The sequence below is a fragment of the Cygnus atratus genome, chromosome 16, assembly GCF_013377495.2.
Source record: "Cygnus atratus isolate AKBS03 ecotype Queensland, Australia chromosome 16, CAtr_DNAZoo_HiC_assembly, whole genome shotgun sequence".
In the NCBI taxonomy this organism is placed as follows: Eukaryota; Metazoa; Chordata; class Aves; order Anseriformes; family Anatidae; genus Cygnus; species Cygnus atratus.
Window position 1 is genome coordinate 15,917,259 of NC_066377.1, and position 141,555 is coordinate 16,058,813.

Here is a 141,555-nt window from a genome sequence, read left to right on the forward strand (position 1 = left end):
TGGGTACCACCAGTTTGAGATCTGATAGATATCAGACAGAGATCTGTGCCAAATGGGATCTCAGAACTTGCATGCTCAGGAGCTTGAAAGCACTTTGTCATTGACTTTGAAGATGTAAACACCCCAGTCTGGCATTACATGAATTGGCTGGCAACCAGTCCAGTGAGCACAGTGTGGATGAGAGACGTTTTTGTATAGCTCTACCCCACGCAAAAGATCAGCATGTTCACTTTGAAAGCACTAGGGTTTCAAAGAGGCATCTTCCAAGCCTCTTCTGTTCTTTGCAATTGCCAAGACTAAGAGGTGTCAAAGACACACCTAGCACAAGCAGGCAAAAGAAGATGTGTCCTTCCCTCTCCACTGCGACAACAAATACCATTCAAGGCTCTGGTATGACACCAAACTTGTTATCTTAGAATCATAGAATATCCCAAGTTGGAACGGACACAAAAGGGTCATCAAGTCCAACCCCGTTATTTTCAAAGTCAGATACCACTGGCTCAGGTGGTCAATACCCATCATGGTGCACACTAACAGAAGACAGCTTTATGCACTGTCAAGGGAGCTAATAAACTAGCAGTTTATTAGCACACTTTCAAGTAGGCTTATGTCCTTAGTGAAAAGGTAGAGGGACACTTATAACACCTCAGTATAATTCAGTAAGTGAATAAACAAAATACACTAATGGAGTTATAAATCTTGAATCCAGAATTCTCCTCTTTAAAAGATATAAATAGTGAGTGCCTTTGGGCCATAGGACCAAGAGGCATTGTTGAGAAATGCACAAAGCAAAGAACCTGTTAGACAGCTCTTTGTCAAGGGCAGTTATCCCTAGGACTTTTCCATGAGCTCCCAGACAGGCCAGAGACAGGCACAGGAGGTTCCTGCTGAAGAAAGACCAACCCTTTGGATGCTTCACCTGGTACCACTCAGAGGGCTAGGTCCATGAATGGGACGGTCACACTGGATGTGCAGAGCCAGTATTTTTGTTACAGCAAATCTGATTTGCATGTGCAGGAAGGAACCTGACTGCACAAGAGATGGGTGCTGTCATCAGCATGCACAACCTCCAGCACCAGTAGAGCTAGACCCCCACCTCCCCCTTTGCCCTGAGCTCTGGGATGTGCAGACATGGCACCAGGGTCTGCTGCACTAGCAACTCCATCCCTCAGGAATCAGGCTGGGAACAATATTAGCCCCTGACAACAAAACCATAGTCTGTCATGCTACTGTGACAAGAAGAGCTTTTTGAGCTTGGCCAGAAGGCCAAGTACACCCCTGTAGCAGCTCTATCCTGCCTCCAGCACTGCACCCATGAGGTGACTGTGGATCTGCTCGGCTCTTGTGGTGCTTTGGATCCACCGAGCCAGTCCTGCCCTGGGTGAGGAGCTGGCATAAAATGTCTGAGCCTTGCAGTAACAGTCAGAGAGTCGAAAGGAGGCCTTTAGACACAACTCAATTCAAGAACACTGGGAGATACAGGTCCACCTTGTCCTCCATTCAGAGGCACAACACCATCTGGTTATTTTGGGTTGACAACCTGCCACCTCTCTCCAGCAATAGCATCTCTTTGCCAAGAGATTGCTATGGAAGGTCTGCAGGTAGAAGGCACCCAGCCAACAGCTCAGTGTAAAAGTGTGCACACAGCACCCAGGGCAGTGCTGCCCTTGGCCTCCCGTTCCTCCACCTCTGGATCACTCCCCCCTGGGCCCTGCAGCACCCTGGGGAACAGGAGGGTCCCAGGCCCAGGGTAGCAGCTTGCCTTCTTCTGAGGGCCTCAGGCACTCCAGTCAGTGAGCTAGATCCTGGCAGAATGCAGCAGCACAAGGAAACAGAACAGCTGTCAGTAGCTTGCACAGCCCTGGGCACTGCACAGACACAGTGCTGGCCAGGACATTGGGTTTATCATTCTCCATTAATTAAAAGCACTATGGGAGTACTGGCATCCACCTGGAAAGTCATCAAGGACAGACATGAGGAAACTTCACATCAAGAAAGGCTGCTACTGCTCGGCATTTGCTTCTGGGAGTCCTTGACTTAGAGTCCTGTTTCCCCTTGAGATAACAAGCCTCTTTATATTCAACCTCTTTATGCTTGGAGGGAGGGCAAATGACTTCCAGGCTTGGACTGCTCCCAAGGAAGTTCATTTGCACACTTCAGCTTGGGTCAAGCAGGCTGGAGTACTGACTGTCCAGACCACAGAGGGCTTAGGGACTCAGAGGACAACGTCTAGTAGCAATGAGCAGAAAGGTGCAATAAAGTGGGCTCAGGACAGCCGGACGCTGATGAGCCCTCCCAGACAGCACCTGTGGGTCCCATTCTGACACTGTTCACGGATGTTCACAACATGCCCACCTGACTCTGGTAACATCTCTGTGTCTGCAAGGCATCAGCTCTGCAAACACCTGTTGGACTGCTGGCATGCTGTTTCCTCCACCAAGATGCACCATGAACAAATAGAGCTGTCAGTAGCACTGGCAGTGCCAGGAGGAGCAAGCAAGCAACATTTCCTGCTCATAAGGCAACAAACTTCCACCTGCAGTAGCTCACACCAGCACAGGAGCAACCACGAACCCATCCCACAATCCCATTGCTGTGCAGACACCCAGGCAGGACTGGGCATCTTCACTGCAGGGTGGGCAGCAGGGCTTTAGCATGGCATGAAGCTGATGGCACGTGCTGAAGCACGGCTGGTGGGGGGGGTGTAGGGGACGTGCAATGCAAAGAAGCCTGCTCTGAAACAGCGGTGGCATGGCTGGATGCCAGCCCCAGCCCTCTGGCCAGCAGCACAATGCTGCCCTGGATGTGCACAGTGGTGGGACGGGAGCAGGGCACCCCAGCAGCACTGGCTCTTGCCCTTGCTGATGGCTGCGTGTCACCGCTGGCTCTGCGTCCCCACAGGCACTTGGCACCTGCAGGCAGTGCCTCTGCAAAGCTGCTGTTACTGAGCACCACAGCACAGCTGCACAGAACTGCTATTGCTGTGTGAGAAGGGAAGGGTGACCTTGTCCTATATTTTAAAGGCCGCTTTTCATCTACAAAAAGCAGCCAAATGATGGCAGCAGCAGGGAGGAGAAGAGATGAGCAAAGCAATGTGGCCACTGGGCAGAGAGGCAATGCCTTCCAGCTCAGCAGTGCTCCTCCCTCATCGGCACAGGGGTGGTGAGAAAGGGGGTGCCCTGCTGGTCCCATCTCTGCTCCCCTCCTCTCCTGCCCTGCTCCATGGCAGTGAGGGCATTTGTGGGGGGCTGGAGCTGTGGGTTAGGGAGCAGGGCAGCAGGGCTGTGCCCAAAGGGGCAGAAGAGGGCAGGGAGGAGCAGGAGTACTTGAGCGCAGCCATACAGCTCTGAGTCAGGACCCCCAAGGAGCCTTGGCCTGGGCTCGCTGCAGCCCCCAGCACCCCAGAAGACCTCCCACTCGGGTCCAGTGCTGGCCTGCCAGCCTTGTGCAGTGTCTCCAGCACCTAGTGAATTTAATCACCACCAGACACCAGGTGTGGGAACTGGGACCCCAACACATCCCAGTGATGTCCTGTTGTGGGAGGCATATGGTAGTCCTCATTTTTTCAATGAAAGGTAAAACATCTCTGCAAGATCACCAGGTTGGACCATCCCAGTCCAAATGTGCCCTCTACCATGTCTCAGAACTTCAGGAGGCAAATGGAGAAACCCAATTGCACGGTCAGTTTTGCCAGGGAAACACAGGCCAGACTGAACCATGCAGCCACCTGCCCACAGCTCCAGGGCCACCACCTGCCCCTGTGAGCAGAGCAGGCCCCCAGCCTGATCTCCAGGCTGGCCAGGCCTGGAGAGGAGGCACACAGGCTCTCGACCCACAGGCGCAGAACAGGGCTAGAAGAGCTCCTCCAAGCACCTGGTGGGATTCAGCCTTGTGCTGCAGCTGTGAGATTTCACTCCAGGCTCTGGAAGGCACTTCAAAAATATGCTTAAGCATTTTTCTGCTTCAGAGCTTTAATGACAGTGCATCACTTAGTTGGCAGGAGCTGAGAGCCTGTGCTTCCCCCTGCACTAGCGACCGAGCATTAGCAGGAGAAGGAAAGCTGCATTATGGGTTGATGCTCTCCATTCAGTCTCCCATTTTCTAGACTGAAAGATTGCTTAAGTGCAGCTATTAAAGAAGAAGGCATTTCCTGCACCCCAACCCCTCAAACTGGGAGGCTTGCTCGGTGTTGTACAATTCAAGAATTTAAAAAAAAAAAAAAAAAAAAGGCCATGCTGTCTGCAGAGAGGAAATGACAGGGAAGGTCAGAGCAGGAGTGCTGAGAGGCCGTGGGTTCTTCACCTTTAGTCCTTCTGACAGAGGCAAAATGTTGTCATGAGCACAGGGAGACACCAACACCCTGCTTTTGTACAGCAGAGCTCTCTGCAGGCCCTTCTAGCAGTTTGTGTACAGACACATAAATATGCTGCAAGGGGCGTGTGAGCCACAGCCTGGGCTGGCTGCCTGCCTCCTTTGGGGTATGAAGGCAGGCTGAAAAGCAGATGGTGTGTTATCCTTTCCTCAGTCTCCTCCCTTCCAACCATTTCCTTCCACACTGCCAACCTCTCCTAAACTTTGATAGTGCCACAACTTGAGAAATCTTCTCCATGTCTGGAAGGAAAGGTTGGGCAAGGAATCCTTGGGGCTGTGCTGATCTTCAGAGATAGAGGACAAGCTCCTTGATGGCCCTGGAGAGCAGTGCGGAGCTTTTAAAAGCTGTCTTTCTTTCCTGTTCCTGCTCCAAGGGAAGGACCTGGGAAGAAATACAAGTGGCAAAACGGAGCAGAGGAGGAAAAGCCCCACTGCTGCCTTTGGAAGAACAAGACATCCACACAGCTGCAGAGGCAGTTTTGTTGCTAATTGTTTTTACAAGGGGTTAGGCAGGTTGATCATTAATATTAAAGGCCCAGTAAATTATGCATATTATGCATTTGCATGAGGCATCCCCCAGTGAAGCTTCATGCAGTTCCCTGCATTGTTAGCCAGCTTCCCCTGAGCATGCCAGTCTCCTCAGCAGCCTGCTGACAGAACTGGTGGCTGCATGTCAAAATGCTTCATCCAATTAAGAAAACAAAACCCGAAGCAAAAATGAAAACATGCTCCCAGACATGGGGAGCTGATCCCTTCCTGCCAACGGAGCACAGACTCCAGACAAGAGGGGCAAACAAACACCATCACTGCCACCTGCCAGCAAAGGTGACAGAGTAGCCAAAGTCAGGCTCTCTCTACCAGGTGGAGGGGAAAGGAAAAGGCCGTTTTTCTGCATACCCATCCTTCCCCAGGGATGGACAGATCCGTAGTCCTAAGCTAGACACAACTATCCTGTCGCAGGCTGGATCTACTCTTCCCTAGCTCCTTCCCACAGCTCTCTCCCAGTTGTGGTGCTTGGCTCCTTGAATTCTGCTCCTGTCTCTTGTTGCTGCTCATATGAACCAAAATTGTATCATATCATATCATTATCAGGCCACGCACACGATTTTCTGGTACAGTGTGTCCTCCCCAGGAGGAAGCTCCTTGCAGCTTTGTGCTTCATTCAGTACAAGACAGTTCAGTACAATCGTGTTGCAATGAGTTGAGCAACACCACCTCATACCTGTCAGCTACCACGTGCTTCCAAATGCCCTGCACAGCACGAGCTCCCCAGGCCTGTGTGCCCGGGGTAAGACACCACCATGGACACTCAGTCCAGGTTACTGGGGCTGTGCTGCAAGGCTTCCAACTGCTCTTTCCCCTTCCACTCATGGCTGTGATAGCCCCACGGCCTGTGGCAGCAGCTTGGCTTGACATGCCTTCACCAGGACAGGGAGACCATTGGCTGCTTTCTGGAGCTCCCCCCGAAAGCTGCACTTTTCCAGATGAGCAGAGGAAATGGCAGATGCTCGTGTTGCATACTGCCATTTCACAGCTGCCTGCCCAGCTTGCTGCAAGGAGCATGAGTTCACGGCCAGGTAGCCCCTGCTCACCCACCACCCTGAGCTCCCAGTACTTCCTCTGCTCATTTTCTTCCAGTTCCCAAACTCCACAGCCTCATTTATTCCACTAGTACACATCTTTTCTCTTAGCCTGACAATGTGGCAATAACTGGGAGAAGCCTTAGCTGTGTTTCCCAGACCTTCTACCCTTACCCCTGGCCCCTGGGGTCTTTGTCACCTTACCACAATATCCCCAATGAGCAGCTGCAAGGGACCAGAACCAGGACACTCCATATGGAGAGCAAACCACTGCAGGAGCACCTCATTGCTTTGCTGGAGTCAGGAGGCCACGTCAGGGCCCTGGAGTTCCCTCCTTGCTTGACCCACAATAAGGATGGGCAGACACATAAGGTCTTCAAAGCTTAGGAGGAGCAGCCCCCCTAAACATGCCTGGCAACATGTGGGCAGGGAGCACTCTGAGAGCCACAGCCTGTCCTCCACTGCTCACCTTCATCCCCACCAGTGCATCAGCGTCAAGTGCCACATTTTGAGCACAACCCCTTTGGCCAGGCAGTCCCTGACCTCAGCGACAAGGTTTCCAGATCCATTTTTTTTTTTCTTTCTTCCCAGGTGCTCCTCCAGATAAGAGAAGGCTGTGATGAAGGACATCAAGAGATGATTAAGCAGCAGAAAATGAAGAGAGGACAGACAGGCACATGTGGGACTGACACATCTAGAAGAATCTGTTTAGTCCAAAGTGGACAAGCCAGCTCAAGAAGCAGCCCTCCTTTTCAACTAGTTCCCATGGGCACAGCCAGTAGTTTAAGACAAGGGCTTATCACTGTCAGCTGCAGACCCCACAGACTCCTCTCTGCAAGGACCCAGAGCATGGGTACCACCTAGATTCCCCCGGTCAGACAGATTCGGGTCATTTCCTGAGCCAGAGGTTGCAGATATATTACTGTATTTGCCCAGTTGTTTCAAATCTCTTTTCATAGTTCTGATCTTTACAACGTGAGTAAATCAGATGCCGAGTGGAAGAATGCTTTCAAGGTGATGGAGCACTTGCAGCAGTTCTGTCTACCCCAGCTCCCACCCCTTCCCCACGCCTTTCTGGTTTCTCAGACATGGTGCTACCGAGACACAGGCACACACCACCATCCCCACACTTCTCCCCGTCACAGTCTTGTCACTGCAGAGCAAGGGCACAGCCAGTAACACCCACTGAAGGCCCTGGGATCACACGGAGGTTCTGGCTGAGTGGGAGACAGACAGACAGAGCAGAGGGATGGGGAGGCACTGGCAGGCCCATGTGAGCTGCACCGGGCTGATGCATGGCCAGCAGAGGGCATGGGAGCTGCTGGAGGCAGTTGAGGACCAGAGTCACCCAGAGCTGAAATCCTCCAAATGCTGGGGTCCCTCGGAGACCTCCTGAGAACAGCTCTCCATCCCAGGCAGCCTGGCACAGGGGTAAGAGGGGCAGGAGATCCCCATTCTGTCCTCATGGTGGAAAGGGATGTGTGTACCCCCAGCAGCAGCCCTGGGCTGCCCTGCCCTTGGTCACTGGGAAGGAAGGGATCAGTTGGTGCACGACAGCCACCCATGGTGTGGTTAGAGCAGTGCAACTATTTCTTCCCCAGGAGCTTATATTCTCTGCAGAAGTTCTTTCCATTTGCTTCTTTTTACAGAGCACAGTGATTAGCCACTCCTCAATGCCTCTGCACCCGGGGCTGCTACATGTGGGACGGGGACACCCACTGTTCTCCCGCTGCACAAGGCAGGTGAGCATGGATGCTGAACCAGCACGCAGCCACCCAGGACCAGGCGGCAGGGGATGGAGCCCCAGCAGAAGTGCCTCGGGCTACGAGCATGCCTGTGCTGAGGGGCGAGGCAGACGTCAGGGCTTGACCACCAGCCTCAGCCCTCAGCTACCAGCTGCTCCCTCCTGCACCCCAGTGCCACAATGGTGCTGAGTGTGCCTGGGGGCCCTTGTCATGTCATGCTGTGTACCTCGGCACTATCAACTGCCCCGTGGACAGACAGCTGGGTACCAGCTTTGCCCTGTAGCCAGATGCAACTTTGGCTGAGGCTTGCAGCTGCAAAGAAGCAGGAGGAGCTGAGCATGGAGCTGGGACAGAAAGGTAGCTGCCATCTCAGCTGGATACTTCCTACTAAAGGCTAGCTCCCTGCCCAGCCCCTGCCCCACGCCAGGGCACTGACGGCAGGAGAGGGCTTGCTCTGCAAGGGGCTGCACACACACACTGCTCTGCAGAGCTGCTGTCTTCAGTGCAACAGGAAGCTCTGAAGCCTTTGGCATTCAGTATCCCCATATGCTGTGTACACAACCACCCTGCACCAGTGAGCTCTTCTGCTAAAGTGCAGCTACATCCTGCTTGTCGAGTGTGGGAGGCAACTGCCCAGTGTTAACATGATGCTTTCGCTTGGAGCAGTCCACAGCAGCCTGGGAAGAGCAGATGGGTGCTCCATGGTCTCACACATGAGGCATGGGGTTGTAACACAGCAGCAAACTGGATGTGGCCTGATGTGGTCAACAGCACAAGGCTCATAGGACCCTCCATTGGGTCCTCCTTCGTCAACAAGCTCATAAGGTGCTGTAATGGCAGTACTTGGGTGCATAGGCATCTGCTGGGGAAGTGCAGGAGGTGCCAGGCAAAGGCAGAAATTCCCCAGGGAAACAATGCCAAACACCCTGGCAGGGACTGCCAGTAGGTGGTTTGCTGGAAACCTTACTCGGGGTAAGAGCATTCCTTGCCCTTCTCTGCAAGCCACAGCTCTGGAGAAAGCATTAAGCCCATCTCTGCACCTTGAACCTCTGCTCCCATCCAGGCTCAGGCTAGAGGAGTGCCTTTGGCTGCCTGAGAACCGGATGTACAAAGCCAGGATGTACTCTCTTTCATGGCCAGGGATGTCACAGGTTCTGCCTGTGGGCTGTACAAAGCCATGCACAAACCCGTCCTCCTCAGCAGCCTGTGCCAATCAGAGGAACACAGAGAACCTTGGGTTTTACCAAAGGGAGCTGCTGTACCAGCCACCAGCAGATGTGCCAGCACAAGGATGCTCAATAGCATCTTCATCTCTGCCTTCCTACATCAATTTAGGCCTGTTCACTTGGTGCTGAGGTATAAAGATTCAGCAAGACTGTTACTACAGCCTGCACAGCCATGCATATGGTGCCAGAGCCCTCTCCTCAGCTGCAGCCTGCCAGCCCCAGACGGGTGGATAACATCTGCGGGTGTACAGCACTTAGCCCAGCACAGGTCTGCAGGAGACAGTCCAGAGACATCTATAACCGGAGGGAAAACACACTGGTCAGAAAGAAAGGCTGTAAAACACAGCCAGCTTTCGTCTTCTCAGAGCGAGATTCCAGGTCCAGGTCAAGTGAAAGGAACTGACACAGAAATGGCCATCTCCTGCAGCTAGGGTGTGAGCCTTCTGGAAGGTCCCCAAAGAGACAGAGACATCTGGTGACAGCCGTCCACACTGCCCCTTCCCACCCACATCACCCCAAACACCAGCCCTGTAGCTGCAGCACCTGGCGGTCGCTGAACACATGGCACAGGCTTCATTTCAGGGAAAGACCGAAGTCCCACATTGGCCACGTGAAGCTCTGAGTCTGGCAATGTGGGACCCCTGCACCCTCCTGCACAGGGAGGGTCGGGGGAGCAGTGCTCCAGTGGCAATGCTGGGCCAGCATTCAGGTGACACGGGGTGCCTGTGCACAGAGCAGCTGGGCTCTGCCGTCAGTGCTAATGAGATGTGTGGCTTCCTGCATCTGACCTTCTTGTGAGCAGCTTGTCACTTGCCTGGGAGAAAATATCTGCCCAAAGAGAAAAATCTGTGAGAGAGGGAATGCGCAGAAAGAAGAAACAAAGCTGGGGGTCACTGGCTCTCATCCATGGATGGAACAGACCCAAAATCCAAGGTCAGAGCAATTTGGAGAAAGGCAGGACCAGCCCTCTTGCCTCTAGCTACAGTGAGTTATTCCGATCCCGGTTACTTCCCTTCAGGCCAGGCACTGCAACTGCTGCAAAGCCTCAGTAACCTCAGCAGCAAGCTCCTGTTGTCCTCCACACTAGCTCCTCTTGCTCATAAGAATACAGAGAGAATATTTCTTGAAGCTTTCATTACCAATACACTAGCACATGCCAGCTGCATGGAGAATCACCATGGGGGGAACAAGCCCACGGCTGGAAGCACTGCTGGCCCTGGGGAGATTGCTACCCAGCAAAAGGGTGATTCAACCACCAGAAGGACACAGGGAAGGATTGCTGCACCTGTGGTGGTTTAACACTGAGGGATAGCTAAGCACCACCAGGCTACTCTCTCACTTCTCCTCAAAAGGACAGGGGGAGGAAATAAGATGAAAAAGCTCATGGGTTAAGATAAGGATGGGGAGATCACTCACCAATTACAGGCAAAACAGACTCAGCAATAGATGAGATTAATATAATTTATTGCCTACTGATAACAGACTAGAGCAGCAAGAACTCAATGCAAACTATAAACACCTTCCCACCACCCACCCTCTTTCACCTCCTCCCCCCTGAGTGTTGCAGGGGAACGGGGAATGGGGGCTGTGGTCAGTCATCAGCACTTCTTCATTTGCTGCTCCTTCTTGGTCAGTCACTGCCCCTGCTCCCCGTGGGGTCCCTCCCACGGGATGCCGTCCTTCCCGAACTGAGCCTGCGGGGGCTGACCACAGGCAGCAGCTCTTCAAGAACTGCTCCCACACGGCTCCGTATCACAGGGTCCATCCCCCAGGAGCAAACTGCTCCAGCACGGGTCCCCCACGGGTGGCAGCTCCCCTCAGACCCCCTTGCACAGGTGCTCACCAGTGTGTTCAGTGTGTGTTCAGAGAACAGAGGGCTGGCTGCAGATGCTGAGCTCTTGGAGACCCACAGGTCTCATCCCAGGCATGCCTCTCTATAGCACCTCCATCCTTCACTGCAAGAGCCGACACAACGCAGGTTTGAGCCCACCCACCACGCAACAAGAGGGAGAGAGAAGGTTTTGAGAGGCATCTGCAGTAACCAGGGCAAGGTCCAGAGGTAACTTGGGCTGGCAGCTGTGCTCTGCAAGCATCTGCACCTCCATAACTGTGTGCTGCACAGGCTGCTCAGTCAGCTCCTGGGGAACCTGCACAGTGGCACAGGCAGAGCCAGCCAAAAGATGGTTTTACTGAGTAGTGACCTGAGATGAACATGGAAAAAAAAAGGTTTATAGCTGGTTGAAGACAAAAACTGCAGTTTCCTTTCAGTATTGCAGCACAGGGGAGGCAGAAGGAGTCAGTCGCGTTAGAATTGGACTGGGACCCCTGACATGGGGAGAGAAGTTGGCCAGCCTTTTGAAGCACAGATGAGTGCTTTGTCACTGAAGAAGCAAAGGAAGAGGTGAAAAAAATGTAAATCAAAGATAACATTTTCTTTGTGAGTGTAAAAGAATCTTTGCAGGGAATGGTGGATAAAAAGGAAGGTGGAACATCTTGCTAATGTGGAGGACTCTTGACCTGTCTGCTTCTGCTGAGGAATAAAGGGCACAAGAGCCCCCAAACAAACATTAGATCACACTGGTTATTGGTCTCGTTAAGAAAGTAAGCCCGTTAAATGAACACACTTAGGCAGTGTGAACTTGTGGCAACGCTACACATGCACAGCCCTCCCTGGTGATCCCCTGCTAATGAAATGAAGCCACAAGAGGCCCCAAGGGGTCACACACCACCGCTGGATGATGTGCTTAACGGGTCCAGCTTAAGCTGGATTGCACACAGAAGGTCTCTCACCAGTTTGTAAGGCTCACAGTAATGATCAGCAGAATCTCAAGTGATGTTTTTTAAATTCTAAAGTGGCTGTTTTGTTGTGTTTTTTTTTTTTTTTTTAAACAACAACAAAAAACAACAAACAAGAATAACATCAGACAAGAGACCGCACTTAGTGAAAACAGGACGTGTTCCGCAGGGCACCCAGCCCTGCATCATCTCCCCTCCCCAGCGATGCAATGGCCACCAGTCCGTCCCTGCTGCTCGCAGGCCCGTGGGCATCAAAGGACAGTGGGACCAGAGCCCTCCTTGCCCCCTTTGGTGTGCCCCTGGGCTCAGGTCCCTTGCCAGCTGAGCCCCCCCAATGTCAGCGAGGCCTCGGGACTCCCCTCCGATCGGCTGAACTGCTGAGCTCACCAGAGACCAGAGCTGGGACTGTCCTCCCCACCTCTCCCCGCTGCCCTGCCCCTCGGTGCTGCAGCAGAGGTGCCCTGCCAGCGGCCCTGCCCCACAGCGGGACCCCCTCAGGGGGAGCCAGCTCCCAGCCCCTGTGGGACCAGCAGCGCGCTGTAGCCTCCAGGGCACAAGGACTCCCACAGAGAAGGAACAACAAGCAGCATTGGGTGTAATCATTAACGTAAATACATCATTGTAAATGCTTAAAGCCCTTGAGAAAACCCTATTCAATGAATAATTCACCTTCCTGTGCCTGGGAACAGTCAGCCTCTGCTTTGAAGGAACAACTGTCCCCAAAGCGTGGGGTGTCCCAGAACAGCCTGGTGCAAAGTCTGGTTTGTTGCTCCTGCGAGCAGGCTCCATGAGCAGGCAGCCCCTTCCCAGATGAGCATGTGAATGCAAGGCCTCAGCACCAGCACGAGCGTCGCCTTTGTGGCAGGAAGCACAAACACAGAATATGTCACCAGCACCCAGTGATGGGGAGCACTCCGTGGAAGAACTGCCAGTACAACCAATTCCTTGGACTGGCCAGAGCAGGATGGTCTCTAGCTAGCTATGTGAGCACCCAGAGCTGCCAAGTGCCTAAACCACAAGGATGGACTGGCCAAATAAAATTGTTCATATAGCATGCGTGCAGGAATTGCAATATCCAGTGCCAAACCTGTGAAGATGGAGACATTCAGAGGTCCTTCACCTTCACTGAAAACTGTTGTTCTGTAAGCTTGGGATGCCCAACACAGACTCCCAAAAACAATTAACAGAACTCCATCTAAACAAAGATAGCGTCTTTAAAAACAACCACCACCACCAACAACCAACCAACGAAAAGCCCCCCGCCCCCCGAAAAAAGCAAAATCAAAAAAAGGATTAAACTGGTCGGATTCTCAAAGAAATCCATTTTCCTTGGAGATCCTTTCTGAACAAACACCATCATCTCTCTGCTTGCTCAAGTGCACTTGTTCCGTGATTCCTGAAGAATACTAAATTCTGCGTTCAGTCAGAAGCAGCATCTCTTTTATCACAGGATTTCATACAACATTCAATACCTCCAAAGCAAGGACAAAACAGTGCCTACACTTCAATGCTGAGAGGGAATGTCTTCTCCGAACTTAGTTTTTTGATAGCAACATCCTCCATGTCCTTCATTTCCAGACCTCAGCAGCCTCCTGTGAGACTGCAGCTCCTCCCGGATGAAGCCTTTCTGGATTCCACCTGCTCTTTCTCACCCGTAAAGCTGCTCCTCAAGTAGACGGAAATCAGGGAGTCTTGAATCTAAAAACAAATGTCCATTTCCTTTTTTTTTTTTTTTTTATGAATACCTTTAAATCTGAAGTTTGTCATCTGTATTAGGGTTTAAACTTGCTTTATAAAAATCATGGTAATTACTTTTTTGCTGTCTTCTCATCCTAATGAATTCAGCCATAGTGACAAGGGCTGGGAAGGAATAGCAACTTTTGCATTTAAAATAAACCTCAGCTTCTTAAATAAATTGAATGTTGCTAGATCCAGCTGAAAGGAAGTGATGAAAACTACAGCCCAGGATAACACCACCTGTTCAACATTCTGGCAAGTCCTGCACATGTCCCAGGCAAAGGCTGTCCCTCGCCTCCAGCCCAGCACAGAGGCTTTCAGCATCTCCAGCTGCAGCCAAGAGCTCCTCTTCCTCCGCTCCCAAGGAGGCCTGGGGCACCCCCCCTCACACCCACCCACTCACTGCCGACTGCCCCCATTTTTCACCACCCATCCTTCGCAAGTCCCATTAGATTTACTGAATTATTTTTAATGGCTATGGTGGGAAGAGATGTGAGTTTTACAAGATGAGGAACCCTGGCAAGAAGTGAATGAACACAGGGACGCTGCCGGTGTAGGGCAGAGTGCTCCTGCTAACTAGCACCTCTCTCTAGGCAGGGTAGTGTTGCAGGGCACCCGTACCATTGTGACTGAGCTGCAGGCTCACAAGCAGATGGGGAATAAATTCAAGTGTTAAGGCTCTGGAGATGTGAAATTTGGGAAGTTTCTCTGCACTTCAGATCCACATCCCGTTTGCTGGAGGAGGTGCAGGACATGGGAATGGCCAGCCAGGCCACCAGCACAGCTGTGACATCCCTACAAATGGGCCTGAGACGAACAATTAACCCTTGTGTGATTCCTTCTTCACCTCACTTCTTCCCTGCCCAAAGTTGAGGCATGGCAGGGGTTTACCAACATGCCACGAGTCTAGCACAGCCTTCTCGCTTAAACCCTTGGGGCCCTCCAAACTGCAGCTGACCAGCGCTGCTGGGAGCGTAAGCCAAGCTCTGCTGGAGGCCTGCAAGGTCTGGACCTTGCCCCACTGCTACAGCTGCACGACCCATTTCTGCACCAACTGCTGCGCCCTGACAGCAGCATGCTCCTCCTGAAATTGCAAAGCCCTCGGAGCCAGCTGAAGCACACCCAATGAATCCAAAACAGTGGCTCTGAAAGTCTGTGTATATGGATTTTTCCTCCTATTGATTAACCCATTTAGACTTAGTTTATTTATTTGTAGGAAGGCTGCCTGGCAGCTCATTTATGATCTCTTAAAGTGGGCCCCGCAGAGTCAATGACTCCTCTGCATTAATTACAGGCTCCAGCTCGGCCACGCTGGTTGGAGCATCCTCCCAGCTGTACTTCAGCTCCACTCTGTGGCCTGTACAACACTTACCTCAGTGGGACAGGCTCCCAGTCTGCTCAGCAGCCTGCACGCAGCGAAGACGGGAGGTGTACATTCTCTGAGGGGGAGCAGAAATAGCTACGAAGTAGCTGACCACATGGTGAAGGAATGGCCATTCACAGCACATCCCTTTTATAGTAACAGGGCTGCAGAATAAACCACTGCCATAGCTTTGCTGGACAAAGCACAGCAGTATCAGGGGAAGGTTATTTCCTTTTTCAGAGGAAGGGATCAAGACATTCTGTTTCATCTCTTTCCATATTCCAGAAGCTCGGTGCCAAAAGCTCCATCAACAGCAGCTGACATTTTCTTTGTCCAGCTGTCAAAGGTGCACCTGAGCAGTAGCAGAAATAAACGTTGCTCCAAACAAAGGTGATGAATGTCAAGATACTTAAAAATCTCTCTCCTGCTAATTGCTAGAGGCACAAATGACAAATGGGTATCTATTGTTTGTTATTTTTGGATTAGAAAAATAAGGGTAGAACACTTACAAACAATAGAATAGCCTAATAAAAACAGAAAAGATTTTAACCAAAATAAGACATACACAGAAAAGCTTGAGTTAGCATAAGAGACCATTCAGCAAATAACTAAAAATTCAACTCACCATTAAGCAGTATAAAAAGGACTGAGGAAGAGTTGCTGTTTCAAATAATAAACAACCCTAAGCTCACTTAAGATTGTTAAAAACACAGTACTAACAAGCTATGCAGTGTCAGTGATCGCTTTCTACAGCTTCTGCATCTGCTCAGTTTCATCTTCAGTTTGCACCGAGAAGACAAAAACACCTCTACCTGTCTGCACAGCGTTAACACTGGATGGCCTTGGTGCTGTTCGAGGTCTGCAAGCATTGCTGTCACAGGAGCTAAAACACTGGTGAGATAGTTCCCATGTGAAAACAACTTAAACTGCAAAACTACACTATGGATGCTCACTGGTGACACAATGAAGCCATCAGCAGCAGTCCACCTGAAAACAGATGGAAATGGTCCATCTGCCTTTTTGACAGCGGGAAAGATGGAGGTCAAATGGCAAAGGAAGCAGCATTAGCTGCTGGAGGCAGCTTCCTCCAGCCCCAGCTAGATCATTTCACATCTTTGAATTTGCAGGGTCGATGAAACAGGAGCAACTCTCTTCAGTGTGGTGCAGGAGAACAGAGGCCATCACAAACAGAACAAATATCACTGAGTCTCAAAACTCTGGTTTGGCTAACGTTACTGAGCCTATGAGTAAAGTGACAAAAAATGGAATGGTGGCTGTCAGGGTTGAATGTAATCACAGTGAGCTTTGCATTGTAGACGTGGTCTGCAGTGCATCTTCAGGGTATCCAGTGGTCAGCTCATGCCATTGTAGATCCTTAAGTGACTAGCCTCACCCAGTACTGAGCAGAGTCCAAGCTTCAAGACAATTTGCAGTGCAAGCACAAGTCACAGGACTGAAACAATACCAGTTTGCCTCATTTGCACAACTCGGGCAGCTGGACAACTCTCCGCATAAACAGAAAGCCAACATACCTCACACATCAGTGCTATTTCACAATGCACCAGAAGCTGCTCAGCCTGACCCTAATTCATTGCTGACTCAGTGTTGCAGACATCACCTCTTACACTTCATTAGCTTGCAGTAATGTATATTTACACACACACACACACACACACACAAATCTCTCTTTTGCTTCCAGATTATTATATCTGTCTTAGCTGGAAAGAAGGGGTAGCGTTATCATAGCAACAGATCACCTCAGGCTATATAAAGGCAAGAAAATATTTCTTCCATTACACGTTACAACTTTCCTTTTATATCCTCCTTCCTGCTGACTTCGACAAGAATAACAGCCTTCCTCTTTCCCCTCCCAGATTTACGACCCCCCTCCCCTTGCCAACAACCAACATATGTTGCTTTGTATGTGCCAGCTTCCCTCTTCCCCCCAAGTACGCAACTGATTCACATAACAGAGGTGAATTCTGAGCACCTGACCTCAACCTGTATTTAGCTGAACGTTCACTGCTTCTGTTCCACATCTAACAACAGTGTCCCCAAAGGCCTATTTCTTCCCCACCTGTTTAGTGGGTCTAATTAAAGATATTACCTCTCCCTAATACAACCTTGCAAAAAGGAAAAAAAAAAAAGCACAATGGAAGGACAATCACATTTTCTGTTCTTGGTTGCTAACAGTGTAGTTCATTATAGGAATCTGGCTCTTACACATTTTGTTAAGTCTCAAAAACAAAAACTGATAATTAATTGCCTAAGACACACTCAGAGTAACCTATCCATCAAACAAGTGGGAGCACTGCCAGGACAGTCTGCTGAGAGTCACTGAGACTGCTGGGACAGGCTGGTTTTGAGCCAGGAAAAGCAGAGCACTAATCCTCCTGGTTCCCTTCCCCACAGGAAGGCCCCCGGGCTCCATGCTACCTTTGCTGCTTCCTTACATCAGTAACCGCTGTTCTGCTCCAAAGCAACAGAACCAGTCACCAGGTTGGTGCAAAGAGCCAACAAACTGAAAGGCATCTTTCATCAAATCTGGGAACACTCCTTGCAAATTATTTGTCCAAATGGCAACTGCGAAGACAGTACTCCCTGTGGATATAAGCAAACAAAGAGCAAGGCAGGAGAAGAGCACAGTCATACAATATACAAGATCTCAAGGACAAAAAAGCATATAAAGAAAGATTTAAGAACAAAACACTCACCAAATCGGAGTAACCTCCCCTAAGAGCCTTCGGTCAATACTGAGTCTATTTAAAATGGATAAATAAAGACAACAGAGTAATGGAGTTTGAAGCCCATGAGGAAAGTGAGGAAATGGTAATGAAGCAGCACACGAGGGCTTCTGACAGCTGATTCCTGTGGTAAGTTCCTGATTATAACACCACATACCCCCTTCCCAGAACATCTCTGCATCATGCCATGTACCATTACACTATGAGTTGTCCTTTGATGCCACGGATACCATTGTGATGCTACTTCTGGGGACACTGGACATCCCAATGTGAGGGACAGGCCAGTGTCATAATACTAAAAGCTTGGGCTAAATAACTCATAAAAAATTTGTACGGATGTTTTCTGTAGGCAAGGCCAAGAGAGTAAGATTTATTTTAAACGTTACAGACTAACAAGCATGTTATCTTGTTAGACATGCATACAAATACCTGAAGGAGTCTAACAGCTAAGAAAGTAACAAGCAAGTTACAGGACTAAATCCTTGTGCAGCTCTGAATGAGCCCCACAGAATTTTCTTACAGCCTACCTTAGGGGGGATAGGGAGAAAGAAAAGACCATCACCTGTGAAAGCACTTGAGATTTCTGTTCACAACAAAGCAGAAGTGTCCAGTTCACGTGAAAGTCTGACCTTTTATCTCAAACTGGCTCCTCTGTTCCAACCTGTGTGACTATTGTCCAGTCATTATATTTCTCATTATCAAACTTTCAACATTCTTTTACACCATGCTAAACAAAGCATCTGCAGTAAATACAAAAGCTTCAACAGAATTAGAAGAAAATCTATCTCAGTATTAGCGGTATAAAAGTGGTATAAAATGGGCCTGAATTCTGCTGTGGCTTTGAGTCCTCCACCACAACATGGGAACAAATCACAGTAAGCAGCATAAGTCTCCAACAGTTTTGAAACAGTTCTGGTTATATTCCTGTAATTCAAGCCTAGAAAAGCAGAAGTTCTCCATTCACAGTTTGAGCTCAGGCTGCAAAAAGCTGTGGTGACCTACTGTGGGCTTCCACTCCTCACTCCTGAGACATCAAACAGGATCGGTAAAGGCTCCAAGCGTTAAATGCAGTTTCTGTCTGAATTGGGTGTGACCTCCAGTCCAGGAGGACAGAGGAGACGAAGGATCTAGAAGCTGGTTCAGTACAGAATGAGAAGTTGCTGCAGAAGAGCTAGAAAACAGAAACAAAGTGTCCAAAGCATCCATACGACTATATTCAAACAGCTCCAGTAACTCTGATCTTCTCATGAGGTGACGAATCCTTCCTCCTTCCATGTTTTCTACATCTGTTTCTACAGCATAAAGAAGAATTAGCTGCAGAAACAGACTTTAGGAAGCTGGAAAAGTTAAAGAGGGTGTAGAGAAAAAGTTCTTTAAAAAAGCTGTTTTTAAGTGGGTGATTTGCTTAGTCCACCTGCACACCCTCAGGAAATTCTACCACTACAGGAGCACAGTCATCAGGCTCTGCCTCAAAGTCCCACTTAAATTTCTTCGTTAGGTGAGCCTTGAATTTTTCAGCCTTTTTCCTTAGGGTCCTTTCAACGGCAGCATTGCATGTGTAGGAAAAAAACACCTGAAAGAACAGAGTAAATGTCAGTAAGAACTCAGCCGTGGCACAAACTGAGCATCATCAACAGTGTGTACCAGGTAAAGTTTAAAGTTAGGTCCACTGGGAAAGGATCAGACATCCTGGAAACCAGCTTTGGGGCAACCTAAGTGCAAAGCCTGCACTTTGTCTCTCATCCCACAGCCAAGACAGACGGACATTCTGCTTGTATTCCACTGAGTTAGCCTTAGAAATATTTGCACTGAGGTAATAACTTTGTTTCAAGCAAACGCATATATGTGTTATTAAATATGTATTGCAGAATTCTGAAATATGCTTAACTGTGAGCAAAAAAAACCCTCTGGCAGAGCAGGAGGGTAAAAAAAAAAGAGACTGAATTTTTATCTGCCACATATGCAATTTTACAGCATGAATCGACAAGGCCAACAGGTAATTATACCCATTTTTTTCACGGTTGGATGGACCATGAGATCTCCCCGCATATTTTTGCAATATTGTATAATCAACACCTTAGGAAACATAGAGGAAATGCAATAAAATGCCTTGAAGGTAAGAAAGGAATGGGAGCTCTCTTGAAAAAGTCCAGTTATTCCGAGCACAGCTATTCTTTTCAGCACAGGGCACTGAAATCTGGAATAACCTTTGAGGGTGGCTCCTCTCCGCCATTCAAACATGCACAAATCTATAAACTTTTCATAAATTCACAGCCTTCTGTTGGCATTTTAAGAGTTAAAGTACCTGTGTATGATTAAACAGGGCATTTAGCCCGAAATCCCATCTCTCATCAGCCCACTTCTGATCCTACACCGAACGTGTGGTCCAGAGTTCATTTCCATAGGAAGAAATTTATATTTCGAAGTCAAAGAAAAATTTCATTGCACAATGGAACTGAAGGAAAAACTGCTTGGGGAAAAAAACAAATTCTTACTTGGAAGAGACCCACTGACAGCTGCATAAAGCACTGACAATGAACAGCAATGTTTATTGCTTTGCTGATGATCATTTGCCCATTCCCTGATTGTTGTAGTGTAAAACTAACTCTTGGTAACACAGCTCCCTTACACAGAAACACCGCTATGACAAAAAAGATTAAAAGATTATACCTCCCACTTCTCCTCAACGAATTGCACATTAAACTACTTATTTCATCAATCTTTCTTTCTTCAAACGTTGTCAGGGTTGCAGTACTCAATGGAGGTTATTCTGCACTCTTCCTGCTTTAGATCAAACTCCAAAGATAAAATCACTGCACTCAGAGCTGAACACACAGATAACACCCCCCAGCCTCTCCCATTTGGCACTTCCATCCACCTGCCCACATCCAGGTAAGGCTGCTAACTCTGATGACTGTGCACACGAAGAGCCTGGGTAACACAAGTCCCTGGCACTGTTTCAGCACATCCATGAAATCCCACAGGAGCAGGGACGCAGAGGACTCTTAGCAAGGAGAGGCTCAGTTCAACCATAAGGCAAATTTCTTTTTCATTACTAGGAGCGTGGTGACTCCTGCTAGGGATTAACGGTGATCACTGAAGCCAACACAGCCACACTAAGGGCATCAGCTTACATAAAAAGCAAAGACGGATGAAATCGCAGGGCATGCAATACTCAGGCGCCCAAAAAGGAAAGATAACCAGCAAGACAGAATGTTTCCAAAATTTCCATCAGATGGAAAGCATGGCCGGTTGACACATTCTTTCTACTGCTGTAACTTCACAGGGCTAAGCGTTGCTCGGTGAGCATGCTGCAAATAGAGGCAGATTTTCCATTGCTGTAACGGGATGGAAAAAAAACACCAACAAAAATAAAATAAAATATGGAAAAAAAAACACACAAGAATTTTGTAAATCTGAATTCTTAAAAATTCTAGTGGGGTCAAGTGAAGTCAGTCACTTGATTAAAGCGATGCTTCCATATCACTTTACCCAGCAAGTTAAAAACTAACACCTATTCCTCCCCCCCCATCCCCCAAAATGTACAGCAGGATCTTGGAGTTACAACTAGAGAAAAGAAGCCATTCCCTGAGAAAGGAGAATGCAATACCAATTTGCCACAAGCATCTCTAACATAACTTACTACTGGTTCCTGCTGGGATTAAGTTTCTATTGCTGAGTTTTACCAGTGTGTTTGGTTATGGCTTTTTTTTTTTTAATCTAAGTTTTCCTTAGATATAAAATTTCTGTCTATTTGCTGATCTGTTCGCATGGTTAAAGTGAGTGGAAGTAAGTGGCTTTACTGCTGCTGGTTTATAGGTTTGCTCAGGCCCACATCAGTATAAGCAGAGTATTCCTACATTTTGGACTAACCATAGATTTCCTATGAATAAGAATTTGATTCTAGGAAACCTTCACCTTTGTATAAAGCTAGCAGGAATGGCAAGGCCTCTTAAATACTATCAATGCCCTAAGCTCAATAAGTTTTAACTTCAACTTGTCTGCATGCTAAGCATACCATTCAAGCTGACCAAAAATTACCATCATCAGTCTTTTATGCTACACTTTTTTTTCTTTCCTTTTTTTTTTTTTAAATGAATGGTATTTGGGGGAAGAAAATCTAAAAAATAAATACATTAAAAAATATCAACGGACATCACCTTGCACTTGCTCAGCCTCTCTCACAGTCGTTCAGCTTAATGCAGCTAAAAGCTCAAATCATTTTTAGAAAAAGTATGCTGGTACAATCCAGTCGCATTAGATGAGCTGCTCCAGAACTCTAAAACTGTGCTAATGGACCAGACGACTTCCAGCATTATTTGCAAGGAAAACAACAAAACAGACACAGTCCCCATTCTGTGTTGTAGCTATCTTCATTTGCCTTTCACCTCATTGCCTCACTTTGCTGGCCTCTGTGCATGTGGACTAACTCAAATTGATAATACATTAAACTCTTCTAGGCAAAAGATCAATACTTAAAACTCATCATCAGATCAAGCTCGGGGATGACAAGCAAGTGGCATTTCTGTGTAAATAAAACAGGGAAAAAGTAAAAGAAAACGTAAGCGTCCTTAGAGAACACAGGTTCCCTATCTTTGACAGGGCTCACCAACAGCTTACTTCCTTTGGAAGCTTCTCCCTGAATTTGCTCTGATGTCCTCTCAGCCCTCTCCTCCCACTCCCATTTTTCAAGGGATAGTCACAGACGTACCTGTAAGGTGCTGGTTAAAAAGTTGTCCTGGGAGACGATGTCCACAAAAAAATCAGATGGGATTTCATTGAGCTGGTGATACAGCACAAAGATGAGATTGGTGTAAAGGTCTTGATACTTTCCAACGGCGACTTCAGAACGGCACAGAATATTTAAGAGTCTTTTCCAGTGTTCAAATGCATCATATACATTCCCAATCAGGAAGCAGATAAAAGCAAACTGCAACTCAGCTGCACATATTGAGCAAAACAAAATAAAACCTACGTAAGTTAAAGCATATCCAAAGTACATGTCCCCTTAAAAGCTTTGTAAATGACTGCATAGATGCTGGGTTTAACTTTTGCATATAAACAACATTCTGCCCTCCAAGCGATTCTGCTAACAGCAATTGATACTCCAAATGCTATTTCCTAATGCTCTGCTCTTCAGCTTTAGCATAACTGTGCAGAGCTCGTTGTAACTCAAATGATCGTCTTTGGAGAGTGACTTTGCTGGGAATCAGAGTACAGAGCTACCTTAGGACTTCCAGTGTCATCCATGTTCTTAAGACCACTCAGGATACACGATTATAAAAACAGACACGGCTGGTACTCTGCAAGCATTTGTTCCTCCTGCGCCTGGGTTTCTAAAGCCATACAGGAGTGCAAATGCCTCTGAGCAGAAGGGTGCTGGAACACTGGAAGAGGTGAGCAGTGCATTAATGGATATTTTTCCATCATTGAATAAAGAGCCAGGACATGGTCTCACTGGATGCCTAGCATCAGCCAGAGAAATGGTGTCACCATTTCCCAGGGCTCTGGGAAACTTCGCATATGATGACGTAATCAGCTCTGATGTAATCTGTCTACAACAATTTTGATAAAGAATGAACTATATAACACTAATATAGAAAAGATGGATGAAGGGAAAAACAAAGGCTTACTCCAAAGCTCAGCAATCCTGACGCTCTGTCTCATGTCCTTTGTCCATGCTGCCACTGAACACACCCCCGGGACTGTCACAGACTTGACATTTATTTGTATCACAAGCTGCCAGAGAAGGCTAGCCAGCAATTACAGCGCTGTGACTAGGAGGCGCAGCTCCAGTACAGGTGCACCATGTGCCTCCCTGCTGGTGCCTGTTGGTGAATCGATACCAGCGCACCACCAGGAAGGGGACAAGAATCTGAGAACTGCAATGTTCAGCCCTGTTCAATGCTCCCAGGACCCTGCTGGCTCTGTCCTCAAATCATTTCATACCAAATTGCCAGGCTGGTACCTGCGCACCAGCAGCAGCATGCTGTGCCTGCTTGCCAGGGGGGGATCTGCAGTGCCCCCCAACCACAGCCAGCTGCGGAGGATGCTTTTGACTTAATGGGAGGCAATCCAGGCTCTAAATGCATTAGTGCAGCACCCAGGAGCAAGAGAAGCAAACGTGGCAGTCAGCAGCTACAGACACTATGAATGCGAGCACTCACACCCCGGTACCATTGCTAATAGTACAGGCCCTGCAGAGACTGCAGCCCCCCCAAACTTCCTCCATCCCGCGCAGTCACACAGTTAAAAGGGCACACGTGAACAAGGTCCACACAACAACTTAAGGCTTCGTGCTGGGGCTCTCATTTTTACATTGAGACGACTTCATTTTTTCTAGGTGCCTAAGTGGGATACTCTGTACTCACCGAGCAAATCCTGAGGCTGGCTGGCATATCGCTGGTCGATCACTTTTTCTAGAGCATAGCTAAGGTCCATGCTGTGCCTGGTTATCTCCTCTGGAGTAGCTCCGTCAGGGTACATCTGCTTCGGCAGCTCCGTGAATCTGATCTCAGTGCCAGCCCTCGGCTTCATCTCGGGAAGCCGTGCCATGCCCTCAGCGTAACTCTTGCACCCCGTGTCATACGGGGGCCGGTTCTGCCCCGCGCGGTCCTCGGGGTGCTTCCCTGCCGCAACCGGGAGCACTTCGGAGAAGGCGGTGATCTGCCCGCTCTCCGGCTGCAGCTTCCTCATCACCGGCTCGCTGATGAAGCTGCTGAGGGAAATCCATTTCTTCAGGGTCTCGTAAGGGTAGGGCCCAAGGAACTTGTCCATCTCCTGCAGGTTCTCCCTGAGGGCCTCGGCCTCCCCTGGGGCCGGGGGCGCCAGGTCCACCGCCTCGCTGCCGGCGTCCCAGCGCAGCACCCGCACCTCCCGGCGCTGCAGGCTCAGGAAGAAGCCCGCCCGCGGCCCCGTCTCCCGGCTGCCGGCGCCCCTGGCCGCGCTGTAGTGAAGGAAATGGACGCCCGGGGGGATCATCTTGACGCCGCGGAACCGGGGGCCCACGGCCCAGCTGTTGTAGTCGATGCCGAACTCGGTGCCCTCGGGCACGCCCAGCACGACGACGGTGGCGCCCTCGAAGAAGAGCTGCTTGGCCAGCTCGGCGTCCAGCTGCGGCCCCGCCATGGCCCGGCCGCGGGCGGAGCGGGGCACGGCGGGGCACGGCTCGGCTTCGCTCGGCAGGCCGCGACCGCCACGGCCGGACGGCGCCGCAGAGAAAGGCGGCCCTGCCCCGCTCCTCCCCGCCCGGTCCTTCCCCGACAGCGCCCGGGCAGCCCCACGCCGCGGCACGGCCGTTCCGGGCGCGGCCGCCTTCCCCGCTGCTCCTGCCCCCTCCCCGCTCGGGCCCCAAAGGCTCTTTGGGGCTCCCCGCACCTCGTAGGGGTGCCTTAAGGGTTCCCAAGGCCCCGACGCCCCGGGCGGGGATCCTCCTCCTGCCCACGGTCCCACGCTGCTGCAGGCCTCCCCGCGGGCGCGACGCCTGCCGGCCAGCGGCCTTCTCCTGTGGCCCCCCGCACCCCTGCTCCTCCCCACGGCTCCTAGAGACGCCCCGGACCTGCCGCCCGGTCCGAGGCCAGCGGTTGCCTCGTTTCGACCCAAAGTCGCGTCCCTCCCCCCCCCCCCCAGGAGGGCCTGTCGCTTATCCAGCCCCCGAAGCTGGCAGTCACCCCCCAGCTGCACACCCAGAGCCCCGTGGTGGGACAGACAGACCGAGAGCCCGGGACAGACACCCAGACGGCATCATCACCTCCCGGGACAGAGGAAGCTCCTCAAAGACAAGCGCAGCCCCCTCCTCCCTGTGTTTTGAACATCTTCACAACCACTAGCCTTCTTCACTGCATCACACAAACACACCACACGCCAGAGCTGAGGGATAAGCTATAAAGAACACCTGACTTTCTTTCACCTCCCCATTAGACAGCAATACCCAAACTGGCGTCTTCGCTATATACAGGAGAGAGTCCAGTGTTTTAATGTGCAGAAAACCTGGTTGGACATGGCCACGTCCCCCAGTTTGTCCATCCTCTTGGTGGGAAAGAGTCCAATGAGGCCACAAGCTGGTTTAGCATCAAACACATTTATTTCACTTTTATTGAATACAAGAACAGTGAGCACACACGCATACACCACCGAGCACTGAAAAGGAGTATGACTGAAGGGGGGAGAAGAAGAACAAGGGAAGAGAAAAGGGGAGTTAGTGAAGGAACAACAGAGCACTGCAGTTGGTTGGTAAGGTGCTTTTCAAATAAAAATAAATATTTATTGTTATTGTTACTGTTAATATTACTCATGCAATTGCAGGCCAGGTTTGGAATGGATTTATGGGATCAGGTAAAAACAGGCACTCATGTCTCTCATCCCTTTCAACAGAAAGGCCCCTGGAAGAAAACAAATGGTAATCAGCTATCCAAAACGGCAGCAACACGAGGGGCAGGCTGCAAGAGCCAAGCCCGCAGGGGCATCAATTGTTGCTGAGCAGCAGAAACCCGCACCTCACCAGGTGAACAAGCAGTGAGCTTTTTTCCTTTTTTTTTTTTTTCTTCCTTTTTTTTTTTTTTTTTTGGAACATTGTCACCCCCATTAAACAAGCTGCGGAAGCCAGGGAACTGGATCCACTCACTCCACACATAACTAGTCTGAGTCCAAACTCACATCAATTCTAACTGTGTAAGGCCACTAATTTTAACAGTAACCTTCATTTTTATAATGGTACACATGATGAAAAAAGCAGGTATCTATCTTCAGAGTAGCCTGTGGTTGGTTGTAAGGGTAGCAAAGCCACATGGGCTCCTCTGAGTATGAACTAAAGCGTGCTGAAGAACAACCAGCACGGTGTGCAGATCATTGCTAATAGGCGAGAAGGGCTGGATGCCCTGTGCAGGCACTGAGAACTGGTCCTCTGTCACCCGGTGCGTGTCTCTGAAAGTGTGACTGCTATTGACAGCTGGCTTGGGTGTATATAAAAAGGAAAGAGAGAAAATTAGCCTCTTTGCAACTGCCTTAATTCTTTCTGTTTTGGGGTCTGGTCTCTAAAAGCAGCAGGTCACAAGCAGATGAACGCACTCAGACAGAAGCTGAGGGAGACCCCACAACCAACTTCTCCAGGAACATGACTGCACTGGCATCAGCCATCAACTCTGTCCACTGTCCAAGTAGCCTGTGCTCAAGTCTTCAATGCTTGCAGGGGAAACCTATACACCGGAAGGAGAACAGACTTCATGAGGACATAATAGCAAGCAGCTGGTGATCCAAGGCTGCCAGAGACCAGGACAGAAGATTTGGTAAGGGAGGTCTGCCCACAACATCCTAATGGCTCAGGCTCTCCCTGCTCACTGTCATCCTCAGATCCATTGCAGAAACCAGTTAAATGCACCTATTTCTGGGCAGTCTGTGTGAAGGATGGGAGACTAAAGGCAAAATGGTGCAGAATTGTGGGCCCTTCTGTTTACACAGGAGATAGAGATAATCCCAAAACGGAAATGTGTTAATTTCCTTTCCTTTCTGATTTTTGTTCCAAGTCTACTCTAACTGCCTGGTTCACAGTGTACAAGACCCTGGGCTTGGCCCATAATCCCCTTCCAAAGGCAGCCATAGAGAAGGCCCGTCTCTAAAGGCAGAGTCATCGTGAGTTGTGGGGCAGGCAGCTTCACTGGTATCTCCTTGACACATGCCTCCTTACATAGAAGGACCAGGCTCTGTCATCCAGCCTTGTACACTTGGGACACTGCAGTGATGGAGACGACGTGGTCTCTCTACTGCCTGCCCTTGGGCAGCACCTGGAGGCAAGGACAGGAAAGGACTGCCATTGCTCTGCCATCACCATCACTAACCGTCGCACCCTGGGCAGCAGGAAAGCAGGGCAGAAACAACTACTCTGCCTCCAACCCTTCCTACTACAAATCTTGAGTAACTGCATTACTGGGATCCAGAAACAATCCAAATCAATCCAAAACAACCCAAAAGTCTTCACAGCTCAATGAGCTGAAGAGAAGCGATGAACACAGTCCTGCAGCTGCAACCTTGATCCCAGCTGATGCTGATGCCTTTGGGTGGGAGCCAGGGAGAGGATCTCAGGCTGCAGGAGCAGCCTGAACCTCCTTCCTTGCCCTTCCAACTCACCACTGAGCAACCTTTTCCAAACACCACATACTGCAACAGGAAACCCAGCTCTCCTCTGTCATGTGGATCAGTCAGCAGGACTTCTCCCACCTCTCTCTCTCCCCTTCCTCCCTCCAAACAGCAGTGGCTGACACCTTCCCTGTTCTCTTCTTGCAGGACTAAGAGTCCCAATGTGATCTAAGAGTCTCAAAATACACCAACCACAGTCAACCAAATAGGTAATAATTTAAAAATGTCATCATATTTACCAGTGCTGTTGAATTATTTCAGTATTGTTCCCCCCCTCCCCCCTTGTTATATATAATAATATACATAACTTAAATGCACATCCATATGAAACCCCTACAGGCTGCATTTTTATAAATGAGAAACCATATACATATCATTTGTTTTGTTTGAAATGAAATCAATTCTTAAATACCTTCAGAGAACAAGAGGTTGGACAAGTGCACAGAGAAGGGGAAGAGTTAACAGAACCCCAAAAGATGCAAAAGAACCAGCATGGAATGAGGAGAAGGGTGAAATCAAACTTCCAAATCGGAAAATAACTCTAAAGTAATAAACTCAATGTTTTTCTCTCTTCTTTCCAGAGGTGGGGAATGGTTTTGCTTCTGCTTGTGTTTGTTTTATTTCAGTTTGCTTATTTCTTGCTTTGTTGCAAAGCAGTTTTCCTTTCCATTTAATGTGCAACAAATGAACTCATGATTGTGTATCCTTTAATGTAACATGCAAGATGGTGGCTTATTGTATTATTGTTATTATGTTTTTATGATCTTATTTTATCACCAATCCAGTAAATTCTTCAATTTATCTGCAAAGAGGGTGGTTTTGTTTGTTGTTGTTGTTTGCTATTCATTTCCAGCATATAGCAGCAGTGCAAGGATGCATTTTGTTTCCTGTTTTTATATATATATATATATATATGTGTGTGTGTGTGTGTGTATGTATGTATATATATATATAATATATTTGCTATTCCTTTTTTAAAAATTTTGTCTCTCGCCATAAACATTGCAGCCAGGATGTCTATGTCTTGCTGACAAATCCAGCATGAAGGCTCCTTCTTCACTGTTCTCCAGGTTTGAATACAGATGTTGACTTCCAAGAACATGTTGGTCAAGATTCCTGTACAAGGCAGATGAAAATGACTGGTCATGGGGTGTTCCCTTTCTGACTCATTCAACTATAACAGGCTTCCTGTTTGTATGAGGGCAATGGACAGTAAATTTGTGAACATTTAGGGACACTGTTTGCACTTCTTTACCAGGACGTCTGGTCATTAGAAGGACCTCTTAGTTCACTGAGCTGGTGTTGCTGTATGGGGGAGATATCAGTGGATCGCTGATTACTTTAGGCCATTAAATTATAATTGAGTGGCTCCCTAAGAGATGCAGAAATGTCTAGGCTTATTTGTGCTGTGTTAAAGGAAGTAAGAGTAGACAGATACAACAGCCTTTTCTGACCTTCCAAACTGAAAATCTTCATATAATAAAGAAACATGAAATCCCATTTCCAAGAGGCCTCTTGAAGTGCACTGTCTAGCTCGCAACTGAGCTCCTCAAACATTTTTCAGTAGTGAAGCTACCTTCAAAAGTTCCCCTTCCCTTCTTCAGCACGCTCCTCTGCCCCTTAGCTGCTCTGTTACAGAAGTTTGTTGAAAGGTGCCACGGCCTTGCTGTACAGCTTGCTACAAAACAGCTGTAGCAATCTGATGCGGGAGCAAAGGGGTCAGAGTAAGGGGGTAAGAGTGGAGCAGGACTCCTCAGGCCAGTTTTGCCCTGGAGAAAAATGTGTGTGGAGCTGTATCTGCTTTGAGGTATCTGTGGGGAGATGCAAACCTTGTGTGCTGCTGCCTGCACCTGCATGGTTCTAAAAGGACAACCTGGAGAACAGGGATGGGATTAAAAAAAGACTCTTCTTTTGCAAATACCGGTCTGATACTTGGGAGTGGCTTTACAAAACCTGTTGCCAAGTTTCTCAGCCTATACATATTGGTATCACCTCTCTCACTCCCTGCCCCAGGGAGACGAGCAGGTCCTTCCTCTTTACATGCAAATGATTCTGACCCCTCTGCTGAGCAGGAGAGCAAGGTGACATATACAACATGGCTTCTGGTGATGTGGCACTGGCTTTATAACCACAGCCATGTGGCCATGCCTGCAATCACCATCATACTGGAACTGCTGGCCAAGAGCTGCCACTCCTGTGTCACAAAGCTACCTCCTGTGTCACTCCTGTGTCACAATTGCTACCAGCACCTGCAGCTGGTGGGGTCAGTCCCAAACAGCGACCATGACTAGCTGTGGAAATGTGCCCAGGCTGTTTGAGCAGGAAGGTGAGCAAAGCCCATGCACTGTGGAAATGCATGCTCTGCCTATGCAATCGTCTGGAGACCTAGGCAAGCATCAGTGAAGAACCTCTGCAAAGGACTCCACTGCGTTACTCCACACAATACGGTGTAAGGGACATGCTGACACACTTTATTACATACATCTCTTACACAGCAGGTGTAAGCTGTACCTGATAACTTCTCCACCTACCTGAGGTTTCTTGTCTCTTTCCTCTGGAGAAGGTTCTGTTTCTCTGTATACCACAGCTTTGGTTACCAGCATGTCAGGATGCTGTAGTTTTGCCTCCTTGATTGCTAAAGCCAGTGCCTAAAATCAGAATGATGAAAGTATTCATTGACATTTCCATGAAGTCTGGTACTAGCATTGCTCTCAACCAGCAGACAGAAAGCAGCTGGAGCTGAATGGGATTCCAAGCAGGCACAGATGCAGAGATTCAAAGCTGAACCTACACATAATGGCCTGGCAGAAAGGGCTGGAACCTATCACCGACCAGGTGTTTGTACAGCACTGGGAGGCCTTGTGCACTGCCCTTCATTTGCTGTCATTTCTGTAGAGATGCACAATGTCCCAGGCTCCCTTCAGAAACCCAAGCGAAGGAAGAGCAGCAATTCTCTGCAGAAATACCCTAGAAAAAGAACTAAAATAGTATTTTTACTAAATTTATTATTATAATTCTAAAAAATCTAAAATTAATTTTAGAGCCTGCTGAAGATCCCTTTAAAGTACTTTAGAACTTCAATTTCATTTTTTAAGCAACAAATCCCAAAGGATTAGGTCAGAGGGAAATGACCCTGCAGCCTGAAGGATTTATGTTAATAAGTTTTTCACTTTTCGTTCCTATGTCAAGGAGGCAGATGCAAAACAAAGTCAGCTGGAGGGAGTCAACCCATAGCGAGACTGCAAGAAAGAAAGGGAGAACCTGTCTCACTGCAGGGTATTGCAACAGAGAAAAGGCAACTGGAAATGTAATCTGTACTGCTGCTTCACTTCTGCAACAGGTGCTGATGGGAGCTGGGCTGGGAACTCTTGCTCAGTATAAACCAAACGATCCCGTCCTTTTGCAGGCCAAGTGGGTGATGACTGATGTCACTCCTTCTGAGATGGAGCTAGGGTTTCCCGTGAGTACCACTGTACCTCCTGGAGGTACACAACTGCCCTCTTCTATGGCCTGTGCAGAGCTGGTAGGTTTGGGGCCTCAGGGCTCTGTTTTCAGAGTGAAGGACCAAACATGTACAAGCCAGAACCAGAAGCATTGAGTAACACTGCCAGGGGCAGCCACAGCTGGGGAAAGCCAGGGTATTCTGCTCCTACCTGGTCCTGGTCCACATCTTCATCTCCTGTGATAATGATGCGCTTCTCTATCCTGGTCTCTGAAAATCCTCCTTTCACAGTCTGCACAAGAAGAAGACAGCACTCACTTGCAGCCCCCCGGGACCTGTGCCCTGCCTCGGCCCCATGCCTTGCAGCCTACAGGCTTCTGGGGCAAAAAGACTAACACAAGGCCTTGCCTGCAGCCGCTTGGTCACAGGACAGATAGTAAGATTCAGAAGCCAAGAGTCATCATGCTGCCTCTGTCTGCGTGTGAAGGAGAGGAGTCGGAGAGCACCCAACAAACCAGTTCCTGGTAGGTGTAACTGCCCACCAGAGGAGGGACAAAGCCAGCATCATCTTAGAAACTCCCCGGCTATTTCATGTATCTCCCCCTAAGCTTGACTCAGTGCATGGTTGGAGCTAGCACGACACAGCTAATCACAGGGGGGTAGGAATAACAGTGCATGAGACAGCAAAGGAAAAGGGCCAGCGGCAGGCAGGTGGTGGAGCACCACTCTTGCCTTCTCAGGTCCCTTGCTGGGTTTCTACTTTCATTTATGTGTACTTACTTTGGGAATGAAGCGGCCATGGGTGAGGTCCTCTGATGCAGCTATACCTCCTTAATTTTCTAACATCTCTCCCCCTTGCCTGAGCCACTCCATCTCTAATAAATCCAATATACCAACAAGAACACGGCTTCCATAGCTGAGCTGAGGTGAGGTGCTCTGGCACTGGTGTGAGGTACCTGGCAGCTGTGCTGTGGATTTTCTGGACAAGGGATCTGACTCAAGGTATGCCTGGATTAACACACACCAGTTAAAAGGACAGGGAGTTGCACACACACTGGCGGCAGCCTAATGCAGTCTCTCCATCCCCACTGCTGCCTTCAGGACAAAGAATTCAGCAATGCCAAGCTCTGCTTTTCCTTCTTGACCCAGTGACTCCCTTCCTTCCCAATATACCAAGGCATAGAGGTGGGCATGGCACTTGGGCACAGGCCATGGGGGTGATGAACACCCAAAGTCGGTCTAACACAGGTTATCCTTGTCTGAAATCCCCTGCAGTCATGCCTGGCTGCACTGGATGGGTAGCACAGCAGGGCTGAACTGGGCCAGGGGCTCTTGGAGTGTGGCAAAGGGCCAGATGATGATCTCCCACAGGCCAGCAGACACTTTTTCAGATTGTAAGGAGGGGAAGGGCATCTTCTTAGAGACAGGTCACTGTCATGGGAGACTCCCTTCTGAAGGGAACAGAAGGCCCAATATGCGGACCAGACCCACTTCACATGGAGGTCTGCTGCCTCCCTGGGGCCTGGATTAGGGATGTGAAGAGAAAACTTCCTGCCCTGTTTCAGCCTTCAGACTATTACCTGTTACTGTTTTTTCACATAGGCAGTGATGAAGTTTCAAGACAAAGTCCGAGACTTTATGGCCTTGGGGAAACTAGTTAAGGGGTCAGGAGCACAGGTGTGTTCTCTGTCCCTCCAGTTGCAGGGACTAATGAGGTGAGGAGCAGGAAGAGCCACCAAATGGCTCTGAGCCTGGTGTCACCAGCAGGACTTTGGGTTCTTTGATCACAAGTCTTTTTACAAGACACCAGCAATGGATGGGATTCACCTGTCTCTAAGGGGAAAAAGGATCTTTGCTCAGGAGTTAGCAGTGCTCATTGGCAGGACTTTAAATTAGATTTGAAGGGAGAAAGGGATAAAACCAGGTTTGACAGAGACAAGCCTGGGGGTGGTATGACAATGGTTAAAGGACAGTGTGCTAGCAAGGTTCATCAGTCTGCCGCCCCTGTTGAGGTATGGGATGGAGAGCCACGTGGTACCAAAGGCACAAGGGACATTGACAGGTTAGAAATCACCAGTGCCCAGAAATGGTCATGCAGGAATTAGGGATTCTCTGCCCCCCAAAACGTGGCAGGATCGCTAACCCAACTGAAGTGCATCTATACCAATGCACACAGTACGTGCAACAACCAGGAGGAGCTGGAAGCCATTGTGCAGCAGACATACTAGGCTATGACATAGTTGCTATCACCAAAACGTGGTGGGACAGCTCGCATGAGTAGAGTGCTGCAACAGATGGCTACAAACTCTTCAGAAGGAATATGCTAGGAAGGAGAGGCGGTGGGGTAGCCCTGTGCGTTAGGGAGTCTTTGGATTGTCTTGAGATTAATAACGGCAATAACAGGGTTGAATGTTTATGGGTAAGAATTAGGGGGAAGGCCAATGAGGCACATGTCCTAGCTGGTGTCTGTTACAGATCACCTAACCAGGCCGAAGAGACAGATGAAATATTCTACAAACAGCTGGGAGAAGTCTTGCAATCGCTAGCCCTTGTTCTTGTGGGGGAATTCAACTTACCAGATGTCTGCTGGAAATACAACGCAGCAGAGAGGAAACAGTCTAGGAGGTTTCTGGAGTGTGTGGAAGATAACTTCCAGACACAGCTGGTGAGTGTGCCAGACTAGAGACAGAGCTGGACCTTTTGCTTGTAAATAGGAAAGGACTTGTAGGTGATACGAAGGTTGGAGGCCACCTCGGGCACAGTGATCATGAATTAATAGTTTTTGATTCTTGGAAAAGTAAGGAGAGGGATTACCAGAACCACCACCCTGGACTTCTGGAGGGCAGACTTCGGTCCTGTTAAGGAGACTGGTTGGCAGAGTCCCTTGGGAGGCAGTCCTGAAGGGCAAAGGAGTCCAGGAAGGCTGGACAATCTTCCAGAAGGAAATCCTAAAGGTACAGGAGCAGGGTGTCCCCATGTGCCAAAAGATGAGCTGGCGAGGAAGAAGACTGGCCTGGCTGAACAGAGAGTTGTGGCTAGAGTTCAGGAAGAAAAAGAGGGTTTATGACTTTTGGAAGAAGGCGCAGGTCCCTCAGGAGGACTATAAGGATGTTGCGAGGCTGTGCAGGGACAAAATTAGAAGGGCCAAGGCCCAATTTTGAGCTCAATCTGGCTACTTCCGTTAAAGACAATAAAAAAATGTTTTTATAAATACAAGAAAAGGAGGACTAAGGAGAATCTCCATCCTTTATTAGATGTGGAGGGAAGTAGCGACAAGAAATGAGGAGAAGGCTGAGATATTTAATGCCTTCTTTGCCTCAGCCTTTAGAAGTAAGGCCAGTTATTCTTTGGGTACTCAGTTGCCTGAGCTGGTAGGTAGGGATGGGGAACAGAACGAAGACCAGAAGGAAATGGTTAGTGACCACTTAGATGTACGCAAGTCTATGGGGCCGGATGGGATCCATGCGAAGGTACTGAGGGAGCTGGCGGAAGTGCTCACCAAGCCACTTTCCATCATTTATCAGCAGTCCTGGCTATCAGTTCCAGTCGACTGGCGTCTAGCAAACATGATGCCCACCTACAAAAAGGGCTGGAACGAGGATCAGGGAAACTATAGGCCTGTCAGTCTGAGCTCAGTGCCAGGGAAGCTCATGGAGCAGATTACCTTGACTGCCATCACACGGCACTTCCAGGACAACCAGGTGATCAGGCCCAGTCTGAACGGGTTTATTAAAGGCAGGCCCTGCTTGACGAACCTGATCTCCTTCTACTACAAGGTGACACCCTCAGTGGATGAGGGAAAGGCTGTGGATGTGGTCTAACCTAGACTACAGTAAGGTTTTTGACACTGTTTCCCACAGCATTCTCCCAAAGGAGCTGGCTGCTCAAGGCCTGGATGGCTGTACACTTCATTGGGTTAAAAACTGGCTGTGTGGCCAGGCCCAAAGAGTCATGGTGAATGCAGTTAAATCCAGTTGGAGGCTGGTCACAAGCGATGTCCCCTAGGGCTCAGTACTGGGGATGCTTCTCTTCAACATCTTTATCAATGATCTGGATGAAGGGATCGAGTGCACCCTCAGTAAGTTTGCAGACGACACCAAGTTGGGTGCACGTGTTGATCTGCTTGAGGGTAGGGAGGGTTTGCAAAGGGATCTGGATAGGCTGGACTGATGGGCTGAGGCCAACTGTATGAGGTTCAACAAGGCCAAGTGCCGGGTCCTGCACTTGGGGCAAAACAACCCCAAGTGCCGGGTCCTGCACTTGGGGCACAACAACCCCAAGCAGCTCTACAGGCTGGGGGAAGAGTGGCTGGAAAGGTGCCTGGCGGAAAGGGACCTGGAGATATTGGTTAATAGCCAGATGAATTGATGATACTGGTCGATAGCTGGCTGAACAGGAGCCAGCATTGTGCTCAGATGGCCAAGGCGGCCAACAGAATCCTGGCTTTTATCAGAAACAGTGTGGCCAGCAGGACTAGGGAAGTAATTGTCCCTCTGTACTTGGCTATGGTGAGGCCGCACCTTGACTACTGTGTTCAGTTTTGGGCCCCTCACTACAAGAAGGACATTGCGGCCCTGGAACGTGTCCAGAGACGGGCAATGAAGCTGGTGAGGGGTCTAGAAAACAAGTCTTACAAGGAGCAGCTGACAGAACTGGGGTTGTTTAGCCTAGAGAAAAGGAAGCTCAGGGGAGATCTTATCGTGCTGTACAATTACCTTAAAGGAAGCTATAGTGAGGTGGGGATTGGGTTCTTCTCCCAAGCACCAAGCGATACAATGAGGGAAAATGGCCTCAAGTTGCACCAGGGGAAGCTTAGGTTGGATATTAGGAGAAATTTCTTTACTGAAAGAGTTGTGCAGCATTGGAACAGGTTGCCCAGGAAAGTGGTTGAGTCACCAACCCTGCAGGTCTTCAAGAAACATGTAGATGTAGCACTTAGTAGCATGGTAAGCGTTGGACTCTAGTACTAGGTTAAAGGTTGGACTAGATGATTTTAGGTATTTTACAACCTGAATGATTCTGTGATTCTTCTGTACCAACAACAGCATAACTCCACCTTCCTCAAACTCCATTGGCTTTCATCAGCCCCCTCTTGGCTGCCCCGTTTGGAGATGCTCTTACCTTGGTAACATGGGTAGTGGTGGAAGTAGAGAGGGTTTCTGCAGTGGCACTGAATATGCTGGTGAGCACTTCCTTCCCAGTGGAGCTGCCGGTGATCTGCAGGAATGAGCAGCAGTGTCAGCAGGGGCTGCCACAGGGGAGCCTTTAGGGCTGGCTCCCTTGGTGCTTCCAAAGGTCTGGGACCTTCCCACTGGGACAATGTTGCTGAGGTGAGCGTGTCTGCCTTGCTGAGGGGAGAGCACGGCAAGGGAAAAGATGACATGCTGTGCTTCTGACTGGATGTGTGTTTTCATGTGGCGCAGAACAGCTACCCCAAGCCTAGACCAACAAAAAAGTCTCTCTGCAGCAAGATGATGATTAGATGACAGCATCTCACTCTTGCCCATCAGTGCCTTAGGGCCAATGTAAAGGCAGGGCTCTCAGGCTTCCTCTGTCCCTAAATGCAGCACTTTGTTCTGCTTTTCATGGAAGCATCTGGGAAGCCTGAGCCAAGCACTGCCTCCCTGGGCTCCAGGCTCACCAGGTGACCAGCATGGGGTGGCACACGGCATTTGGCCAAGCTTGATTCCATTTCAAAGGAATAATCAAGTAGGAAGACACTTCATACAGGAAGGGCTGCTCCTGGGCAGGGTTGTTGATGGCTGTCACCTCCAGGGAGTTAGGAGACGTTAAGCATGGCCCTGGGTAGTCTGGCAGCACCCTCAGTGCTAAAGATATCTCAGCCCGCTTGAGACTTCACCAGAAACTGGGCTATTTTTTATTTTATTCTGGGGAATTATCCTCCTCCAGCTGATGCTCAGGGTGTACATCCACCACAGGAGAAACACCACAGGCATGGTTCCCCAGCCTTCTTGCCCCTCAGTACCCACGCACCCTTCTGCTCTAGCCCAGTACCATGGGATCAGCCACGGTCACTGCGCTGCAACACTGCACAGCGGGACGGCCAGCACAGCCCTGAGGGACTGCCTACCTCTCTCCTTCCCTCCCTCCCTCCTGTGCCCCACTCACCGGTGACACAGAGCGAAGTTCTGTCACGGGGCCAGCCCCTTTCCCAGGCTTGGTGGTGTTATCCTGAAAGAAGAGCACACGGGCAGGTGAGCTTGGGCACAACGCACAGGCCAGTGCAGCGAGCTCCAGAGGGCAGCTTTGGAGCAGGGCAGCTCGCCCCAGAGCCTTCGCTGGCAAGGCGAGGTCTTCCTCTCCCCACCCCAGCAGCACGGCCTGTTCCAGCCTCCCTCCCCAAAACAGGGGGATGGCACGGGACATCCGCAGCCCCAGCACTGTGAGGGCCAGCACCGCTTACTGAGGTTGTTGGCACAGTCTCTGCGGTGACTGCCTGAGCAGCAGTTGTCGCGTCTTTGTGGCCAAGGGCGCTTCCTTCCACCTGCCAAAGACAAAGGCAGCCTAGTGAGTCTGGAGGTGCCTGTGAAGGGGCTACATCTGCAGAGATGGAGCTTTACTTCCCTGCTGCCAGGGAAGCAATGCCTGTGGGCCCAGCAGCACAGTGCGGAGCACATGGTGCCTGTCCCTCTCTGCAGACATCGCCACATCCAGCACTGCAGCAGCATGGCAAGCTGGGCAAGGGAAGCACGTGTAGGGGAGGGGTTCAAGGGTGCCTGCATGGAAAAGTAAATGCAGAGTAACTTTGGACAGGCTTTGAATTGATGTTCTGGGGAGTACAGCAAGACAAGAGAAAGCAGAGAACCCCAATAGTCTTGGCTCTGGTGTCTGGGGCCAGTTTTTCCTGGACTGAGGCTCTGCAGAGCCATCAGGGAGCAGGTCCATGAAATGACAGACCCAGCCATGTCACCTGGGCTGCTTCTGGGGTGCTGATCTGGTGAGGAGCAGAGGCGTCTTCAGGATTCTTTGTGCCCAACCCCAGACAAACAGTCACAGCATCCGTTTTCAGGGCTCGTGACTGCAGAAGAAACATGGGAAATCAGCCACTGCTCCAACGAAACCTGCTTCCCTGGATGCACCAAGGCAGCCCTGCCTGGAGGACACTTCAGTGCTCCTCCTGCACCAGTGTGCCTGACCAGAGCCCCACTGTAATCTTCTGCAAGTGCGACTGTGTGCGACAACCTGCAAGTGTCACGCTGGCCCTCACCAGACCAAGAGCAGAGGCCAAGCTGCTACACTGGGCTAATAGCTACCATACAAAGAGCCCTACAGGATTGACATACCTCAAATCAGACCCGATGCTCCATTCCAAGGCTGCCAGGGATTTTTTGGACCGATTTATAGACACCACAGGTCAGGGCAAATTGGTCTTCACCCACCAATTCTATTTGTCTCATGACCTTTGGCATTTCTATCATCTGCTTCAGTTCCTGACAGCTGCGGTGACACTTGGCTGCCAGACAGAGGCTAACGTGGGGAAACTTGGGTTTCCAGCACATGCCCAGCATTTCTGAGACAACTGCCCCTGCTGAGCGCTGGAGTTGATAATCCAAGCCCACAGCCCAGCAGCACACAGCATGTGATGCTACAAACAAGGGCTGTCTCAGAGGCAACTTGCTTTCTTCTGTAGCTTCCTCCTGGCTCCAGGTCTGGACTCATGCTGTGAGCAGCTCCAGAGAGCAGTTGGGGAACTCACCTGGCCGGGGCTGGGGAGCTGTGGCCAGCGCTGACTGGCCCAGGCAGAAGATGCTCTGGCCCCGCGCAGAGGTCATGCTATATTTCATCCAAGATGGGGCTGGCTCTACTGTCCTCTCACAGCAGCATACGCTCAGCTTCCCCTCGGACACACATGTGCCACATGCAGCTTTCTTAGCCCTGCTATAAGCACTCCCAGCGTATGGCTGGCCCTCCACGACCTTCAGAGCTGCTCTCACAGGCTACTCTGCAAACCTCTCCTGCCCAGGCACGAGCAGACAGGATAGTTGGCAGCACATTTCTCTTCGCTGTATAAACTGGGCACTGACTTCATGCAAAACACAGAGACAGAGTCATCAGTTACCAAAACATGCCCTTCTAGCTGCTGACATGCTGTAGTGGTGTGAGGGACAGGGTAGGCAGCCAGACACAGTGTATTAAGAGACAGTGATGACTTCTGGCTAGCAGATGCACAAAACACGCGACAGAGCCATGCCCCTGCCCAAACAGAAAGAACCATGCAAGACAGACAAGAGCATGCATCAGGGTAAAATAGTTACACCAGACAGGAACCCAGGCAGTCTGAAAGCTAGCATGCTCTTCCAAATTGATGTGGGACTGCACATCAGGAAGGCAATACCAAGCACCAGGACAGAGAACATGGAGAGATGACAGCACCGAAGCAATCTTGGTTGAACGGCTTCCCTGTGTACCTCTAGCTGGGAGACATCTGTGCTGGGCTGGGAGACTTTCTCCCTGACTTTGACATCTTCTTCCAGTCCAGGAACTACTTTGTCAGTATGCTGGAAGGAAACCAGACCTTCATCTTCCATCTCACTCTTGTCCTTGTCCAGCTCGGGCAGGCTTCGGGAGATATCCTCAAAGGCTGTTCCATGGAAGTCACCAATCACTGTGAAGTCCACCTCTGCCTCCAGGCTGGAGGTTGAACTGACCGTGATGCTGGAGCACTTGCGCTCGATGGCCAGGTGGTTGTCCTTCAGAAACACTGCGTCCTTCTCCTGGTCCTGCTCCTCATCACCAGTGTCACTCTCAGGAGCCTTGTGCCGAGGTGGCTTAGCTTTCTCTTCGGTGCCCTCCCTCAAGCCTGCTCTCTGAATGAGACACAATGATGGAGAGAGATGCAGACAGTGAGCATGGCATGGCACAGCAACGCGGGCTGCGCTGACAGAGGAGAGGGGGGAGGAGGAGGAGAAAAGGCTGCAGCGAACATCACAGAGTAGAGTTAAACACAACTCAAGCATGGAAACTGAAACCTTTCTGACAGCAGCGACTTTGCAGGGGTGGGGGGAAAAGGGTTATTTAATCTGATTTTGCCAAAAGCCTACTGGTAATTAATCACTGGAAAAAAGGGTCAGTCACACAGAAAAGCTTGGCCAGCTTAGAGGCACATCAGTGCACCTGGTGAAAGCAGATGTATGCAAAACAACAGCTCTGTTAAGAGACATTCAGAAACAGCTCAAACGCCAATGCTATCATACACCAGTAAAACTGGGAACGAAAAAAAAAAGACAAAGGGAAAAAAGAAGAGTTTTAAAGAAAAGGGCCCCATCAGCAAGGTACAGTGAAGGAGAAGCGAAGGAGCGTGCCAACTGCACTGAGCTCAGCCCAAGTGGAGCATCCATGTGGGGCTGGGGGACATCGCCCTAGAGGGAGGAGGGCTAGACACACCACAGCTGCCCACCAGCCCCCCTCCAAAGGCCTCGCGCAACCAGGGGTGACTCTTAAGGCATCGGATCGTGTGTTCGGTCAGTGTAATTGACAGCACGATCAGAGCCCAGGGACTACCTCCGTCCACCAGCTGCTCCCCAAACACAGACATACCTCTCAACTCTGCCATCAGAGGGTACATCTCTTCTTGCCATATTTTGTCATGAAGCAATGGGAAATCTAGACCCATGCGTTTGCTTTATTTTGCATCTTGCTCTAGGCATTTCCCCCTTAGAAATCATCCCACTAATGCCACAGGAAGCCCACCTCCTGGACTCTGGTCCGAGCATTTGCTGCCAGAGCCATCCCCTGCAACGTGCCAGGCTCTGCTGGCAAAGGCACTTTTTGTTTGCACTGCTGGGAGGTTGAGAGGTATGAGAAACAGGGTGTCAAACAAACGCAAGAGGAACACAGCCGCATATGTGTGTGTGTGTGTGTGTGTGTGTGTGTATAAATACATTCATAACAGCTCTACCAGGGGGAGAGGAGCTGGAAGCATACAGTCCTCAGCTGCTTAAGGTGAGCTATCATACTATGGCAAAAAGCAGTTAGTAAAACAGCAGTGAGACCTGTAAGACCACTGGAACAGCAGTCTTTAAATTCTCTTCTTTCATGCTGGATTTTACAGACGGGTCAGATAAATCCTTTTCTTCCCCACTTGGTTCCTGAGATTTGCTCTGGATTAGAGAAAATGGTTAGTTTTAAGGAAATTAACTCTATAGGAGCTGATCTAATGCTTACAAGAGTGAAGAAAGCTATTTCATCATCCAGCCACCAGCTTGCCGAAGACAGGGGAGGATGGGTGAGGCTGGTGAGCTAAGCAAGAAGGGTTATCAACGTAAGAAATGCAGGTGTGAAGCTGGAAGCGTGGGCATGTTGCTGACTGGTGTATGTACATCTGTGGCAGAGCCACACCTCCTTAATCCAACCCCCCATCTCCCTTTCTTGCTCCTGGACATGAGGCTTGGGTGCCCATTTTCAGGATTAGCGAGTGGCATTCTCCAGGTTGCCAAAATGTCGGGCGGGGGGGAGGTATCACAAAACAAAAAGCTGATGAACCAACTAGCCAGCAGGTCTGCATTCAGCAAATAAGCCTGACCGCACACACATACATAAAAGGACAGGGGATGCAAAGCGACTGTTCTCAGTCAATGGATGTGTGAGGTGCCACTGAACATGGTAAATAAAGAGCCACACAACATGCGCATGAACTTTCCATCCGGACAGTTCATTGGAAGAGTTACCACGGCTTCTGCCAGTGTGAGTTCACAGCCGGAGTCAGGGGAAGCCAGGTCAGCACTGTCTTCTCCATGCTCCAGATCAACAGAAACATCTTCCTTCAGAGACAGGGGCTGAGAGGAGTTTCCTGAACCAGCCCCTTGCCCCTTGAGGGCAAATGAGCCCACACTGGATGCCAGTTCCACCAGAGTACCTGTCAGCGATGGAGGTGAGATGGGGCCTGTGTTCAAAAGCACGTCCTGTGTCAGATTCATCTTCCCCTTTGCTTTTGCTGGTGTCTCAGTTTCAGGCAAATGCTCTTCTTCCTCCTGGGCTGCCCTTCGCTCAGCTTCACTTTGCTCAAACATCTTAATCTTAGAGGCCACTGAGGTCTTCTTGTAGCTCTCACTGTCCTGCCAGCTACCCAGGAGCGGGGCCTCAGTGACACCTCTGTGCTCCTGGGACACAGTTTCTGTCCTACCATCAGTACACACCAATGGCCCAGACTCTCTTTTCTGTATCCCACTGCTCACTTGCAGCTCTTCACTGCCTTCATACATAGAGGTTGAAAGCTGGAACATTGTGTTTTCTTGACGTATTCCCGTAACTATGGAGTGGGAGTGCAGGACATCAGCATCTTCTTCGGGAGGCTGCACTGGCTGCCCCAGAGCAAGGTCACTGTCCCTAGCAGGTTCTCCTACCACAGAGCTCCTGCCTTGCAGAGCTTGTCCCACATTAAACTCCAAGTCCCAGGGCGGCTCTTGTGCTTTGGTATGTGCAGTGTGGAGCGGCCCTCCAGACTCAGGACCCTTTGGAGGCAGGTGTCCTATAATGGTCTCAGTCTTTTGTTCTGCTTCTTCTGCCTTGGAAGGCAGCTGTTTGATGCAAGGGCTTTTGTCATGGGATAATTCTTGCATTCCACAGCCTTCATCTCCCATCAGCTTTCCTGATCTGCGCCCTATGTTCTGGGAGAGCTCTTTTATCACAGGCTTTTCTTTCTGGAGTGGCTTTTCTGTGGTTCTCTGGACTCCCTTTGTAGTGACAGGGTTTGAGTCCCAGACATCCTCCCCTGTGGCCGGATCTCTGACTGGCTCTGCTGCACTGTCTATGTTTTGGTGTAGTCCTCTTGCAACAGGACTTGCATCTTGGTGTATTTTCCTTGTAGCAAAGCCCACATCTTGTGGTCTTTCTTCAGGTTCAGAACTCACGTCCCCGGGTGTTTCATACTCTGTCACAGGGCTCATGTCCTTGAGCGCCCCTGCAGAACCTGCCTCCCTGCATGTCACCTCTTTTGAGGGGTTCACATACTCCAGTGTGCCCACACCTCTCACAAGGCTGGTGCCCCAGGACAGGTCTTGGCCTTCGGATTCTGCGTCCTGGGCTGGCTCTCCAGGGACAGGGCCCGGTTGCTGGGGAAAGGGCCCATGGGTGGGAGTGCTGGGTTCATCCTCCTCCAGCCCTGCAGTGGCATGAGGGCAGCCCTGCTGAGACACAGCTGAAGAGGATGATTTAGTCTCTATCTCTTCCATCTGCAGAACCACTCTGGAGCTTTCCTCCTCATTCCCATCAGGTATGGTTCTTTCTGAGAGCCTCCACTCTGTCACAGAGACGTCCGTGCCCCACTGCTCTCCTGCAGCTGGGCTCTGTTTCGGGTCCTCAGCCCTACTGCCTTCCCCTTCCAGGGCACCCAGCTTCAATCCTCCTACTGGGCTTTGCAGATCTTTTTCATCTGAGCCCACCTCCTGGGAACACAACATGGTTTCATCTTTCTCCTGTGTTTCACAGCCCCTAAGACTCGCTGTTGCTTCCTCTTGCTGCACTGACAAACGGTGCTCCTGCTCCAAGGGAGGATGTCCTGCAGGGCTTGTCTCATCATAGCCTGTCTCAGGCTGCTCTGGCACTACGGCAGGTTTTTCTGATACTGCTCTCTGTTGCTCATACACTGAGGAAGTGGACTGGAACCTTTCTTCCATGGGCGCTGTGGGCTCTGATTCCTCTCCTGGCCTGTTCACTGTGGTTTCTGGCATCTCCACCAAGTCAAGCTGTCCTCCTGCCTCTGAAAGCAGATGTGTTTTATTGTCCTTCTCATCTCCCTCTAGGTCTCCTAAGTAGATGATCCTCTGTGTAGCAGAAGTCTCTGTGTTGTCATCACTTGACTTCACTTTAATTTTAATGAACTCTGTGGTTGCAGTTAGCACTCTGGCATCCTGCTTCCTGGAGGCTGCAGAAACATGCTCCTCAGAGATCATCTTGCTTTCTCCCTGGGGCAGATCTGGTCCCAAAGTCTTTGTCCTTTGCTTCTCTTCAGGCTGCTGGCTTGGCCTGGACAGACCTGGTTCACTTGCAGTTACTTCCTCGCCTCTCTCTTTGGGCTCCTCCTCTGCTCCCTCAGGTGGCAAGCACTTTGCCTCCATGCTGGGCTCCTCCCTGGTTTCCTTCTCATAGATCTCATCCTCCCAGACAGACTCAAAATCTTCGGGACTAGCAATCATTTTTGCTCTCTTCCAGGTCTCCAGATCTGCATCTGTTGTCTCTTCCTGGCCTGCCACTTCCTTGGCTTTCCCTACTGCCATCTCCACTTTCGACATGCTCACACTCATTTTCACCTCTGAAGTACCTGCACGTGCTTCTTCTTTCTTGACTCCCAGAGCTTTCTTTAGAGCTACCTCTTCCAGCCTAGAAGTTTCTCTCTCTATAAATACCCAATGCTCCGAGCCCTGCATTGCAATTGGAGCAAGAAGAGTTAGCATCAAACATACTTTACCTAACAGCTGATGATTGCTTTCATGAGTAACAGAAAGCTGATGTGCCTTAGATGGGGTTGACTAAATTAATAATTATTGTTCATGCAAGAGTTGAGGCAGGGTATATACAAAGAGCCTGACAACTGATGGCATTGATGGAGAGAAGGTACTTAAAATAAGGGGGCTGATGCTGTGAAAGTGGCTGAGCCCCTCTATCCTCTCCAGGGCCTTGGACCACCTTCTGTTATGGGCAATGGCCTACCAACATACCTGCAAAATCTGTCACTTTTTTGGAAATAAAGAAGTGGGAGCAATGCTCTCAGCAGGCACATTAACAGAGCTCCCCATGAGGCAGGGGAGTACAGCAGACTAAACCAAACTGGGACTCCCCATTTCACTCCTGTTTTTAGCTGGCCCTAACAGTTTCTATGAGAGCTAAGGGTGAGATTTTGTTGTAAGCAGTGGTTGTTTTGTCTAGCTTTACTCTCAGTTTCATCCACATGCTCTAACACCAAGTTGGACTGAGCAAGAAGTAGCATGAGCAAGAAGAGAAGCCACCTTAGGCATCAGCAAGGCCCTTTCCCCTTCCTACCAGATGCTGCCACTTGGATTCACTCCAAGGTCCATCCTTCCTTTCCAGATCTCCTGGGAAATATCATCAAAACCAATTATTTAGCAGAGGTTTCTAGCGATGCTGAAACCATGCAGTTCAGAAAAGTAACCTTTAAAAAGTTAACTGTAAAATGAAAAAACATAGGCTCGGCGGCTGAGATAGCTGCAGGGACTGCAGCAAGGACCAAGTGAAGGCTGCAGCATCCTGCTGCAAAGACACAGTGAGTATTTGATATAGCACACAGTGAAGCTATGCTGCTGTGCAGGGGTGGATGCTTGGATGCTAGATTACTATTACTACATACACTTGGTACATTCATGTGTTTGTCCTGCAAGACCCCTGAAGACCTCACAAGCTGCAAGGACAAAGCAAGGATAAAATTTTTCCAATTCTGGAACAGAAGGCTGAAAATAACCCACGAGAACACAGCAGCAGGAAAACAGCAATGGGCATTTGTACTGATGAGGAAGCCCAGCAGCCTCCTCAGCCATCCTAGGGTACACACTGCACACACATGAAGGGCAGGGCTGCAGGTCCTGCAGAGCTCACCACAGGGCTCCCATGGCCACTCTGGGCTGGCTCTGCCCACACCATGGGATGCCCAGGACACTGGCCAGTAGGACAGAGCCAGTGTTGCTTTTGCAGGGTGAGAGAAACTGACCTTCTGCAGCACCTTCCTGCACGTCAGCCGCAGGGAGCTGGGGCTGGCTGCACTCTCCCTGCTCAAACGAGGAAAACAAAGTAATGCAAAGGAGAGCTGGACCGGCAGTACCGTACACAGAGGGGCCAGGGTGAATGTTGGGAGTGGTTACACCCAGAATGGAAACCTAATTGATACTGAATAAAGAGAAACAGAGGACAGAAGGAAGCACAGAGAGAGAGAGAGAAGGGAAAACGAGATTAGAGGAGAGAGAGAAAGGAGGAAAAACAACTGATAATGGAAAGGCCTCCACGAGGAGGGGAATCAGAAATCACAGAATTACAGAATGGTTTGGGTTGGAAGGGACCTTAAAGAACGCCCAATTCCAAACCCCTGCCATGGGCAGGGACACCTCCCACCAGCCCAGGCTGCCCCCAGTCCCATCCAGCTTGGCCTTGAACACCTCCAGGGATGGGGCATCCACAGCTCCTCTGGGCAACCTGTTCCAGTGCCTCACCACCCTCAGAGTAAAAAAAGTCTTCCTTTTATCTAATCTAAATCTACCCTCTTTCAGTTCAAAACTTCAGTTTAAAAAGTGGTGAGAGACCCCAACAAAAAAGATACCACGCCCTAGTTCCTGCCTTCTTTACCAGGTGCCAAAGAAAGGTCTATGGCTGCTGGAACTCAGCATCCCAGGCTGTGGTGCTAGCACCACCTGGGCAGTCAGCATACCTAGTGCTGGCTCCTTTCCCTGCCACGCTCTGGTGAGAGCAAGTGGCTGTTGCACTGCAGCAGGAGGCTATGGAGCAGGCCTGCACCATGAAAACTGGCTGTGAGCACCGAGGAGCCTAGACCTTCAGTAGAGCCATCCTCCGCCAGCTTCCCACAGCACCCCTTGCACAAGCCTCTCTGGTATCAATTCTCAGTGTACCCGTGTTCCCAAAAACTGCTCTGCAGGCCACTTTCTCCACATCTGCCTCCCCCAGTGGTCTCCTCACATGGTTTTGTTTCTTGTTTGTCCACAAAAGCCACAGCAGAGGTACTCAGTGACTCCCAGGCACATCTGTGTCTTTCATGGGTAAGTTTGACCCAGGAAGCACCACTACCACGAGCTAAATGGGTACCTTGGGCCTACCAGGATGCCCAGATCAGTTTCCAGCCTTTTCTGAACACTAGGAATGCTCATGGCTGATTCAGCCAGAGGACGGCTTACTTCCCTGAGGGTACAGCTCTTCTGGTCCTGCAACGCAGCCTCACCGATCGACCCTTTCTGCAGCCAATGCACTGATAGACAGGGCTTGAGCACAGGTACAGATCTCTTCAGCTTTTTCTTCCCTTTTCTCTGGCTGTAAGACAGAGTCCTTTTGGAGGAGACCTTCCCCAGACAAAGATGATGAGCCTGGTCAGGATCCTGCTCTGAGGTAAGGCTCTAGACAAATGTTGTTGTACATTAAAGAGCGTTAGGTTGTCTTCTGAAGCCTGGAACAGTATGTTGATCCACAGCAGTACCTCATAACCAGTAAGGAAAAAACGAAATCTCCAGATTTATCTCTAAACCAGCTTCTCCTCAAACTTTCATGGGATGAGCATAGCCCATGCCAGGGAAACAGCCAACTACCCTGTGGTATGTTTTGAACTCTCTGCTGCAGGTGGCTCAAGGCCAGCCCTGGCCACAGCTCTGGTTCCACAGCTCTTGGCAGCCCCCCAGAGCCTGAGGACTCCTGGGTACGTTCAGTGCAAACAGCTGGATACCTCCAGGAAAGCAGAGAACTTCTGGAGCTTTGGAGTTTTTTTTTTTCCCCTAACACACCTTCTCCAGAGAACAGGAGCAGCTGGGAAGGACATTCTCACCACGGCCTTCATGTCACAAGAAAGGACAAACACGGAGATGGGAAAGAAATGCAACGACAATGTGGAACAGAGACAGCCTTCTGCACCTGGTGGCTGCAGGCAAAGCTCACAACCTCAGAGGAGCCCAGAGCAGTCAGGAGGTTTTCCCTCTGGCACTGTTCCTGTTGTACCTGCCATTTTTCTTTGCTCCTCTGCAAAGAAAAGACCCAGCTCACCTGAAAGGAATGCACAAGCCTCACAATAAGGATGGAAGAATTAATGAATCCAAGATCAAGATGACACTGTTGTCACCTGAAGCTGAGGAGACTCCATCCAACTCCCAGTCCGGCTCTCTTCCCCCAGCAAGAGTGAGAACCAAGGAGGGGAAGGTGGAGAAGTGACCTCACGTAGGCAGGGGTGGCAGATAACCCAACCTCAGCAACCCCATGGGCACCAAGGGACTTTCCACTTGAGCACAATGCAAGCTCTGCAGACGTGCCGGTCTTCGTGCAATCGTCGTCATGGGATCCTGACTTCCTCATGGAGAGCGCCAGCCACATGTGGGCAAGGCTACATGCATCAGATGCTGAATCTCAGCTGCCAATGTGTGGAGAGAAACCTCAGGTGAGACCAGCTGGCTGTCAGCACCTCAGCACAGCCCTGGCACCCCGAGGGCCTCTGGAGGGCAGAAGAGAGGAACGCGTGCATTTAGTGCAGCGTGCACACCTCGTTGCTGCTGTTTCTGTGCAAAGGCTGCAGCATTCTGCTCTGGCAGAGATTGCATCTCACTTCTGTAGACAAGTGCAGTACTGGCACCTGGAAGTTCACAGCAACCCCCAAGTACTGGCACATAGAGGGCCCCAGAACAAAACAGGAGATGCTGCCACAGAGCCCAAGCCTCACCGAAGGTGCATTTATCCTTGCTGAAGCCCGAGGCTGTGCTCAAACCCTCACTCATATCCATCCCACCTCTCGGGGACACGTGCTTCAGCCCAGGTTCACACTCCAGCTGTCCTGGTGGAGCAGAGCCTGCCCCTGCCAGCGCTGGGATCTCTAGCACTGAGCCAAGGGCTGCTCTGAGCTGCAGATGGGGCAGATGCTGCCTGTGTGGGCCGGCCAGCACAGGCAGTGGCCTGGGCCTAAGTTCAGTTTCCCCAAGCACAGTGGGACTGGACCCCAGTGGGGTCAACAAGCCAGGCCTGCCCATCCTGCCTTGGCTCATCTCCACAGCACAGTCCCCGTGCACAGGGAGGACTCCCGGTCACGCCACTCGCAGCAGCATCACACCCGGGGACCTCAGGGAGCATCAGGGTGCAACCAGCCTCGCCCTTGCCCCCTCCACCCCTACCCTGTCCACCTGCCCCAGGCTGCTGCTGCTCCTCTGCTGCCTTTTCTGGGGGCACTCAGGGAGGACACGCACCCCAGCACTGCTGTGCGCTACATTTCAGCGTGGTTGGATCCAACCACATCAGAACCAAGTCTCGAAGACCACTTTTCTTCTTCTCAGTGCTATCTTTTTTCAGCTGTCCCAGGAAACAATCGCTATCACATGACAACGAACCCTGAACGCAAGGAGTGCTGTGCCCACATCCCTCACAGGCAGGAAGCACACAAGGACTTGGAAGGCAGGGTGATCCTGCTGTGTACAGGTGCCAATCCAACATTTTTGGTGCATCCAGAGGTGCCCTACTTCCGGGTGCCGGGGCCTCAGCAACTGTAACTGCAGCTGAAGGGAGGGGAAAGCACAAGGGATTGCTGAAGACAGCCTGTAGCTGGGTGCCTGTCTGCACCTGGAGGAGACACCTGCAGAGAACCTGTGCCGTGGGGCTCAGCACTTGCCTCCTGGGACCCCTGGCACCAGCTCCAGCATGGACCCTCACCCAGAGCACAGCCAACCCTGGGGGATGCCCTGCCACCACTCAAGGCCAGTGGGGCTTCACTGGAAGGTCTCCCAGGACTCTGTCTCACAGATTCAAAGCAATAAGAACAGGAGCAGATTCCACCAACAGCCCTGCCCCAGAGACCCATCCAGGGGTGCTAGCAAACAGCTTGAGCTCTGCTTAGAGGGCAGGAACGCCTCACACTGCCTGAGGGGGGCACCATGAGAGGGCAAACTGTGAAGCCAAGGGTGGAAAGAGAAAGGGGATGATGATAACCTCAGGAGAGGAGACAAGGCTTTTCTGCGTGAAAGACTCCATGCATAGGGAAGCTCCGTGCTCAGATGCAAAATCGTCTAAGGTGTCCTCTTCCATCCTCTGTGTCAGCACGGAAACCCCAGCACCCATGGGGAAAGAGAGAGAGAGAAAGAGAGAGGGAGGGAGGGAGAGAGACAGACAGACAGACACAGAAAGAGAGAGAGCACATGAGAAGGAATGAAGGAACAAATGGGTGGATGATGGATGGATGGATGAACAGAGATCACCAGCTATGCCAGGTCTAGATGTTACATTTAGGTCTTTCTTTGCACACTATACATACGCTTCTAAAACAGATGTGAGGTTAAAAACCTTCCTCCTCTTTCCGGCTTAGCGCTTTGTTGAGGGGTTGTTACCTCCTGCAACTCACCTCTGCCTGGGTTGCTCTGCAGCCCCAGCTGAGCCAGCCCCGTATCTCCAGGGGACCAGCAGGCACATGTGCACGCCACAAATTCCCCATGGAGAGGCCCCAGACGAGCCTCCCCCAGAGTCCCTCCTCATATCACAGTGCCATGACCTCACTTGCTCAGTGAAACAGTTCCAGGACAGAGCTGGGGCAGGGAGTGCCCCACATGCAGAGTGTACAAGGCCTGAAGCTCACGGCTGCTGGCTCCACAGCTCTTGCAGGGGAGAGGACGCTGAGGTGGGGAGAGCAAGCATGGAGGGTCCAGTGCTCTCAGCCCACATGGGAGGGAGGGAGAGGGTGTCCGAGCTGCGGAATACCCTCACCATTGAGGCCTGGGCCACTGCCTGGGCTGAGCCAAGCATGAGCCCAACCCCGTGCAGCACCCAGCTGCACTGAGGGTGGGGGTGGGGGGGGGACTCTGCACAGCCCAGATGTCCTGCTCCAGCACCCCAGGCATCTTCCTTTCTCTCCTAGGGCAGATGTCCCACTGCAAAGCCAGCAGATAAAATGCCAGGAGGAGAGGACACGAATGCAGAATCCCAGCACAGCACCACTCAACCCAGCACCCCTCCTCTGGCTTCCACCAACCAGGTCGTGGCAGGTCAGTGTGCCACGGAGCACCTCTGTGCAGGAGCCCAGCCCCGCACTCCTGGGGACACCCATCGGACAAGACTTGCACAGGGTGCTGACAAGCAGGAGCCCTGATAGGATAAAGGGTGAAGAAGGCCCCATCTCACAGCCCAACTCACAGGTAACAAACACATCCCCCTGAAAAGGACCAGTTTGACCCCATGCAGTGCCTGGGCATAAAGGGAGATCACTACCAGCAGAGAGGAAACAGCTCATTACAAAACAGAGACAACAGCCTGGCCAGAGGCTCCCTTGCTTTACCCGCTGTGCCCAACACACAGCTCCCACCGTGCTCTCCCCAGGGCTGTGCTAGAGGCAGAGACCAGGAGCCCAGCAACTGATGAAGACCTCCCCATGAACAGCTTGATCCCATCCATAAGACAAGCAGCAGAACAAACCTCGCTGGCCTTTTCTGGGGTTCCCTTCGGTGTTTCATCCTCATGCTTGGGCGAGGAAGAGGCTGGTGAGGAAGGCAGCCTCCTGTCCCGGTCCCTGTGAACCAGCTTGCTGTTGGGCTCCTTCAGGGTCCGTTTCAGCTCATTGATGCTGGCCTGATGCTTTAGCAAAACATCTTCTGGCTTGTCTAAAAACTTGGGGAAGGAGAGAGGAAGGTAACCATGGTTAAAGCACTAGCCAAGGCAAAAGAGACAATCAGGGATGCTGGGGAGAGGTTGCTTTACACTGGGCTTGAATTTAGGGTCTCAAGAGCCAAATGTAGAGCGTATAAGAGCACCCTGGGCTGCAGTTCTCACTAAGACCATTGCAGGGAACTGCAAGTGGTGGAACACCCACAGTGGTCTTCCTTCTGTGCAGGGCACAATATGCCCCTTTGGCATCTCCAGCATGGCCTTCTGAGGATGAGCTGAACCATCTACAGAAGAGAGAGGGCTCTCCTTAGGGATCAGGCAAGGGATAGGGGCCCACTGGAAATATCAGCAGCCTCATCTCTGCTGCTCTCACATGCGAGGCACAAAAGGACCAAGAGCCTCTGTCCCAGCAGGGCAGGAAACTGGCCAGTCCTCTGAGCAAAAGCTTCAGGGAGTCGCCCATCGGCATTTCTGAAGGAGTGCCTTCAAAGGGGGGTTTCTGCTGAAGGGCAAGAGGTCAAGGGCTGGTCAAAGATGACCAACACGGATCCAAACCTGCATCAACATGGACCAGCTTGGGCCCAACAGCAGTCTGGGGTGGGGTTGAGTCTTGCCTGCTGTAGAAAGAGGACAGCTCAGAGAGCTCAAGCGCAAGGTTACATTTAGGTGTTAAAGAATCCTTTGGTGATGTTACAGGCACCAGGGTGGCTCCCCTTGTTCTGCCGCAGAGGTGGGCAAACTAGCTCCGAAAAAGAACCCGGCTTCTGCTTCAAACTCAAACCTGGTTTGAGGTTCGAAAGGAGTCAGCTGAAGCATCTCCCCTCCCCCATATCTCTGCTCAGTGAAATCCCAGAGATCCAAAGGAGTCCCATGAAAAGCTCAGACACATTATACAGATCGTGAAGGCTCAGCAGAATTCATGGACAAACTCCCCTGTCCACTTGCATGTGCTTCACGGTTTGCCCACCTCTAGGCTCAGGGTAGTGCCAGGGGGCACAGGGCTGCGGGAGCAGCACATGCACATGCAGCAGGGGTAAGCAATGAAGCAGACAGTGGAGGGACCGTGACCAGTGTTGGGCTGGGGGGCGAGACGCCAGCCTGCAGGAGCCGTGGTGCCCACTGCACCAGCAGGGTTTGCCCTGCTGTGCTGAGCAGGATGCCAAGGGCTGCATAGTGGAAGTGCAGCAAGCACCATCTCATGGCCACTTGGCTAGCACTGCTAGGGCTGCACTGGCCTCTGTTGACTGGTCCAGCGATGATCCAAACCCCGCTCTGAGTAGAAGACAAACCTGGAGAGCAACTGTGAATTTTAGGCTGGGATGAATCGGCAGACCCAGGCCGGGGATATCTCTGCTGCCCATTTCTGTTGGAGGTAGCACCGCAGGCACAGGTAATTTGTGTAACGGGAGAACACAGCCTCCCTCCTGCCTGCGATAGCTCACCCTGGCCAGGCCAGCCACAGTTGGTCGGGAAGCCCCTCCGCTGCATGGGGGTGGCTGCCAGTGTCTGCCTCTGACGGGTCAGCACCAAAGGATGCTCAGGGACTCGTTTGCTCCCGGCAGGGCAGAAAGGCAGCAAGGGGCTTTGTGAAAAGCGAGCCTCTGTGCAGGGCACGTGATGCACAGCCCAAGTCAGGAAAGCCAAAAGCAAAGCATAGGCCGGGAGGTGGGAACGATGGGGCCAGCCTGTGCCGGGGCTGTCTCTTCAGTGGGAGAGATAGGGCCACAGGGCTGGACAGAGAGGAGACATGAGGAGAGGACATGGAGGAGTCAGTAACATGAGCAGAAGCCAAGTCTTCCCAATGGGCCAAGGACTCGGCATGGTGGCCTGGCCGTTGTGCCTTGGGAGGGCTCTTGCTCACACATACAGTTAGGACTACCTTACTTAGTGGGATAGAAGATGCTGTGTGTGCTCTGGGGCAGATCCCCAGCTGTCTGCTCATCGGGTGTCTCTAGCAGGCCAACCCCCCGCCTCGGTGCATCTTGTATTCCAGTAAATAGGGTAACACACAGTGGTGCTTTGAAAAGGATGGACAATATGATGCACCGATGAGAACTAAGATACTCCAGAGAGAGAATACCTCCTGCTTGTGCCTGGGGGTTGTTTCGTGCTCCGGCTGGCAGCAAAGAGAGGGTTAAAAGTAACCAGCAGGGTCAGTTGAGGAAACTTCTCAAGAGCATCACAGTTAAGTTGAATTCAGGTGCCTGCACAGGGCCTGGCTGTGCCCCCCTGCCCCCAGTCAGAACTGGTTATCAGTACAGGAGGACTGAACCCCCGCTCAGTACAGGGCTGAGATGGGCTGGGCTGTGCCCTGAGCCAACCCAGGGCCAGGGCGGAGAGCAGAGGGCCATAGCTGCACAACAATGGGGCTGTGGGCACGGCCATGGGGTGCCCAAGCAGGGCCGTGTAGAGCTACAGGGTGCCAAGGGAGCAGGGGCCCAGCATGCTTCCCATGGCTAGGGAACTCCTTGCTTGCATAGTGGTGACCACTGGCACGCCTGGCCCTTCCCCATCCTGCACACCAGCATGGGACCGCCCCGTGATCAGCACTGCTTGGTGACCAGTCCTGCCTAGGGACTGGGCTCTGCTGGGGGCCAGCCCTGAGGAAAGCTGGAGGGTGCTGGGGAAATTGGAGCTGCTGGTAAGGTATGACAGCTCTGTGTCCAGCGGTGAGGCCAAGAGCCATGCCCCCAAGCAGGACAGGTCACACCAAGCACTGGGCTTGCCTGGTGGAGAAAGGGCTCCAGATGACTCTGTCCTGATGTGACCCTTCCCACCTGCAGCATGGCCCTGAGACAGGGAGATGGAGCTCTGATGCCCGTGTCCCAGCCTGCTGCATGTCTGCTGTGGGCGTGGGCCAGCCCACCCACCTAACTCACGGTCCTCTGCCCACAAGGTCTGTACCTTCAGCTCCTTGATCTTTGTTGGGGTAGTCACCTCCTCGTCCTCTGTCTCGGACCGTCTCCCACTGCCAAACTCACCATCCTCATCCTGCTTCTCACCCACTGCTCCAGCATCGTGGTTCTCGCTGACGGAGGCCGGGCGTGAGAACTCTGGGTGTGCAGGGAGAGCCCAGGTCACAGGCAGCAAGCATTTTTTCCCAGCCCTACCTGCCCCAGCCCTCCACCCCAGTCTGGCTAGGAGATGGTGGCTGTGGAGCCCCAAGAGCATCTGTAGCAGGAAAGACGTGCCCTAGGGCTTCTTGGCGGTGCTAATGACCCAAAGTTCAGCCCACTTCTCCCTCCCTGCACCACCCTGGCTTCCACACCCGCTTTGTGCACAAGGAGCTGGGGACAGCCCCATCGCCAGGCTGCCCAGACCCCAGCCCTGGCTCAGCGGAGCCAGCTGTGCCTGCGGCCCTGCTGCTCACATGGTTTGAGCCACCACTTGGTGTGGGGACAGGCCAGGGGCACCTAGTCAGGGACAGCCTCCAGAAGTGACCCTGGCTGCACCCCTCTGAACCTTCCTCCTTGCCTCCTTGCTCCCGCCAGCGGACCAATCTCCCTCCCCCTCCCCAATTTGGGGCATACCTCCATCAAGGCTGCGAGACATGGTGTACCGTTTGCTGGAGGAGCGCTCGAAGAAGGGGGCTGGGCGGTCAATGAGGGCGCTGGCCTGCCGTGTCTGTGCCTGCGTCCGCCCGCTGTAGCGAAACTTGGAGCCCATCACCAGGAAGCCCTTCGGGGGTGGCTCTGGGGACACCAGCCTGGGGATGGGAGAGGTGGGGTTGCATCGGCGAGTCCCAGCCATGCCCCCCAGCACTGCCCCCCAACACCGGTGTGCAAAGCAGAGCTGAGACCACAATGAAGGAGAGAGGCCAGCCACAGCGCAGGGCTGAAGGAGCGATGGGGAGAATTTAGAGCCGTAAGACGAGGACTGAACCAGCAAGTGGTCCTGGGCAGCAGTGGCACAGGGCAGCCAACAGAGCAGAGACGGCTCCCCACATGAGGAGGACAAATGAGAGCCTCCGCACCTGGGGCACAGCAGGTCTGTGGCTGACAGAGGGGCAGAGCTGTTCCCTCCCTGCACATGAAAGGCAGAGTGGCCAGACCCAGGGGGCTGAAAGGCAGGGGACAGCCCACCCGCAAAGAGTGGGAAGATTGCCAGCTCCTGCCTGGGAAGGGCACAGGCAGCTGGGGACACTGCAGGAGCTCCCCCTTCCCCACACGAATATGCTGGAACGGGCCAGAGGCAGGAGCATGCCTGCCTCTGAGGCCTGGAGAAGGGCTCCTCACCTGAAGAAGGTGTGATGCTCTATGCAGACCTTCCAGAGACGCTTGGCAGAGCGGTGGTTGGGCAGCTTGAAGCCAATGGTGCTCTCAAACTGCTCGTACTTGGGGGAGATAGAGACATGCGGTTACAGGCAGATCCTGCCCTAGAGGATACGGTGGGATGGGATCTGCCTTGCCAAGGCCCTCAGGTTGCCTTGGCAGGAGCCATGACACAGAAAACATCTTCAAAACAATGCTGGAAAGTTCCATGCCCAGTCCCACTGGGTGGTAGGATCATACCGCCTAAATTTTTGGCCTAAGCACTTTCCTCCACTGTAAATGGATTTTCAGTGTGAGAGAAACTCCCTCAAGAAACATAAAACTTTTACGCCTTGTTTTGGCTAGAGAGAGTCTCTCTCTCCATCTCAGATGCACTGTCCACTGGGAAATGTGTGGGTGGAAATTCATTTTCCCATCAGTGCAAGTAAAAGTAAAGAGAGTGAAAGTAAAGTCAGAAAACAATGACAGAAAATGAAAGAAAAGCCTCTTTTTTTTTTTTTTTTTGAAGTATGGAAGACAAATATCAAAAACGGTCCTGAAATTCCCTTCCTGGGACACCTTTTACCAGCAGGGTCACAGTGTCTGGCTTATGGGGAAAGAAGTGTGGGGTGTCCTGAGCCTGCTGAACTGCTGTGGCCAAAGACATTATGTCAGTGAGAAAATGAGAGTGCAAACAAGAAAGCACTTGCTGAAAGCCTCCATTCACCACAGGAGCTATCCTCTCTTGGCCAGCTGAGGCCATTAGCTTGGGACTCCTGGGGCAGAAGATGAGGCTAGGAAAGGACCACCCCACACAGCTCCACTTCAGGCTGCACTGGGCCCATTGCACTCACCTCACCAGGGCGGATTTTGATGTAGAAGTTGCTCCTCTTGTAGGAAATTTTAAGGATCTTGGGCCAGGCAAAACGGTTGATCCTCAGCCGGTCCCTGTAGATGAGCAGGCCGTTGGCGCAGACGCCCAGCATGATGTCGATGCCCTCTGAGTCCTGGAGGAGGCGAGAGGGACAGGAGGAGATGGTTCAGCAGCTCAGTAAGGACCAGTCCATTCCAGAGTGCCATGCTCCCTCCTGCCTAGCACTCTAAGTGGGACAAGTTGGCAGAGGTCACAGAATCACAGGATGGTTGAGGTTGGAAGGGACCATGTGTTTCAATCCCACTGCTCAGGGAAGGCCACCCAGAGCTGGTTGTACAGGACCATGTCCAGATGGATTTTAAATACCTCCAAGGAGGGAGATTCCACAGCCTCTCTGGGCAACAGTGATGTGACAGTCGCCCATATAGTAAAGAAGTGTTTCCTGATGTTCAGAAGTAACCTCCTGTGTTTTAGTTTGTGCCTATTGCCTCTGGTCCTGTCCCTGGGCACCACTGAAAAGAGCCTGGCTCTGTCCTGTCTGCACCCTCCCTTCAGGTATTTATAAACATTAATGACCCTCTTCCAAGCCTTCTCTTCTTCAGGCTGAACTGTCCCAATTCCCTCAGCCTTGCCTCATATGGGAGGTGCGACAGTCTCCTGAGCATCTTGGGGATCCCAGAACTGGACATAGGGCTCCAGGTGTGACCTCACCAGTGCTGAGCAGAGGGGAAGAACCACCTCCCTTGACCTGCTGGTAATGCTCTGCCTAATGCAGCCCAGAATACTATTGGCATACTCTGCTGCAAGAGCACAATGTTGATCGATGTTCGACTTGCCGTCCCCCCCAGGACCCTCAGGGTCTTCCCTGCCCAGCTGCTTTCCCGCCAGGTGCCCCCAGCATGTCTTGGAGCCTGGGCTTGTTCCTCCCCAGGGGCACGACTTGGCACTTCCCCTTGCTAAAATAACAGTTCCAGCCCTGTTCAGCTCTTGCACTCAACGGGCACCCAAAGCAGCTTGCACATTTAAACTCTCTCTCTCTCGTCACTGTACCAACTGTAGGAAACAGGAGCTGGAGCTACTGTAAACCCCAATGTGCCAGGGGTGTGCTGGCACCAGGGCAGAACAGGGCTTGGCGTTGGCCATCGCTCCCACAGCTCCACAGCCCAGTACCTTGGCATGGTGCAGGTCCACCCCGTACATGGAAAGCTTCTTTGCGTTCTCCAGGAAGTGGATTTCTGCTTCCCCAGGAGTCATGCCCCTGCAGAGAGACAGAGACAGGGACACATGGCCAGACGCCCCACGGGGCACAGGCCAGCTCCCCAGTGCCTTCCCTCACCAATAGCCTGTCCCCTCCCGCAGCTCACCGGTAGGTCTTGTGCAGTTCCATGATGCGCTCTTCCAGCTCCCGTGTCTGGTTGGGGGCGAAGCGAAGCTCGCTGACATAGTTGCCCACATGCTCCTCGGCATCGTAATCGCCCAGTTCAGCCTGCACGGCATATGAGCCCAGCAGGGCGTGCGTGACGAAGGAGCAGGGGAGGCGCCCTGTGATGATGTCCGCACGCAGCTGCAGGCACAAGTAGTATCTGCAGAAGGGGACAGAGGGTAAGAGCAGGGCAGAGGCGCGTGCCCTGCAAGCAGGCTGGGGCTCCCTGTGGAGGCTCTGCATGTAAAGAACACCCACTCTGCACCACTCTCCGTGGGACTCCCACCTCCAATAGATGCCTTCCCAGCCCCATTCTGTGTGATTTAGAGATGCCACGCACAGAGGAAAGACAGCGAGCCTCTGACAACTCCCCTGGCTACCCCTGCTGCTGTCCTGAGTGCTGCCCCTCCTCACGCTTCCCGCCTGGCCCTCTGGAAGCTGTTCCAGCAGCTGTGCCCAAGGGCACACCACGTTGTAGGCTCCTAAGGGCAGTCCTCACCTTGTGATATCCTCCGTGAGCTGGGCAGGGTCAGGAGGGTAAAACTTCACAGTGAAGGCGAAGTTCCAGAGTCCACCTAGCAAAAATAGGGAGCAGTAAGGGCAGGGGCTACACTGGCTGCCTGCAGGAATCTCCCTCACTCCCGCACACAGAGTGCACACAGCATCCAGGCATTTATTAAAGGGTCCCAGGACTCCACCCAAGCCTGGCACAGGGTCAGGAAGCTCCAAAGGCTGCCATGAGGCAGATGAACCCCTGAGAGGTTGTGCAGCTCCCAGCTGCTCTAGCCACTCAGCTGTCAGGACAACAGTGCAATTTGGGTAAACGTCCCCAAACAGCTGGGGATAGAAAAGCATCACATCTTGGGACCCATCAGCTCAGCTCACTCCATGCAGAGACCTACACTGTCACAGCAAAAGCCTCACATGTCCTAGTGAGGTGACATCATAGGCAACAGCCCTTCTGCCACTCCAGTGCATGGTGCAGCAAGGCAACACCTTGGACAAAGGCACTCCTGCATCCCAGTACCCATCCCAGTAAGCTCACCCCGCCTCCACCCATCCCCATCCTCCCTGCTCTGGGCAAGAGGAGATGGCACCCAGGGCGGGGACCAGGTCTCAGGTGCTCTCCAGAGGCACAGACGGGGTCTGTGATGCCCGCACCTGTCATGAAGAGGAGGGGAGGTGGGCAGGGCTAACAGACACCTGAATAAGCTGGGCCGTTCGTGGCCCTGACCATGCCTCAGTGCTTGAGTTTGTTGGAGTGCCCCATCAGTTGATTTAACTTACTAACCTGACAGAAAAGGACGATCATTTTCTGCCACACTACTAAAATGAGCTGATGGAGGGCACAGCAAGGACTGAGCAGCCAGGGACAGTGCACTACGGAGGGGGCAATGAGCAGGGAGGCTCTCTGCCACAGCGGCTGAACCTGCACAGGGCCTGGTTTCCAGCCACTACCTCCCAGGTTTCTCATGTGTGACCCCGTGGAACACCAGGCTCCCGGCAACATCCCTGCCCCGTCCTGTGATCAGCCGGAGACCTGGAACCCACCAAGGGCACAAAGTTACAAGTGGAGATGAGGCCTCAGCCCAACCGCAAACAGTGGCTGGGGCTGAGCTGTCTGGGAGCCCAGCACTGGGGAGGAATGGCCCTCCCCAACCACTTACTGCGGATCTGCTTCTTGATCTCCTTGGAGGGGTCCAGCCAGTTCTGAAAGGAGGAGACAACATGTCAGGGGGCTGGGGACCCCGCTCAGCAGTGGGGTGGCTGTAGAGGGGTTCCCCATCCTCACCTTCTGGCTGTCGGAGTCGCAGAAGGTAAGGCCGAAGTAATCCTTCTCCAGAAGGTTAAGGTGCTCACACACCATGTCGAAGAGGACCTGGCCTCGGGCATGCTTCTGCAGGAGACAGAGAGGCTCACGGTGAACCAGCTCCCTCGTGTCGCCAGAGAGCCAGCAGGAGAAGGCAGAGGTGTCCTGTGTCCAGCGGGTGCTGTCCCCGCCTGCATCGGTGTTGGCTGGGAGCAGCCCCAGGATCAGGGCAGCCCTGGCCCCCCCAGGCCACCACACAAAACTGCTGGGGGCTGCCTTTGAGAGCAGCCCCCTTGTCTGGCAGTGCTTGGCCTGGGCCCACAGACCCCATCGGGGCACCACGTGCTCCCCAGGCCGCACAGCCCACGGTGCAGCCCGTGGCAGGTCCCACAGGTTGGGAGAGACCCAGCGGCCACCTGGCTCATCCCCCATCACACCAGGGGACGGTGGTGCCAAACCAGAGCAGGGTGCAGCCAGACCAGGCACCTCTGCTCCAGAGCAAAGGGTTGGGACAAACACGTCCCAGACCTCGTGGTGGATGCTGCTGCCTGTAGGCCAAGCTCCTTCCCAACGCCCTCCTCACAGCACAGCAGGACGGAAGAGAAGCACGAAGAGCCTAAGACGCATGCTACGATGGAGGATGCCCTCATTACTGGTCCTTTGAACTCCCTTGTGTATTTTCTCTTCACTACTGGTAGCAGCGAGGCCCATGATTGCTCACGGAGAGGCTCATGTTTCTCATGCATTTACAGACTTCTCCGACCAGTAGCTCCTGATTTACCCTCTCTGAGGTACCCATTTCTTTGAGTACCTCTACCAAGCGCTACAGCACTGGAGCCACTCTCACAGAAACCAGCACAACTACAATGTCTCACTGCTGCCAGACCCCAGCCCTGAGCTCCTCCTGACATCCAGATCTCCTCCAGACCCCAGCAGTTCCTGCCATACCCTTTCTGTATCCTCCCCTTCCAGCTAGCCCAGGTTTCCACAGCAGGGGTTCAGCACACAGCACACGGAAGGGTGTAACACCAAATGGTTTGATTTCCCTTTCTGATTTTCATAGAATTAAGCATTAACATCCTCTGCATGCAGACAAGGCAAAACTATTTCCATGGGGCCCAACAGAGAGAAAGAAGAAATTCAGCACAAGCCTTTCTGCACTAAACAATTCCTCCTCCTCTCCCTTACACCCCAAATTACATTTTTAGACAGCAGAAGCTCTGTGTTTGCTGAGTCAACCCCGTCCTCTGCACTGCAACAACAGAGAACTTGACCTCACTGTGAATAAAGCCCTGCATGCCCCAGCTCACTGCCAACATCAAGCACTGGAAACAAAACCAGACTAGAAACAAAGCCTGGGGGGGGCTGGGACTGTAATGCTCTGCTTTTCCTAAGCTTGTTGAGAATCATTGTTCTGCTAACAAAGCAGCCAGCCATTGTACATCCCAGATTTGTGTTTGCATGCAGGTTTTGCTTGGCAAATGAGAATGGGGATCTGGGGAAGGATGACACCACCACATGCTGCTTCAGGGCTGACCGAAGTCACTCCTTTGCCCCATGAGCCCACTGCAGTCACAGGAGCACTCGGCTCTGGTTATATTGTTGGGAGAGACTTTCATCTTCATGACAATCCATCTTTCCACAGCCACTAAAGCTCTCTGTGACAGACTTTACCACTAAAGTGACAGTAAGGGCTGCTGGAGCACAGAGATCAAAGGCACCACTGCTGGTGCTGGAACCCAGAGGCCAGACCTCCCCCGCCAGCTGCCTTGGGGCATTCACTATTCCTGTGCAGCCACAGAGAGCAGGAGCGTTCCTTATGTTCATTAATCCTGTGCAGCCGAGACCTCGTGGAGCCAGGACCTGCATACAGATGCAGGTCTGCTGTGCGCAGCCTGAGCTGTTGCCACCCTGCTGAGAACAAAAACCCCTCCACCCACTCACCAGCAGCAAGTGCAAAGGTCTCCCTGACAAAGGCTCCAGGATCTCTGCTTCTGAACAGTTTCAACTTCTGCATTTTTAAGCAAAGTTTCTCAGAAATGTCCCTCTGACCAGGAAGATGCTGCAGGTCAGAGACATGCTGCCTCCTTGAATGCAGGCAGGAGACAGAAGCAAGTGCAGAAATGGGCACGCCCGGCCCACAACCCTTCTCCGAGCTGCCTCTTCCCCACAGTGGGTTCACAAAGCCCCCACCCCAGCCCAAACTCTGGGCTTGATTTAATTCTAGGTGTCTCCTAACCCTGTGCTGACAGCAGCTGAAGCAGGCCTGCAGCATATCCCAGTGTAAAGGTGGCCACTGGCGGGCGCCAGTCCCTTCTGTCCCTTCCTGCAGCAGCAGCCACTACCAGGGAAGCACACGCTCGCCCACACTCGCATTGCACGCTTGCGACACTGCACAAATAGCGAGCAGCCCACACACCCACAGCAGGGTGCCCAGGCCCGCTGCTCTGCCAATGCACATGAGGGTGCATCGACAAGGACATGCATGTGTATCACCTTTATTTACTCACACACACACACTGCTGCCAGGCTTCAGCACACGTCCCAGATGGTCCCTGGCCTGCCAGTTTTATGGGGAAGGACACAAGGGATGAAAACAGGGAGAATGGGGTGAGGTGCAGTTTGTAATGCTGCCAAAACCCATGTGGGTCTGTGTGCACACATGCAAACCCATCTCGGGGAGCCATGTGTATCTGCACATGTTGGCCTCTTTGCACAAACACATGCACACACATCCTCTGCCTTGGCACGTGGGACAGCAAACACGCTGTGCTCTTGAGGTGTCAACAGAAACGCTGGCATACATATGTGTCATGCACATATTTTCATGCAGAGCTTTATCTACATCTATTAAGCTTCTGCTTTCTACACACTGTTTTCCATAGCGAGTAGCTAACAAATTTGGACTCTCTAAGCTGAAATTTCCTGCTAAGGTCTATCTTTCCAGATTTTTTGTTTGTTTTGAAATTCCAACTTAAACGGTCATTTCCGTCGATCATTTTGTCTGTATGACAAGCACTCCAAAGCTGTCCTTGGAATAGCCCTGACATCAAGGACTTGCTGGAGGCCAGCTGTGGGCTGAGCAGGGTTCCTAGGCTGAGACGTGTCCCCTGCTCAGCTCGGGTGCGCTCCTCTGACTCACCTCCACTTCGCACTCATACTCAGAGGCATCAAGCAGGGTCACTCTGCAGAGGGCACTCTTGATTTTCTTGTTAATTTTCTGGGGCGACTTCTGGGTCTTGCTAGGCGTTGTTTTATCAGAGAGCCCATCGGTCTCGCTGTAGTCCTTTTCTTCCATGTCTGTGCCCTGGAGGGTGAGAGATGCACAGAGTTACTTGGCACCGCTGCCAGGATGGGAGCCCTTGCAAGGCCAGCAGAGGAGGCCAGCACTACCTCTGCCCCTTAGCAATACAGGATCCCACAGCTAGGAGCTCATCCCTGAGCCCCCACCCCCAACTGTTGCCACAGCCACGGTTGGAAGAGAGACTGCAAAAAGAATGCCTGTGGGCCTGTTGTTGGTCCAGCAGCTGAGACCTCCCTATCTGGCTGCCTCCTGCAGCAGGCAGGGCTGAGGCAGCTCCGTGGCTGCTGGAAGCACTGGCAGCAGCATGGAGCTGGGGGTCCCCTGCGGTGGCAGCTCTTGGGGAACTGCAATTGCTCCCAGCCCTGCTGGGGCAGCTCAGCTGCTGGGACGCTCGGCCACCTGCTTCCTTCTCCTGCCCCGGAATTGCATGAAGCAGCAGTGTCATTTCTAGCCACTATCAGCACTTTGGACCTTTTTTTTTTTTTTTTTTTTCCTTTTCCTGTGCACAGGCACTACTGCTCTGCACAGGCTGGTGCAGGCAGCTGTGAGGCAGCCAGCAGAGCCCATGCACTGCACCAGGCGTGTAGGGCTCCCACACATACATGCCCAGGCTGCCTTGCTTAGGAAGGGAACCGCAGTGCGGAGCTTGGGAAAAGTGGCTGTGCCAACCCCACGCCCAGCAGGCAGGGCCTCTGCCCTGTGCCAGGGGGCACACCTGACGCCCAGGGAACTCAAGAGGCTGCAAAGCCACAGCGCAGCAAACGGCCCTGCAGAAAGCAGTGCTTACATATGTAGGGTCTGTCACAGAGCAGCTGGGGCCACCTCCTCTCTGCGGCAGCAGGCTTGGGGGCTGGACGAGCTGAATGCCAGGCTCTGCCCTGCTCCAAAGTATGGGTCTGATGCCAGGAGCTGCTGGCAATGGCTGAAGGCCTGATGGGCATCCAGACCCACAGTCTTTCCCTTGCTGTCCCACCTGGGCCACAGCTCCTGTCCCTTGCCTACTCACCGGCTCCATGTTTCGGGCGTCGGGCTGCGCCCCAGGCTTCTCGTTGGCCTCAGCTTCCCGGCTGGCAGCCACGGCAGTGGGGCCGTGGGTGGCTGCCTCCAGCTGCTGCTGCGGGGCCTCCTCCTGCGCGTTCTTCACCTCCGAATCAGGACCTGTCTCTGTTGTCATGGCTGCTCGTCACCCTGCCCTGGCACTGAGATAGAGAGACAGAAAGCGTCACACCAGCAGCCCAGCCCCACACCAGCAGCCCTGCTCCCTGCTCCCATGTGGACCCAAAGTCCCTAGCATCGAGCTGCCCCGATGCAGACCGCTATGTGCATTCTGCCCTGCCAGCCACGGATGAGAAAGAGCTCAGCCTCCAACCCTGTGGCAGCCTGAGGCTGGGACATGGAGAGGGATGGCAGCACCTCAACCCAATGGCAGCTGCAGCTGGCTGGGGAGCTGGGTGCAGCAGGGCAGGCGGGGTGCATGGGGGCAGGCAGGATGCCAGGCTCCCTCCCCAGCACTGTACTCACAGAGCTGGGGCTGTATCCCTGCTCTAGGGCCTTTGGTAACTGCAGAAGAATGTATGTATATATGTCTCCTACATAAATATGTATAAATATTTATACATGGAATATATATATATATATATATATATATATATATATATATATATATATAAAACCAATGAAAGATTTTATTCTGGGAAGAAAAAATCAGGCTTTGAGTCAGGTTAAAATGCTGCATTAACACAGGAATTTGCAATCATGGTCAACTCTACATACTGCATCCGGGATGGCTGTTTTCTCCCCTCTGTATTCCCACTAGCCCAGCACGCTGGGTTCCCACAGCCAGCAAGGCTGAACCCTGCACGGTAGGCGGGACAAAACCTGCCTCCAGCTCCAGCTGTCCATCCTGTGCAAGATGCAAAAACAAAACTAGGGCCAGGAACACAGGGGGAAGGCAACTTCAGTGCTTACTGTCCCTTACTGGGGTGCTGAGTAACATATTTTTGAAATGGTGCCCTTTACGTTGTCCTTTATGCACATTATGCTTGCAGCACGCTATCTCCTTCCCCCAGAAAAGCTGTACTAAATGCAGGAAAGCACGAACTAAGAGAATATATCTGCTGGCATGGGCACCTCCAGCCAGTCCTCGCTGTTCAGAGTATGAGGTGGAGAAACCGAGGCAGAGAGCCCCGCTTTTGGCTTCTGCCAATGCCCCTGACAAGCCCTCACCAGGGCAGCACAAGGCACAGTAGCAGTAGATGAGGCAGCCCCTATGCTCACCTCCTGCACAGGCAGTCTGAGCACGTGGCTTGAGGCTGCAGGGCGGGTGTGGGCAGCCATGGGGCTGGGGGGGGCTCCTGGGGATGGCCCCAGCTCCCACAGGACGTCGAACACCTTTTGTACCCATCACCCTTCTGCCACTTGGGCTGCTCATACCCTAGCAGTACTTGCCTGTGCTAATGCAGGGATGAGCTCGCAGCATGGCTCCAAGCCTGCCCAGGGGCTAGGGAATTTGCTTGGTGACACTGCATCCCACCGCTGTCACCTCTGACTACCCAAATGTTCTGGCAGATATGAGAGCAAGAGCCAAGGTCAGGACCACCACCTATGGCAGCAGGAAAAAGACTGCTGCATCTGCCTGGGACGGAGTTCCCTTTCCCCACGGCAGCCCATAGGCAGGACAGCACGGACACAGCACCGGCGTTTTGCCCCGTGCGGGCACAGCATCGGGGCTGCCTCCAGCCCCCACCGCCAGCAGGCGGTGCTGGGGAGTGCTGGGGAGGGGCCGTGGCCAGGGCAGCTGGCCGGGACCCACCCAAGGCATGTTCCGCACCGTGCGGTAACGGGCCCAGCAACAAGAGCTGGGGCAGGGGAAGGAGAAGGGGGGGCTCTTCTTACGAAAGCGTCTGTCCTCCCGAGCCACCGCTACGCGTGCTGAGGCCCTGCTCCCCAAGGCGTGGCTGCACATCACTTGCTGATGGGAAGTGGAGGATAATTGTTTTCTCTCTTTGCTTCCTTGTGGCCTTTACTGGTTTTTATTCTCTTCCTTTTAACCGTGCCTATCTCAACCCTTGAGCCTTTTTTCTTCCCCATCATATTTTCTCCCCCCTGTTCTTTTGAGGAGGGGGAACGAGAGCACGGCATGGTGGAGTTCAGCTAGCCCTCAGCAAGAAACCCCCACAGCATCTCACATTGCATCTTTCAGGTGTCCTCAACAGAGAGGGGAGTTGTGAAACTTCATCCAGACGTACTGCTACACCTGGCTTCCCTGGGTGGTACGGGAGAGGCGGAAAAGGAGAAGCATGCTTGCCCAGCCAGCAGCTGTGGCAGCCCAGCCCCAGTCCCGGTGGCGTGTGGCACAGCTGGCAATGCCTGAGGTCACCACAGAAAGACTCAGTTGACACCAAAAGAGCTGGAATTTCTCCCTTGCCCCTGTCCCAAGAGGCATGGAGTGGCCAGCCCCACGTGTACATGGCCAGGGACAGGCAGGACGACCTGCCTCTGCCTCCTGAGAAACACCCGCTCGCCTGACAACCCCCAGCGCTCAGCTGAGGGCATGAGAATATTCTGAAGGTCACCACTGGTTTATTTTTTCCATGGAGGAAATGGGATGGAGGGCTGCTGCTTTTCAACTTCAGATAAAAGTTACACGCTCCCACTTCAAATGGGTGTGTGAAACACTTCAAAACACTTCTTGATGTGTGATTTTTTAAATTAACGTGGAATCTCTAAATAGCAATAGTCACTTTGGGCCAAAACCACCCTAAATTTTTCACTTAAAGTTTCTAAACTTTCTTACAAATGAAGTATGTGTGTCCCCACTCCAACGTGTCGATCCCCACGGAAACACCTCAGCTATGACTGGATTGGTTTCACCCAAAGGTGGCAGGCTGGGGCTTCATCGCCACTCTCATCGCACACCTGCATGAGTGCATGCGGTGCCCACCTGGAGAATGAGCTCCAGGGGCCCCGTGCTTTGGGCTGTAAGGTACGGGGACCTGCTGCAGCAGGCGAGAGCACAATGCAGAAGCTTCAGGGTGGCTGAGCCAACGGGTAATGTTGCCATAAGAAGCACCGAGCCCTAAGGAAGGGGCCTGACGTGGCCCCAAAGACCTTTCATCTCCTCACTCACATCCTACCCTGCCTTCTCCTGCCCTCTGCCACCCCACCTTGGCCCCCTCTCACCAGTCCCAGCATGGCGTGCCCCCACTGGCCGTTCCGCCTCTTGGATTCAGGTGCCACCCGGCTCCTTGGCAGCACCAGCACCTCCATCCCTGGGCCACAGCAGAAAGCTAAGGCTTAGCATGGGTGCAGAGCAATCCAAGCACCAACACCCAGCAGGGGCACGGCAAGGGCCCATCCAGCCCATCCCCGTGAGCGCCCAGGAGGCCACGTGGGGCCCCTCGGTGCTCTCAGGTCAGGGCTCGGAACCAGCTGCACACTGCAAAAGCTGTGGGCTCACTGCATCAGCTGCAGCTCAGCGCTGCTAGGGAGTAAAAGGCTGAGCTATCGCTTGGAAGGGCATCACGGCTGGCAAGTTCATAACTGAGCTTTTGGGAGCTTTTCTTGGGCAGCACCAGCAGCAGCCAGGGCCCAAGTTGAGACCCCATCTCCTCTGCAGCCCAGGCTGTGCCCTGTTTCACCAGCCCAGCTGAACACATCCCCAGGGTCACCCCAAGGCAAAAGGGGCACGGGGAAGGCAGAAGCAGGCGCCGGGGGTCCAGGGATGCTCGAGGCTGGCTGGGCACTGGGGTCAGCCTCAGCCTGGCTCCTTCCTGTCCCCGTGCAGGACGCTGCCAACCTCCAGCACCGCCAGCGCTCCATCAAACAGCACGGCCCATGGCTGCTGGAGGGCCAGCCACAGGAGAAGGCTTCCGAGGAAGGCAGGAACACCAGTGCACTGACTGTCCCCACAGTGCTCGGGGACACAGACTGGCTTCCCACCACAGCAGCATGTCTCCCAGCCATCCTCCATACAGACAAACATGGTCCACACTCCCAGCTCATTGTTAACAAGCAATTCCAGCCCCTTCTTCCCCTTGGGGAGCCTGGTCAGCTCATTTTCCCCAAGGATTTTGCTGCATCACTCAAGGGCTCCAAAACCAGAGGATGTTTATTACCAGAGCATCTATGTGACTTAAGCAGGAATTATCTGAGCTTCAAAGATGGAAAACACACTTCCAGACAGCAAGAAGCTGGTTGTGCAGTGCTTGCCGTCTCACACTGCTTTTCGGACACAAAACTCAGCTCCTGCCACCTCCCCTTGCAGAAATAAAGTTCAGCACCTCTGCACAGGAAACCCCTGATGTGGAGAGCCATGGGTGCAATAGGAAAAGGACATAAACCATCCTTTTGGCAGCTTGCTACAACCTAACATGCATTTGGCACCACAAACTGACAGGAGAGGTTTAGATCACAAGTGCAGCTAAACTGTTTGAGACCAGTGAAAATGCTGTCCCAAACAGTTTTTTTTTTTTTTTTCCTAAACATTGCTGTCCTGGTTTCAGGTAGGACAGAGTTAATTTTCCTCCTAGTAGCTGGCAGGGTGCTATGTTTTGGATTAGGATGAGAAGAGCGCTGATAACATGCTGATGTTTTAATTGTTGTAGAGCAATGCTTACACCAAGCCAAGGACTTTTCAGCTTCTCGCTCTGTCCTGCTAGCGAGCAGGCTGGGGGTGCAGCAGGAGCTGGGAGGGGACAGACCCAGGACAGCTGACCCAAACTGGCCAAAGGGGTATTCCATACCATCTGACGTCATGCTGAACAATATATAGGGGGGGCTAGCTGGGGTGGGGGGGCGGCTGCTCGGGGATAGGCTGGGCATCGGTCAACGGGTGGTGAGCAATTGCATTGTGCATCACTTATTTCGTACACATTATTACTATTAATACTATTATTATTATTATTATTGTTATTATTTTTCCTGTCTTAATAAACTGTCTTTATCTCAACTCACAGGCTTCACTTTCCCGTTTCTCTCCCCCATCCCGGAGAGGGAGGGGGGAGGGTGAGCGAACGGCTGTGTGGTGTTTGGCTGCCAGCCGGGCTAAACCACAACAATTGCCTACAGCAGGAGCAGGACAGGACCCAAACCTCCAGGGTAAGCAGCCTGCCCATGCTGTCCTGTCGCTGTCCCTGGCTCCCGGTGTCACTCCTCATGCATCACCCTGGAGCAAAGTCGTGCCCAGCACAGCTCCTCTGGCGTGTGGGCTGAGCCGCCTGTGCCAGAGGCTGCCACCCTGCACCTCCTCAACACTCCTGTCCCACCACCTGGCAGCCTCACAATTTCCATTTCAAAGCCAATCTGCACAGGCAAGATTAACTCCACTATTCCCTTCCAGTTCTGCTGACAAAACCACAGCACCCCTGGAGCCAGCTGCGGGCAGGTTCTGACTTCACGAGGCCGCTGCTGCACTGCTGAGACCGAGGCCAGAGCATTACCAGGGCCAGTGGCGTGCCATGGTGCAGGCTGGCACTCAGTAGTGATTTTGCCAGTGGCTTCCACCACGCTCTGCTGATGCTGAGGACTGCTGGGACTGCAGATCCCACTCCAGCGCAGGGACGTGTTGCCCCAGAGCACCCAGTCCCCGCCCTCTGCCTACACCCCCAACCCAGCACCTCGCCCCTGCCCTTCTCACACAGTCCAGCTGCCGTTTACCCCCAGCACCCCCCTTCTGCCCTGTCCCAGCCCATCGCAGGCTCTGCCCACCCACGCCTTGCTCCAGGCACCCCTGCTGCCCCCCTGCTCCCCAGCTCTTGTGCCAAGGCCAGCAGCGGTCAAGGCAGGATGGGCAGGAGGGGGTGGGCGCCATCCTCCCAGCCCCTTCCTCTGCCCACCCTCCCAACCCCGTGGCTGGCAGCAGGGACAGGCGCTTGCTGGAGGACTCCTCTGCACCTGCAGGCCACAGGACTGCATGCCACACACAGCTGGTTTCCCCAAACCTGATTTTTGGAAACAGCCATCGAACTAATGCTGAAACTTGATACAAAATCAGCTGGAGGATATTCACAGCATGGCGAACTTGAGGTCACACAGCTGGAGCTGGTCAGAGCTCCAAGCTGCAGAGACAGGCACACCAGAATGGCAAAGCAGCCTTAATGGGATCACAGGTGGACCTGCCTGCAATGCCTACGATCTCCCATAATCTCCTCCCTCTTCTCTTTTTCTTGGTGTTTTCCTCCTCACCCCCCTTCAAGCTGGTGTGTGGATTCATGGATTTCCCAGAAGCTCTGCCCCCACACTTCCCCAGCACATCACAGCTTGAGCCTCCGCAGCGCTTCCCTCCCAGAGCTTCCCCTTCCCTGCTGCCTCCAAACAAACAGGGTTTTGCCTGAGCCTGCTTTCCGCTTCCACCTTCCCATTCACTCTGTGCTGCTGGGTTAGCTTTAAAGGCTGAGCATCCCTCTTTGCCCCCAGGCTTAGCCATCCTCTCCTTTCTCTTCCCTGAGGATGCTGCCTATGCAGAAGCTGGGGATGGAGGTTTCTGTTTCTGAAGCATCACACGTGTATTCCTGCAAAGCCCCCTGTGCAGGACGGAATGCCTGCACAGGCATCCCAAACCTCAGAGTAACCAGGGTGCTCGGAGCTGGACAACAACCAGGCGGTGCCCTTCACCCTCACCACTGCGTACAGCAGCTGCCAAGGGCCCCACAGGGCTGCTCCGGGCAGCAAAACCTGCTGCCACATCGCAGGACAGACCCTGGCCCCAGGACAGACCGCGGCCCCAGGGACTGCTGGAGATGGGCTGCTCCCAGCAAAACAGCACCACTGTGGGGAGCGCCACAAGGGAGGTGGCAGCCTCGCGACTCCACACGTGGGGGCCCAGCTACCTCACCGACCGCTCAGACACAGGCAGCAGCTTTCCAGAGCTGACTCCAGCCCTCAGAGGGGCTGAAGAGCTTGCCAGGCCCCCAGCAGCCATGCAGGTATACTGGCAGGCCTCAGGTGTGGTGAGGAGCGCAGGCAGTGCCTTCCAGTCATCCTGGAAAAAACAGAGGAGCCCAAGGGAACGTGTGCCCAGCCATCCCAGCAGGGAGGCTGGGTATCCTCCAGGGACAGGTAAAAGCAGAAGGAGGACACAGATCCCCAAAGCCCTGGCACTACACAGCGCCCAAGTCCAGCGCCTGCCACCAAGCTGTCACCCAGCCTGGTCCTGGAGGCAGCTGGGAGGCTCACAAACCCCAGACCGGCCGCACCTGTGCATGGCTAGCCCCCTGCACTGTGGGAGCAGCCCAGAGCACCCTGTTTGCAGGCAGCGAGCCCTCTCACACACAGCTCTGCCACAGGCCTTGCAACAAGGCCAAAAAATCCTACCAGCTGCCCTGGTAACAGAAGGGGGAGGAGGTCAGGAACATAGGGTGCTCCCAGCTCCTGGAGAGCGAACACCACTCCTCCTCCTGCAGGGCTGGATGGGACGGAGACCTGCACGGCCGCACCCTGCTCCCCAGCTGGAAAACTGCCCGTCCCCTTGCCCCCTGCCCGGTCTCTAGGACCCACAGCACACCCAAACTGCTGCTGTGCTGGGCAGGCGCTGCTGCTGAAAGCCCAGATGCTGCAGCTGCCTGCAGGGAAGCAGCCAGGTCCAGACGGCCCTGGGCAGCCCGCAGTGCCACAGAGCATCCTGCACGGTTGCCTTCTGCATAGCGGGGCAGTTCCTACCTTGGCGCAAGCTCCCGGTCCCCATGCTGCCAGCACAGCTCCTCTCCACTGGGCTGATGCCGTACACAAGGCAGCGCTTTCTGCAGAGCAGGCGCTTCCTCAACTCCAACACCCCCGCGCATTGATTGATGCGTACTGCAGCCGCAGCGGAGCTGGGAACTGGGCTGCCTTCCTGCCCTGCCAGCTGGGGACCTCCCTGCTCCCCCCCTGCAGCGCTCAGGCTCCCCCAGGCTGGGCTCCCACCTCACCAGGAGCTCTGCACCCGCACTGCAGCCCTCGGCACTGCGCAGACCCCATAGGAAAGATTATGCCAGCCCTGTCCGCCTCCCTCCCGGTGCTCAGCCTCTCTCACCTGCAAACATCTGACTCATCCCAGGCCAAGTATCGGAGGACAGGCTGCGATCATTCTGGCGTCCTTCCCATACACACAGCAGCAGGGAAGGAGCTCCGCCACTCAGCTCCTACGCGGGGTTTTCATCAAGGAGCTGGGCCTGCTGTACAGGTTCATTCTGAGTCAATGCGGCACTTCTGGGCATCACCCAGGTCTCTTTAACAGGTTGTAGGGCAGAAAATACCATGCTACCTCTGGAATGTGATATCCAAGTACCCCACTTGCACTAGTTCAGCAGTCAGATCGAAGATGTACTGACAGCAAAAGCTGAACAGAAGCTCTTTCATCAGCCCTGTCCACACCAAAGAGCTGAGCGTGACATCCAGCATCTCTCTGCTTATGGGACATGTGGCTCCTTGTCCCACTCTGCCCCCCCAGGGAGGAAAAACACCACAGAGCACACGCTGGGGCCAGTTACTGCACCACATGTGTACTGCACCCCCATGGTACCCAACAGCACAGGGTGCCTGAGTATCCATTAAAGCACAGCGCTAACATCACCGCAGCAGAGGATGGATCCTGCTTTCAGTGAGCGGCAGGAAACCCCAAAGCACAAGAGGGCGCACTGGCAGAGCTGCTGTGGGACAGCCCAGGTAGCGCCCAGCACCCCTGACCTGAGCAGCCCATGGGGGGCAGGCAGCATGGGGGCTGCACTTGCCCCTGCCCTTGTGCCGCACTCACTCTTGCAGGGAAGCAGTGGCTGCGGGGCCACGCTGCAGCAGGCTGGGGCCTCGCGGAGGGCACCCAACTTGCACAGTTCAGAGAGGGGCAGCTTTCAGTGCTAGGCCTCTGGCTGCTCTCATGTAGCAAAGAGTGGTATAACGAGCAGAGCTGCTCAGCAGGAGGACCAGGGAGGACACGACTGCAGAATTGCAGCCCGTGGACCCAGCACCCCCCAAACAATGCAGCACTCTGCTCCTGCCCTGCCACAAAGCATGGCCACACAGCAGCACCCAGTAGACAGGTTCCACACCAGAGGTGATCACCTCTCAGCCGTGGCTCCTCGAAGCTTGGCCTTCTTGCTCCTATGTCTGGCAGCCGGGGCTGTCCATGGCTGTCCAGGCAGCTGGGGCAGGCAGGCAGTCTGACAGCAAGGGCTGGGCAATGCTTGCCAGACACCAACAGCAGCAGCCAAGCAGCCTTGGAAGAGCAGTGCTCAGGGAGCAGCCACCAGTTTGTACAAATGCCGACGAAAACTACAGAGCACTCCAGGCCATCAGGAGCCCGACGACAAGAACAAGGCAGATAAAGTCTGGAGATACGCCAGCAGACCCCAGGCAGCCCTCAGCTCTCAGGGGTAGGCACCCACCCACAGTCTGGCCACCTAGAGCCTGACTGCGCCAAAGGCAGAAGCAGAAAACCCTGCTCAGCCCTGTCTGCCAGCAGCCACCAGAGCAAGCTCCCCAGAGTGCCCACTGCACCCTGCGTGACACTCACAGTTCTCCACCACCAGGACCTCATGCTCCTTCCCCAGGAGCATTCACCTTAGGGGGAAACAAAAGGGCAGGGACCAGGCTGCAGCCCTGAGGGTAAGCCAGTTGGATGCTGGCAGCATATCAGAGAAACAGGCTTTAACGCGAAGATTTCCCCACCATCACCAGCATGGGTGGTTGCTTGAAGACTTTTGATGGGAAGAAGAGTGTGCCAAATAGTTCTCGGGGGGTTGAAGAGACTCGGATGACACTGCCTGTCAGCAGTACATCCTCAGCCAACACCATCCTGTTTGTACCAAAACTGTAAGGCCAGGTACAGACAGGAGGAGGAGGCAGAAAGGGAGAGATGGAGCAGACAGAGACCCTGAGACCATAACCATGGCTCAGATTGGACTTGACACATGATGGGAAGGACCTAATTTATCATGTCATGCACACCCCAGCACAACAACAGCTCAGCCAAACTCCCCAGCCCTTAGCAGCGTGGCCCACAGCAGGAGGGAGGCAGCAGCAGCACTGCCACCTAACACCGTGCCACTGCCCCATGCCTGCTCACCCCAGGGCAGCTAGGAGGCCTTCGGCAGGCCTGGCAATAACCATGGGACACCCCCACCATCTGATCAGCCCTTAAGCACATGAAACGCCCCTGCACCAGCTCTTCAGGGAAGTCTGTGGAAGACAGGAGAAGAAATGATCTTACCTCGGTCCCTGGCAAGAAGCAATGCACCCAGCCAGAGGCAGGAAGGCACTCAAGCCCCTGGGGTGCCAGGCTAAGAGGGACCCGCAGCACCCACACCTCCAGCCCAGAAACACCAACGGGGACGGGGACTCGGGCCAGGAGCAGGCACCAGCCAGCTGCCCCCCATCGCCCCCGTGGCAGGTATCTGCATCGGGCTGGACACGTGGACCAGCATTAAGGCACACCGAACTTCACAGAGGAGACACACGGATCTCATACGCCGTCACTGGTGGGGAGTGCCCAGGGAAGGGCCAGCTGGCTGCAGCCCGAGGCTCTGCAGAATGGAAAGCCCCCAGCAGCCTGCCTTCAGGGGAACACTTTTCTCTCGCTCCAAAACCCGCAGGCAGCTCGGCCCACGGGAATCACAAGGCACCTGAGACCTGACCAGCAGCGGAACCCTGCTGGGCGACTGCCCCCCACAGCATGAGCCTGCACTGCCTCCCGGCTGGGGGGTTCAGGCTGCATTGCGCCAGGCTGCCAGCACCCAGAAGCACCCAGACCTTCATGGGGTCCCCTGCCACCCCCAGCCCCCATGCTGGTGTGGCATGGCGTGCCCACAGTGCCCTGCCAAGCTCCTTACAGGCCCACGTGCCTGAGGATGTGCGGGGAGCCAGAGAGAGTAGGGCTGGATGGAGCCTGGCTGCACCCCAGCCCCTGGCTGTGTGCAGCCCGCAGCCAAGGGGAAGGCAGCGGTGACCACAGCAGTGCTGGAGCTTGGCTTTCCCCAAGCTCAACACCGTGCACCTTGAAGGGGACAAGGAGACACAGCCCTGGTGGCAAGGCACGGGCAGCTCCAGGAGTAGGGAGACAGCGGAACAGAAGGTGGGAGCAGCAGCATCCCTCCTACTGCACGAGCAGCTGGGCCAGCAGACAGATGGACAGAGGTTTTACACCTTCCAGCCTCAAACATCCAAACATCTGCATGAAATCCCAGGTCGGGGAAGGCAGTGGAGATCTGGAGTAGAAACGAGACACCAAAATAGCAATTGAGAACAGGCAGAGTGGGCTGGAGGCCAAGCTGGGCAGTGAGGGCAGGACAGGGCTCAGCTACAAGACCCAGCATATGGGGGCCACAGCGGGACACTGTGGAGCCCCTTCCTAAGGCGGCTGCATGCTGCCAGAACAGCAAGAGTGACTTTTACAAAAACCTGGTAGAACAGAAAGCTGCCACGCTCTCCGTGGCAACACCTTACGGCACATCAGCACCACTACGGAGCCAGTCCCGACAGTCACTGCACACCAGCTGCCAGAACTATTAGCTCAGTTTTGTCTTGGGCTGTCTTTGTTTTTGGAAAGCCATCTGTTAACCACCCCAAAAAAATGATTGAGGAGCAACATCATCATCACTGCATTCAGAGGCAAGGGACACTTGTTGCAGGACCAGCACAGAGGCCGTGCTCAGTGGTTAGAAGAGGTGAATGGAGCCCTGATACCTTATTCAACTTCCTGCAAGCAACTGCAGCAATCCCAAATACAGACAAAGGGATGTTCCCTGGATGACAATCCCCACCAAGCCCCACTTGTCCCTGCAAGGACACTGGGCAGCCCCAGCCTTCCAGGGATGCTTGGAGGCCCTCACTGCACACCCAGTGGCGCTTCAGCTCAGGCACTGCAGGAGGAGATGGGTGCTTGGAAGCCACAGGAAGGCACCCCAGGAGGGGAGGGAGCCACAGTGGTGGCAGAGCACAGTGTGCAATGCCTGGAGTGAGAACAGCTGCCCCCATGGACAAGCTCCCCTGTTTTTAGCTTTTAACTCTACGGAGAGGCAAACGAGCCCTGTGGGGAAGCACAGGTCCAGGCAGCATGCCACAGTTCTCTGGCAGGGTCTCAGAGACCTCCGTGCATTTCAGCGCAGAGTTAGGGCCAGAAGAAAGACATCAGCAGTGGTACCATCCCTAACTCTGCTGTGGTGTGACTGGGCTTAGTGAAAAGCCAGCTAAAGCCTGGGCTGTCCCACGGAGATCACTCACCTTCACCCCAAAATCCACTGCAGGCCTCCCAGGGCAGTCTGGAGACTAGCCCCAGGGCTGCGATGCTTCCCCTAGAGCAAGCACTGACCTACGCGTGCCAGCTACAAGGTCCTGCAAACACAGTGGCTTGCTGACTCGTCTGCCCTTGCTTTTCACCACCTCTGCCGACCCCGCTGAACCGCAGCACCATTCTCTCTCATCCTTGCAATCACAGCTGACATAGGAGGCAAACATTTGTATTCCCTGCAGCAATTCGAAATGCTGTTCTGTGACTCAGATGCTGAAGGACTGCCAGCTCCCTCTGACCAGTGTGGGATGCATCTCAATTCTTAGAAGGGGTCACGGCTAAATTGGGGTTAGGTTTTAGTTCAACAACACAGTAAGCCCTTAGATCCCAGCAGAGGCAACTTCAGCCCGAGAAGCCTGGCTTGCAGCAGCACCCTGCTGGGGCAAAGAGGCACTGCTCTCAGTTCCCCCTATGCCAGCCTGGTGAAACTGTCTGCCAACCATTATTTTGGAGACATTCACAAACCAGGAGGAAGACATAGTCTCTCCTGCATGGAGCAGTTTTATCTACAAGCCTGATTCAAGGTTTCCTTCAACCTCAAATAAGCCTTTGATTTTGAGTGCTATCCTGCTCACAAAACCTGCTTAAGGGGACAAGGCTCCTCAAGGACAGACCCGACCTGAGGACGGTTCAAAAGTCAGAAGTAGCTAGTGGGGGCTGGCAGGGACAAAGAGCCAGGGATCTTTTCACTCTTGTCCTCTTCTACGCTGGTCCCCAAGCTGCCAGTCCTGCAGGGCAGATGTTTAGGGATAAAGAGAAAAGGAGTCTGGAACCAAAATCCCATCCCAACGGCAAGAAGACATAAAGGCCCTTCCCTTTGCCTCTCTGACACCCGGCTGTGGACCAGCTTAGGCCACAAGGGTACCCACATACTGCCTGGGGCATGCCCAGGGACACCCATGCCCGCACACCCCCTGCCCGACAGCAGCACCAGAGGTCTGGTGAACAGAGGTCTCTGAGAAACAGCCACGGACAGATTGAGAGCCTGTGGGTAAAAGTTAAGGAGCAGACCAATAAAGGACAGTTTGCGGTTGGGGTCTGCTACAGGCCACCTAATCAAGGGGAGCCTGCTGATGAGGCCTTCTTGCTTCAACTACAAGAAGCATTGTACTCACAGGCCTTCATCCCGACGAATTCTGTCATCCTGATGATCCTTTCAACCACCTGGATGTCTGCTGGAAAAGCTACACAGCAGGCTGTAAGCAAGGAGACTCCTGGAGTGTGCTGAGGATAAATTCCTGGTCCAGGTATCAGACACCAACCAGAGGAGAAGTGTTACTGGGCCTGGTGCCTACCAATGCAGATCAACTCATTAAAGAAGTTACGGTTGGGGGCAGCCGCTCCCCATCCGTGGCCCAAGCAGAAGGGCTGCAGGAGCAGTGCAGGGGCTACAGGAGCATAATGCCTGGTCCCTGCCCAAAATGGTCTTTTGCTGAAATACCTGACTTGAACTACTTGTCCCTGTTTAAGATCTCCTGTTTAACATCTCACATTAGGAGCACCAAAGGCACCATTGGTACACAGGGGCTTTTGTTAGAAAACTTGCTGTCTTTAAACTGACTCCCCTCTTTTCATGAACCCTGGCTCATGCTTTCTGAATGCCTAAAGACATCACCACTGGGGCTGCCCAGTGTCGCACCGCCAGCAGAGAGCGGACACAGCCCGGCTGCGAGGTGCTGCCATGATGCGTGTGAGCACCCACTCTGCTCCAGCCCTGCTGAAAGAAACCATGAACCACGTTCCCACTGCTGAGAACAGACCAAAGCAAGGCTAGGACTCTAGGAAATTCCAGAGCAAATAATTCCAAATAAGCCTAAATGATGAGAGAGGAACTTGCAAAGCAAGGGCTCCCTGCCTATCGCAGCCCTTGGCAGGCCACTGGCGAGCCCAGCGCAGGGCACTGACCTCCCGACACGGTCAGAGCGGCCGCAGCAGCACCAGCAGCAAGGCGAAGGGCTGGGCGGGTAGGGCAGGATCAAGCTAACAAGCAGCATAGCCACTGGTGAAGACCCACAGCTCAAATGCAGAGTGGACATGCAAAAAGGAGGATCTCTGGCTTATGCCGAGTGGAGAAATATCCCAGCCTTCCCAGGCTGCTGCAGAGAATGGGCCTCACACTCCCTGGTTATGCCCAGGAACAGAAGAAATGACCTTTTTAGCCAGAGAGTTGGCCTCTTTCCAAAACAAAGACGTCTCTTAGGGCTTGGAGATGTTCAAGCCTCACAGGCAATTATCAAAGATAAGAGGCAAATGTTATAAAGCACAGAACAGACAGAAGAAAGGATAACAGAGTGCGGGGAGAAGAAAAGGAAAGTCATCCTGGAGCTGCTGCGGGGTGGGGAGCAGAGCAGCATGCGTGCTTTACTGCAGCTCAGCAGCTGACCTGCGCAGGGGATGCAAGGGAACACTGCAGGGACTCAGGATGTACGAGCAGATCTGGGGCTGCTGAGCAAAACAACTGCTGCTGACAAGAAGGTATCTCCTGTCACGGGACCACAGCTGCCCCGCTGCGCTGTGGGCGGCCCCCCAGCCCACACCACCCTCTGCAAGCGCTGTCACCAGGCCCCTGCCCACCTCCACCCAAAGCACTGGACACGCTCACTGTGCCCTGGGTGTGTGGGACAGTCCAGCACGTGGGCCCCAGTGCAGCGATCCTTAGTGCCAGCTCTGTGCACAACCAGGTCTCCCAGCAGCCCAAACCAACCCTTTGGCAGCGCTGGCACTTCTGTCTGGCCCTACGCAGTGTACAATCCGCCCTGTGCTGAGCCTATGCTTTGGGGCTGGTGCGAGATGATCGGCACTGATACCAGCCCTGAAGCTGCAGGGACGAGCATCCCCCAGGCAGCCTCCAGCCTTGCAGCCTCTGCTCCCTGACAAAGCACGCTGTCCCTGCTGGCCTGGGGAACCTCCCAGTGCCTCCCACGTCTGCCGGGCGCCCTCGCTTCCACTTTGTCTCAGATGATGTCTCAGTACCTGGGGTTCCCAAAGACCACGCCTCGCACCAGACCCAAAACAAAGCTCCCCTGGAGATTTGTTGGCTGGATCCAAGGTGCTTGCCGAGGGGAAGCATCCATAGAGCCAACAGCTGCTTCCCCACTTCACTAGACCAAGGCTCAGCTAGGCTGAGCATGGGATGCCTCAGAGGTGACAAGAAAACGGTCCCCAGCCCTCCTCTCACTGACGCAGGACAGCCTGGGCACTGGGTGAGCTCCAGGGCAGGGGCCAAGCACAGGGAGCAGGATGAGAGCAGAAGCAGCAGTTCCCCCTGCCCGCAGCCAGGAGGCCACTCTGCTCTCCCATCTGCTCCCCACCGAGGCATTTCCCCAGGGGCCAAGGTGCTGCCTCCGGGGGGGGGGCGAGCCCAGTCCTGCCCTGGGCTGGCTCTGCCGCAGCACAAGGCACAAAGCGTCCATACACAAAACAACTGGCTTTCTGGAACAGATTTACCCTCATCCTCTCCCACTTTACACCTTTTAGACATCCCATTTGTCCTTCGGCAGCAATTAGCGCTGCCTGTGCTGCTTTCTGTCCCTGCTTTATATTCAGGACGGAAAACAAAACCACATTACTGCAGTGCTGTATCCTCACAGTGACACAGCGACCGCCAGGAATTCAGGTCCAATTCCCAAAGCCACCCCAGCGCTGGCCTCCAACGCATCCACAGTGACCAGCGCTGCAGTGCTCGCTCATACACCGGAGTCCCAAAATATACCTGCAGCAGAGATGAATTACGGCTGCTGTGGGAAAAACTGTGACTTGGAAATTTCCATGCTCTAAAGCATTTAACAGATATGTCAAAGTCAGACCAACGAGGTGTCAAAGCAACTTGAAATCAAAGGGCTGAGCAGGAGCCAGAAACGGTGACCAGAAGCCCAGGCAATGCAGGTATGCGGTGTATATGGCCAGACAGACAGACACCTCCCCATCAAGCTGAGCTGCAGGGAGACAAAATTCAGCTAGTTGCCTTAGAGAGGGAAGACAAGAGTCTCATGGATTTGCACAACCTTCCTTACGTTGCTGCAGGTCTACCACGCTATCAACACGCTTCACTAGTCTCCCAAAGAGAGAGGGAGAATCTGCCACAGAGCTGGGGAAAATCTGTCCTTTGGCTTTTCAGAGTGGCCAGACACCGCAAAAAAAACAAACCAAGGACAAATGGAAAATCCCACAATGACTTGCAAAATAAAAGCAAAAAAATTACTGCTGTCAGGCTTCAGCTTGCTGCAGGGCTTCTGCACCTTGTCTGCAAAAATCCTTCAAGTGTCCATAAAGAAATCTCAAGCTTGGAAATCACTGAGCTGGACACACATGCACTGAGGACCCATTACTTGAGCCTCTGACCTCGCCACACGCTGAGCTGAGCTACGGCATCAATGATGGGGCCAAGCCTTCTGAGAGGAACACGTCTGTGGTAGTTATGACAATTTAAATCTCATGTTGAGGTTAACTGAGCCCAGAAAGAATTCAGAAAAACCCTGACTTATCTTCTTGAAGCATAAAAACGGTACTTGTTACTCAGCCTCGAGCTGGTTCAGAACAGCTCAACGGATTTTCAGGGGTGTCCACGTGTGCTCAAAAGTCACCAGCGTGCTGCAGACAAGTATGGGAGACTCCTACCAGGAGAGGCTGCTTCTTGAAGTGGCTGCCTGAAAATAGAGGTGCAGTGCCTCCTTTCTCACCCCATTTGAGCAAGTGGCACACGATAGAATCATCTCCACTCCAAAACCATCCTGGCCACTCTGACCATTGCCAGCACCCCACGACAGGGCAGCAGCTTCCAGCCACCAGCTCCTGCATCCCAGTCTCCACTTATAATTTGAATTCTAAAAACACATGCGCTGAACAAGGAGCCTGGCACTGTGGGTTTGGGGATCAGAGGTGTCTCCTGGCACATGCGCCCACAGAGGAGGGAGATTATCCCGTTCTCTGCCCTGGAGATTCAGAATGGTAGGGGACGCATGTGACTGAAATAATGTGCTGGAAGGCACAGCCAAGCAGGGGGCTGTGCTCTGCGGCCTCAGGACGGTGACAACCAGACTTCAGCTGCCTGCTCACTGAAGTGCCACGGCAGCAGGAAGCAGGGCAGGGGGCTGAAAGGTGAAGCACGCTTTGCAGGCTGAGCACATCTCAGTGCTGGCATAACTCACAGCCCTGCTTGGTAAACACTGAAAAGATGAGGGAAAACAGCTCGCCTCCCTCCTCTCGAGCTGCCCTCCTTCCAGACAATTAATTTCAGCCCTGCATCAGCCCGTGGCTGTCTCGCAGTATGGCTGTGAATCATCAGTACCCAAAACGCTGACTCACAGAGGTGAGGCTCCAGATGCTGCTGACGTGGAAGCCCTCATCCCCACAGCCGCCTGCGCTCGCACCCCACAGGCTTCCTCCAGGCCCTGCGCTGCCTCCCCTGCAAGCCCCCGGGAGGTCACCGCATCCTTTCATCAGCAAGGCAAACACTGCAGCAGAGATGCTTTGAGAGTTCGTTTAATCCCATTCAGCCCAATACACAGAGCTGGTCCACCAGCCTGACAAGCCTTTAATAGTTTCTGCAGTAGAAACTCCTCTCCCTCCACAGCCGCCTGCTCCACAGCCTGCTTCTCCTCACATCAGAGGTGTTCCCCCAGTGTCTCATCCAAATCTCACCCCTACAGTCCTGGGCTGTGGCTGTCCCTGTCCCCTGGGCACCAGGGGAGAGCTGCTCCTACCTTTCCACAATGTCAGATCTGCATCTCCCCACCTTCCCCAGGCCACGGAGCACTGCTGTGTCCAAACCAGGCAGCACTGGTTCCTCCTCATGCCACTGGGGTCTCGGCCATACAGCGAGGGTCTGTTCCAAGCAACCCTGCTGCCCACAGCTGGACAGACCCCATGGTTCAGCCCTCCTCTCTGCCTGGCTCCTGCAGATCTCTGCTAGCCAGGATAACAAAGCTTTGCTACTGCAGCACCAAGAGTTACCTTCTGGTATGTAACCACAGATGCAGCACAGCAATGCTAGGAGCTTTCTAAGACCCCTCACCCCCACGTTTGTCTCAAGTTCTCTACATCCCCTCCTCATGTCCCACTTTTTCTTCAAATCAGTCACAGAGGCGGATGTTTTAGCATCCAAGTCTCTCCAGGCAACCACAATCTCTTCTGATGTTCTCCCTTTATGGTAAAGCATTTCCCCCTTTGCTTAGCACCCAAGGCATCTTCCAGTTCTCAGTGACCCAACTCCTCTGCCCAGCAAGAACGTCAATGTGCATGCAACAGGCAGGATGAACACATGCCACTGCAGCCCACAGCCACCGTGCACAGCAGTTACCACAGAAATGGCACGGCGCTGGAGAGCCTGAAGACTCACCCACTCACCCGTCCCCTGCCACTACTATCCAGGCCTCCATGGAACCATGAGGTTCTTGCAGGCATCTTTCCTCCACCCACCCACAAGCCTTGATGTCCATCCACACTATTGCATAAACGTACCTGAGAGCCACAGTCCCTGCAATCCACCCTTTCTCTATCGCCTCCAAACCTGCTCCCTCCCACCCCTTTGCCAGAAGGATTTTGGAAATGAGATGTCAGACCAACATAGCATCATGTTCTGCTCAACATGTTGTCTGAGCAGGAGCAGGTCATGCTAGAAACGTACTGAATAGCAAGTGTATTCCCTCTTCATGTCAGACACTTTTTCCACCAGCCTGTGGGCAGACCTTGCACTGCCCAGACAGAGCTCTGCTGCCTCGTTCTGCTAATCAGAGCAAGCCTGGCCCACTGCACAACAGCAAAGTGTCAGCAGGATCTGGCCCTACGCAGCTCCTATCTTCAGGCAGCTGAGAACAATAAAGCATGATCCCGGCACTAGAGAAGATCACCACTAACTAACCCCAAGAGAATGCTCCTAGTGAAACCGCAGAGACACATCAGCTCCTGTCCCTCCAGCAGATGACAGCTGTGTCCCAAAGCCTGGCTGGTAACGGAGGGCAGGAAGGTCTCATCAAGGCAGTCTGGAACAGTCTTCTCCTGAAGAGGGACAGAAGCCTGCCTTCCTTGAGGGTCTCAAATCGATATATGGCTTTACCAGCTACTAGAGACATGTTTGGCAGGATAGGTGACTGCTTTCCAGCCCTGAGCAGAGCCTGGCAAGCTTGGGCTGTTTAGCTGGTGTGCTCTGCAATCACTGACCAGATCCTGAGTTCCTGGGAGCAACCAGGGCGCTGGGCTGGCGAAAAGGAGTCAAACCCAGAGCTGAAGAAGCTGCTGAGCACTGCGGTGAGAAGCAGATGGTGGATCGTCATCCACAGGGCACACAATGGCCAGGGCTGGAGCTGCTGAGCTACGAGTTGGGTCAAGCAGGAAAAAATACGAGAGTAAGGATGGGAGGAGGAAATGACCCTGAGGTAAAATATTTATACAAGGACAGTGATCATATGCAACACTTCCACAAGCTTTGGGGTCCACCTCACAAAGATCCCCACGGTACCATCCATGCAGCCCAGACAGGGTGAGGACGGCCCGCTCGCAGCCTCTCTGAGTGAGGCTGGCAAAGCTGCTCTCATGCAGTGAGATCAGACTTCATTGACACATGTTGAATCTGTGTTTGGGCAATTATGTATTTATATTATGTCAGCAGTTGCCAAGAGCCTGGACATCTGCTTACTCATCATGTGTTAGCCCAGCAGCACGGAGACATTTGACCCCGGAGCATGAAGCTGTACTTTTCCAACATGCCTGACAGCCAGAAAAGTGCCTCCCCTGCAACAAACCACACCACTCCTCCAGTGGCATTGCCTTCTGGAGATGGGCAGCAATCTCCTGTAACAATAACCCCCAGCTTGGTGTTGATAAAACAGTCCGTACGTATCTCACCAAGCTATCCTCTGAGAGCCTGGTCAGCCCCTCTGTGGCTCCAAAGTCAACAGCATCATGCCACACAGGACTTCGGTAAAACATGAACCATGAGGAAGTTCAGGCAAAAAATGCAAAGCTGAGATGTCACTGAGTTTACGTGGAAAGGGTAGGGATATCCCGCAAGTCAGCCTTGAGTTTATGGCGTGACGGTAACTTGATCACCTCCTGGGCTCAGGAGGGTACTCAGCTGCCACCACTGAGCCGGGAGCATCGGGGGCTGAGCCCAGCACAAGAGCCCAGGACCAGACACCAGCTCCGTCCTCTGCTTCAGCAGCACGCGCCCAGCTGGACTCTCAGATCCTGGCAGACTCTGCTTTGCTTTAAAAAAACCACACACACACAGTCCTTCTGGCACCTGAAAAGCAGGAAAGAGGACTTTGACCTCTGTCCCATTCCCCACACTCCAGAAGGGCTCAGCAGCTCCCCTGACCAGCAGCATCAAGGTGCATCCACCACCCAGCGGGTGGGATTGGGCTGCTCCGTGCCCAAGCCTGTCCAGATGCAAAAGCAACACTTTGTCCTCCCCGCTGTCCAGCTCCCACTGCACACATCAGCAAACAGCTGTTTTTCAAGACTTGGGACATTTTAACAGGGTTTCAGCCACCAAGCTCCTACCATTTCAAGTGACACCTCCCAGCTGAAATTCAGGAATAAATCGCTCTGACCCTTCCCAGGGGACAGCTCAGGAAGTCAAGAAACTTTTCACACTACTTCATTAGCACGCAAATGAAGATCTCTCAACTGGTGGGTCAGATGAGAGCATGATTCAGCCCTGCAAAAACACCACACATTTCTCCAGCTTGAAGTGCTGCCGAGACATTAGCAGTGAGGCAAAAGAGCAGGTGCAGACTGCAACTTGCAATGCCTCATCCACATCTCACGTCGCAGTTTTCTCTCCTCCCTGCTCTTGCAGGGCCATGTAAGCAAGGCCAGGACAGGGCCGTCCTCCACGCCAGCACCCAGCCCTGCGATGTGGGACAGGGCAAGCACCCAGCTGATACCCGGCTCATTGCTGGACACGTGTCCCTGCAGCTGCTCTGCTGCTGGGTAGCTCTGTACTTCTACGCTCTTCCTGCAGCCCAAGAGGTTTTTGTTTCCACGAAAATAGAGGCCAAAACACTGAAGGCACCTGCCCTCCCCTGCCCTGGGTACGAGCGTGCCTTGTGCCCGAGCTGGGCTGGTGGTGACAAGCAGCAGTGGCCCCACAGCTGGCCAGTCCTGTGGTGACTGCTGGCACAGGACACTTGCCACTGCCAGCACGGGAGCAGTTGCTGGGCCACAGCACGCCATCTGTCCACTGGAAGGCGCAGAGCAATTTATTCCTGAACTTACTCAACTGGGTAGGTGTTACTTGAAAGGGCAGGAGGCTGGTGGCTGAAACCCTGTTTAAAATGCCCCAAGTCTTGAAAAATATCCATCGCCAAGCACTAACGGCCCAGATGCCACAGCATCGTGTACTCTGTGGACCACCAACAGCCTGCTCAGTACTGCCGGGCTGTCTTTGTTTTCCTGTGCACCCACCAAACTCGTTGTCCCCTCCACACCCCAAGACCGTGCAGCATGCCAGGGCCCTGTCGTGCCAGCCCAGCTTGGCCTAGGCAGTAGCAGCGCAGCCAGAAGCGCTGAGCTGCTGCCACCGCAGGGCTGATTCTGTTCCCCAGCTCTCCCATGTCACCTCGACTCCCTCGTGCATCAGGTCCCCTCCCTGCGATGACAGCAGCTCGTTACCAAAAGCAGAAGTGCCCACCTGTCACCAGCCTGCTGGAAAACAGTGCCAGCTGTGAGGCAGAGGCACGGCCGCCCTCCTCCTGCAGCCACCGCTCCAGGGGTACCCTCCCCGCAGCGCCGGCCGCCCCCCCCGCAGCACCCCCAGGCTGGTTCTCAGGGCCAGGGCAGCTTCCAGCACCGATGGCTCTCCGGCACCGGTCCCCCTCCTGCACATGGAGGGCCCCACTGCTGTGCCACCTCCCTGCCAGCACAGCTGCAACAGCGTGGAGGCTTCGGAGAGGCCCCGGGACAACCCCAGCCTCCAGCACACCCACAGGCTGGTTCAGCCTTCAGTGCAGCACGGGCACTGCTTCTGGGAGCTCACGTCAGAGAGCAGCTACGAGGCGGCACCCCCTGCCCAGTGCTCCGCTCCTGCCTCCAGGATGGACGACGCGCTGGCCACCTGCATGGTGCACAAAGCAAAGCTGGGTCCTTTACGGGGACCCTAAAGCTCGCCTCACGCCTGGTCCCCACAGCTCAGGCACCCAGCAGCACGGGGCAGTGCACAGCACAGACAGAGCTTGGCAGAGCAGAGCCCTGCACGCAGCAGAGCCAGCAGCAGACCAGGCAGCCGCGCACCACAAGCCGTACCACTGTCAGCAAACCTTGCAAATAGTCCCCCTGCATTGGCTGCCTGAAATCTGCCCTCCGCTCCAGGAACGAGCGTAGGGGGCACGAAGTTCATTAAGGCTTCTTGCAAAACACAGCATTGCACAGCTTGCCTCCTCCACTAAGTCAAGCAGCTCTGTAAAGCCAGAAATGTGCCTCTACCAGGCGAGCACATACCTTTTAAAAGGGACATCTGCACTGTCAGCAGAGTATAGAGGAGATGCTAGAAGCGGGGAGACAGGAGCTTTATGATACCATGATATGATAAGACCCGGGGCATTCAACAAGTTTCAGCAGAGGTCCTGGACGTGGACAGGGACCTCACAAGTGTTAAGGAAAAGAGCAAGGGAGAAAGCAGTTCGCTTAACATTCAACACGTAACATCCTTTGATGTGTGTCACATGGGCAGCACCCCTGTGTCATGCACCCTCTGGATACCCTGCACTATAGGGTTTAAGCCACCGCCCACAGCAACCTCCCTTCCCTCCAGCCTACAGCAGCTACAAACAGAGTTCTTTCTCATACCAGAGGATCTCATTTGATCCAAAGCAGTTTCTTGTTTCTAAGAAAGGATTCTCCAAGTGCCTTACAAACACCTGGGACTGGGAATGGACTGTTAAGAAAACAGACCCAAGGCAATAACTTACCCAGACAGGCTTGCGATTGCCCTGAGGGACAGCCTGGAGTACTGACACCTGAGCAGTGCAGCCACTGATGCCTTCACAGGTCATCCAAACCCTTCTGAAGCACCTGGATGTTCTTCTGCCCACCCTTGTCTCGACACAGCCACCACATAACGAAGACTAAAGGCCCCCATGCTTCACCTACATAACCTGTCACTGTCTGGAGGGAAGACATGCTCACACACCTTGCCCAGCATCTCCCAGCCCCCTGCCCTGACCAAGGGGCTGCACCTGAGCTGCTGGTGCTGGGGCCTTGCAGGAGGCCTTGTGGCTCCTGGCTCTTCTCCCTGTTTTGGTACAAACCAGCAAAACCAGGAACAGAAGCAGCCCTGAAATGGAAGCCCCAAACAAAAGAGCCACCAGAGCTTCAAGACAACTTCCATCCCCGTGGTGAGGGTCTCAGCAATCTTGGGCAGAGAAACCCCAACTCCTTTGTCAGTGATGCCCAAACGCCCTGGGGTGCCCTGTCTCCCTGCACAGAGCAGGGCAGCCGGCAGCACCTCCCGCTGAGCTGCTGGAGAGGGGCGCGGATGAAGCTGGACTCACCCGGCAGCAGCGCAGGGAACAGCACCTGGAAAGCTCCATCTCTGTTACTTGCTCAGCAACAGGCATCGGCAGGAGCCTCCGCAACCCAAGCCCCTGCCAGTTCCAGAAGCTTTGTGAGACCACAAAGCCCTGTATCTCCTTCATATGGCACCTGCTTGAAGCACTGGGACATGGCTGAGCTGGGGACATGCCCTGCTGCTGCCTCTCCCCACGCCTGGCCTCCCACCGCATGGCCCCCAGCTTCGCTTTGTACCCAAGGCCTAGAGGAAAGGGAGCAATGCTTTTAGACAAGGCGGACCTTCCACTCCGAGTCCAGTTGCTGCTTCTGGAAGCTGACAAATGATGAATACAAAAAGGAAAAGAACAAATCTAAACCGCTCCGCTCCATCTCAAGCAGCCAGCCCAGACAGCTTGGGAAGCAGCACTTCCATAGCACCACACAACCTGCTTTCCCAAGGACAGCAATGCTTCAGGGCTCCCCCTGTGCTCTGGCCAGCATAACCCTTTCCAGCTTGGCTCTCCTCCCCCAAGGCCCTGAGCTCCAAGTGCTGAGGACACAGCCAGGCTCGGCAAAGCCTTACAAATCCAGAAGCACCTGCCCAAACAACCTGCTCCCTGCACACCAGCAATCAGCCACACCAGCAGAGCAGGATTCCCAACCTGCCACGCTGCCTCCATCCTCCACCACACCATGCTCACATTTGCTGCTCAACAGATCACTGGTTGTAACCAGCAACGAGCCCGGGACAGCACTTCTCCACCTCTGTAACATGCCAACCCATGGGACAGAGCCCTTGGGGGCATAAGAAGGGAGTGCTCTGCACCAAGGGCAAATCACAACCCTCAGCGTGGCTGCTGCTTCCCAACTGATACAGCCCAACATGTTGGAGGAATTCTTCCAAACATCGCAAAATTTCTTTGTAAGGAAGAAAGTGATGCAAGTCCACAGGAAGAAAAGAAGCAAATCAGTAAGTGAAACCAATCAGGAGCTGCAGCTCAGTGAAGGAACTGTTCTTGCAAACATCTTTTTGGACAGTGCCTGCAAGGTATGCTGTTGTTCAGCTCGTTTCTGAGTGAGGACAGATTAGCAGCTGGCTAGCACAAGGAGCTCCTCTGCTGATGCCCACACCACGCTCCCTCGTGCACCTGGAAGCTGCTACGCACAGCAGACTGCTCCTGCTAGAGGCTGAGCTGCTGACACCTCCCCAGGCACTGGTTTAAACTTGTCCCAAGACTGCAAACAACGCCACCAATTCATCTCGTTTGCTTTGTATTATTTGCAAATACAAAGATCAAAATTCATTTTTTTCCCTCTCTTCAGCAGAAAGTCAAAGTCCCCATGCCCAGGCAGGTTTCAAACACAGCAGTCGCTGCCTGCAGCCCAGGGCCAGGCAGCCAGCCGGCGAGTGCCCCTCTGCTGCCCAAGGCAGTGCGCGCCTTGCCCGGTGCCCCTGCAGAGCCCAGGAAAGAACCCAGCCCAGGTATGGCACCAAGTCTGCTGCTTAATTTTAACCCTTTTCATTCTTGGCACCTCTCTTCCACTTTCCACACACAATCAGATTTCCAAGAAGGAATAACCCTGTTGAGCAAGATTACAGCAAATGCTCCCTCATTGCAAGGGAGCTGCAGAGGGAAAGCTTGCACAGGAACAGATGAGCACCCGGTTTTTCCAGAGTAAGGAGCAGAGACTCCCTGGGTAGATGGGGATATCACAGTCAGTTATACAGATGATGCACAAATACAGTTCTGACAAACAGATGCACAAACTTATGCCAATACCAAAATGGGAGAGACACACTGAGACCCCCGGTTCCCGCTGTAAAACAGCTCCAGCCTTGCTTTCCCCCCTCAACATCCAGCCAGGTCTTCCCTGGGGAACCCATCATCCCAGCAGGCCTCCCAGGGATGCGGGGGGCAACTGCTGGTAAGCAAACATTGCTAGTTTTCTGTTGCTCTCCCCCAACCCTTCCATTTACCTCTTGGACAATCCTCAGCAGGTTTTTTTTTTTTTCCCCTCACTGTTTAATCTCTCTCCAGCTCCCAGAAGACGTATGCTTATTGCTTGGAGAATCTCTTCTAGATTTGATGAGTCTCAAATTCTGTACCGTCCCCCCGCCCCCAAGCCGGTGACAGGCACCTAGCGAACTTGGACAATTAAATGACAAGGAAAGGAAAGGCTGGAGAGGTTAAAAACAGACAAACAAACAAATAAAAAAAAAATACAACTGAACTAAGCCTCTCCTTTCCACCGCACCCAAGGGCAGAGCCCTCAGTGAGAACCAGTGAAAGGCCTACCAGAGCTTCCTGCTGTCACACAGGGGTGGTAGGAAAGTTCCATTAAATAACACAGGCATGCAGGGGCACAAAGCCCTGCCCAGGAGGTTGCTCCAGACAGACCTAAAGTGGGGGATCAGGATCCAGCTGGCAGTGCCTGGGGTCGCAGCTAAGCTCACCCTGCAGTGGGGAAGCACCATTCAGCAGTCATGGCACAAAGAAAGAAATTAATGTTTTACCACTGAAGCAATCAGCAAAAAGATTAAAGTTTACATGATGCGCAAAGTTCCTGATCAAAACTTTTTCCCCTGATCTGGCAGGCAGAGAAACATTTTCAAACTATCATCGTGGTTTAGCCGACACCTGCCAGGTCTGGATGCGAGTTCTGCAGAACTAGAGGCGAGCTCTCAGCCCCACCATGGTGCCCCAGGACAGCCCTGCCACACAACACACTTTTGACCACCTGGGCACAGCCTCGCTGCCAGATGCAGCAGCACCTCCCCAGCACCATGGCGGGCACTGTGAGAGTGTTTGTGCCAAGCAGAGCCAGGCACAGGATGGTGTGGCTCCTGTCCTTGCAGCTCAACTGGGGACCACACCACAGCCAGGACAAAGGGAACAGAGGCAGCGACAGCTCCTACGTTGATCTGCACTGCCCTGGGCTACAGACAAGAAGTCTCAGCTGCATCCATCCCAGCCCACCCCTTCTATCCCATGGGTCCCAGTCTGGCTGGCAGGAGGTCACTGTGGCCACCAGGCACAGATCGGCCCTGGCAGAGGGGTGACAGGTCGCACCCACCTCTGGGCCTACAGGAGAAGGCCCACAGAAAGCACAGCTCCAAAGGCCACGGGCTGGCTGGTCCGTGGTCACTCCTCAGCTGAAGGTGGCCCATGACAGGCGCCTTCCAGCAGAGGGTACAAGTCTGTACTCCCCAGGAGGGGGGGTCCGCATGCCTCATGTACAGGATGGAGGAGCTGAGCAGCAGAGGGAAGACCTCCCTTCCAACCCATCACCTGCGACAAACTGTGCACCACCCACCAGCACCAGACCCTCTGGCAAGAGTAGAGCCCTTGGGGCCAGCACAAGGGAACTGCGTGGAGGTGGCTCGAACACCTGGGTTTCCAACCTGCACTCCTGCAGCGCTTGCATTTGCCTCACCTCCGCGAGCCTCTCCCTTGCCTGCCCCGGCTTCGGGGGACCCCCGGGCCCAGATCACCAGGGAAACGCCCTCACGGGCCTTCTGTCACCAGCACCTCGGGAACTTCTGCAGGAAGATGCAGGCATGGAGGCCATCTGATGCGTCCTCTGCAACAAAGCCTGGGAACAGCCACCAGGCTGCCGCCGGTGGCAGCAGGGGGGTGGCCTCCGGCTCAGAGCCACGACGCTGGCTCCAGCCCCATCTCCATCTCCCCAGCCGCCAAGAGCCTCCGTTTCCTTGGCAACGCAGATACCGGCACCTCGGCACTCGCAGCCGAGCCACCTTGTGAAGAAGGCAGCACGCAGAATCCTAACAGAATTACAGCAGGCCTTTTCTTTCCCCCGCCCTCCTGCCCTTTTCATCCAAAACACAGCACTGAATCATCGCCTCGGGGTCAGGAAGGAGCATGGTCACAGCTGTGCCCCAGGGAGCAGCAGCCCCCTGCCAGCCTGCCAATGGGGCCCGGGCCGGTTCGGCTCGAGGCAGGTGGGGCCTGTGCTGCAGTCGCATGACGGATGTGACTCCAGGGCAGGAAAACAGCGCCGGCTCCACCTGAACAGCCTTTGGGCCACTACGTGCATGTGGGAGCAGGACATGTGCCCCCACGTGACACCACAGGGGTCGAACCTCAGTCTCCAGCCCACACGTTCAGCTGCCTCTCAGACTCCAAAAGTTGCTCACTGCAGCACAAAGCTCCCTCCAGAGCCCCATCCACCATCCCATCGCCATACCAGGTGTCCTGCAGCCTTTGCAGTGGGGCGAAGGACACCAGCCGAGACCTGAGCTGCACATGGCCTGATGGAGAACTGGCCATTTTCAGGCGACCCCATCCAATCCCACAATATAAAAGATAACAGCCATGACAAAGACCCTCTCAGCAGCCCAAGAAGCTGTACACAGAGGCCCAAAAAGCACCCTGCCACTGTGGCAGGCGCAGCCCCTGGACTGGCACCAGATGGGCAGCAGGAGGCAGGTGAGCCACGGCATTCCTGAGCTGCACCCAGGAGAGAGCTGAGCCCTGCAAGCTCAGATGAACAAGCACAGCAGCCCCACAGAACACCTTCAGAGACGCACAACCATGGGAGCAGCAAAGGTCTATCTTCAAAGGAAAGCCACAGCTCCTGCCAGCCAAGCAGACAGCACTGAATGCACACCTAAAGGTGGGGCAAGATTACAGCCCCAGCATGGATCTCAGCAGAGAAACTTTCAACGGCTGGGCAGAGAGGCAGGGGTGCGTCAGCAGTGGGTGTGCATCCCAGCTGTAGGGCAACCTGGGGGAAACCAGGCTCCTAACTGAGGCGATACAGAAGAGGTTAAAAGTACCAGCCGAAGCAAGCAGGGTGTTTGGCCAGAAGCCATCCTTTCTCAATACAAGTTTGAGGGAGAGCTGGCAGCATTCTCGCCAGCCTTCAGGGCGCACATTGCCACATACCACAAAACAATTTGCTGAGACAACGCCAAAGCAGCTGAAATGGTGCACAGCAAGCTTCATTGACCAAGACACATACCCAGTGAGGACAGGCCCTGGATGAAGAGGAAAGTGCACCAGCAGCCCTGAGCCAGGGCGGTGGAGCGGGCACAGTGCCGCAGCACCCACCCTGGGCAGTACCGCCACAGAGCAGACATCTGCCCCACACTGTGGGTGCCAGCTCCTGTGGGCTGTGCCCAGGCCATCCTAGGGGGACGGGGATGGCAGCACCACCCTGGCCAAAGCCCCATCACTGCGCAGGGTAAAGACCAACGAAGAAAGAGCACCTTCATCTTCCCAGCTACTCCATGAAATGGACCAAAAGCAATTCTCAGGCAAAATGTGATTAGTGCAACTTCCTGAGCCAATTCTTACAATAAGGAGCTAATCCTGCCTGGGGCACTGGGGAGGGACCTCAGCAGCTGCTCTGTGCTCATCTGTGCTTTGCTGCCATTAGAAACTGCCTGCAAGCAGAGTTATGGGGCTAAACCATCTCAGCGCCATGTGCACGTCCTGACAGCGCAGGGGTCTCTGCACTGGGGACAGAGCTGCCATGTGAAGAGCTGGCCATGCCCAGCAGGCCTCCACACCCCCCTGCACTTTTTTGGGAGTGGCAGGGAAGGGGCTGCTCGGGAGATGCCATGGTCACACACTCCAGAGCCATCAGCCTGGGTTGGACCAGGCTCTCCATGGAGATGTCAGGACCACGACAATCTCAGCCCTGGAGCACCGCAGCCATTCCTCCCCTCCTGCTCTCACAGCCATGCAGGGAAGGTACTGCAGTAGAGACTGGGGCTGTTTTGTAGCAGCAGACAAAGACAGCATATTTAGCAGAGGGAGGGACACTGAAGCAAAGGCTGGTAACTGTGACCAGCTTCAAAGAGCAAAATTAGTGCATTAAGGAGAAGCAAAAAGTTCCAATTCACCCATGTGCACATATGCCCTGTGGAAGGGTAGCTGATCTCTGAGGAGCAACAGACAAGCAGACAGCTCAGACCGGTGTCAGAAGTGGGCAGGGGTGTTAGGACATCTGGACCATGCATCACCAAGGAACACTCCTCCTCCACCAGTGACTGCAGAAAGCAGCTCCTGTCCACACTCCAAGTCACCTGCTGCCTCTGTGGCAATCTGCTCACAGGCAAAAGCAAGCAGAGGAAGGCACTATCCATGGGGTTTGCTGTCTTGCACTGGCACATAGCAGCCAGGGAGATCAGCCGCAAGAAGGACGCAGAAGCAGACAGCCAGGAAACCACAAGCCCAGCCTCCAAGCAGAGCGCTGGGAAAGAAGAGTGTGAGCAGCTGCAGGTGTAGAGTACCCAGAGCAAGAGGAGCCAATACAAGGAACCCAGCTTAATCAAACACTCGGCCCTGCCTTCTCTCAACCTCTTTTCCCTGCTAAAGGCAAGCATGAGCTCTCAGGCAAGCTGACCAGCAAATACTGTACAGTCTTAGTCCTCTTCTTTACTGTACAAGGGACAAAAGCACTGGCACAGGTTGCCCAGAGGTTGTGGAGTCTCCCTCCTCCTCAAGAGTTCTTCAAAATACACCTGAATATGATCCTGGGCAGCCTGCTCTGGGTGTCCCTGCTTGAGCAGAGGGATTGGACCAGGTGTTCTCCTTCCAACCCTAACCATTCTGTGATTCTTTGATCTTCAGCCCCAAAAGAGCCCTGTTCAGGGCCAAAAGCAGTGGATTCAAAGTGGAAAGCAGTGGATTCATTTCCTCCAGTCAAGTCTTGTGCATCACTTTCCAGGAGGAAGGCCACCTCCTTAGAGCAAGCTCCCAAGGAGAGTTCTTCCTCTTCACCTCCGCCTGCCAAAATTCAGCAGCAAGCCCTTCATGATATTGATGAGGTACAATCAGCTGTGAGGAAGATGCAGAAACGTAGAGGAATGAAAGGCTGACAGTTGTGCCAAGACTGGGAGCATCACAAGCACCCCCAGAAGGGCAGGGACACCCTCCTCAGCACAGCACAGCAGTGGGTCAGGCCACACGTGCTGCCCCAGTGAGGAGGCTCTGCTTGCCAGGACCTGCCAGGCAGCTGGGCCCGCAGGCTCCATGCTGTCACCCAGTGCGTGGCTCAGCAAGCCTCCCCAAACTGCACGGCAACCAATCAGTTCTGCTTCAATGTGCAAGTGTTTTCTCCAAGTTGCTGGTGCATCTGTGCCTCGCACAGCTAGCAAGGACACCTGTTAAACAAAGCACAAGCAAGAAAGAGACACAAGAAACCCAACACACCCAGAGCTGGGCCACCGACATCCCGCTGCACCCAGGCTGCCAGAAAAGCCAAGGGCATGGCGGGGTGCCGGGAGTCGCAGCAGGGCTCACTCACAGCTTCTGGTGCGGCACCCAGCACAGGGGAGTGCCAGAGGGGGTTTCTTCCTGCTCTCCATCCCCCTCAACCCACACCTCACCCACTGGGCTTGATTGCACGCTGTCCACCTGCCCCAGCCCCCTCCAGCACAGCCAAGCTCACATTCAGTGATAAGGGAGCAAGGAGCCCTTGGGGGCTCCCCAGCATTTCTCAGGGACAGTCTTAAATACAGAGCCAGAGCAGAGGGAGCCGTGCAGGGCAGGCAGGAGCTGCCCAGGATGGGAAGGGACACTCCTCTCCCCAGAGAGGGAAGGAAAAGGAGCTTGTAGCAAGAAGGGGGCAGCTCTGCAGGGGAACCTCAACAGCCCTGTTGTAAAGACAGGGACTCACCCCTCTAGCACAGGGGCAAAGCTTCCCGGCAGGCAAACACAGCACAGCAAACATAGCAGCCAAACGCTCCCACGCCAGGCAGCCTTCCTCACTCAGAACCCCAGAGCAGCAGCACTCAGACACCTACCCCATGCCAGAGGGGAACTGAGGCACGTGGTGACGCAGGGTCACGTGCAAACCAACACTCGAGTTAGGACTGCACTTCTACCTCTCTAATTCCAAAACTGGTATTCCAACACCCAAGTGTCTATGCAGCACAGAGAGGAGGGACAGGAAACCCTGTGCTCCTTGTTCTCCCTCTGGACATGGGCAGAACTGGACCTGCAAAGAAGCCCTCTGGAGGGCCAGTCTCCTAGCTCTCTGCTGGTGAGGAACTACTCATAAGAACTAATGAGTTGTTCTGTTCAGATCCAAGGACACCTCCAGCCCCAAGGAGCACATCTGCAGCTCTCAGCAAGGATGTGGAGTCCCTGCCCACATCCTGAGCGCTGCCTGTCTCAGACAGGCAGGAGCCATACCCTCAGTGCAGGGTGTTGTGAACAGCAACAGCCAGGACCGCACGGTGCTGGAGGAGGTACAGAGGTGACACTGGAGACCTGGAAACCACCACCCAATGCATCCACGCTGCACAAAGCCTGTGAGGCTCAGAGCCGTCCCCCAGGCAGCAGGAGCAGTAAAGGAGCGCTGCCAGCTGGGAGCAAAGGCCCAACAGGCTCTGCCTTGTGCTTGAACTGCATGCCACCTGGGACATCACAGACCATGACAAACAGCAGTTGCAGCCGCATTCATCATTTCTTCAGTAAGGTGCTTTCAATCCACTGCAGATGTTGAGCTCGTTGCCCCCAGTTTACAGACACCACCACCTTCCCTGCATTCTGGCTCTGGAGCAGAGGTAGACCTGCTGCATTGCCCTCCTCTCAAGCTCAACTCGTAGGTCAGAGAGCTACAGCAGAAGCTAGACCTCATTCTCCCAGATGTCCCCTGCCGCATGTCCTACAGAAGAAGCTCATGGCTGGTTTCACAGGGACAGTGTAATGCAGACCTGCACCAAGGCACTGGAGCGGAGCAGAGCAGACCACCCACCCGGAGGGACCCAAGGTGTTAACAGCCCTCTCCAGCAAGGTCTGGGCCACAAGGCCTTCACTCTTTCAGGTTCCCCAAAAGTTTAAATCTGTGGCTCAGATCTCTGTCCTCGCTTGTCTTCCACTCCAAGTTGCAAACCCGGGACACACTTCGTGCCAGCCGTGCCAAACCCCACCTGAAACCCTGGGACCTCTTCACAAAACACAGTGGCACATTTTGCTGGTTTGCAAATGCACTGCCTTCCCCAAAAGGCTGCACAAAAAAGCACATGGAAACAACATAAGTGTGATGCCCCAAAACAGCTTTGTCAGTAAGCAAAGACTCAGACAGCTGGTAGGAGCCTTCCTGTTGGCAAATGGGCTATTGCCTAACTCCTAAAATAGGAAAAATCCCAACACATTAGAAAAGCCATAAGAATCCTAATTCCAACACTTCTGCACTTCAGCAGTAGCAGGCCACGTTTCCTGTAATCCTATGTGGGTTTCTAGCAAAGAACCAGCCACCACACGAACCTCTTTCATACTGCAGCACCATCTCCAATCTCCTGCCACCAGCCAGCACAAGCCCTTCTACCCTACAAAACCCAGTTGGTCTTACATGAGATCTAGAAAGGAGAATAAAGGCTTTCAAGATAAACTCACACTGCTTCCAGGGGCTTATCTCAGCACTCTGCTCAGGCACAATCCAGAACCTGCAAAGAAGAAATCGGATTTGGTTAAAAGGAAAAAAAAATATCTTCCCAGGGATGATGACAGGCACATGGACAGACAGTAGCCAGGCGTTTCATCACAAGATGGTGCCCAAACCACTCAAGCACTGCGTTTAGACACCATACAAATCCGCTTGCTGAAGAATTTCCACTACAGATTTCTTTAAATGCAGCTTTACTCTCAAAGAGAGTGACGTGAAAACAGCACCTTCTAAAGCAGCATATCTGCTCGCTGCATGTGTTCGGAGCCAGCTCTGCTAATCTGACTGGTAAAAGCAAGTATTTACTACAGGCAGCACTGCAGAACCAAGACACGTCTGAGAAGTGAAACAGATACATTCTTGGCTTGCACGGCCAATTGCTACCCAAGTTCTCATTTCAGGGCCATCTGTGCCATGTCATTGTCTTCTGTCCCTCTGTCTCACCTGCACGGCCCCTCTGGCAATGATAGCCCAGGCAAGGGGCAGTGAGGGCAACATCTGGTCTGCAGGACTCTCCTCCTGGGCAATGACGCACAATACATGGGGAAACAGTCTGGCTCATCCATCCACAGAGAGACGGGCAGGTTTGGCATACCACTAGTAAAATGAGCAGTTTTAAAAGGAAACGCTCCAAGAACTGGATCCTGCAACAGCATTTTCAGAGCCATGTGTTGGACGACAGCTATGTCTAATGGAGGAAGGAAAAAATAAAGGAGACCCTTGCAGGTACAGGGAAGAGCTGCAGCCCAGTGGTCTCTACAGTTACATAAAGGAAGTAGCAACGTCCTATAGCACAGCAAGGACACCTCCTCCTTTTTTACAAAGGTTAATTTTCAAATATAAGTTCAACACGCACAGGCAATCCTCTCATAAGCACAAATGCAAAAGCAGGGTAACTTGCTTATGCAAAATTCAGTCACCTCACAAACATCATAAACAAACAAACAAAAAGAAACCAAAAGCCCTTTGAGCACTCAGCATCAAGGACTCAGAGCTCACTTGTTCCACATTTCACACAGATGTAGTAAAACCCTTTCACTCCCTGTCAACAAAAGTCAGCCGCACGCAGCCCTACGCAGCTTGCACTGCATGAAAGTGCCAAGAGCAGGCTTTGGCTCCACAGGAGCAACACAGATCCACAGCAACTTTCTCAAAAGCTTGCTCAGGGCACAAAAGCTGTTCCACTTCCATTTGGACAGAGTCCCCAAGCAGCACAAGGTGACACGCAGCATCCGAGCATTTACACTGTCAGCCTTCAGCAGCTAGCTCAGATATTGCAGCTGGCTCCAGTCCACAACACTGCGAACAAGGACAGGACGTTACGCTGTCCACCAGACCTGATGCAGTAAGCCAGGAGCTTCAGCACCTCCAGGGAAACAAAATCACCTTTAAGCAGGGAGAATTTACTGCCCAGGCCATCCCAGAGGACACAGCTGGCAGCAATGCCCTGGCCAGCGTCCCTTCACTGCACGGGGTAAAGTCCAGGGAAGAAAGAGCAGCTTCACCTTCCTGATTCCTCACACCCCTCGATCCCACAGCAGACTCCTTTCCTGCTCCTGCCTCCTCCTCTCAGGCAGGTGCTGCCCCGGCCGAGGACGCAGGTGGAGGAGCCCCACCAGCAGCCCAGCTCTCGCAGCTCCGCTGCCAGCAGCCGACACACGGGTGCCCAGCAGGCCAGGCCAACCAGGCTCAAAGACCGGCTGCACAACACCCCAGGGATCCGCAGGGATCACTCCCAGCCACTCTCCTCACCGGTGTGACCACAAGCCCCCATGGCCCTGCTCCTACTCTACCAAGCCCAGAGATTCCTGTGGGGTCCCCATGCTGCTCCCAAGCTCACACACTCGGCCTTCTCCGTCCCAGCTCGAGAGCGAGTCAAGCGGCGGAGGGGGGCAAGCAGGCACTCAGCAGCTTGTCGGCCCACCCGGGAGCAGGAGCCCAGCTCCCATCTGTCAGCAGCCCAGCACCCCGGGGCTGCAACTCGTCCCCACAGAGCAGGAAGATTCGGGGGGCAGACACCAAGGGCAGGGCAGAGGCACCCAGCATCCCCCATCTGCGTGTGCTATAGCGCCAGCACACGTGTGCTGCCAAACAAAGCCCTGTGCTCCCCATCAGCCACAGAGCATCCGTCCTTCCTGTTTGCTGCTGTTGCTGAAGCAGGTTTCACCGCGGCTGGCTGCATTTCAGCAGGGAGACACTTTGGGATCTGAGCTACTGCATCAATTAATATCATATTAATGAAGTGCTCTGAGAAGGCAGGCATCTGAGAGCAAACCCTCCCCCATCCCTGCTAGCTTCTGCTTCCCTGTAACACTCCTGCTAGCAAAAATGCCTGCTAGATTGTATCGCGATCTCTGCCACGCAGCCCTCCCAGCTCAAGGCTGCCGTACGCCATTTCAGCCACAGACAAGTGCCTCCGGCTTGGAAACATCCCACGATGACCCACATTGTCACAAACTCATAGCAATTATCCAGCCTGACCCTGACAGGGCAAGCGTGAGTGCTGGCTGTCAAAGCAGGCACTGGGACACTGACCACAGGCAGGAGGCTGAATCAGCCTGACAAATGCTGCAGCCCTTGCAAGGGGCAGAGCCCAGCCAGCAATGCTGGCAGGCTCAGCTACTCGCGGGGGTTAGGAGGAAGCCGTATGCCATGCCCAGCTTGCTCAAATCTAGGCCAGAGCATTGCAAAAATGTTCATCAGTCCTTCCTCAAGAGGGGGAGTGGAGGGGCAGGCGCTGATCTCCTCTCTGGAGACCAGCGATAGGACCCGAGGGAATGGCTCGAAGCTGCGACAGGGGTGGTCACGGCACCAAGCCCGCTGAGTTCAAGAAGCGTTTGGATAACACTCTCGGACAGATGGTCTCATTTTTTGGGTGGTCCTTTAGGGACCTAGAAGTTGGACTAGATGATCTTTTGGTCCCTTCCAACTCGGGATTTTCTATGAACAGAGGGCAAGGGAGGGGACAAGGATTCACGCTGTCCCCTCCACTTGTCCACCAGAATGAGAACACGAGTAGGGCAGAGCAGCACGGCAGCCCCGGGGCAGCTTAGTGGAGCACAAAACACACCTGGGTAGAGATCCAGCTGTGCACAGCTCCACCCCACACTGCGATCACATCAGCTCCAGTGATCTAAGCAAGAACAGCCCAGCCAGCACTCAGCAGATGACCGTGGACCACAACACCATGGGTAACTCTGGCCTTGCAGGTTGTCCTGCCCACATGTGGTGGGACTGAGCTTCAAAGCAACAGCATGGAAGTGGCCAGGCAGGCTTATAGCTACAGTGGAAATTGCCACCAAAACACAGCAGGAGCAGCTGTGTTTTCTCTACCTGTACCCCCTTTATTACTTTCAACAGTCATCCTAAAGTCAGCTGTATTTTTTACAGATGTATTACTCACTAGACCAAGGTAACCAGCAAGGATGTACTCATGCCATACTATCAGAAAGCATTTTTTTGGTTCCCCAAGGAAAAGCCCCAATGAATTTGCAGAGGTAATGGTCCCTGCTTCACGTAGGCATGCGTATACCCTGGCCCGGACCAGACCTCAAAGGGTATTTTTGTTTCTGCAGAGTAGTGGTAGAACAACATCACCTATCAGGAGTTGTAATAAGTCTCTCCTAAAAGGCAATACTACTGAGAATTCAGGCTGGAAGTTTCCTGACCCAAAGGTGAGCATCACTGTTGGGTTTGTGCTCTTGGCCAAAATTCCACCTTCCCTTGGAAAGCAGTAGACCTCGCTGTCTGGCGAGGGGTGCCTCACACTTTCGCACAGCATCACTGCCCTGCTTTGTGACTTTTGCCACCTCCCTCTGGTCACTGGCAAAGATGAGACTCAACATTTTGTCAGGTGCCATGCCATCCCATGCTCAGCAGGAGCTCCTGCCAACAGAGACACCGCCAGATCAATAGTGCATCTAATGAGAACATTTAATTGCTTCTCTCGTATGCAGGGGTACCGTTCCCCAACAGGATAATTAGAGAGGAAAACCTGCAGGAGCACTCCCAGTGCTGCAGCCCTTCATGTTCGGCCACCCAGATGATGGCTCCGAAGGGCCAGAGAAGGGTGTGAAGGAGCTGTCCGTCCCCCCTGCGGCCTGTCCCCCACAGCAGCAGGCTGCCAGGGTACACACCTAGCTGCCTCCAGATGAGCCAGGACAGCTTTCTGCTGGCACTCACCACAGCAAGCACAATTTGCTGATTACAAAGGGGATATGTCATTTAAAATGAACATTCAGATTCCCGTCTCTTCTACCCATAACAAAATGCCTCGTGAAATGGCTTATTCTGTTCTGCCATAGAAATCTGTTTCCATTCAAAAGCCTGATACGGGCAGAGGGAGGGAGGGGGGGGAGCAAAGCTAAAAATACCCGCTGAAAGATACCATGACAGCAACAGATTCACAGGAAAATGAAGTGCGAAGGGGGCTGTGAATGTGTTAAGATCCTGTTTAATCTCTCCCCAGCCACCTAAAAATCCACCCAAGTCAGAAACGATACTTCAACGTTTCCTTTGTGCAAAAGATGACTCCACCCTGTGTTTTCCTCTTCATCTGATACTCCGTGAAGGATACCGGCACACATCTCTGCTCCGCCACCAGCCAGTAAGTGGGGCCGAGGCAGTGGGTTAGTAGGAACAGAAGAGGAAAGAGTCAGGTGGGTGGAACCTGGCAGAATAGCTGTACTGTAAATCCTCATTCAGTATCAGTTCAAACGCGGGATGCATTTTACACTAGCACAGCACCTGGAGCCAGGTTTGACCACGTCTCCAATACCCTGGAAAGGAGCATCAGTCTTTTGGACCAGACTGGGAAACAGAAGAGATAAGGCAAAACGAAGCCCAACAAGACTACCATGGGGTCCGATTACAGCTGATGGGGAGAGGGCTGGCTTCTGAAAGGGAAATGGATCAGATATTAAAGTGATACCACATTTCATCTCTACAGAGGCCAAGTACCCAAATAAAACTGCTGACCTGCTGGGAACAGCAGATCTGCAGCTTCAGCCTCATTTGTCTCGTGTTTTGAGCACAATGGGGCCAGCCCAGTCTCCTCTCCGCTCTGTGATCACACCAGCCCCAGGATGCTGCTCGCCCAGATCCAGCTGCTCCCACACGGGGCAGACCCATCCTGAGACACTGTCAAGCCCACAGGACAGCTAGTAGTGGAGGTTTTTTTTTGTTTGTTTTGTTTTGTTTTTTTTCCCCCTATGGAGGGCAAATCACAGACCATCAGCATAAGATGGAAGGAAATCCCCTCCCCTTCCAGACCATTATTTTCTGTGTTTCAGGCTCTGTCCATTACTCCCTTCCTCCCAGACAGTAAGCCTGTGATGTGTGCATGACTAGGCACATGTACATGCATACACTATAAGCAGGGTACCACATAATTCTCAGCTTCAATTCAAAGCACCTTCAGCTGTGTACTGAGACAAACAGACGTGAAGGATTTGTACCAAATCACCAAACAGGGCTCTAAGATGACCCTCCCTTTCCATATAGTCCTACATTCCCCTGTCCAGCACAAGGAGAGCAAACCTTGGCTTCTGTCCCAGCCGTAGGAAAGCTCAGCCAAACACCTCCTGTTTTGGATGCCCCCATGCACCCCCAAACAGTTCACCTCCTTGGAGAAAGGAAGGGTGGATGGAGTAACTACCATCCCAGATGAGGGACATCCACGGGCCCGGGCCGAACATCCTGCTTTGCACCAAAGACACACCACATAGACAGGAGAGCTGCTGCAGAAAGCAGCTGCTGCTTCCATGGTGGCAGACACAGGCACCCAAATCTTCTCTTCCCTTTCACACTCACTGAGGCCTTGGGCAAACCACAAGCTTCCACTCAAGGGCTGAGAGGAAAGATGGGTCTGGAACCACAAGGAAATACTGCGCCACGTCCCCACCAAGGACTGTCTCTTCCCACCACTGTTCCTGTCTCCTGTAATCCAGGCAACGTGATAAGCATGAGAAAACCTGCTCGCTCGGCAGGCTGCCGCCCTGAAGAACAGGGCGGCCCAAGGCAGAACAACAGAACAATGGCCCAAGGCAGGCAAATCCATACCGCCAGGAAGGAGGTCCCAAGGCAGACAGCTCTCAGACTCCCACTACCGCTGTAACTTCTTCCATGCTCAGAGGAGAGCACAAGCCAACAGTGAGCCCAAATCCAGGCTCAAACCCCCGCGCGCCCAGGTGGAGGAAGAGCCCACACTGCTCTTGGCTGCCGAACCTCCCAGGTCTTCTGGCACAATCGCCACGGTTGTGACAAACCCAAACCTGCTGACTCACAGCCACCTGACTGCTCTAATGAGAACAATAAGCCACGCAGCCGTCACTGTCACAGCCTCAGCACAAGCACATTTTTAGATGCCGTGTGAGAGTAACATATCTATAACTGTACAAGTCTTCCTGCGCAGGAGCTTCCAGCCACCAGGCCTGGGAATCTCCGCCATTCCATGTTTCTTTTTTTGTATCTATGCTCAAAACAGAGCTTCAGACTTCAGAATAGGCTCAGACCTTCAAGTGACAGGCACCACATGAAAGTCTACTACATAGCTAAACACAGGCCTTCCAGACACCCACACAGATCTGCCACCAAGCCTAAGCCCATGCTCAACCCATCTCCTCACACACGCTTCCCCATCAGCATCCCAGCTGTCGCTCAGGCAGCATATCACTGTGCCCAAGGCAGCAGGGAATTATCATCATTTCATAGCTGAATAAAATTAAGGCAAAGGACACTCAAGTGATGCCTGTGAGACCAGGCAGGAAACCCAGAGCGAGCCTGGGAACAGCCAAGCCCACCTCCTGTACTTTAACTAACAGGCCATTCTCCACAACTTCCTAATTTAGAAATCCTAATTATCTACAGGAAATATTTTTCTAGGAACAAAATTAGCCAGGCACCTGACTGGTCTCTCTGTCCATGTAACCCCCTTTTAGTTATGCAAAACTCTTCAGCAGTGCTAGAGCAAGGAGTGTAGGCAACACAGAGACACTTCATTTATATACAGGACAAGGGCTTGGTGCTGCAAGCAGAAAGCAGGAGACGTTATTCTGTAAATCAAGGAGAGATTCACCTCCTCACCAGGACCAAGGTCATCAGCCAGAGCTTAAAAGGGAACTCAGCCACCTTGGGGAAGAAAATTGATTTTGAAAATTTTCCCCATTCTACAATGCAGTGACACCAAGGCCTTCTTCAGCCAACCTGGCCACCTCTCCTGGCTTCCCACGAACAGCACGCCAGAAGACACTTGCCCTGCAAGGCTGTCATATGTCATGGTGACGATGACAGCAGCCCAGGAAACAGGACCCACTAAGCTCTTTGCCTGCACTAGACAGGAAAGGTACCAAAACCTTGTGCACCAGGAGTGCAGGCTCTCTTCTACAGTCATGCTTTTTGCACAGAAATACAACCCCAGACTTTTTTTTTTTTTTTTGAAGCTTTGTACAAAACAAAACATCTCTCCTGACAGTTTTGGAAAAGGCTGATGTCTCAAAAATCAGTAAAAATAAAAATGCTGGATAGTTCTAGCTACAACACCAACACTTAACCAAAATGGTGGGGAAAAACCTTCATGCAGAGCCAGCCTACCGTCAGTGCAAACATGCAGGCTCTGCAGCTAACCCAGAGCAGCATCACACCCTCCCAAGACACCCTGAACCCCTGCGGTCACAACCAGGGCTCTGCTATTTACAGCAGTGTCTGGTCTAATGACTCCATCGCCATCTGAAGTTGCTGTTAAAGCAATAAACACGGCACAATGATTGTGAAGAGACGTGAATGCTCTGCTCACAGCAGTGGCTGCGAGCAGGGGAGGCAGCTCACGCCCCCAGGGGATGGCTACATGCTGATGGTTCACCAAATTTGGGGATTGCCCTTGCATAAGAAGGGGATGATTTGGACAAAAGAGGGCAATTGTATACCTGCCATATGCTACAATAACAAGGGTCTGACACAGCTCAAAGAACACACCCTGCCTCTCCTGCCAGGCTGGGGGTCCTCACGGAGAGCATGGCTCTGAGCACCCTGGGGAGACCCGCACAGGCTCCATGCCTGGCAAACCAGAAGCCAAAACATACAATTAAAGAGCAATTGACTTGTCAGGATCACCACCCAAATCCAGCCTTCCCTCAGCTCCAAATGTGCTTGAAGACAACACGGGCACGCTGCTGAAGGCCACAAGGACAGTTCCACAGCCTGCATAGCTGTGACAGCTTGAGTCAAAGGGACGAGAGGCACATGCAGTCCTCCAGAGGGCTGCAAAGGAGCCAGAGGTCTGCCAGGCAGCCCCAAGAAGCAGACCTCGGTAACAAAAGGCTTCCCACATCTCGAGCTGTTTGGACGCAAAAGCCTCTTTGAACAAGTCCAGTGTGAGAATATGAGGGAAAATGACAGCTAAGTGCAGGCAGAGGCTGATGCCTCTCTAGGTAGCTGGAAAAGCCACACCTCTCAGGGCATTTCAGCGGGGGGTGGGAGGGGGCAGATCAGGAGTCACCTCACACCATCAACAGCTAAATCAAACGCGGCTTTTCCACCGCCTGCTCCTGCAGCATTGCTGCAAATATTCAGGTGCGCATACCCAGACCTTTGTTTGTCCGCAGAAGGGTCCCTACCACAACACGCCGTGAAAGAAGGGCTGGGCGTGCAGGAGGGAAACAATACCACTCCAGAAGCAGCAATGGAAATAGCATTTTAAACAGAAAACACTGACAGAGAAGAGGGCCGCATGGGTCCCCTAACACAATCTCCCGGGTAACCAGCGTATGGAGAAAATGCTGAGCTCAAGGATACCTCCAGAGCCCACCTCCTGCCATATGACGATACTCCAAAAATAACCACAGAAATATGCGAGGACCCATTCCAAGTTGTTCCTGGCCCTCTGCACATTCTCCCTCTAATGTAAATTGTCTCCCTGAAATCAAAGCCCCGCGGCCAAACGCTGTTACAGCAACCCGCAGCTCCGGGCGGGTCCCGGGGCCGGCTCGCCCCGGTGCAGGGCCGGGATCCGACCCGCGCCGCCGCCTCCCCGCACCCGTCCCGCTCCGCTGCGGGCGGGCAGCGCGGCACCGCCCCGGCTCGGCTCCCCCGGGGACGGGCAGGGAGGCGCGACGCGGTGCCGGCAGACGGCCCCGGGAGGCTGGGCTGGCAGACTGCGGGCGCTTCCCTGCGGCAGGGGGCGGCCCGGCGGGGCTTCGCCCCTTCCCGCTCGCCGCCGGCAGCTCACTCCCGCCGGCTCCCGCCGCTCTGCGGGCAGCGCACCTGGGGCCACCGGGCGGCCCGGCCCCGGCCCCGGCCCCGCGCCCCCGGGCCCGCGCGGGCGCTCACCTGGGCCCGCTCCACCGCCGCCGCCGCCTCCTCCTCCGGGGCGCGGCCCCACGCCGCAGCGGCCGCCGCCTGCCGCCTGCCCGCCGTGCGGCGGGAGCGCAGCGCGGGGCGGGCCGCGGCGGCGCTGCGGAGGGGGGGACCGGCCCCGAGCCGCGCCGCCTGCCCGCCCACAGCCCCGCCTGCGGGGAGCCGCCCCTGGCTCGGCTCGGCTCGGCTCGGCCCGGCCCGGCCCGGCCCAGGAGTGCCGCCGCCCCGAACGGAGCAGCCGCCGGCCCAGTGAGGGTGAGGGGGGCGCCGCCGCTGCTTGCAGACTCGTCCCGGGTGAGCCACGGGCAGGCGCCGCAGGGCCCTGCGCGCTTCTCTTCGCCCCGCCTGGCTCGGCCGCCGCAGCCCCGCCGCCCCGCCCCAGGTCCCGGTCCCCACGGAGCCTCCCGGAGCCCCCCCCTCCCCGCGGGGAGCTGCAGCCCCGTACCGAGGCGTCCCCGGTCACGGAGGAGATCAGCCTCCCCTGGGCCAAGTTTGAGGCAAGCTGCGCGGCGCCCAGGCGGGGTGACCGTCACGCAGCGTGTGGCGGTGCCTGGCAGCCTTCGTGCAGGGCTTGCCGCAGCAGCCCCCCTCAGTCGGTTGCCGGTGAGCTCTGTGTGGTCGTCTGGCTTCGAGATTTTTAGTGTGCCAGGGCAGGCAGCCCGCTCTAAGGGGTGCAGTTGCTTTCCACCCACGCGTGCACCCCCAGCACCAGGCTCTGCTGTAGACATCCACGAAACCTTTGTGGAGGCCAAAACTGAAGCGGCCCTCTCTGCCCAGCAGGTGCTGAGGGTGGAGGACAGAAGTGGGGTGTCAGGCACAGGTTAGCATGCAGCCGGGCTTCCCCCTTCCTGGCTAATCCTGTCCTGATGCCCAGGGCCAGCAAGCGTGTGCTGGGCTGGACTCCGGCCGGGTCACGCAGGGCTCCGAGCACTGTATGGTGTCCCTGGATTTCCCTCTTCTGCCAGCGACCCCGGGAAGGGTAGGTCTGACTGGTCTGACCCAGCCCTCAGCACCCTCACCGGGACAAGGAACTGGAACAAGTCCGGCTTCTTCTACTGCTTTATGAAGTGCCCCTTTATAAGCCACATCGAGGCTTTTTCCTGACAAACCACATAGCAGCAGAGAGCACCAGTAACAAAACGAGGCTGCATGGTCTGGTGGTTAGAGCCAAGGCAGCACTGCCAGAAGGATTGTGGGCTCTAATCCCCCGCTGAGCTGTTGACTCACTGTGCAAACCCAGGCAGGTCCTGCCTCTTTGTGCCGCAGCGAAGCCCAGCTGGAAAGTTGGGTAAATAGCAGGAACCTCTTGGAAAAAAAAAAAAAGGCACTGTGTCAGGGCCAAGCTTGAGGGAGGGCTTTCATTTACAAATAAATGGCATTTCATCTGGCTTCTCAGATTCCCCTTGCAGACATAGTTTTCACCTTCAGGCCTCTACCACAGTGCTGTGCTGCCAGGTGCTGCTGAATGGGTGCCACCCCTTGCTGCTGCAGCAGCTGCGGTGCAGTCGCAAGGGGCGTCACTCGCCTGTCGTGCTGTGCTGGTTTTGTAGGGAACTTTTACAGGAAAAAGGTTGCACAGTATTGTTGCTAAAATATGCACTGTTGTAGATCTGTGCACAGTCTCGAAGACTGTTACCGCCTGTTTTCAGTTTATCCAATGGAAAAATGACAATTTCTGTTTGATGGGTCAGATTCTGTCATCCTCTGAAAAGAAATTTAAATATTAAAAGTGAATTTGGGTCAAAAACAAACAGTGGGTGACCACATACATACAGATATTCTTGATAGTTTTCTAGTACCTAGCATGGCAGTATTCCCCCTGTGAAGCCAAGGAGCCAGAACAGGAACATGCAAAACAAATTCCTCCAGTGAGGAATCCCTTCTAGCACTGGTACAAATGGCCAAGCCTGAGCTGTCTTCCACTTACTAGGAAGTTAAAACTCCTCAGTTTCAGCTAAAATAACAGTTTCAGCTAAAACTGAAACTCCTCAGCAGTGCTGAAGACATGGAAAATGCAATTTATGTGCATACTTGGCCATACAGCCCTCTGCCCACTGAAATGAGGAAAAGAGCTTAATTTGCGAAATATTGATCACCCTGTCATATGATGGATCCTCTTCTGATTATTCAATAACAGACAAATAAGCTTTTGTACTTTGTTTCCCAGAAAGCACTGAGGAAGCGAGAACTTTACAAGGTTTTTGGGAGCTTAACGGGAACAACAACAATCCCACGGAAATTCAAAGCAGCCAATACTTACTCAGTTGTTTCTTCAGAAAAATCAAATAAATTTCCCAGAAAGTTAGGTTTCCATTAGAAAAATTGTTTTAAATATCCATTTATTTTAAATATCCATTTTTTTAATGTATTATTTAATATATATTTTTTTAAATATCCATGATCCACTACACAGCCCGAGGGAACTGTCTGTCCACCCGCACCATGTTGGACATGGAGACCTTTGTTGCTCAGCTGTGCACAAGGGAAATCCCTGAGCCTCCTGCAGTGGCGAGGTGATGGAGGAGCCTGCAAGCACTGCTCACCGCTTGGACCACCTGGGACCCATGCTTTCGCAGCTAAAGTGAGATCTCCTGGCCACACTCCCATTGTCGGGCAGAATTGGCCTGAAACAACAACATAAGAAAATACTAATGCCAGTACAAATAAATGAGGACTGACATAAAAGGAAAGGCCTTGCAGATGTTTGATGTTTCAATGGTAGGACAGATTTGGTCATCGGGCTCTCACTAGATCTCTTTGAGAACTTGTATTTTTATATTTTTTTAATTTTTCCGGCAAGTTTTCCCATTACAACTAAAATCTGCAGTGAGTCTGGCCTGGCTTTATGGGATGGAAACCAAAAAGGGTCAGGACATACTTCAGTAGTGACCCTTGACTCTATTTCTACATTCCTTACTGTTACATGATTTTTATTAACTCCTGTCTCATCATGATTGCTTTGCCTGTTGGAAGCAGTGTAAGCACTCCTTCCAGGCACAGAGCAAACTATTAATTAGTCCTTGCAATATCAGTGTCAGGGAAGCACACCTCTGGTTATTAATAATCATCGCAAAGTGTTCGTCATCAGATCTGCAAACACAAGGATATAGCAAAAGTCAGTTTGATTGTGTTCCTGCCCACTTGCAACAGGAGGTGAACACATACCCATGTGCATACACGTGCACACGCACAAGCGTGATCTGGTTCACTGCCAGATCTGCCTTGCAGTTGTCAAGCCATGCCTGTGACCAGCTCCTGGGCTGCGTGGGCCAGTGGAGGAACTGAGCACACCGAAAGCTTTTAATCCATAAAACCCAGCAGCATGGAAAGAAGAGCATGTGGTTTTGGGAAGAGGTTATTTTGAGAATCCTCGCCTGAGCTGCTGCTAGAAGTAATGCTCTGCGGTAACAACCTTTCATGCCTCTCACTTGTTTATGCAGGCCATAAAAAGGCCCTTTGTGGCTCTCAGGGAGCCAGCTGCCAGCTGGGAGCAGTGAGACACTCCGTGTGCTCCTCATCTCCTTCCCCCTTGGCAAAGTTGTGCCTGCTGTGAGGCACGGGGTGCCCGAGGGCTGAGGGGGGCTTGCAGAAGCAGTCAGCCCTGCTGGAGAGGGAGCACAACTCCTGGCACTGTGCTCCTAGGCGCTTTCTGCCCTGCACACCTTTCGGATGTGGGGAACCCACTGGTGAGCTTCCAGGAGCTTCAGGCCAATGTTTCCATCCAAAGAAAACACATGCAGCTCGTGGTACTCATGCAGGGCCATCTGTGCCATCTTCCTCCAGGTTGTTTGAGTGGGACCCAAAGCCTGAAGAAGTCTCTGGGACTGAGATACCACCAGATAACTTAGATCAAACCTTGTATCCCTATGTGTCTGGAGCCCTGGAGTCTTTGGGGATACACAGCCCTCCCACTGCCTTCATCCTGCTTCCCAAGTAACAAGATCTCGTGGCAAAATGCAGTCAAGGCCTGCCGATCTTCAGATAGTTGAGCATAACTTCAGGTAGTTATGCACGTCCTTGACAACTAAGAACAAAAGGGACAGGAAATGTGTTTTCAAAATTTAATCAGAAGAGATTCATAACCTGCCTAATAGTTGTAACACATTCCAACTTGGAGGGGTAAGAGGATTTCAGTGGGAAGAACTGCAGCACCTCTGGGCTGCAGGGAGGAAGGCATATTTGCCCACTTTCCAGGCAGGGAACCTGGGGACCAGGGCAGGATGTGGCTTGCCTCTTGCCATGAGACAGAGCTACCAACTGCAAAGTAACCAGGAAAGCACTTTTGGTGTGTCCATCTCAGCAGACCCGTGGCACAGATGGGGTCCAAAGCGAGTCAGTGATGGGCTTAGGAGACACCGGTGAAAAGAGTGACAACATTGACAACCGATTACTTCTTTCCCATGGGCTGTAAGGGAAAGGAGGAAGGGCTGGACAGGCTCTGCTCCCAGTTGCAGCCTTGGCCCTCTGTGCATGTGCTTCCCCATGCTGGCAAGAGCCTTGTGGAAGACTCTCATTCCTTCAATGGGCTTTCAGCAAAGACCAGCCGGATGCAATCCTGGGTCATGAGTCCCTGGAGAGCATCAGTTCCATCCTGATAGGAGCCCAGTGAGGCTGAGGATTTACCCTGGACATCATAAGATCAGCAAAACGATGGGATATCCTGTGTCTTTGCATCCTGATGCTGCCAGGAAATAATCAGTTCTCCTGAGGGGAGACCCTGGCATGTGTCTGACATGCTCTGATTAAATAGATGGTTCTGACAACTTAATTAACTGCCAGCTTGAGAATGGCAGGGGTTGAGCAAAATGAGCCTGACACCAGCCTGCCCACTGAGAGCCACAGCTGAGACCCACCCAGCAGAAACCCTAGGCACCAAGGAGAGAAAAAGCAGAAAAAGATGAAGAACAAAGCGGAAACTGTGGAGCACAAACATGCTAGTGTTTACTCCCTTAATACAAACACCATTCTGCCAACATCGGTGCTCTGAGGCAGGAAAGATTCAGTTGATGTGGCAGCACCCGCTACAAAGCATCTTCTCCTCTCACATGGCTCCTGCATCACTCAGCTGCCCTAGCTGGACGGGTGCTCTTTAAAGCTGGGTCTATGCTAAGTCGCTCTGCTCTGGGGAGCCACAGCGGAGGGTGCACTATTAATCACTGCGTTGCAGTAGGAGTGCTGACTTGGAGGACTGCCCCAGTAGAAAATGTTATTTCTGCCCAAGAATTTGACTTTGTACCTAATGCTTCACAATCTATTACTTACTAATGCAAACATTTTGAGACTGTGTGAACTGTGTGAATATTTCTATTAAGAATCACAGGGACATAAAAAAAATTAAAAAAAATCTATCTGTTCTGGATTTCATATTACCAGTTACAAGCCCTAGTGTCCCTGCTCTTGGACCCAGATGACTTCGTGCAAATCTCCTTTTCTAACACATGTGGGTACCAAAGAAAAAGAAAAGTGAAACCTAAAAGCTGGAAAGTCAGAAAACAAGAGGGTCAAAAGTGATCCGAGGTCCTCTTTGGGTGGAAAAAGAACCACATCACATGGGCCTGTTATAATCATCCAGGCTGGTGCCTCACCCAGTGAAGCCTGAAGAACTAGCCCCATAGCCTCCTGTGCAGCCTGGGGCTGATGGCTGAGCAGATGTCCATGGGAAGGACAGCCAGCTGAGGCATGGTGGGGAGCTGACCACTGCCCTAAGGAACTTAATGACCTCTGCTGTATGAATCAGCCATAATTTGAGTGCATCTCAGACATAATTTGAGTGCTTCCAATTTCCAGCCACTAAATTTTGCTTCACATGTGTCTGATTGGAAGAGTCCCTTGGGAGGCAGTTCTGAAGGGCAGAGGAGTCCAGGAAGGCTGGGCACTCCTCAAGAAGGAAATCTTAATGGCTCAGGAGCGGTCTGTCCCCACGTGCCCAAAGACGAGCTGGTGTGGAAGAAGACCAGCCTGGCTGAACAGAGAGTTGTGGCTAGAGCTTAGGAAAGAAAAAGAGGGTTTATGATCTTTGGAAAAGAGGGAGGGCCACTCAGGATTATAAGGATGTTGTAAGGATGTGTAGGGACAAAATTAGAAAGGCCAAAGCTCATCTGGAGCTCAATCTGGCTGCTGCTGTTAAAGATAACAGAAAATGTTTATATAAATACATTAACACAAAAAGGAGGACTAAGGAGAGTCTCCATCCTTTACTGGATGCGGGGGGAAACTTAGTGACGAGAGATGAGGAAAAGGCTGAGGTGCTTAATGCCTTCTTTGCCTCAGTCTTTAGCGGCAAGACCAGTTGTTCTCTAGATACCCAGTACCCTGAGCTGGTGCAAGGGGATGGGGAGCAGATTGTGGCCCTCACAGTCCATGAGGAAATGGTTGGTGACCTGCTACAGCACTTAGATGTATGCAAGTTGATGGGGCCGGATGGGATCCACCTGAGGGTACTGAGAGAACTGGGGGGAAGAACTGGCCAGCTGCTTTCCATCATTTATCAGCAGTCCTGGCTATCGGGGGAGGTCCCAGTCGACTGGCGGCTAGCAAATATGACGCCCATCTACAAGAAGGGCCAGAAGGTAGACCCGGGAAACTATAGGCCTGTTAGTTTGACCTCAGTGCCAGGGAAGCTCATGGAGCAGATTATCTTGAGGGTCATCACGCGGCACTTGCAGGGCAAGCAGGCGATCAGGCCCAGTCAGCATGGGTTTATGAGAGGCAGGTCCTGCTTGACGAACCTAATCTCCTTCTATGACAAAGTGACGTACTTAGTGGATGAGGGGAAGGCTGTGGATGTGGTCTACCTTGACCTCAGTAAGGCTTTTGACACCGTTCCCCACAACATTCTCCTCAAGAAACTGGCTGCTCGTGGCTTGGACTGGCGTACGCTTCGTTGTGTTAAAAACTGGCTGGATAGCCGGGCCCAAAGAGTCGTGGTGAATGGAGTCAAATCCAGCTGGAGGCCAGTCACTAGTGGAGTCCCCCAGGGCTCAGTACTGGGGCCAGTCCTCTTTAATATCTTTATCGATGATCTGGATGAGGGGATTGAGTGCACCCTCAGTAAGTTTGCAGACAACACCAAGTTAGGTGCATGTGTCGATCTGCTCGAGGGTAGGAAGGCTCTGCAGGAGGATCTGGATAGGCTGGACTGATGGGCTGAGGCCAACTGTGTGAAGTTCAACAAGGCCAAGTGCCGGGTCCTGCGCCTGGGGCACAACAACCCCAAGCAGCGCTACAGGCTGGGAGATGAGTGGTTGGAAAGCTGCCTGGCCGAGAAGGACCTGGGAGTATTGGTTGAGAGTCGGCTGAGTATGAGCCAGCAGTGTGCTCAGGTGGCCAAGAAGGCCAACAGCATCCTGGCTTGTATAAGAAGCAGCGTGGCCAGCAGGTCTAGGGAAGTGATTGTCCCCCTGTACTCGGCTCTGGTGAGGCTGCACCTCGAGTACTGTGTTCAGTTTTGGGCCCCTCACTACACGAAGGACATCGAGGTGCTCCAGCGAGTCCAGAGACCTTCTCTGGAATGAAGAGACCTTCTTGCAGACCTTGCAGAGACCTTCTCTGCAACGAAGCTGGTGAGGGATCTGGAGAACAAGTCTTATGAGGAGCGGCTGAGGGAGCTGGGATTGTTCAGCCTGGAGAAGAGGAGGCTCAGGGGTGACCTTATCACGCTCTATAAGTACCTTAAAGGAGGCTGTAGCGAGGTGGGGGTTGGTCTGTTCTCCCACGTGCCTGGTGACAGGACGAGAGGGGATGGGCTAGAGTCGCACCAGGGGAGGTTTAGGTTGGATATTAGAAAGAACTTTACCAAAAGGGTTGTTAGGCATTGGAATGGGCTGCCCAGGGAAGTGGTTGAGTCAAGTAAAGACCCTGGAGGTCTTTAAAAGACGTTTAGATGTAGAGCTTAGCAATATGGTTTAGTGGTTGACTTGTTAGTGTTAGGTCAGAGGTTGGACTCGGTGATCTTGGAGGTCTCTTCCAACCCAGATGATTGTGATTCTGTGGGTCTGTGATTAAAGAGCTGTCTCACGCACAGCCCTCCCCCCTCCATGATGCCTAACAGCCCCCACTTGCATTTCTGAGTATTCTTCTGAAGAAACTCAAAGAACACAAGTTCTTCAGACTCCCACTGCCAGGCAGGTTCTTATGACCCAAGTGGGCTTACAGCTCTTTTTTGAACCTCTTTCAACTTTAAACATTATGTCAGCAAATGCTTGTGATTTTAAGGTGCATTTGGGACTCAACTTCATACACGAAGGCTTCAGGATGGGTGAAGAAAGAAAAACACTTTATTTATCGGGGTCCCCAGGCGTCTGCTCTGTGCTTGGGCTGAAGTTGGCTGGGAGGTGGGCACAACCCCCTTGCCTGCTGATGCAGAGAAGCAGGGGAGTTCTTGTAGGGATGTGGGTCACAAGGAGCAGAGGGTTTTCCAGTGCCTTCAAGGCAATTAGCACACCCGTGGTTACTTACAGTATCTTCCTGGAAAGTCTTCTAAATGAAAGGAGCCCATGAAAACTTTTCCCCAAAATGCAATGATATAAAACCACCAGGGCTGAGTGACATTGCTGTGGGAGCTGTGCTGCAAGGACTTGCCAGGGAGAGTAAAAAGGGACCCTAGACCTGGGATCAGCACGTGGGGAGGGATGAACAGCTTGCAAAACCTCTGCTGAAGCCACGTTTGTTCCTAAACAGTCTGGATGGAGGTCTGGATGTTGGCAAGGTGCTCATGGGTTTGAATGCATGATTCATGTTTCCCATCTCCTGCCAAATATGCCAGCATACATGCCAGAAATTCACCCAGAGGCAGTTCACTGGTTGGAAGCAGATCCCAGGTGCTCCAAATGTAGCTGGAGAGTGCTCCAACCGTCCCTGAATGAGACAGGTCTCACACATCTTCCCAAAAGCCACAACCACACTGCTCGCCATCGGTGGGACAGCAGGCACCAGAGGTGCTTGTGCAGAGTACCCAGGAGGAGATCCCAACCATTTTGGGGGAGAAGGAAGGGGATTTATTTCAAATTAATCTACCCTTGTCCTGGCTGCTTCAGCAGTATCTCAGCTAAGGACCACCTCAGCCTCTTCATCCTCAACCTGGTGTACGGGGTGGGCAGGGTGCATGCTGCCAGGTCCTGCCCACAGCCAGTGGGAAGCTGTGCAGGAGGCATGCATGGGCAACCGAGAAGATGACGGCTAAAAAGGTACTTTCCCTTTGAACAATGCCAGGCTCTCCACGCTGACTTCGAGGAGCCCTGGAAGATCTGCCTGTCACTGTGTTTTGCCTTCTCCCACCAGACAGGCAGCAAACAGCTTTCCCCTGCACGCTGCTGTCCTGCAGGCAGGTGCCTGCAAATGTGCATACATGCTCCTGAGGAGGTGAGGCTCAAAGCCCATGTTCATGGCTCATGCTCAGTGAAGGACCAAGGATGAGGGGGCTGCAGAAGGACGATGCGTCACAGCTGTTTGTCAGCCCCTGCCATGTCCCACTACTGCACGTCCCACAGCCAGCACACCAGGGCCTCGGCAAGGACAGACCCTGTTTGACCACCCATGTGGACCATCTCTGGGAGGGCAGGGGCATGGGGAACACACATCTTAGGGGAAGCACAAACAATCTGGCAGTCTGGCAGTGCCATGGTGTCGGAAGCCATGGCCCTCTCCAGCCTCCCGCAACTAGGAAGGCCCTGCTTGTTGCTCTCTCCAGGTGCCTCTGTCTCATACTACTCCTGTTCTGGAGCACTTGGCTACTCCTAAATGGTCTAAGCCCCTGGGGGGACTTCTTTGAATTGAGCCCCAGCACTGACCAACCGACCCAAAACCTACCTGGAGCTGTGCGGTTCACCCCACACCCCTGCTCTGAACCCCCATGAAGGCGCAGAAGGACAGTCCTTACTGCTGGACACGCTGACCAGCAGCATCTGGAAGTCTGGTAGAAGTTAACAAGAAAAGCCTGGGCCAATATTGCTAGATTAAGGTGGGGTCTTCCACGGAGGATTCCCAGCTGAAGCCCCAGTGACAGGCTTGTGGTGGTACTACTGATATTAACTGTGGCTGCGCTTGGGGACCAGACCAGAGCCTGACCCCAGCCAGGGCCATCGGGTTGCCCAGGGATGTCCCATGGAGAGGATGATGCAGGGAGCACTTAACCCACCCAGGGTCTCTGAGCCAGGGATCCCAACCATGCAGGGCTGGTACAGCAGTGCACCACCACCTCCCCAGCTGCCCGATAGGCAAAGGGGGCCTGAACCTGGCCTGGAGATGACGCACTCGGCAGTGCTGGCCCCAGGAAGGCAGTAGGCACTGGCCACCCTTTTACTGTGCCCATGGTGGTCTGTGATGCCCCAGGGCCTGCTGAGTTCTCCTCCCCTCTGGCCATGGCCAGTGGCAGCTTTCCCCACAGGACCCAGTCCCATGGGCTGCACGATACAGAGGGGTCACGAGGTCCTCAGCAAGGCTCTAGTGGGGACACAGGGTCTCTGGCCTCGACCCTACAAATACATTGGGACAAGAGGAGCATCCTCCCGGGGGATGCCCATGCTGAACTAGAAAGCACCTGGCTGAGCTGGTGAAAGAAGTCTAGGCTGGTGAAACAAACCTGTCTTTGTCCCATATTCCTGCCCCCTTGGACTCTGAGCAGCCTCCACCATCCCCATGGCTGAAGGCACAGGCCCACAGCAAGCAACCTCCCTGCTGCAGCCATGGGGCTCAGCCTGCATGCAGGGAAAGCACTTTGAATGCCTTGGCTTGGGAGTCCTGGCAGCAACAGACAGTGGGATCCCAACCTTATTATTGCTCATCACACACAGGGTCACAAATATGTGGAAAATAAAGGTCTGTGCACATGCCAGGGAGTCCAGTACCCAGCTGGAGCCTCTCTCAGTGGCAGAGGATTGGGCTTGACAGTGGGGTCCTTCTTCAGGGCATTTATTCACCTTGCTGAGACCCCCCCAGCCCTCTGCCAGCTTTGGATGATGGTGGCTAATGGGACCATAAGTGGGATGAGGGAGCAGACTCGGGGGTGCCAGCTCCGTGCCCTGGCAGAGCTGCTGCAGGCTTCCCAGCCCTGGTCCTGTGGGACGGGGCTGACCTTAGGCTGCTGGGGGAGGACAGGGGGATGTTGGGGAAGGAGCGGAGCTGAGGAGGCTTCACGTTGTTTGCTAGTCCTGCTCTGTAGCATGCTGCCAGCAGGAGCAAGGGGGCCAATCCAACCCTCAGAGATCGCCCCTGCAAAGGAAGTATTTGACGGGTGTCAGGAGCAGTCACACCAGCTAAAGCAGTTGGGCCCCACTTCAGCCCTTGGGAAGTGCCCTGCACCTGACTCAGCCTAGCAGGATCCTGACTTTGGGCCTCATGAACTTGAATGCATGCGCTCCCATTTCCCTGTCCTGAGAGGGACCAGTGCAGATGTCTGGCTCCTTTCTTGGGGACCGGGTAGAGCAAGATGGTGGTTAATGGACTTCATGAGCAGGCAGTGCGGGCAGGTTTTGCGCTGAAGATGGGACAGTGCTAATGTGTTCAGTGAGCCCAGGTCACCAGAGACAAAGTGCCAAATGTCTGAAAGTCCTGACACGCTAAAATTGAGGCTGCTGTATGTGAGACCTGAACCAGGCAGAAGTCCCAACACAGAAATGCCAGTGATTTTCCCTTTGCGTAAACCTTGTGGGAAGCACTAGTGAATTCACCCTGCACCCTTGGCTGTGGTTGATTGCACATAGAATCATAGAATCACAGAATGGCTTGGGTTGGAAGGTACCCCAAAGACCATCTAGTTACACTTTGTCTTGTTAAACCTTATTGGGTTCACATGGGCCCTCTTTTTACCTTGTCCAGGTCACTTTGGATGGCATCCCTTCCTTCTGGTGTATTGACTGCACCACTCAGCTTGGTGTCATCTGCAAACCTGCTGAGGGTGCACTCGATCCATCATCTACATCATCAATAAAGATATTAAATAGCACTGGTCCCAAGACAGACCCCTGAGGGACACCACTCAGCACCGGCCTCCACCTGGACATGGAGCCATTGACCACCACTCTCTGGGTGTGACCTTCAGGCCAACTCCTTGTCCACTGAGTGGTCCACCCACCAAATCCATATCTGTCCAATACAGAAATCAGGATGTCATGTGGAACCGTGTCAAAGGCCTAGCAGAAGGCCAGGTAGATGATATCGGTCGGTCTTCCCTTGTCAACTGATGCACTCACTCCATCCTAGTAGACCACCAGGTTGGTCAGGCCGGATTTATGCTTGGTGAAGCCATGCTGGCTGTCTCGGATCACCTCCTGGTCTTGCGTGTGCCTTGACATTGCTTCCAGGAGGACTTTTTCCATGATCTTCCCAGGCACAGAGGTGAGGCTCACCGGTCTGTAGTTCCCCACATCCTACTTTTGACCCTTTTTAAAAATGGGAGTGGCGTTTCCCTTTTTCCAGTCACCAGGGATTTCACCTGACTGCCAGAACTTTTCAAATATGATAGAGAGAAGCTTGGCAACTCCATCAGCCAGTTCCCTCAGGACCCTGGGATGCATAGCATCGGGCCCCATAGACTTGTACTCGTTTGGTTTCATTGGGTGGTATTGAACCTGCTCTTCGCTTACAGTGGTTGGGACTTTGCTCCCCCAGCCTTCATCTACAGGTTCAGGGAAACAAAAGACATGGGAAGCTGGACTAGCAGTGAAGACAGGCAAAGAAGTTGTTGCGTATCTCAGCCTTCTCCATGTCTGTCCTTAACAGTTCTCCCTTCTCGTTTATCAGAGAGGGAACGCTCTCCTTGATCTTTTACTTCTGGCCAATGTACCTATACAATCCCTTCTTGTTATTTTTTTCATTTCTTGCCCAGCTCAGTTCCATCCCTTCCTTGGCTTTCCCAATCCCATCCCTGCACATCTGGACAGCATCACTGTACTCTTCCCAAGCCACATATCCCTGCTTCCACTGCCTATGTATTTACTTCTTGTGCCTCAGTTTGACCAGCACGTACTTGATTCTATGATTCTATGATCCTATTATCAAGGATCTTCAAGCTCAACTCCTGACTCCACGTAGGACAACCCAAAAATCAGACCATATGTCTGTGAGCAATGTCCAAATGCTTCTTGGACTCCAGCAGGTTTGGTACCATGACTACTTCCCTCGGGAGCCTGTTCCAGTGCCCCATTTCCAGACCTTGACTTTTCACCCACCTGTGTGGCAGAAGTGCCAGTGCCAGCCCTGCAGCAGGGCCAGGTGTCCAGGCACCACCCCAGGTGGCCTCATTGCCCCACTGGCATACACTGATCCTTCTTGTTGATGAATCACCCAGTAGCCAGAGGAGACCCAGACAAATCAGGCTAATGCATTTCTCCCTGGTACCTTCTGGCTTCTTGCTTTCCCAGTGCATCCATCAGTGCTGGCTGGCATCGCCCACCAGCTCCGTAGGCCCTGCAGACACTTTGACTTACGTGGGCAGATGAAACAGGGTAATGGTTGGTGCTCATGGAAAGCAGCTGGTGAGCTGTGCTGAGTCAAGGACTGTGCTCTGCAGTGTGGTAAGGTCTGGAGCTGGCAGGAAAGCTGTCTCCTCTTTGCCACTAAACACATAGGAATATGCCTTGCAAAGGCTCTGCAGATCTGCCTGAGCCCCTGAAACCCCAGCTCCCTGGCAGCAGCTCCAGCATCCCCAGTGTGGAGCCATGCATGCTCTGTCCTTTGGTCCTGCTGAGCCTTCAGGTCACACATACTAGATGAGAGATGTGGGCTGTCAATATCTGCAAGCAATGATCACACCCTGATATCATGATGCCTTAGCAGGTCACATTGCTCATAGCCACACTTCAGGACTCTGGTATCAAGTGTAGGCTGGGATCCCTGTGCCCACCAACACCTGATGCACAGGAAGGGATATTTTCTGGTAAAAGCACCTTGCAGACACCCTCAAAAATACCACTGAAAATGTCAGACCTTGAGCCCAAACCCACGCTGGCATTGGAGCAAGGCCAGGTCCTGCCTCCTGGGTCTTACAAGGACAAAAGTCAGATGTTTTAGGGGACTGGCAAGACAGCCATGTGTCAGGCAGATATGAGGACAGCCTGTCCATGGGAGAGTGGGACACAATTTCTAAAAGTTAGGTGCTGATTTAACCATCACAGGGAAAAAATCCTTCAAAAACGCACGTTAGCGTTGTTCACACTATCCATGTAAACATCTCTTTCAACTGCAGAACATGGCTGTCCTCTAACCGTGTGAGCTCTTGGCTGTCCTCTAACCGTGTGAGCTCTTCACAGCTGTAATTGCTGGGATAAATATAAGCTGATCATTTCTATTAGGGAAAGATTTTAGGACCAAAATTAGTATTATGATCTCTTATCAAATGCTGATAACAATGTTTCCCAGGTCAGCTTTATTCCATGACAAGACTCTGAGCAGCAATTGAGCAGCTCCCAGTTGTCACATTTGCAGCCCTGGCCCTGTAGCTAAGGAGCAATGCAGAGGAACTGAAATTAGCTGGAAAATGACTTTCAATCAGCCTTGCTAAATTGCCATGAAAATTTAACAATTCAAGTGCAAAGTCTCTTTTCCTGTTTGCTTTTTCCATCATGGCAGAGAGAACGGAAATCCAGTGATATTTTAAGACACCTGTCAAAAAATGCTATTCCCCACCTTGGGTGAAGGGACAAAGCACTGTGCCATGCTGCTGTCTGCCAGGGAGCAGCCCCAATTACTCATCTCTGTGGCATGAGGGTCACCATGTGCTGAAGGTTTGTCGGTGGCCATCAGTGAGACAAAAACAAGGTTGTGAAATATCCTACCCCTTTGAACTGTTAATAGCAGACCCTCTTTTTCTTTGAAATACACAAACTGCTGGGGAACAGCACAACTATTAGATAGAGTAAGCAGTAACCTGTGCATTCTTTTTTTTCTTTTCCTGCCATTAGAAGAGAGCTGATGGTCACAGCTGTTGGGGAGCTCCCAGCACCTGGTGCCTTAGCACCAACTACTGTGGACATATTGTGCATATACTGGTAAGGGGCTTGAGGCTCCACTGGGTAGATCAGAGCATCAAGCCCATTCCCACCCACTCTGCTCTTGTAGAGGAAGAAGGGCTAAATTTTGATTTACAGCACAACAGGGACCTCAGTACTCACACAAACTGGTGATGGAGTCTGATATCCCAATCGCTCACAGGAATTCTTACAGTCACCCATCTCTAGGACTATTCAGGGGAGAAAGAAAGATCCTCCCCACATTACAGATGTTAAGGGAGTTGAGAAATATTTGCCCAGGTGGGACAGCAGCACCAAGCCCTGAAGCCAGTGGTGCTGGGGAAGCACCATGCCTTCCAGGTTCCCTCCACTGTGGGAAGCTGCAATGGATGTGGCAGCTGTGGTGCTTTTACTCGGGTGGGCAGCCGAGCTCCATCTCAGCCACTCTCTCACTCCCCCTCCTCAAAGAGAAAGGAGGAGAAAATAAGACACAAAGGGCTCAAGGGTTGAGATAAAGACGGGGAGATCACTCAACAATTACCGTCACGGGCAAAACAGACTCAGAGTAGGGAGATAATGTATTGCCTATTACTAACAGGCTAGAAAAGTGAGAAGCAAAGGAAAGAAACCAAAAACGCCTTCCCTCCATCCACCCTCTTCCACCTCCTCCCCCCGAGCAGTGCAGGGGAATGGGGGAATGGGGGCTGCGGGCAGTCCCTAGCACTTCATCTCCACTGCTCCTTCTCGATCACTCGCTGCCCCTGCTCCCATGTGGGGTCCCTCCCACGGGATGCCGTCCTTCCCGAACTGAGCCTGCGGGGGCTGCCCACAGGCAGCAGCTCTTCAAGAACTGCTCCAGTACAGGTACATACCACAGGGTCCATCCGTCAGGAGCAAACTGCTCCAACGTGTGACCTCCACAGGCCACAGTCCCCCCCAGACCCCCTGCTCCTGCGTGGGCTCCTCTCCACGGGCTGCAGCTCCGGCCCGGGGCCTGCTCCTGCGGGGGCTCTCCATGGGCTGCAGCCTCCTCCAGCCCACATCCACCTGCTCCAGCGGGGGCTCCTCCACGGGCTGCAGCGTGGAGATCTGCTCCATGTGGGACCCATGGGCTGCAGGGGGACAGCCTGCTCCACCAGGGGCCTCTCCACAGGCCGCAGGGGAACTGCTGCTGTGTGCCTGGGGCACCTCCAGCCCTCCTGCTGCACTGACCTTGGGGTCCGCAGGGCTGTTTCTCACTCCTCACTCTCCCAGCTGCTGTTCCCCAGCAGCATTTTTTTTTCCCTGTCTTAAATGCTCTCTCACAGAGGCACAAACAACATCGCCTATTGGCCCTGGCCAGCGGCAGGGCCCTTATCTAACATGGGGTTGGATTCTTCTCGCAGAAGCCACCCCTATAGCCCCCTGCTACCAAAACCTTGACATGTAAACCCACTACAACAGCTCACAGTCAGGATGCAGCCCACTGACCCAGCCCATACGACCAGTCACAGTCCCCTTCCCCTGCTTCCCCTGCAGAGTGCTAGGACCACATCATCTCACGGCCACCTGCCGGGTGCTCATCTTCCTGAGGCACCTACGTGACAGAGGGCTATGGAGTCCCAGCCCCTCTTGCCCATAGTCCTGCCTGGTGCAGGCTCTTTTCCTGGTGGCAAACAGCCAGGTAGCTTCTGTGCCCCCCTCCCCCAGATCCTCAGCTGCAGCTGTAGCCCTCCATCAGACCAAGCTTCTACATCCTCTAAGTGAAATCAAAGCTTCCCCAGACCCTCTCCTGCATCCTGCTACTGGCACCTGTAGTGTGTTGCAACTACCTGGCAGTGTTGTCATTGCCTGCCTCCTGCTGCAGCAGCATGGAGGCATCTGCAAAGTGGACACCGGTTCCACCCTGCATGGAGAGAAGTTCACCACACACCAACTGGCTCTTGGGTTTTCTTTAACCAAGGGGTTAAAGAAAAATGTTGAAAAGCTCCCTGCTTGACAGGAGGAAAACTTCTGAAAGTTAACTATTAACCAGCACCTAATAGGGAAGGAAAGAAATGTCCCATGAGGCTGGAAACTATTTGCCCATGTGTCCACCTGGTGCTGCAGGGATAATCAATCTTAATTAGCCTAGGTGAACTGCAAGGTCACATAGGAGGGAGGTAGAGCTCTGAGAAGTTGAGCACTCAAATGAGTCTCAGTAGAAAAGAGAGGGAGGTGGTGAGGGTTCGCAGCCATGTGCCCACAGGCCCCCACCCAAAATCTGCCTTCCAGCCCAAGGGACCTCAAGGGGCATGGGCTTGGGGACAGAACTCTGTCCTGGTCTTGGGCTTTTCACAACAGGGCCTCTCATATCTGTGGCGAAGTAACCTACAGGATGGCATTTCCTGGATCTCCATCCTCCAGGAGAAGGGGAAGCCCCTCCAGGGGAAACTGCCGGGGAGCCAGAAGAGCCTCCACAGCTGGTTCCAGGCCCAGTTCAATGGACTCTGCATGAGTTGATCTGATCCCAAGGGATGCTCGTGTGTGCTGATGTGCATGAAGTGAATGTGTGGGAAGTGTCATTACACCTTCAAGACATGTGGCTTGAGTGTTCCTGGAGGCAGAAACACTAGAGGGGCCTGGGGAATCATTCCACACTCAGGTGCTGGGTTGCCCTAGCACACCACCAGCTCTCCCCTCGTGCACACCAGGTGCTTGTAGATCCACCAGAAGGGTTCCCTGGTACAGTATGCCTGTGGTCAGCCATTGGCAGCTGGGGGCAGGGGGCTCAGCAGGGCCACGCCAGGTAGTGAGCGCGGCATGCTGCAGTGTGCCTGGAGTCCCTGGGTCACTTGAAGCATCCCCATACATGAGAGGCACTCAGACCACCACGAGACGTCTTGCAAGCCTATGAGACCCAGTCCTGAACAGAGAACAGGGTGTCCTGGCATGTGTGTGAGCACACGTGTGTGAGCAGGTGTCTGTGGGTGCACAGACAAGCAAGAGCAGGGGACGCACCTCTTAGCCCAGCAGCCTGGCTGTGGAGGCTGGAGGAGGAGAGGCTATGCTCAGCCAGCCTCTGCTTTGGCACAGGTCTGGTGGGGCCAAGGAAAGCTGAGTGACCCTGACCTGCACAGCTCTTACATCTCACGTGTGCCACCGGAACAGCCAGGGAAGTTTTTTTTTGGCAGGGCTGGCTCTAACAAAGCCCTCGGGCTGAACTGCTGGCACTGGCAGGATAACAGTGGCTGTCATGCACAACTGAAGGGCAGATACACACATAACCTACTTCAGCCTGGACTGGGCAACAGCAGTGAAAGGCACAACAAATGCAAACACTTTGCACAGACCATGGTATTGTGCTGATAAGGCCTTGAGAAAATGCAGAAAAGAGCAAGTCAGCCCCAAAACACCACCCGCATGCCACAAGTCAGCAACCAGAAGAGCAGCAGTAGGTGGAGATGCCCCTTGGGAAGGAAGGGACTTTGCCAGACCCCAGAGGCCAAACCACGGGTCTGTGCAGAGCTGGGGAGGCCCCTGATGCTAATTCAGAGGGGGCTGGGTGGAGCCCAGCTCTGACACCCAGCACACAGCAGACTGCAGAGCTTGCACCATCCTATTGAAACCAGAGCTTTGCACCTGGCTGATCTAAAGCCTGCTATAAAGACCTTCTGATGGCTATCCCATGCCAGCAGTTCTCACAGACCTCCATATCCAATCCACTGCTCCTTTTCACCACACGCATCTCCTGCCTTTGCCCTGCTCTGCCATCACAGTGCCTGACTTGGCTGGGGGGTTCCCAGGCTAGCCAACAAGGACTGACGGACAGAGGCAGTGCAGATATGTGTGCCTGGTACCTTCAGAAAAGCACCCTGCAAACCCAGCAGATCCCCTCCAAGTGGCTGCAGGGCTGCCCTTTTATTTTTCTGGGGATGAGAATGGGGAGCACTCAACCTGTCACCAGGCAAGGTTCCCCATGGCTCTCTCCACACAGTGACTCAAGCACCATGCATTCTGTAATCCATGCTCGGCTGATGCTAACCAGGCAGAAAGGAGGGCATGGGGAGCATGCTGCCATGAATACAGAGTGGGCTTGTTGGTGACAGACAGCACTGTCCGCGTGACACTAATGAATATGAGGCTAGGACAGGATGCAGCACCCTGGCTCAGCTCCTGTCCTGGATAGAGTCAGGAAAGCAATTCAAATGGAAATGTCTTGCTACTGAATTAAATAGCTGTTGTGAGAAGGAATAAGAATAAATAGGAAGGACTAGAAAGGAGAAGCGCAGCTGCAGGGATGGGAAAGGTGGAGAGCAGGAGGGGTACAGCAGCAGAAAGATGATGGAGAAGATGCAAAACAGAGGGGCAGACTTAGGGGAGGGGAGAGGACAGCGGGGCAGAGGAGCAGATCAGAATGGGAAGAATTGAAGATATAGTTATGGAGCTGGCTTTCACATTCACTGGTGCAGCTCACCAAAACTGCTTCCACCCCTTAACCCTAGGCAAAGGTCCCCTTCAGGACCTTTGCAGGAGGATGAGCAGCTTCTTAGCAAGAGCCCCACCTGCCCTTATAGTCCCCAGCTACACAGCACTGGGTTGCCTGGAGGTGGCTCTGCCCAGCCTTTCCCTGCCTGGTCCCACTTCACCAGGGAAGCCTGCTGGATGGACATGTGCTGGCACCACTGCGGGTGCCAGAGAGCCCCAGAGGGCAAGTGGGGCCACAAGGAGCTGCTCCTCTGCATGCTGTTTTGGAGCAGCTAGATCCCAGCCAGCCTTTGACACTTCATGACATGGCCCAAGGAAAACCTCCCTGCAATCTTAGTACCTACCCTAAATCTCTGTGTAGGCAAGTCAAGCCAATTACTGCACAAAATATCCTTGGTAGACCTAAGAAAAATGATCACTAATCTCCTTCAATTGATTTTTAGCATTTCAGAAGGCTGTTGTCATACCCCTGCTCAGGTGCTCATTGTTCTCAGGTTTCAGAGCTAGACTGATTCAGTTTGTTCCTCTTGCATCTCATGTTTTCCAAACTTCTGACTAATCTTGTAACATCTGTGTACTTTCTCATGTATATTAACTCCTCCTTTTAATGACCAGCACAAAATCCAGCATGATGCTTGTCTGGCTGAGATTGCCCCAAGGGTGAGCAGAACAGTGTTGTGGCCATCCCTGCCTTAGGAGGGACACCGAGCTTACACCACCCTGCATGTTCTCATGGCAGCAGCAGGCTGCTCAGCCTGATCTACAGGGATCCACAAAAACTCCCCGGCAGCAAGATTGCTCTCCAGCCAGTGAGTTTCTGCTTGGTATTTGTGCATTCCAGTTTTCCTGCTTTGCACTAGTTCTCACTGAATTGCATTTTATAAATTGCAAGCCATTAATGAGCGATCAAGATTAAAAAAAAATAAATCTGATCACGTTCCTCTAAACTATTGCAGCCCTTTGCTATTTGCTATTATTTCAGCATTTTGTAAGCATGACCACTATTCCATCAACCTGTTGGCTAAATGAAAACAGTGAACAGGACGTATCCACAAAATGACCTCACTTAACGTCTTCTCTGAGAGCATCTAAACAGTCCCTGCTTGCAGCAGTTTTTAACCAGTTGTACATCCAGCTCAGAGATATTTCAAATGCACTCCATCACTTCAGTTTTCTACAGAGCACATCCCATGGGACAGCACCAAAAAACAATGAAAGTCAAGACATATATCTTCTGTCGCCTGTTATCAGCAGTGCCACCTCCCCTGTCAATGATGGAAATTAGATTGGTTTAACATATTGTATTATTGGCAAATGCTCATTGGATGTTCCTTGTCACATATTATCCTTGAGATGCTTGACAAGTGATTGTGTAATAATTTCATTCTGTATCTTTTCAGACACCAAAGTAACTAATGTATAATTTCCCTTTCTCCCTTTTCAATGCAATGTACTAAGTTTTGCCCTCCTCCAGTCCTCAGGGACCTCACACATGCTCCATCTGTTTTCTGAGATAATTGCTAATGGGGTCAGAGATTACTGTGGCTAGTTCCTTACATACTCCAGGGTAAATTTTATCATACCTTGTAAATTTCAGATTGTCCATGCTACACCTTCCAAACTTGTTGTTCTGGTTTTGTTCCTAGTCTCCTGTTGCTAGAAGTACTCTGGTCATAGTTAACCCTTCTGTAAATATTTAAAGCATAAAAGATATTGAACTATTTAGCCTTCTCACATATCATCTAGAATTTGCTTAATTATCTCACTTAGAAGTGGACATGAACTTTTGTGCACAGATTTTCTTCTTCTAGGCTTATTACATCTAGGCAGAACTAATTTTCTGTCTTGGTCTGTTTGATTTAATCTCTCCACGCTTGTACTTACCTTTATATTCACCTTTATATATACATCTCTGATGTATAACAGTGCTGCCCTACTCCCTTTTCCCATCCTGAATGGGTTCTGCCTTCTATGCTGATGTACCCAGCCTGTGTTGTCCCACCGAGTCCCTGCGATGTTCAGTGGCTGGGTGATGTTCCCAGCTCTTCCAGTTTGTCTCCTTTCTCCTGGCATTTGTGTCTGTCCCACTCAGATCTCAGGAGTCTGCACTGTGCTCTATCCTTCAGTCCTGCTCAGACTCCACAGCACCTTCTCACCCGTCCTGGGGCTCCAGGCTTTTGTCCAGCTTTCTTGTGTTCACCCCTTGTTTCTTGTCACTCATCCTTTCAGACAGGGAATAAATCTCTCCTCACAGGACAGGTCCATCGGGGTCCTTGGATATTCTTTCATCCTTCAGCAGGTAGGGTGTCCGGCTCTGGCCAGCCATATCATGAAGGGAGCCAAGCCCTTTCTGCACCACGTGCACAAGCTGATGACTTCTCCCCTGCTGGGGATGTCCTCTGAGTTCAGAGGACTGCCAGGACCACTCTGCCTCACCAGAGCCCTGCAGTCACAGCTGGCCTGCGCAGGCACACCATGGAGGGGTCAGTCCCTGCACAGGAGACACAGCCTGGTGTGGCATCGGCTGAGGAGGAGCACGGTGGTCCTGTCACAGCCCAGAACAGAGCTCTTCACACCAGTGCTGCTATGTGGGCTCAGTGGCCATGGTGGCCCCTCCCTCATCCCCACTAGTGCACAGAACTTCTTGGAGGACCATATATATACGACGTGGCATAGAAAAGGGAGCAGAGAGCAGCTGAAAGTGTCCAGAAGCCAGCAAAATCTTGAGTTGAGCAGCAGTCATTGTTGTTCTTCCTGCACCAAAACTTCCTGCACTTATTTTATCCAGACTTCAAGAAGGAAAAATCTCAGAATTATTCATTAAGTGCAACACTGCAAGGAACAAAACAAAAAGGTGTCACTTCTGGAAAATGCAAACAGGCCTGCTTTTCTAAATGCATAGTCAGCAGGTATCAGCCAGGTGGAAAGAACTGTCGAGGAGCAGATCCAAAACATTTACCATGGAACAGTTCAACATGAAACTTTTGTTTCTCCAGTACTGTGCTGCCTCACTGGTGCTGGGGTTCAGAAACCAAACCACCTCAGCTTACTGCCAAGGTCTTCTTCATCTCCTGGGTCCACTGGGTGATGCATAGGAGACATGCCAGAAATGCCAGGCAGAGAACTTAGCTGTGGCCATCAGGAATGTGTCAGTGACTACCGTGGCAGAATAGAGGGATGAGCATGCAGACTCAGCAGGCAGCTCACCAGCCCTTGGTAGTTAACAACAAGGTCAGCAATGCCATAAAGGACCAGTGAAAACCCCCTCTGGGCAGATCAGCAGTTTGGCAGGAATTGCTCCTGCAGGCCAAGCCAGCTGCCCAAGGTGCTGCCCAGGGATTGTTACCCATCTGGATTTGTGCATGGAGCAGATATTGCTCCTGTTGCTGTTAGGCTGGGTTTGAAGTGATGTACCAGTGCTCTGGTATCTAGCTGGCAGAGAGGAAGGCACTCAGCCCATCACATTCCCTTGGTGCCCAGGCTCCCCAGCCCACTGGTGCTGTTGGGACACCCACCGTGCTGGGAGTATGGGTGGCCAGGCAGTGGTGCAGACTGGTGGGCAGCACTTTGTCAGCAGGATGATGAAAGAGCTCTGAGTATTATTGATGGATTCAATCCTGGAGCCCCTACATGCCAATATGCTGCCTGCTGCCTGCCTAAGGCGATGGGTACAGCAGGGGGAAAAAGTGGCATCAGGGAGCAAGTTCTCTTCATTCCTCCATGCCAGCTATTGCTCAGGCAAGGCCTCCCCTTGGCACTGAGGTGGGACTGCTCAGCATGGCCCCTCATTTCCCCAGGGCACCAGGAGGAGCTTTCACGGACAAGAAGGCAGGGAATGCAGAGCAGGTAGCTTCAAGTTCCAGGTGCAGTTGGCACACAAGAAACCCTGCCCTGGGCTACAGCACTGATCGCCACCTGCCTTAAAGCTCCAAGCAGGATTGACAGGGAAGAGTTTTAGCCTAAGTCAGTGCCTGGTCCTGTTGTAAACAGTCTCCATCTTTCTTAAAAGTCCCCTTTAAGTATTGAAAGGCTGCAGTGAGATCTCCCACAGCCTTCTCTTCTCCAGGCCAAGCATCTCCAGCTCTCTCAGCCTTTCTTTGCAGGAAAGGTGCTCCAGCCCTCTGAACATTTTTGTGCCATTCCTCTGCACCTGCTCAAACAAGTCTACATCCTTCTTGTGTGTGTGTGGGGGCAGAGCTGGATGCAAGACTCCAGGTGGGGTCTCACAAGGGTGGATTAGAGAGGGAGAATCACCTCCCAGAGGACCCCTGAGGGACACCACTCATCACTGACCTATACCTGGACTTTCAGGCATTGACCACAGCTCTCTGGATGTGGCCATCCAGTCAATTCCTTATCCACTGAATAGTTCATCCATCGTATCCATATCTCTCCAATTTAGAGACAAAGATGTTGTATGGGACTGTGTCAAAGGCCTTACAGAAATCCAGGTAGATGACATTTGTTGCTCTTCCCTTGTCTGCTGATGTAGTCTCTCTATCAGAGATGGCCACTAGATTGGTCAGGCATGATTTGCCATGTGAAGCCGTGGTGGTTGTCCCAAATCACCCCTCTGTGTTCCATATGCCTTAACGTAGCTTCAAGGAGGATCTGTTCCATGATTTTTTCAGGCATGGAGAACCAGGGAGCTAGTGCAATGCTCCCGGTGGGGCAGTGGAGGAGATCCTGAGCTGCTCTGTCACTTGAGAAGGGTTCAGCTAGGTCCAGGGCTTGAGACTTGGTTGTACAGAGTGCAGTGACCTGAGAAATGAGCCCTCTGCCTGTCGCTAGTAGGGCTGACATTGTGGGTGGGAGCTCCAAGGCTGTCAGTGCTAGCCCCTGCTCTTTTTGCAGGTGGTGATGCTGACGCTTTTTTTTTTTGATATGATTTCTCTAGCATAACAACACTGACAAGGGTTTTTTGACAGTGCTTCCTGCTTGTGCTTAAGGCTCTCCACCCCCTCACTGCAGATGGGTTTAGGCTGCAGAGGAATGATCATGCTGCTCAGGAGGAATTCCTGACAGTGCTGCAGTCTGCCTGCCAGCTACAGCCATAAATGCCCTGGTCCCTGCTGTAACTGCCCTTCCTGGGCCACATGGTCTCCATTCTACCAGCACAGAAGCGCAGCAGAGGTTTCTACAAGATTCTTTTGTTCTTGACACCCCAAAGAAGGACTCTTTCAGCTCCTGGTCCTTCTTTTTCTCCTTGCTGCTCCCTAGCACTGATGCACAGCCTGACCCCTGGTTCTGGCTGGCACTGTCACATCTACGTGCTGGTCTGGCTGGGTTCCTGCGCCCGGCTGTGCAGCAATAGCCCAACAGGGAGGAGCTCCCCCAGTGGTGCTAAACTTCTTTTGGATATACCCACAGATTGGCTGTGTCATTGAGGCACCCTGGTGCACTACAATGCAGGTGGGCTCCAGCAACCGGAGATAAAGAAGGTTGAGAGGTACCAGGGCAGATTTGTTGTTTATTAGGCAGACAACCAAAGGCTGCTCTGCTCATGGCACTGGCAATATAGCACTGAGGGTTGATCTCCTATGGCCAAGCCTTCTGGCACCTGGACATGGTGGGAAGGCTGCTCCGATGGAGCTGGACATATTTCCTCCTCCCCAGGAAATGATTGGGGGAAGTATGGGGCAGCAGCAAACCCTACTGCATCACCCATTAACTGGGCTCCTGCAGACTGCAAAATGGGGACCCCATTCCTTGCTGCCCTCTGAAGGACAAAGCTTTGCTACTTTCCATGTGTGTCTGCTAGCTGGTGAGACAGTGGGGGAGCCACTGACAGAAGGAGTGGGGAGATCTCCCCTGGGAACTGGGGAAGGGCACTGTCCCCAGCAGGCCCTCGAGGAGGTTATGCCAGGCCAGTGATGCCAGAAAGCTACTCGTGGGTCCCGCCTGGCCTAGACATCCTAAGGTCTTAGCCCTGAAGTTCTGGGGTACTCAAGGCTGGATGTGCGCCCGAGCTGCATGGCCACAGCCTGCTTCCCAGCTGCGTGAGATAGGAGGGGAAGCAATTAGCTCTGTGGCTGGATGTCCGATGAGTCATTTCCTCCACAGGCACCTCCTGATCCACTGCAGGCAGCTGTAATGTTCAGGGCACAGAGAGCAGGGACCAGCTTCGGGGTAGCTGAGCCATCTGGAGGTAGGTGGCATTGCAAGTAGGGCTGAAACAACAGATGTTAGGAGGTGTGTCAGGCCTCCCAAAACTCACCCACTTGCTGCCATCCCTCATCCTTCACCTCCCCACTTTGCTGCCAGCTCGTGGGATGTAGAGACCGTGTCCCTGTGCTGACATTGCAAATCACACCTGGGTGGATGTGGCTACCTGGTCAGGCTGGTGATGCATCGTTTGCTACCCATCACGTCTGGCTCAATAGGATCTGGAACAGGAGATATGTCACAACAGATCTTTGTCATGGGGTTGTGCTATCAACTGGGCTGAGAAGTTGAAAAGGGGTAAAGATGGCAGAACGTGGCCAAAAGATTGCCTGCTGAAAAGCTCAGATGCTCAGGTTGAGACATCTTGGTTTGAACTTTTTAAAGAGTCATGTCCAATGGCTCAGTGCCTGTAAGAGTAACCAGATTTTCCAGAATGCACCACTCGCACCAGGCTGAGCCTCTGCAAAGCCAACGGCAGCCTATAGCCCCTCCAAAGCCCATCCCAGGAGCCAGTTCCTGTACCTGTCATAGAGGTTTCTCTAACCTTCAGGATGATGACTGCCTGGATATCTTTCAAGCAGTGATGCTTCCCCACCTGGCAAAATGAGTCCATGGTACAAAAACAGATTTCATATGTTCCCAAAGGCATAAGGAAATGCAAAGGGAGCTTGCTGTGTAGTAAAATGCCAAATGCTGGGGATTCCGCTCAGAAGGCATTAAATCACAAAAACAAACTGATATTTTAAGGCTAGAAAAAAACAGAAAGCTATTCCTAGACTGAAATAAAAAGTGTAAATGGGATGCAAAATCAGATTTCAGGTTATGTGAGTGCTGGCAAGTCAGTGTTTCTCTGGTGACATAGGATTCTGCCTGTATAAATCTGAATCTGATTTACTCATGAGTTTTGTACCTACACAACACTCGGCTTTTTGTCTTCCTTCTTCCTAGGTTCTTCTTGATTTCTGCTGATTCCTCTCCCACTACTATCTCCAATCAGCTCTGAAGCTCTTGGAGTTGATATAGAAATAATAAAATGTAGTATTTGCTTGCGATTTTCATGGATTTAAGCATTTGTTCTCATGTAATGTCTCTTAGCTTGCGTTGTATCTAACAGTCTTGGTGATAAGTTAAAAATTCTTGATGTGGGAATTTTCTAGGTTTGGAGAAACTTAAAACACTACAATCCATGAAAGGCAGGCTGAGAGGACTGCTGAGTATATATGACTGGTGGCCTCCATGTTCAGTTCTTATTCTGCTTTCATTCTTCATTATTCTTCATTGCATCTATCCTCATTCCCCATTCTCTGGCTCCTGCCTCAGTCTTCTGCTCACTCCTTTCTTCCTTGGTTTCCCGGTTTCCCTATCACCAGTTTTGGCCTGAGCTGATAGCTGAAGACTGAGAGAAAAGGTAAATATCAGCCTTGTTCTTGAATCAAAGCACATTTTCCCAAAACTCTGAGAGCAAAGAAAGGCGGTTTCCTTAGAAGTCTGGATCCTTTCTCTTCACTACAGATAGTCCCAGGAAGTGCTGTCTCCAGCGTCCTTCCAGAGCTACAGCCACCAAGGTCCCCCTGCTTGCTGCTGACTCCACTGTTGTAAGCATCAAGCCTCCCAGGCCCTGTGAATTGCAGTCTGTGGGGCAGAGCTCAGCACCCACATGTGCTGCTGAGACTGGGGACCTGTAAAGGAACAGCCACATACTCCTCCTAGACCACACTGGCTGGGAACTGTGGATATTCAGAAATACTTGCATTCCAAGAGCACTCTGCTTCTCACACTGCATGCCATATTCTTGCCCCCAAGTCATGTCCCAGGCCTACTCCTTCTCTCCACATTTCTCCTACTCCTTCTCTCCACATTTCTTCCTGTTCTCCTCCACCTCCTCCTTCCCACTGTCACCTTCCCTTCTAACCCTCTTCCCTTCTGTCAGCACTAATGCAGCCTGCTTTTAGGAAATTAAAGATTTCATGAGTCATACAGTTCACGATGTGACAGTAGAAATGTGCAAGAGCCCTTTTGAAGTCCATCAAAAGGTAGTCTAAAAAGAGCAAGACAAGTTCTGCAGAGTGTGACTGCTCTGGAGTACTTAAGAAATTGAGATACATCGAGCAGTAAGAAGGTGCAAGAAATTTGTTGGGATAGCTGACAAACACCCAAAATCAGCTTGTCTGACATTCACTATGAGATTGCATGGGAAATTAAGTTCTTTCTCCTTTTGAGTTGGCCTGGTTCTGCTGTGTCTGGGATGGACCCTCTACCTCAGTGGCAGGCTGAGACAGGAGGACGACAGTAGATAGTACAGTGGTGCCAAGGAAAATCATGGTTCGTCTAGGAACTCCAGAGCTCTGTCACCATGCTGCACTGTCACCAGGTCCATCAGCGCTGACAACAGGCAGGGAATAGAGTGCTGGGAAGGAATCATTCAAAGCTCTGGATGGTGTCCCACAGCCCTGTGGTGGTTTTACTCAGCTGGACAGCTGAGCTCCACCACAGCCGCTCTCTCACTCTCCCTCCTCAAAAGGAAAGGGGGAGAAAATACAATGAAAAGGGCTCAAGGGCTGAGATAAGGACAGAGAGATCGCTTACCAATTATCATCACGGGTAAAACAGACTCAGCTGTTTATGGAGATAAATGAATTTTTTTACCTATTACTAACAAGCTAGAACAATGAGAAACTAAAAAACAACCAACCAACCAAACAAAAAAGCAACAAACCAACCAAACAACAAAACAAATGGATGGACTCCAGGATGAGGAGACGGATGAGGAGTTTTATAGGCAACTGACAGAAGTTGCAAAATCGTCGGCGCTTGTCCTCGTGGGGGACTTCAACTTCCTGGATATATCCTGGAAACACAACACGGCACGGAGAAAGCAGTCTAGGAGGTTTCTGGAGAGCGTGGGAGATAGCTTCCTGACGCAGCTGGTCAGTGAACCTACCAGGGGTGGTGCCCCGCTAGACCTTCTCTTCACAAACAGAGAAGGACTGGTGGGAGATGTGGTGGTCGGAAACTGTCTTGGACAGAGTGACCACGAAATGGTAGAGTTCTCTATTCTTGGCGAGGCCAGGAAGGGGACCAGTAAAACTGCTGTCTTGGACTTCCGGAGGGCTGACTTTGAGCTGCTCAGGACGCTGGTTGGCCGAGTCCCTTGGGAGGCGGTTCTGAAGGGCAGAGGAGTCCAGGAAGGCTGGGTGCTCCTCAAGAAGGAAATCTTAACGTCGCAGGAGCGGTCCGTCCCCACGTGCCCAAAGACGAGCCGGCGTGGAAGAAGACCGGCCTGGCTCAACAGAGAGTTGCGGCTTGTGCTTAGCAGAAAAAAGAGGGTTTATAATCTTTGGAAAAAAGGGCGGGCCGCTGAGGAGGACTACAAGGATGTAGCGAGGCTGTGCAGCGAGAAAATTAGAAAGGCCAAAGCTCATCTGGAGCTCAACCTGGCTACTGCCGTTAAAGACAACAAAAAATCCTTTTACAAATATATCAATGCGAAACGGAGGACTAAGGAGAATCTCCATCCTTTACTGGATGCGAGGGGAAACCTAGTTACTAAGGATGAGGAAAAGGCTGAGGTGCTTAATGCCGCCTTTGCCTCAGTCTTTAGCGGCAATACCGGTTGTTCTCTGGATACCCAGTGCCCTGAGCTGGCGGAAGGGGATGGGGAGCAGGATGTGGCCTTCGCTATTCATGAGGAAATGGTTGGCGACCTGCTAAGGAGCTTGGATGTGCGCAAGTCGATGGGGCCGGATGGGATCCACCCGAGGGTACTGAAAGAACTGGCGGAGGAGCTGGCCGAGCCGCTTTCCATCATTTATCGGCAGTCCTGGCTATCGGGGGAGGTCCCAGTTGACTGGCGGCTAGCCAATGTGACGCCCATCTATAAGAAGGGCCGGAGGGCAGACCCGGGGAACTATAGGCCTGTCAGTTTGACCTCAGTGCCAGGAAAGCTCATGGAGCAGATTATCTTGAGGGTCATCACGCGGCACTTGCAGGGCAAGCAGGCGATCAGGCCCAGTCAGCATGGGTTTATGAAAGGCAGGTCCTGCTTGACGAACCTGATCTCCTTCTATGACAAAGTGACGCGCTTGGTGGATGAGGGAAGGGCTGTGGATGTGGTTTACCTTGACCTCAGTAAGGCTTTTGACACCGTTCCCCACAACATTCTCCTCAAGAAACTGGCTGCTCGGGGCTTGGACTGGCGTACGCTTCGCTGGGTTAGAAACTGGCTGGATAGCCGGGCCCAGAGAGTTGTGGTGAATGGAGTCAAATCTGGTTGGAGGCTGGTCACAAGTGGTGTCCCCCAGGGCTCGGTACTGGGGCCGGTCCTCTTTAATATCTTTATCGATGATCTGGATGAGGGCGTCCAGTGCACCCTCAGTAAGTTTGCAGATGACACCAAGCTAAGTGCGTGTGTCGATCTGCTCGAGGGCAGGAAGGCTCTGCAGGAGGATCTGGATAGGCTGGAGCGATGGGCTGAGGTCAACTGTATGAAGTTCAACAAGGCCAAGTGCCGGGTCCTGCACCTGGGGCGCAACAACCCCAAGCAGAGCAACAGGCTGGGAGATGAGTGGTTGGAAAGCTGCCTGGCCGAGAAGGACCTGGGAGTATTGGTTGATAGTCGGCTGAATATGAGCCAGCAGTGTGCTCAGGTGGCCAAGAAGGCCAACAGCATCCTGGCCTGTATAAGAAGCAGTGTGGCCAGCAGGTCTAGGGAAGTGATTGTCCCCCTGTACTCGGCTCTGGTGAGGCCGCACCTCGAGTACTGTGTTCAGTTTTGGGCCCCTCGCTACAGGAAGGACATGGACGTGCTCGAGCGAGTCCAGAGAAGGGCGACCAAGCTGGTGAGGGATCTGGAGAACAAGTCTTATGAGGAGCGGCTGAGGGAGCTGGGCTTGTTCAGCCTGGAGAAGAGGAGGCTCAGGGGCGACCTTATCGCTCTCTACAGTTACCTTAAAGGAGGCTGTAGAGAGGTGGGGGTTGGTCTGTTCTCCCACGTGCCTGGTGACAGGACGAGGGGGAATGGGCGAAAGTTGCGACAGGGGAGTTTTAGGTTGGATGTTAGGAAGTACTTCTTTACCGAAAGGGTTATTAAGCATTGGAACGGGCTGCCCAGGGAGGTGGTGGAGTCGCCATCCCTGGAGGTCTTTAAAAGACGTTCAGATGTAGCGATATGGTTTAGTGGAGTACTTAGTGTTAGGTCAGAGGTTGGACTCGATGATCTTGAGGTCTCTTCCAACCTAGAAATCTGTGTCTGTGTCTGTGTCAAATCAAACAAACAAACCAAAACTAAAAACACCTTCCCTCCATCCATCCTCTTTTATGTCCTCCCCTTAAGTGGCAAAGGGGAACTGGGAATGGGGGCTGTGGTCAGATATCAATCAACACTTCATCACCTGCTGCTCCTTCACAGTCATTCCCTTCCCCTACTCCAACATGGGGTCCCTCCCACGGGATGCCGTCCTTCCCGAACTGAGCCTGCGGGGGCTGCCCACAGGCAGCAGCTCTTCAAGAACTGCTCCAGTACAGGTATATACCACAGGGTCCATCCGTCAGGAGCAAACTGCTCCAACCTGGGTCCCCCACAGGTGGCAGCTCCCCCCAGACCCCCTGCTCCTGCGTGGGCTCCTCTCCACGGGCTGCAGCTCCAGCCCGGGGCCTGCTCCTGTGGGGGCTCTCCATGGGCCGCAGCCTCCTCCAGCCCACATCCACCTGCTCCAGCGGGGGCTCCTCCATGGGCTGCAGCGTTGAGATCTGCTCCGTGTGGGACCCATGGGCTGCAGGGGGACAGCCTGCTCCACCAGGGGCCTCTCCACAGGCCGCAGGGGAACTGCTGCTGTGTGCCTGGAGCACCTCCTGCCTCCTGCTGCACTGACCTTGGAGTCTGCAGGGCTGTTTCTCACTCCTCTCTCTCCCAGCTGCTGTTCCCCAGCAGTGTTTTTTTTTCCCTGTCTTAAATGCTCTCTCACAGAGGCACAAATAACATCACTTATTGGCCCAGCTCTGGCCAACAGCGGGTCTCTTTGGAGCCGGCTGAAACTGAGTCTTACCTAACATGAGGCAGCTTCTGGATTCTTCTCACAGAGGCCACCCCTTCAGCCCCCCATTACCAAAACCTTGCCACATAAACCCTATACAGGCCCCTTCACCATGTGATGTCAGGGAGAGATGAGAAGGTGCCAGCAGTCCTGCAGAGAGCCATGGGGATGCAGAAGCCAGGGCTCAGGGGCTGCCCAGCCTGAGGAGCGGATGACACATCACTGTAAGGGTCTCATCTGTGGTCCCAGGTGTGTTGTAGCAGCACTGGGTACGTGAATCATTTTGAATATGGCTTGACCCTGGAGGCTACTGATTAATAGGGACCAGGTGGCTGCAGCCCCTCAGTTTGAGGACTGTGACATTTGCCATGAGGGACAGCCCAGAGTGCAGCTCCTGGGAGCCTTAGCTAGCCTCAGCATGGCTCTCTCTTTCCTGCCTGGGGTTTCAGTGTCCTCCTTCACACTCTGGAGCTGGGTGCTGACATGGGAGAAGGAGGCTCTGCTTTTATCTTCAGAGCTGATTTTCTAACTCTACCCTGCCAGCAAAATGTAAGAGACTTTCTATGACCTGGATCATCCCCTGCCTCTGGCTAAAGGCAAGCCCCACTGACCACCCTGCTCTTTCCATTAGGCCCTCACACTAGCAGCAGAATGCAAGCCTCTAATAACCTGCAGGAAACAGCAGCCTGTAATTGTTATTTGTCATGTGTGGCCTCACTTCACCTCACACGTCAGCAGAACAGCCAGCATCTAGACTGTGTGGCTGTGCCTCATGTAATCCATAACCATGCTGCTTTGCAGAGCATTTCATAGACAAGCTCAGGAAGTGCAGCCTAGATGAGTGAACAGTGAAGTGTATTGGCAACCGGCTGGATGTCAGAGCTCAGAGGGTTGTGGTAAGCAGCGCGGAGTCTAGTTGGAGGCCTGTAGCTAGCGGTGTCCCCCAGGGGTCAGTACTGGGTCCGGTGTTGTTCAACATATTGGTCAACAACCCGGACAATGGAACAGAGTGCACCCTCAGCAGGTTTGTGGATGACACAAAGCTGGGAGGAGTGGCTGATACCCCAGGGGGCTGTGCTGCCATTCAGAGGGACCTCGACAGGCTGGAGGGTTGGGCCGAGAGGAACATCATGAAGTTCAACAAGGGCAAGTGCAGGGTCCTGCACCTGGGGAGGAATAACCCCAAGCACCAGTACAGGCTGGGGGCTGACCTGATGGAGAGCAACTCTGCAGAGAGGGACCTGGGAGTCCTGGTGGGCAGCAGGCTGACCATGAGCCAGCAACATGCCCTTATGGCCATAAATGCCAGTGTATGCTGGGGTGCATTAGAAGAGTGTTACCAGCAGGTCAAGGGAGGTGATCCTGCCCCTCTACTCAGCCCTGGTGAGGCTACACCTGGAGCATTGTTTCCAGATCTGGGCTCCCCAGTACAGGAGGGACATGGAGCTCCTGGAGCGAGTCCAGAGGAGGGCTGTGAAGATGATCAGGGGATTGCAGCAGCTGTCGTATGAGGAGAGGTTGAGAGAGCTGGGCCTGTTTAGCCTGGAAAAGAGAAGACTGAGGGGAGACCTCACTAATGGATATAAATATCTGAGGGGAGGGTTTTGAGAGAATGGAGCTCACCTCTTTTCAGTTGTGCCCAGTGACAGGATGAGAAGCAATGGGCACAAACCGAAGCATGGGGGAATGTGAGAGGGCACTTCTTTACTGGGAGGGTGACAGAGCACTGGGACAGGTTGCCCAGAGAGGCTGTGGAGTCTCCTTCTCCGCAGATATTCAAACCCCGCCTGGATGTGGTCCTGTGCAACGTGCTCTAGGTGATCCTGCTTGGCAGGGGGGTTGGACCAGATCTTCAGAGGTCCCTTCCAACCTCAGCCATTCTGTGATTCTGTAAAGGTATGAATTAGTCTATGATATTTTAAGGTTTGTAGTTTTAGAAATTTAGTTGCTACCTTCCATCCCTTCCCAAAGCTCAGGTGAGAAGTTGCACCTCATACAGCCATTAAGTGCAGCAGAAGTGGGCATTTCTCCCTGCTTTGCTGTGGCTGGTAAGTGTATAAATGCCCACAAGGATATGGAGACGCTTGGCAAATTCACATCTGTGCCAGAACCCACCTTTTTACATCATGCAGACAGGACCCAGCCGCTCCTGGGTCCCTGGTACAATAGGTATATCTGCCTGGGCTCCTTTATAAACTCTACAGTGCAGCCCAGGATACCTCAGCCTGCTTTCCTTTCCACTTCTATTGCTGCCAAGAGGTACACAAGCCCATGGGTACATATAGCACTGCATTTCTGCCCATACCATAGGGGAATGTGCGCCAAGAAGCCAGGGGCCGTGCGTACCTGACTGGTCCTCCCTTTTTGAAAAGGGAGCCTGCCCTGTACCTGCCTGGCCATCACTCATTACCCACAATGTGTGCCATGATTAGAATGAAGGAAGATAAATCAGTGCAGATGGCATGAGGAAAACATCAAAACATGCAATCTGGCCATGGAAAGCTGATGCAAACCAGAACCCTTGGGAGGGCTGGGCAGAGCAGGAGGTCCAGGTCCTTGCACAAATTGTCTCCAAGTGGGTGAGAAAGGAAATGTCTCCAGTTAGGACTGGAGACATAAACTGTCCCCATACCACATTTACTACCTTTGTTCTTAGATCCCCAGCCACTTTGAAGAGTCTGGCTCTGTGAAAACGACTGTATTAGAGCCAAGAGTTTTAGTGCATTGGCATCCACTGACTGTAATATAAGCCTATAACCAGATCTGCTTGGGGCTGAAAGCCATTGATCAGCTGGGTGGCTTAGCCAAATCACTTCTCCAGTCTGTGCATTGCTCTTTCATCAGTACAGCAACACAGGAGATATGCTTCTGCCCTTCATCTAAAATACCAATGGAAAACCATGTCTGTGTTTGCATGTTCACAAGCCACAGCCCTTTCTCTTCCCAGAGCAGTTACTACAAGCAGGTGCTGTTTGTGCCTGGGGAAGGCCAGTCTGGGCAATGGTCACAGCTGTGACACTGGCAGCAGAGCAGTGCAGCACTTTCTGCAGAAAGCTGCATCCTACTTAGGAAAGGCAAAATCTGGCAGGAAAATACAGGCATTACATGAGTGGACATGACATTTGGAATATGGCCATATTCAGGCAGCTCTAAAATCTGCAAGAAAACAAGGGGAAGCATTAAATATAAGACATAAATGAAAGTCTATAGAAAGAGAGAAAAGAGAAAACAGAGGGAGATGGGAAAGAAACTGAGAGCCAGACATCAGCTGTCAGATTTGATTACTCTGCAATGTGAAATGCAGTTGTCTGCCGAAATGGAGACTGTGAGTAAGGTTGCAAGGTCTAG

General features: G+C 52.8%; 2 protein-coding genes and 1 long non-coding RNA gene across 18 annotated transcripts; 1 reads left to right on the plus strand and 2 right to left on the minus strand.

The window, feature by feature from the left end:
- Positions 1 to 17,901: 17,901 nt before the first annotated feature.
- On the minus strand, positions 17,902 to 24,825 carry AAR2 (AAR2 splicing factor). Of its 2 annotated transcripts, none has more exons than XM_035548409.2 (3): positions 23,934 to 24,819; positions 22,274 to 22,503; positions 17,902 to 19,135 (listed from the first exon to the last, which is right to left on the minus strand). In XM_035548409.2, exons 1-3 carry the CDS (start codon positions 24,688 to 24,690, stop codon positions 18,968 to 18,970), a joined length of 1,155 nt encoding a protein of 384 aa, XP_035404302.1. In that variant the 5' UTR covers positions 24,691 to 24,819; the 3' UTR covers positions 17,902 to 18,967. The 2 variants fall into 2 exon arrangements, with proteins under 2 accessions (XP_035404302.1, XP_035404303.1); XM_035548410.2 differs by lacking the exon at positions 17,902 to 19,135 and adding an exon at positions 20,005 to 20,900 and having other exon boundaries at positions 23,934 to 24,825.
- A 798-nt stretch (positions 24,826 to 25,623) lies between these two features.
- On the minus strand, positions 25,624 to 106,710 carry EPB41L1 (erythrocyte membrane protein band 4.1 like 1). Of its 15 annotated transcripts, none has more exons than XM_050714006.1 (24): positions 106,593 to 106,710; positions 97,220 to 97,269; positions 64,110 to 64,302; positions 62,942 to 63,106; positions 59,782 to 59,886; positions 59,657 to 59,699; positions 58,489 to 58,564; positions 57,931 to 58,149; positions 57,737 to 57,824; positions 56,547 to 56,699; positions 55,678 to 55,775; positions 54,973 to 55,148; positions 54,347 to 54,495; positions 51,254 to 51,445; positions 41,827 to 44,514; positions 41,149 to 41,256; positions 39,565 to 39,963; positions 38,067 to 38,174; positions 37,560 to 37,640; positions 37,265 to 37,327; positions 36,257 to 36,352; positions 31,347 to 31,427; positions 30,225 to 30,341; positions 25,624 to 26,756 (listed from the first exon to the last, which is right to left on the minus strand). In XM_050714006.1, the coding sequence occupies exons 3-24, from the start codon at positions 64,275 to 64,277 to the stop codon at positions 26,697 to 26,699; spliced, it is 5,433 nt and encodes a 1,810-aa protein (XP_050569963.1). In that variant the 5' UTR covers positions 64,278 to 64,302; positions 97,220 to 97,269; positions 106,593 to 106,710; the 3' UTR covers positions 25,624 to 26,696. The 15 variants fall into 15 exon arrangements, with proteins under 15 accessions (XP_050569963.1, XP_035404189.1, XP_035404190.1 ...); XM_035548296.2 differs by having other exon boundaries at positions 41,824 to 44,514; XM_035548297.2 differs by having other exon boundaries at positions 25,624 to 28,809; positions 41,824 to 44,514.
- Positions 106,711 to 106,715: 5 nt separating this feature from the next.
- LOC118248827 (uncharacterized) lies at positions 106,716 to 109,309 on the plus strand. Its single transcript, XR_004778871.2, has 2 exons — positions 106,716 to 106,913; positions 109,033 to 109,309. It is a non-coding gene; the product is annotated as an uncharacterized LOC118248827 (long non-coding RNA).
- The last annotated feature ends 32,246 nt before the right edge of the window (positions 109,310 to 141,555 follow it).

What these genes read in the sequence shown, in the direction of transcription:
- EPB41L1 (XM_035548296.2), bottom strand. Translation starts at nt 64,277, where the DNA reads ATGACAACAGAGACAGGTCCTGATTCGGAGGTGAAGAACGCGCAGGAG. An exon ending in CTGTTCCAGTGGTCTTACAG is followed by an intron (nt 39,964 to 41,148) that starts GTCTCACTGCTG and finishes TGTCTCATTCAG; the next exon opens with AGAGCAGGCTTGAGGGAGGG. An exon ending in AAAGAGACAAGAAACCTCAG is followed by an intron (nt 26,757 to 30,224) that starts GTAGGTGGAGAA and finishes TCCGGTGTATAG; the next exon opens with GTTTCCCCTGCAAGCATTGA.
- AAR2 (XM_035548409.2), bottom strand. Translation starts at nt 24,690, where the DNA reads ATGGCGGGGCCGCAGCTGGACGCCGAGCTGGCCAAGCAGCTCTTCTTC. An exon ending in CCAGCCTCAGGATTTGCTCG is followed by an intron (nt 22,504 to 23,933) that starts GTGAGTACAGAG and finishes CAATATGTGCAG; the next exon opens with CTGAGTTGCAGTTTGCTTTT. An exon ending in TTTTAACCAGCACCTTACAG is followed by an intron (nt 19,136 to 22,273) that starts GTACGTCTGTGA and finishes CTGTTCTTTCAG; the next exon opens with GTGTTTTTTTCCTACACATG.